Below are 144,179 nucleotides of genomic sequence, written 5' to 3'. Positions count from 1 at the left end.
CTGTTGTTGGCCAAAAGTTACCAAGATCACAAGAGTGTGGGATTTGCTGTTTTAGGGGAGCAGCAATGCATTTCTTGGGTTCAGGCATTTTCTCTGGTTGTGTAACTTGCCTGGAACATACTCCCTCCTCATCTCTGCTTCCTGGTTTATCTTCAGCACAAGCCTTTTCTGATCCCTCTTACTTCTAGTGCTTCTCCCTGCTGTGTCTCCAGTTTATCCATATCTATTTTGATGTATGTAGCCACTGGCTTCCCCATTAGGGTGGGCCCTCCAGGGCAAGGGCTGCCTTTGCCTTTGTGTGCCTGGTGCTTAGCACAGAGCCTGGCACACTGTAACACTTAATAAATGCCTATTGACCAAGGGCACAGAAACAGGAGGGATGGCAGGTCTAGAGAGCTCACTCCTTGATTTACTGGACACCAGTTAATGCCTGCTCCCTTTTAACAGATCTTCATCTCAGTTTTCCCTGAAGGGCCATGAGGGAAGCTCTCTCTCCCCATCTCATTACAGCTTCCTCTTTGCTGCCTGGGGCTTCCAAATAGAGAAAAGGACATGGCTGTGCTCAAGTCTCTGTGCTTGTTTTTTTCATATGGGCTGAAAGGATGAAGAATGGTCAAGGGTGTGAGGGGTCCCTGTTGAGCAGACCTGAAGAATCTCTCCTATCGGATTTAAATAAAGTCTGCTGGAGTAAAGGGAGAAGTCACATGGGCCAAGTTTTTTCCAAATACCTTTTCCTAGGGAGCACCAACCCAATTTCACTTATCAACAGATTGATCGATAGACTTCCTCATTTTTTATTATGTGAGCCAGGCATTCAACCCTCATGGAGGCGCTGGCCTCAGAATCCTGCAGTAAAGTCTGTACCAATCTCAGGGTGAACTTTCTAAGGCCCCTTGGTTCCAGTTAGGAAATCATTGCTCTGTGACGGAGCCAGAGTGCTCAGGCTTAAGTCACCTTAAAAGGGGGAACAACTCATTCATTTCACTCACCAGCTCCAGCACACATGCACAGAAAACACACCCATCCCAGCTGTCAATTCCCTGAGGTCTAATCCATCTCTCACCAAAACAGCGTCTGAAAAAACCATCCCAAAAAGACTAAACCATGATTTCTGCCTTAACAACAATGTTAAACTAAGCTATTTCAAGGTAGGAGTTGGGAGGGAGGGAAGAAGGGAGGAATATGGGAGGCTCCCTCTTTCACTCCACTTAAAAAAAAAAAGATTAGTTTCAATAGAGAACCTGATCTTGGTTACTCTGGGGTGGGATGGACAAGGGGGAAAAAATAATATCAGGCCATATGGCCAACACAAGAACTCTCCAAACATCTTAATGTGACTGAGCAAAGACCCCAAAAAGGGCCCGGAAAGTTAAAAAGTAGAAAGCAAAACAAGGCGGGTTTGCAGAAGGGGGTGGAAGCACCCCCTCATTCCCCACCCTGCGGCGGGGTAGTGGCTCTGTCCGAGTCCCTCTGCTCTCTCTCTGTTGGGAATTTAAGGCAACAGGGAGGCCAGAGGAAGGTTCTGTCCAAACTTGCTCAGTCCTGAAGAACGGGGATGCACAGAAGAGCTCCCGTGACCATCGGCAGGGCCGGCCCATCAGCAGGCAGAGGGCAGTGAGCTGCTGTCCAACACCTTCAGCCCTTTGCTCAGGAGGAAGGCATCTTGCTTGGGTTCCCGGCCTAGGAACTGCTGCAACATGGAGATAGCATCAATAGAGCCACCGGGCTTCAGGATGTTGGTCCTGTAGTCCATGCCGACCTACAGGAGGGACAAGGGACACTGTTTGGACAGAGACAGTGGCTCTGGGGGACTGCCACCCCTCACCCATCTCAGGACACCGAAGACAGGAGTGCTTTGCCGACCCAAAGCTAGTCGGAGAGGCCCAGAGTCCAGGAGGGGAGCAGGCAGTGCACTCTCCTCGGCCCTGGCAGGACTATGAATGAAACCACGTTTGGGCCTGGAGAGGGGCCACACTCCAATTCCCCGATAACTTAGCAAGATCCCCCACCACGAGAGGCCTTCAAAGAGAAGCGTGATGACCACTAATCAAGGATGCTCTGAAGAATATCCTTCTCAGGAATGGGTCGAACTCAATGATCGCTCTTTGACGCTTAGGAAAAGCTCTAGTTCAGCTCCCCAGAATCATAGCTCCGGACACTGGAAGGAATCTTTAGAGATCGGCTAGTTAGGGCCAGTTTTCAGGCAAGTATAGCATAATTATTCATTAGTGTAGAGGCCCAGAGAAATTAGGCAATACCTGTGGCCCTGGGCCACAGGAACATGGAGAGGAGGGAGGAGGCTGAGGTGAGGGTGGGAGAAACTGAAAATGGAGGGGGATCTTCTGATCACCCCCTTAATACCACAGGGGGCTTTCTGTTTCTGAAACATTCCCCAGCCCCAAGCAGCTGACATCTATGGGGGACTTGTTCTGGCTAACTGGAGATGCTCAAGCAGCAAATATCCCTGGAATGACTACGGGTATGGCTACAAGCAGTGTGACCTGGCCAGGGGAGATCTGCTGCCCCTTGGCAGTGCTAAGGGCGCAGGGATGATGTAGTAGAATGAGGAGAGAGTGAAGGCAGAAGGTCACAGCTAATGTCACTGAAGAGAGGGGAGGCAGGGAAAGGGCACCTAAACTAAGTCAAATATCACCCAAGTCAACATGCTCTCTGAAATCAGAAGGGACCTCAGGGCCATCTAGTCTAGCCCATCCAAGGACAAGAATCTCTCAAATACCCCCAGCCAATGGTCATCAAGCTTCATTTAGAAGAGCCCCAGTCCTGGGGAGCCCCCTACACTCTGGGGCAGCTCTCATCGTTCTTCAAACAGAGCTATACCCTCCCCACACTGGGCCTCGGTTTGTGCCCTTGGGTGAAGAAATGCAAGTCTAATTATCCTTCCACGTGACAGCCTCTCACATCCTTGAGGACGGCAACCATGCTGCCCATAGGTTGCTTCTGGCTGGCCCTGACCCTTAGATCAGAGGAGGGGAGTCCTATGGCTCTGCCCTAGAAAAGGGGAGAGGTAAAGGAAGGCTGATATCTCTCAGCAGTGAGACTTTGTTGAGAGAAGAAACCCAAGCTCAGCTGTGCCAACAAAAGGTAGACTCAGAGGTGTAGAGGACCATGCAGAGCTATGACTGCAGTTGACAAGAATTCTCTGGAGACATCACTTCTCCCTTCCTGCCTACTGATGGAAAAGGGGAACAAATGACCTGGAAGAAAATCAGCAGAAACCAGTCCCATGATTTAGCCACTTTACCTTACAGTTGAGGACCCCTTCCATTTTGAAGCGTGTATGGAACATGTCCATGGAGTATACTTCACTCCAGAGGTAGCCATAGTACTGGGCATCATAGCCTCCTGCCAGGTGACCAAAAGTGGCTGGCATATTAGTACCTGGGGAGCAAACACAGCGTGAGGGGAAGATCTCAAGTTCTCTCTTTTCCCTAGGCTAGCTAAAGTGTTAACAGAAGAGCCAAGTTCAGCCCTGGGGAAGATACGTCAAGGACCAGGGATGTCGGCAGTAGGTTTTCATCCCAGTGACACTAATTACAGCTAAGGAGATGTTCTTCATGAGCCACTGTGGCTGAAACAGTCATCACCCTGGGGTCTCTGTGATTGCTGCTTCTCTGGCTGACCCACCCTAGAGGCTGTATTCCACTGGTACAACCTTTGAGAAGCCAAGGTCTTCCCCACTCCATGAGGAAGCACCAGAAGAAGCATTTCAGTGAATTAAATAATTCATGATTCATGCTCTCAGGAGCTCACAATACAGAAAGAGGTGAAGAGAGGAACAGATAATTAAATACAAGGTAAGAGACAATAAACACAGGAGGGTACAAACCAAGTACACAAATGATCACTATAAACTATGTGTGTCAGAGTATATGGACTACTAGCCTTGGAGCTGAGAGTAGTAAGAAAAGGCTAGAAAAAGAGTAATATTTTTAAAAAACCTGTTTCAACTCTTAACTTTTATCTTAGTATCAATTCTAAGACACGAATGTCTAGGCAATCAGGGTTAATTAAGTGACTCGCCCAGGGTCACAGAGCTATAAAGGTCTGAGGTCATATTTGAACTCAGGTCCTCCTGACTCAAGGCCTGGTACTCTATCCACTGGGTTGTCCAACTGATGTTAAGTTGAAGAGAATTCTCTCTATGGAACTTGCTGCAGAACTCTTTTTCCTTGAGGGGTAGCTCTCAGTTGCTCCCCATCATCTCAGCTGAACACTCCACCCGAAAGAAGTCAAGCCATTTGTTGCTAAACGTATTAACTACAACTTTCTGTCCTCTAATGTCCACTGGATCCTCACTGTTGTAGGACATTGCTTTTGTTCTGACCAGATTGATTCTCTCTCTAGCACTCCACAAAGCAGTTGCTCTAAACCCTTCCCCCTCAAATCTCCTACAGTACCTTTTCATCCTCCCTCCTTAGGGGAGCACCTCACTTCCTACTTCACTGAGGAAAGTGGCCAGCATGAGCGCTGATTAATCACAATGACCAATTTTAATCCCAGAAAAACAATGAAGAAATACTTTTCTCTTCTTGGTAGGGAGGGGTGAGGGACTATGGTATTTTATGGGATGGTTTGTTTATGCTTTTTTGGTTGCTGTGGAAGATTCAGTTGGAGGTGGGATACATGAGGAAATGATTGACAGAAGAATAAAAAGTTTAAATATTACTTAACTCATTACTAAAAAAAAAGAATAAGATAAAGTAAAAAAAAAGCTGTTGTGAGCTCCTTCCTTCCATTTATTCCACCTTATTTTTTTCTTCCTTCCATACCACCTTTTCATTTTCCTCTCCTCTCCATCTTCTCTCCTCCTTAGCCCTTCTCTCAGAGGAGATTTGTCCTTCCTTCCATAAACTTTTCTATACTCTTAATCCCAAATGCTTCAGGAAAAGACTATCTTCTCCATCATACATTCTCTGATTCTCATCCACCAAACTTTCCCTATCTACTGGAGCCTTTCTTGCTGCTTATAATAGACATACCCAATGTTTCCCTAACCCTAAAAAATGTTCACTATACCCTCAAGTCATTATTCAGTATATGTCCACACACCTCCTAAAATGGTTACCTTTACCCCCACTTCCTTTCCTCCTCCGAAATTTTCAATTCCTTGCAATCTAGTTTTTGACCTCAACATTTGACTAAAGCTGCTCTTGCCAAGATTACTAATAATCTTTAAAAATAAGTGTTATTTTTGTTCTTAAAAATCACCATAACCAAAAAGAAAGAAAGGAAGAAAGAAAGAACCCTCCCCTATAAGAAGTAAAGTTAAGCAAAACAAACGAATATATTGGCCACATCTGATGACAGAGGTCTCCCTCATGAGGCAACCGAATTCTATCACTCTTTGGGATTCTTCACCATCAGTTCTCTTAAGTCATGATTGGTTCTGTAAGAAATGATTTCTTAGTTACTAGATCCACAGACCGATTCTCCTCAGTTTTTGCCTCCTTAATTGAGCTCTTTGCTGTTTGATACTGTTACCATTCCCTCTTCTCTTGGCTTTGATAACTTTCTAAGGCTCTTTTGCTGGGCCATCTTCCACAATGGGCCCTGCCCCAATCGTGGGTCTCCCTTCACATCTAAACTCATTCCCACTGTTGGTGATTTCATTAGGTCTTCTGATTTCAAACAACTTCTCTATGCAAATGACACCGAAAGCTAGATACAGCTTCAATCTCTCTCCCAAGACCCAGCCCCATATCACCACCAGCAAAAGTCATGGACCCCCTCAGCTATCAGTTGAAGCAATGGACCCTTTCAGAACAGTGTTTTTAAATGCACAATAAAACCACTTACATGAAAATAATTAATGAAATATTAAGAAAAAATTTACGGATTCCATGAAATTTACCCATGAAGTCTAAGTTAAGAACATCTTTAAGAAATACTCAAGGGGGCAGCTGGGTAGCTCAGTGGATTGAGAGCCAGGCCTAGAGATGGGAAGTCCTAGGTTCAAATCTGGCCTCAGCCACTTCCTAACTATGTGACCCTGGGCAAGTCACTTAATCCCCATTGCCTAGCCCTTACCATTCTTCTGCCTTGGAACCAATACCCAGTATTGACTCCACGATAGAAGGTAAGGGTTAAAAAAAAAAAGAAATACTCAACATAATACATGTAAAACCCAGTGGAATTACTTGTCAACTCTGGGAGGGGGGATGGAAGAGGAGAGGGAGACAACATGAATCATGTAATCTTGATAAACTTACTTGGAAATTTGTTACTGAAATAAAATAAAGAAAAAAATTTAAAAAAGAAATACTCAACAAACATGTAGAAATTTGTTATGAAGATAAAAAAAAAACACTCAACAGCTCCTAGGTTCAAATCTCCATCTCAGACACTCCCTAGCTAAGTGACCGTGGGCAAGTCATTTCAATCCAATTGCCTAGCACTTACTGCCCTTCTACCTTGGAAATAATACCTAATGTAGATTCTAAGACAGAGGGTAAGGGTTTCTTTAAAAAAAGGAAAGAAATACAACATTGAAATGACTGATGTACTAAAGTATGACACAGGATGACACGAAAGGGGTGAGAACACCAGTGTTTCTTGAGAAGTAGCGATGGGTCCATCAATCCAAGTGGAAGCTTTAGGTGCCTTCCCTCTCTGCCCTCCATCCTACCAAAGGAGTCTCACATTGGTCTGTAGCTTCCTCTTACAGGCTAACAGAGTGTACATATATAGCTGATTAGGAAATGATTCTCTACCAGTAATCAGCTGTTTCCTATCTGCTAAAATGTCAACTTCATTTTTTTGTAGTCTTTGATACTCTCCATGTCTAGTACTTTTGGAACCACCTCTCTCTTTTCTTACTCCTAAACCAGGAGGCTCACAGTAATTTTAAAACCTTTTTTTTTTTGGGGGGGGGTACATCTTCCTTTATGGTCACTTTTGTACTGAAGCCATCTAGTCGTACTCCCTTCCTTACCTCTGTCTCTGCGAAACCTTCAGTTCTAATGTTGGCTCCTCACTGAAGTCTCCCTCAGGTTCAAATATCACTATGCCAATCATTCCAAAATCTGCATACCCAGTTCTCATCTCCTTCCTAAGCTCTAGACCCCTCATTACACTCATATTCATAATCTCTGCCTAGAAATCAATCTCCTGGTTCTGCTCACTTCAGTCTGTACCAGTTCGTACAAGCCTTTCCATCACATGCCTTATGTCTAGTCGCTCCCCAGTCAATGGGCACCTACTCAGTTTCCAGGCTTTGCTAAGACATTGGGTGCTGCCATCAATAGTTAGTATACAATGGACTTTTGTTTCAGTCTTTGATTTACCTGGAGTATATGCATAGCTGTAAATTATTTTCCAGAACAGCTAGATTGCTTCACAATCCCACTATAAATGCATTAGCTTCTGTCATCCTGGAGCCTCGCCAAGATTGACTTTTTCAATCTTTTCTCGGCTTTGCCAATTTGCCCGGAGTAAGGTGAAATCCCAGAGTTGTTCTCATTGTATTTCTCTTACTCTGAATGATTTACAGCATGTTTTCATGTGATTATTGTAGTTTACAAATCCCTTGGAAACTAGTTGTTTCCAGGAGAATGACGTCAAGACAAAAAACTTGATCAAGTGCAACGGCCAACCACAGTTTCAGAGGACTCACAGTGAAACACATCCCTCACCTCCTGACTCGGGACCCACAAGGAGACATTTTTTGGACATGGTCAAAAAGGGAGTTGGTTCTGGTTGACAATACAAGGGTTTTCTTTGTTCCCCCCCCCCCCCCCCAGGGGTTGGAGAGCAGGAGGGAGAGAAAATAGATTTTGTTGGGGCAGCTAGAATTGAGAGGACCTGGGTTCAAAACTGGTCTCAGACCCTCCCAAGCTGTGTGGGCCCTTGCCCTTCTGAATTAGAGTTGTTTCTGGGACAAAAGTAATGTATTCAAAAATATATATTTTAACTGGAAAAATAAAATTTAACTAAAAAAGCAATAGGGCATTCATATCCTTTGTCTAATCCTCCCCTACCAACTACTTTATTGGCTATCTCCATGTGGATGTTCCAAAACTAGCTGAAACTTAACATGTCTAAAATGAAACTCACTAAGCCCATCCCTCTTAATTTCCTTATTCTGTTAGGAACACCACTATCCTTCTAGCCTTCACCCTTTACTCTCCCCTACCACTCCACCCATTCCCCACAGCCAATCTATCTTTCTTTCTTTCCTTCCTTCCTTTCTTCCTTCCTTCTTTCTTTCTTTTTGAAAACCCTTACCTTCTGTCTTAGAATAGACTCTAAGTATTGGTTCCAAGGCAGAAGAGCAACAAGGCCTAGGCAGTTGGGGTTAAGTGACTTGCCCAGGATCACATAGCCAGGAAGTGTCTGAAGCCACATTTGAACCCAGGACCTCTTATCTCCAGATCTGGCTTTCTAGACCCTGAGCCATCTAGCTGCCCCAGTCAATCAGTTTCTAAGTCTTATCAAGTCTACCTCTACATCTCTTCCATCAAGGATAATGGACTCTCTCTGCATGGGTTGTTACAGGATCATAGATTTAAAGGCTAGAAAGAGTCACAGAAGTCATCTAGTACAATCCCCACATCCTCTAGATGAGGAAATTAATACTCAGAGAAATTTGCCCAAATTGCCACTACAATTCTATTCCAGGCCCTCATCACTTCTCGCCTGTACTAGTATATATAACCTCCTCATTCATCTCCTCATCTCTAATCCCTTCTCTCTCTAAAACATCTTCCACACAGCTGCCATGTTAATATTCACTAAATACAAGTCTGACCTGCTCGAAAATCTTTACTAACTTCTAGTAGAAAATGTTTATCTTGCGGCATTTAAAGGCCTGGCCCCAAACTAGCTCCTCCACTTTAGCGTACCTCATTCTGTCATGCCTCCCATGTGCCAGCCAATCTGTGCCTTTCGGTGCGCTTTTCTTGGTACTGGAAATTTCTCCTTCCTCCTCTCTACCTCTTAAGAGTCCTCTGGCTTCCTGAGAACCTGGTCCAATGCCACTTCCTAGAAGAGGCCTTCCTTGACTGTCCCAGTTGTTAGTGTCCTTCCTCACTAAACTCCTTTTTATTTATTTTATGTTTATCTGTATTCAGGCTGTTTTCCCTCAGTAGAATATAAGTTTTTTGAGAGTAGGGACTATTTTGTTTTTATGTATCACCAGTGCCTGACACATAATAAGTACTTAATAAATGCTTAACTGAATTCATCTGGATCACGAAAGAGACCCTGAGGATCATCTAAGTGCAATGTCTACTTCCATTTCCCAGAAGAAACTGAGGTCTAAGGGGCAGCTGGGTGGCTGAGTGGATTGAGAGCCAGGCCTAAAGACAGGAGGTCCTAGGTTCAAAATTGGCCTCAGACCCTTCCTAGCTGGGTGACCCTGGGCCAGTCACTTAACCCCCATTGTCTAGCTCTTCCTGCTCTTGCTATACTTAGATTCTAAGACAGAAGATAAGGATTTTTAAAAAAGAAACCGAGATCCAGGAAAAAGAACTTGTTCTCTTTATCATAGAGGTGATAAAGAAGAGAGCAGACATTTGAACCCAGCTCCTTGGACACCAAGTCCACATTTCCCTGCCTCTCCCCAACTGGTATCCAGGCTGACTTCTCCCTCCTCTTCCTTGCTGGGGACCCAGCATTATTATCCCTTTGGATTCTGGTCCTCCCCTTCAGTTTGGCTCCCACCACACCTGTCCCTGGCTCTGTGCTGCCATCTGGTGGCCACTTGCAGGACTACAGCGCTAGACCCAGCACCCCATCCCTCCTTGAAAGCTGCCTCATTTGGTGATGCTGTTTCCCAACCCTGGTCATTTCCAGGGATTGGCACCAGCCCCCTCCCAACCTGCTCCTGGAAGCAAAGAAAGCAAGAAAACTGACAGCAGGTGCCTGTCACTCCCTGCCCAGCGGGAACCGGTCCTGGTCACTGCCTTTGGGGGCTGCCGAGGGGCTGGGCGCTATGGCGGACAGCTCCTGCCACTGGCCCACACACTGTTGCTTTACCTCCTCTCTTCCCTAGCCTCTCCACCCCAAAGCGAGGTTGAATAACGGGAGCCTCTATCTCGGGGATGTTGGGAAACTCGGCCGCCACCTACATGAAAGGTCCTTGCACCCTCACAGCCCCGACGCTGCTGGCTAGGACTGCCTTTCTGCTCTTGCCTTCTTCCCTCGGCTTCAGTTCAGCCAAGAACAGGTTTCTCTGAATTACGTTCACAGACTACAGCTCATTTGGCTGGGGGCGTTGAGTGACTTCTCCGGGGTCCCATGACCAGTAAATGTGGAGTCACAATGTGAACCCAGATTTCATGATTTCAGACCCCTCCGCGGGTTTGTCAGGCAAGGAGAGAGTAGAAAATGGCTGCAGGGGAAAGGGACATCCTCTGTCCTTGGCTCCCAGGGGTCAGTGCCAGACTCGGGAATGCAGTGAGGGCACTACAGATTGAATGATCTCTCAAAAGCCAATCCAAGCCTTACCTCCAGGAAGCAGCTCGGGGCATGATGTATTCCCTCAGTAATGTGCCCATGCCATGAGTCCTTTTGTTTGGACTTAAATCTAGGCCTCCGACTCCAAGCCTATTGTTCTTCCTGTCACAGCATGACAATGGAAACCATTGGTCTGAGCAGCTAGACTTCTGTCTGGCCAAGGGAGAGTTTGGGGAGGAGGTGGCAGTTACCTTGACGCTGCCCTCAGGACACTGGTTCCTGACATTTTTTAACATTTGAGGCACAAAGAGGTTAGAACAAGAGGCTCCACACAGGATTATGGTGGACAATAGCCGGGCACACTGGAGGTCGGAGGATGGCTCTGCTCTAGGTATGCTTTGCACTTTCCTGGTTTTTCTCAATGTGCTCTTGTTCCAGCTTCCATGTCAGAAGAGGAATGCTACAGTGAAAGGAATCTTGTACTTGGAATTAGAAGACTTTGAGGGCAGTCCTGGCTCTCCCCTAGAAAGTCCCTTCACCCTCCTGGGCCTGAGTTTCCTCAGGGTGTCCAGGCTCTCGATCATCTCTAGAATCTCTTTTAAGCTCTGACAGCCCCCATCTAAGTAAGGTCCTGGTTTAGCTCTGATAGTCCACATTCTGAAGTTCCCTTCTAACTCTTCAATTCTAGAATTCCATGTTCTTTAAGGCCTCCTCTTGTCTCCATCAGTTACTTGGAGCTAGACTGGAGTCTATAATGCCCACTCCTGCTCTCTCCAGCTTAATTCCTGGATGGTGCCTCCATGCCTTTCTGGACCCTGACTATCTATAGAACTGTCTCAGGGGTACCCAACTCCAATGAGCCCACAGTGGTCACAGGCTAGTAGTACCTGGAGTGGCTGGAATTCCTAAGATCTCCTGGCACAGCCGAGAGTACTCCTGGGCTGGATCGGCTTTCGTCTGGGTATGCAGTGCCTGGTCCACCTTGGCTAGGACAATCTGACGCAGGTTGAAGAGACCTGTTGGGAGAAAATAACAACTCGGGAAATACTGTTCTGTCACCAGGTACCTCCGTGATGACCCTGGTAGGCCACTTCATTATTGCCAACTTGGAACCTTCAGCGCTCCCTCCAGAGTATCCAGTTGAACCCAAGTCGCCCTTCACCTCCACTTGCCCAGGAGTTGCTCCCAGTAGAGAAGGTCCCACCTCAAGTCTCAGGAATGTAGAGACTATACGATAAGGAGCACTTTAAACATTTGCTTTATTGCCCTGCCAATCACAGAGTCCATCTGAAGAAACTATAGGCAAAGAGCGCTGAATGGGAGGCAGCTATCCAAGGTTTCAGTTAGTTCTGCCATTAACTCTTTCAGAAGTCTGGATTAGACGGTCTCTCTTCTAAATATGCTGAAAAGTCTATTCCATTCCGCGGCCCTCAGATACCCACACAGTTATGCATGTAGAAGTCGGGAGGAACTGAAGGAAAAAGCAAAGGGGAGGAGGGAGCCCCAAACCTGTATTTGCCTGACGGGACTTGATGAGCTTCTCCAGCAGCTCCTGAGGGATGGGCTCTCCTGTCTTGTAGTGCTGGGACATGCGCTTCAGAGGCTCCTTCTCCCACACCCAGTTTTCCAGCATCTGGGATGGCGCTTCTACAAAGTCTCTCTCCACGTGGGTCCCACTGAACATGGCAAACTCTGCCTGTGAATGTGTGGACACGGTAAGAACCCTGGGCTGCTACGTACTTCTACCTGGTCAAGGGGATCCCCCCAGTCTACTTGTCTACAGCCCCTACTAGTCAGACTTTACTGAAGCCCTTGCTAGGGGAGTCTATGCCATGAGTGGTCCCCAACTTAGCCACAAGAAGGAATGGAAGCAACAGGAATAAATGAGCTTTCAGAAGGAACTGGATAACAATCTGGAGAAACTGTTCATGTGGGGCTATTTCCCAAATTTCCTTAGATTATAACAAAACTACAACGTATTCGGGACTTTACTATGTATATCTAGTGCAGGGGACCATTCCTAGGGGTCAAACTAATTTAGAGCCTGTAAGCTAAGAATGCTTTTTATACCTTAAAATAAATTGTAATTGTCTTTAAAAATGTAAAAGCAGGGGGCAGCTGGGTGGCTCAGTGGATTGAGAGCCAGGCCTAGAGAGGGGAGGTCCTGGGTTCAAATCTTGCCTCAGACACTTTCCAGCTGTGAGACCCTGGGCAAGTCACTTAACCCCCATTGCCCTTACCCATCTTCTGCCTTGGAGTCAATATTGACTCCAAGATAGAAGGTAAGGGTTTAAAAAAAATGTAAGAATAATTATTAGCTTATGGACCACACAGAAACAGACTATGGTTGTGGACCCCCTGATCTAGTCATTTACTTTCTTTTTATTTTTAAAATCCTTACTTTCTGTCTTAGAATTGATACTAAGTATTGATTCCAAGGCAGAAGAGCAGTAAGGGTTAGGCAATGGGGGTGAAGTGACTTGTGCAGGGTCACACAGCTAGAAAGTATCTGAGGTCATTTTTGAACTCAGGACCTCTGGTCTCCAGGCCTGGCTTTCTGTCCACCAAGTCACCTAGATGCCCCCTAGGCATTTACTTTCTAACCCAAACCTCTTTTCCAGTCAATCATGTTCCTCAAATTGCTCTAAACTAAGAGTAACCAGAGCTTGTGATGTGACCCTGAGGAATTCATTCACCTGACTAAGCATTCCTAAGACTTGTTCTACTGCTAAGACAAGAGACCTGGATTCTAGTCTCTGAAAGTCCCATGGGCCTCAGTTTCTCTGGCTGTAAAGTGAAAGGTACCAGACTAGATTGCTAAGATTCCTTGTGCCCTTCTAACACACCTTTGCCCTTCTCTCCTTCACATACAAACCCCACCACATCTACTACAGAATGGCAAAGGAGCCTGGACCTCGCCAAGGCAAGCAGCTCACTTCCTGCAGGGTTCTGCTCTGGCTCAGTGTCTCCTTCCCCTGATCTCTCCCCCATAGGCTAAGTCAGCTAGCTGAACTTGTCTTAGCTCCGAAGAACCCCTGATTCACAATCCAACTTCTGCCTACATCCCGACTTTTCTGCTTTAGTTCCTGATAAGTTTTTGCCTAAAGCCTTGCCTGGTTTTCTGTCCTCTTGTGCCCTAGTCTATCCATCTGCTCTCCTCATGTTATTGCAATCAGGGGAAAAGCTTAGTTGAGCTCTAAGAGCAACATCTCCCCAAAGCCCTGATGAGAATTCCCACCTCTCCCTCCTCAATGCAGCCTGCTAACATACATAACAGAAAGCCTGGGATTTTTGTGTTCTCAGTCCTGGCTTTTCTGAGGCAGCTATGAAGCTGAGTACAGTGGAGAAGAGAGAGCAAGAGGGCCACGAGGCAGACCACAAAGGACACTGGGGGGATGGTTACCAGGGTGGCTGCCCTCTGTTGTGTCACTGGGAAAAGTGTTATGAACTGGTGACCTGTAAGTGGATCCATGTCTTTGTCAAAGGGCTGAACAGTGATGATGGTGTCATGAGATCATGAATGACTCCATCTGTGTCAATAGGTCCCCACTGGGGCTGGGGAGAGATTAGTGGCTGCAAGTCTAGATAGCTAATCTCCCTGTACCTGACCTCTGGCTTGCTGCCCTCCCTACACCCCCACCCCCACCCCCAAACTCTGAGACTATGATGGGGCTACAATGCTGTCATCCACACGTCTCTGTGGGATATATCTTTACCTGAGAACAGAGTTGGTGCATCACATGCCCAAACTCATGGAAGTATGTCTCCACCTCATCATGTTGCAGCAGGGAGGGAGCATCTGGTGTTGGTTTGGTGAAGTTGGCCACCATGGCTGCAATGGAGATCTGCCGACTGCCATCCTTGAGAAGGCAGCCAGGTTGTAGGCCAAAGCAGGCTGCATGACCATATTTTCCTTCCCTATAGAGAGGGCAGGGAAATGAGTCAAGGTCCAACCTTCAGGATTAGGGGTGGAGTTGTAAGTGTGAAAACCCCGTACCTCCTTATATGAGGATTGGATTTTAGTGTTGGCAGTAGTCTTTAGATAATCATAAATTGCAATTCTAAAATAGTTAAATAGTATTAGTGTGAGTGATGACTTTAGTAGGTCTTTTGTGATTAAGTTTAGTATAAGCATTAGGGTTTTGAATTAAGAAAGATAACTGCTTTAATTAATTAATAATCATTGTTAGCACAGGCCTCAGTTTCAGCCTTAGCCTTTAATTTGCTATATCATGCACCCTCAGCAATAATTATGGTCTTGAACTTGTGTTCAAGTATATATTACTAGGCCTGACCCTGGGTTCAAAGCCTGATACCACCCAGCACCCAGCACCACTCTTATCATTTATGTCATTAGTTCAGGCTCCCCAGCTCTCACCTTGACTATCAATTGACTTTCAAATCATCATCAAATGACTTCTACCAATAAGAAATATTTCCTAGTTGCTTCAACCAGTGAACATTGCTTCCACATGCCTCTATTTTTAGATAGGTATAACTACTGTATGGGATTATTTTTAAATTGGTGTGAAATTGAGATTAACTTCACCCTACTTATTCTGTAGAATTTTAGCCACCAGGAATGTATACACCCCCACTTAAGGATTAAGTGTGGGGGAGGAAGGTCTATGACCCATGTGTTTTAGCAAGTGACAAATCAGAAACAACTGACTGCCTCCTGGGCAGATCAAAGACACGATTAAGCCACCATTGGTACACATAAGACTTTCTGTAGGCACTAGCCTCTGGAGAGGCCCATCATCTTAGGACTCCCTTTCTCCTGGTTTTCTGGAGACAGTAGCCTCTGGAGAGGCCCCTCATCTTGGAGAAGACCTCAGTGGTTGGAAACTTTGCTAAATTTAATCCTCTTCCTCTCTCTCTCTTTCTCTCTCTCTCTGAATCTCTCTCACAATGCTATGGATGTTTTGGTCTTGACCAGAAGCCTGGCTTTATTGTGAGAGCAGTCATCTCCCAATAAACCTAGTTCTTTTCGCCATGGAGACTCAGTTTCTCTTATTTGACTTTATGTTAAGAGAAATTTTCCCACAGGATCTCCCTCAAAAGTTTTGGTCAACCAGCAGGTCTCAAAGGAAAACAATATATTCTAGAGAAGAGAACAATGGACAAGAACATTGGACAGACCTGATTCTTGGCTTCTACCTCTTTTCTTCACTTGTGTGACCTTAAGTTTCCTGCCTCCTGGGTCCTTCCCACAATACTCTGCCTCTCTGAGACTTAGTGGATGAGTAGGGCTATTGCATAAGACATTTCCCAAATTCTTCTTGCTTTTAAAAATGGGAACTCCACTTTGACACCACATCTTCCCTGTAGCCCCAACAATCTGATGGAAAATTCTCCATAGGCATTCCAACTCCAAAGCCCTCCAGGGATCCTGGCATCCTCACTGATACTCACCGGGGATACAAGTCCAGGTAGAACTTCCCAATCACTTTGCCCGAGTCCACATCCCTTACTGAATATAATTTCACATCCTCATGCCACACCTTGGCATTCTCTTCTAATTCAAAGGTTAGTCCTAAGAGCTCTTGGTATATGCCCAGAAGGCCCTTGGTGACCACCTGCATAGGAAAGTATTCCTTTAGCAGGTTCTGGTCCACGTTATAGCGGGTCTCCTCTACTTGGTTCATGTAGTAGCGCATGTCCCAGGCATTGATCTGGTTGTCAAAGTCCAAGGACCGCTTCTCACATTCTTTTTTTTTCAATTCCAAGATGACTGCTCGTTCTTCTTCCCCAAGAGGCTTCAGCTTCTGAGCCAGTTCATCTGGCAAGGAAGAAAGTATTTAAGGGAATTAATATGAATGACAATGGGGTTCACAAAGCATTTTCCTCACCACAATCCTGGGAGGTAGGTTTGGGCAAACATTGTTTACCAAAGCAGAGTAAGTCCAGATACAGAGAGGACCAGAATCCAAGTGCCCACTTCACAGCTATGACCTTAGGCAAGTCCTTCAGTCTCTTGGGGTCTCAGTTACCTCCTCTGTAGAATGAGACAGAAGAACTAGATCTCTCTATAGTCCTTTCTAGTCCTGGTTACAGATGAAGAAGGCTCACAGGGGTGAAATATCTTATTCAAGCTAATTCATCTAGTAAGTGTCAGGTATGCTGACTTGGATGCTATCCCAGCTCAGCATTCAGCACTCTTTCCAATACTCCACAGCACCCTAGACTTTATTATTATTATTATGGTCTCATCTGATCTGACAACCACAACAACCCTGTAAGATAAGCTGAATTATCAATACCTCCATCTTCTAGACAGAGTAACTTATAAAGAGCCCAGAGACGCTATGTAACTTGCCTAATGTCACAACCAGTCAACAGCAGAGCCAGAACTTAAATCCTGATCTACAGACTCCAATTCCAGAGCTTCTCACCCTCTTGGAAGCCCTGGATGAGAAGGCAGAAAACATTACCTAAGAATGTGGCAACATCTTGACTTGTTTTGGCCATATTCATCTCTAAGACATAGTCAGCATGAGTGTTAAATCCTAGCAGGCTGGACTTCTGAGCCCGGAGATCTACTAGTTCCTGGAGGATTGCACAGTTCTCCTAGGAAAGACCAAAAAACATGCATGGGAAGTCATCCTGTGTTTGCACAGGACTCTTTGGAAAAGAAGACTCAAAAATGGCCATGCCCCCCAATTACCAGCAGGGCCCACAACCACAGCATCCTGCATGCAAGAAATTAGTGAAGCTAAGACCCTGGGGAGTTTGGAAGCCAAGGAAGGTCAAAGGAAACAGAACCCTGAGAAAGGACCTTTGAGTTCATCTTTTTGTTTTATTTTGTTTTTCAAACTCTTACCTTCTGTCTAAGTATTGGTTCCAAGGTAGAAGAAGAAAGGGAAGGGCTAGACAACTGCGGATAAGTGACTTGCCTAGGGTCACACAGCTAGAAAGTATCTGAAGCCATATTTGACCCCAGAATCTCGTCTCCAAGCCTGGCTCACTATCCAATAGGCTACCCAGCTGCCCTTCTTTGAGTCTATTCCAGCTTCCTCCACTTAGAAATGAGAAGACTGAGACCCAGAGTCCTAAAGACAGTGAAGATAGGGCTGTGGATTTCAAAAAGGCCTTTGTGCATGTCTCTTATGCTCTCATTTTCTACTCTGTCCTCTAGTTATTTGTATATGTGTTTTGTCCTGCTCCTAGATTGTCTCACCTTATTTAAGTTTTTTTCCTTTCCTCATTGCTATGGACTTTTTCTGCAGAAGTAGAGATTTTAAATAAATGTTTACTGAATTTAAAAACTGAAACAAATTAGAAGAGAAGCCCCAGAGTAAATTTTCAGAGAGGAATGAGGGGAAGTATGCCAAAATCTTTTTCTCACACTGTTTGAATATGCCATTTTGCTTTACTTCTGCCTCAAATTCTAACAGAAATTCATTTGGGTCAATACATATCCTATTTTAAAAAATTCATTAGAGCTGAGAGACTGGAGGGGAAGAGGTGAGGTTGACCATTAAGGGTTGATAGTGGTGGTGGTGGTGGGATGAGTTCCAGAAAAGACCATTAAGTGCCAAGAGACATATGTTTGGGGATAATGTGATTAGTGTGGCTGGGGTGGGGGAGGGTAGATTATCATAAACATATGGGAAAACAGAACCAGAAGGGCAAGGGCCTTGAAGGCCAGAATAAAAAATTTGCACTTTATCTTGCACACAGGAGCCACTGAAGGTATCAGAATAATGGAATGATGTAAGCAGAGTAGTTCATTAGGAAGATTAGCAGCCAGTGCAGAATGGATTGAAGGTGAAAGACATCAGAGGTGGCAGTTAGGAGAAAAGTGCAACAAGAGTTGATGGAAATGAGTGGCTAGCTGAACTAGAATAGTGGCTGTGGGAATGGACAGGGGGAGATGGAGAAAGATATATCATGAAGATAGAATTCTCAGGTGCCCAACTGGATGGGAGGATGCAAGAGAGTGAAAAACAGGTCTAGGTTTCCAGGCGATCTTAGATATATTTTGGAAGTGACTCCTCTGCAAAATCCATGGCCACATGGTTTGGGTGCTCCCTTTGTTGTTTCTTAAAGGACAGCAATCTCATTTACCTTGGAGGGTAGGGCCTCTAATGGTCGCCTTTCCCAGAGGAATTTGCATTTTAAAAAGGGGAATCTTGAGAGACAGAGGGGCTTACCTCAAGATGTCTCAGTGGTGGGTTTGGGGCACTGGGGACTAAGCACAATGTGGAATAATAGGTTTCCTTGACCCCAGTAAGACAAGACTATAAAATAGCAAGGTTTAAAAAAAATTAGTGAACCAAAACAGGTCAGAATTGTCTCTTCCAAAGTGGACTCCTCAGGAATTAACATACTTATTCCAAAAGGGATTGAATACTCTTTGGAAACTGCCTTCAGCACTAATTTCAGAGCCACAGAAGAATACCAGACTCATTCCTGGCTGGCAGTTATGAGGATGATCAGAATCTATAAAAGGTCGGTCTTGGTCTTATACCCCTGAACATAGAAAGAGGATAAGAGAGTAAAAGGAAATTAAGAAGATGAAAATTCCTACTCCTGGGCTAGAGCAGCCCTGAGACCCTCTTACCTCCTTGCATCTACAGTTGAAAGCCTCTTCAACCTTCCTCCTGGTCTCAGGAACATAACATTTCTTTAGAAGAGGAAAGTAATGCGGGTACTTGAGAGTTACTTTCAACTTATCATCCTTGGTCTTTTCCAAGGAGTTCAGAAAGTCCTCAGGAAGGCCTCCTGTGGAAACAAGGGCAAGGAGAGGTGTGTTACTTAAGAAACAGACTTCTATCAAGTAAGCATGAGGAAAAGGGTTCATTAACTTTGAGTAATGGGCAGGCAGAGGCAAGATGGCAGCGTAGAGGCAGTGAAAGTTCAGACCTCTGAAAAGACCTATTAAAAACAAAATGCTTCAAGGGGGCTGAAAACCAAATCTAACAACAGGACAGAGCTAAGGAACCCTTGAAACTTAAAAGGTATACCCCCCAGGGGCAGCTGGGTGGCTCAGTGGATGGAGAGCCAGGCCTAGAGAGGGGAGGTCCTAGGTTCAAATCTGACCTCAGACACTTCCCAGCTGTGTGACCCTGGGCAAGTCACTTGACCCCCATTGCCTAGCCCTTACTACTCTTCTGCCTTGGGACCAATATACAGGATTGACTCCAAGACAGAAGGTAAGGGCTTAAAAAATAAATAAATAAATACAAAATAAAAAGTACACCCCAAAAAAGCCTGAATTCTAGAACACTCAGAAGGAAGGTCCAAGGACCTCTCCCCCACCTACAGTACTGAGCCTCCAGTGGTGGCAGGAATCTCTGGGCAGGCAAGGGTGCTAGTCAGGAGGGAGTATCTTGCTGGCACAGCTGTGCCAGATTCAGTGCATTGAACATAGGCGGTGGGGAGGCAGCTGGAGGAGAAGCTCAGAGAAGGCAGCCCAATGGAAGCTGAGACATTCCATCTTGCCCCCCCCCCCCCCATTTTGGCCTCAGGGTACATCCAGCTTTGCAAAATCAACTCAATAGGACAGATAAGAAGCCTTCTGAGGGCAGGGCAGGGAAGCTCACACTCCAACACCCATCCCCCACAGACTGATCTGAGAGCCTACTGGCTGAGCTCCAATGGTGAAGGCTGTAATTACTACAGAATACCTTAATAACAAGGTGGGAAGCCCAGCTTCTTTTCAGCTTCTGTTGCCAGCTGGGGAAGATCTGACATCAGGGCTCAACCTGACCAATCAGCAGAGCAGAGAAGAAGCCCCTTCAAGACAGAATAGCCCAAACCCACAGATCCAGCATAAAAGCAAAGGAGCAAGACTACAGGCAATTACAGGGGGGAAAGAAGGGAAAAATATGAATAAACAACAGAAAAAGAAAAAAAGAAATTACAATTAACAGCTTCTATCCAGGCAATAAACAAAGAGCAAATGGAACAGAGGAGAACCAAGGAACACTAAGCAAAAACACAGAAACTCCAGCGAATTGGACACAGGCTTTGGAAGAACTCAAAATACAATTCAAAAAACAATTAGGAGAGACTGAAGACAACTGGGAAAAGAACTTAAAAAAACAAGATGAGTCATCTGGAAAAGAGGTCCTTGAACTAAAACGAGAAAATAATGTCTTGAAAGCCAAAATTAACCAGCTTGAAAATGAGGCAAAGATGATGAAAGATCAGAAGGAGAAATATGACCAAAAAGCCAGGGAAGAAATTCAGTCTTTTAAAAACTAGAATCCAACAACTAGAAGCAAATGACTTCACAAGGCAGCAAGAACCTATAAAACAAAATCAAAAGAATGAAAAGATTGAGAAAAATATAAAACACCTCATTCACAAAATGACAGACCTGGAAAACAGAAGCAGGCGAGATAATTTAAGAATTACTGGACTAACAGAAGAGCATGATAAAAGGGAAAGCCTGGACATCATTCTACAGAAAATTATCCAAGAAAACTGCCCCGACATTCTCAAGCAAGAAGGAAAAGTGGAGATTGAAAGAATCCATAGATCACCTTCTGTATTTAATTCTGAATTGCCAACACCCAGGAATGTTATAGCCAAATTCAAGAACTACCAGACCAAGGAAAAAATATTATAGGCTGCTAAGAAGTCATTCAGATACCATGGAACCATAGATAGGATAACACAAGATCTGGCTGCATCTACACTGAAGGACTGAAAGGCATGGAATATGATACTCCAGAAAGCAAGGGAACTAGAATCAACTACCCAGCAAAACTGACTATATTCTTGTAGGGGAATGTATGGTCATTTAATAAAATAGAAGACTTCCAAGCATTCATAAAGAAAAGACCAGACTTAAACAGAAAATTTGATGCCTAAACACAGAACTCGGGAGAATCACCAAAAGGTAATTAAGAAAGGGAAACAAAACAAAACAAAAAAAAACTTTTTTAAGGGACCTAATAAGTTAAAATGATTTGTATCCCTATAAGAAAAGAGGATATTGGTAACTCTTAAAATTGTTATTATCACTTGGGTAGCTAGAATAATTATACTTAGAGAGGTAACAATTACAAACTACATAGGATGAAATGCCAAGAGATGTGTATATATATATATATATATACACACACACACACACACACACACACATGTTATGCATAAATATATATATAAAACTAGAGGTAAAAAAGTTAATACTAAGAGAAATGGGAAAAGAGAAAAAATGGGGTAAATTTATATTTCATAAAGAAGCACATGGCAAGAGTGGGGGAGAAAACCTATACACTGGAAGGGTAAAGAGGGTTGGAGACAGGAAATACTTAATTCTTCTGTGCATTGAAATTGACTCAAAGAGGAAAGAACAATTAAAAAAAAAAGTTAGAGTGATGGTATACAGTAAGAATAACACCAAGCATTAGGATGTATAGTTCTGACTCTGCCCCTGACTTGAGGGACTGAGGGCAACTCAGTCTCAGTGGGTTCTTCACCAGCAAAATGAAAGGCGTTAGAAGGTAATTGGTCATCTCAAGAATCTTCCCGGATCTGACATTCTACTTAGGAAGGTCTTCTCTTGTTCTGATAGCCATTGTTTTATGTCTTCCAGGGAGATGAGCAGGCATAGCCTGAGTTAACATTAACCTAAAATTCTCAGAATGTGGCTGGTTTCATCCTTTGGAAAAGTAAATCTGCTGCCCACCAGTCTCCCAGTTATGACAATGGATGACCTGTGAGTTGAGATTCTTTTCTGTTCAATAGAGACAATAGTCACTGTCTGGTCCTCATCCCATGACAGGAATGAGGCTCGAATGGAGAGGAAAATCCAAAGCCCTACCAAGCTGAAGATTACTAGAGCTGAAAAAGAGGAAGGAGTCCAAAAAGCAAATGCAAATAGGTAATGAAAGGATCCAGGACAGACAAGTAATCAAAGAAAATAGGGCCAGAGGAAAGAGCTGAGACAGCCCAAAAAAGGAGGAACCTTTTTTTCCTTTTTCTTTGTGGCTAAAATCTCAAGCCATTTTCCATGTCCTCATGCTCTCCTAATATGAAAGAATCATAAAGGCCACATCTTCTCACAACAAAGGCCTACTGGAAGACAATGGATAATGATGGCAAGAGCATGTGTCCAAGAATCAGAAGGTCTAGAACCTCTTTCCACTAATATCTGTGACTCTAAAGCCTAGGACCCCAGCTGCCTCCCCATCTTACCCATCTGGACACTGAGGACTAAGGGATCTTTATTGTCCTTTCCAGTTCAACATTCTAGGACAGCCTAGTGGTACTGAGCACCTATAATCATTCCCTTTTCAGAGCCAGGACTTACCTTGAAGAAGACCTTCCTCCTGGATGCAAGGGACACCAGTAAACTCAAAGGTAAATGCCCAGGAGCCAGATAAATAAATGAGTACATATGAAGGCCCATACATACAACTATGGTATTGCCCAAGCACTGGTATTGCTCTTAAAAACTCTAGGATGTCCTAGATTGTGTTCCTTGGCCTATCTCAGTCTATAATACCTGTCCAGCTACCCTTCTGCCTTAACTGACTCCTTAGGGTGTGACCTAATGCAATTCTGGAATAGACAGAATGCTAAACAAGAAGGAACCTGAGGGACCATCTAATTAACTCATTTTATAGATAGGTAAACAATCCTCTAGAAAGACTGGGATGATAGAGGCTGAAAATTTTCCTAAACAAAAGGAGGGTTCAGATAAATTCATAGTCTTATTTCCTCTCTACTGACCTTTCTGTGAAGTGTTACCCAAGTTCATAACCTTGGAGTCATCCTCCTATCATCACTTTTGCTTATTCTCCATATCCAATGTCTGCCAAATCTTATTGATCCTACCTATATGCTACTACTTTTAAACCTTTACCTTTTAGCTTAGTAACAACTCTTAAGATAGAAGAGTAGCAATGACCGGACAACAGGAATTAAGTGACTTGCCCAGGGTCACATAGCTAGGAAGTATCTGAGGCCAGTTTGAACCCAGGTTCTTCTGACATCAGACCTGGTGCTCCATCCACTGTGCTAAATATCTGCCTCCACATCCTACTTCAAACCCTTATTATCTCTCATTTGAATTAATGACGGATTCCTAGCCAGGTCTCCCTGACTCCAATCTCTCCCCTCTCCACAACTCCATAAGCTGCTCATTTTACTCCTAAATATATGCTTAATAATGTTACATCCTTGCTCAAGAAGCTCTGATAGTTTTCAGGTGCCTAAAGAATCAAATCCAAACTTCTATGTTTGGCATTTAAAGCTCTTCGCAACTGGTTCTGAACTCTCTCTCCAGATTTCTGCCCATTACTCCCCTTTGAATAGCCATGGTCTAACTAACCTGGTTTATTTACTTTATCTCACACTCTACAATTCCATCTCCCTTCTTATAATACCTTTGCACAGGCTGTCCCTGAGGCTAGGAATGTACTCATTCTCCACCTTCACTCCTTAGAATCCATAGCCTTCTTCAAACCTCAGCTCATGGGTCACATGAGCCCTTTGGGAACAAATAAGATATCAAGAGATCTGTTAGAATGTAAGTGCTTTGGGGCAGCTGGGTGGCTCAGTGGATTGAAAGCCAGGCCTACAGATGGAAGGTCCTGGGTTCAAATCTGGTCTCAGACACTTGCTAGCTATAAGGCCCTGGACAAGTCATTTAACCCCAGTTGTGTAGCCCTTACTGTTCTTCTGCCTAGGAACCAATATTTAATATTGATTCTAAATCAGAAGATAATAGTTTTTTTTAAAGTAGGTTCTCATTGATTAGAGAATGACTAAATGAATTGTGGTACATTAACGTAATGGAACATTACTGAGTTGTCAGAAAAAACAAATATGTTGAATACAGTAAAGCATGGAAAGACCTACATGAACTGATGCAGAGTAAAGTCAGTAAAGCCAGGTAACAAAAGATATAATGTAAATGGAAAGAATACCTCTCAAAACCAAAAGAACAGTAGCAAAAATGCAAAACTGCAAAAAGCAAGCAAGCTTGGTCTTAAGAGGAAAGACATGGGAAAATGTCTCTTCTTGTGCCACACAGAGGAAGGAGGTCCCAGCGACTAGACATTATGCACGCTGGCAGATTTTTTAAATATATTGAACAATTTTGTCAATTGCCTTTCTTTTTTTCTTAAAAAAAAATCATTTTATGATATGGGATGGAGAAGGGAAAGAATACAGAGGAAATTTAGGTGATATAAAAACAAAAACTACCAATAAAAATTATTGCCTCACCCTCCAGGAGCTCACAATCTTATGATATAATCTGTAATTCAAATGCTTGAATGATGCAAGCCCCAAGTTTAAGATATAAAACTCACACAGGGAGGATGTGATTGTCCCCAACTGATCACACATAAAGCCTCATCCCATACCCCAAACAGAAGAAAGCAAGAAGTTTCTTTGTGTCCTTCAGCTCATTTAGAATCCCCTTCCCTGGGACTTTGGAGCTTTGAGAGCAACTAATGAAAAATATTGAACCCTCCCTTCCTCTCCCCCACCACAAATATAGCCATGGGACTCTTTACCCAGTTCCTCTCGGGTGAACGGCAAGAAGGTAGTGTCCTCATTCAGGTTCTTGTTGAAGTCGATACAAAGGAGACTTAGCTTCTTTTTAATGTTTTTGATTTTCTAAAGGGGAAAGAAAGAAAGGAAGTGAGGGGTTGTGAAGAAGGGAGCCACAAGGAACAAGAAGACACGTAAGCTCTAACTTTTAACAGTGCCTCTGGGTAGGCCTGGTAGTCTCATTAGCTGCACCTAATAGTCCTCTGGCAAGAACATGGACAAAGAAAAAGAAGGGGGAGAGAAGGGGGGGCCAGGCAGGATGTAGAGGAAGGGACCCTAAAATAATGTCATTTAAAAACACACCACTACCTCGCCCTCTCAACAAGGGCTCTGTCCCCTCCTCACTCCCCTTAAAGTAATTACTTAGGAAAACTACATACACATTTATCCCAAAAAGATTTCTTCAGATGTTTCAGGAATTCCTCTTTGAGGACAAATGGCTTTTACAGCACACGGTCTATCCTAAATCTATTCCGCAGTAGAAAATCATCATCCTTACCCAGAGAACAGATTTCACTTTTGCAAAGAGCCATAAAGTCACACCTAATAAGCCAGTGAGGTAGGGGTCACCATGCTGAGGAATACTATTCTTATATTTTTTAAAAAGTTGAATATAAGGAACAAGACTGATTTCCTCGTGTGTCTCATGAACTGGCTCTAAAGGCAGTTTGGTCAGAAATAAATGGAGCAAGGGAGGCTGGGGGGGGGGGGTCATTTACAAGAACAAAGGGCTGAAGACCCAATAACAAGTATTTATTAATTAAGCTTACTTGCTGTTCTGCCCAGACCAATGCTCTATCTTCCTTCTCCCAACCTTTGCCCTGGCTGTGACCCAAGCCTGGAATGTTCTCCCTTCACTTTGACCTTGTCCACTAAGTTCTAAGGCTCCTTTCTGCAGAAGGCCCTGTCCAGTCCCTTGTCTCTAAGGCTACCTGATGTGTCTACTTTGTATCCCCGATGTACATGTTGCTGTGTCCATTCAAATGTAAGGGCCTGGTTTTGCTTCTTTGTATCCCCAGCACTTAGCACAGTGCCTGGCCTTAATAAACACTTCTTGAAGTTATAAGCAAAGGACTTAAAAAAAAAAGAAAAAAGAATGCATACCCTTTGGTCCAGCCATAGCACTGCTGGGTTTGTACCCCAAAGAGATAATAAGGAAAAAGACATGTACAAGAATATCCATAGCTGCGCTCTTTGTGGTGGCCAAAAATTGGAAAATGAGGGGATGCCCATCAATTGGGGAATGGCTGAACAAATTGTGGTATATGTTGGTGATGGAATACTATTGTGCGAATAATAAAGTGGAGGAGTTCCATGGAGACTGGAACAACCTCCAAGAAGTGATGCAGAGCGAGAGGAGCAGAACCAGGACATTGTACACAGAAAGTAAAACATTGTGGAACAATCCAATGTAATGGACTTTGCTACTAGTAGCAATGCAACAGGCCAGAACACTCCTGAAGGACTTAGGTAAAAGAATGCTATCCACACTGAGAGAAAGAACTGTGGGAGTCAAGGACATGACACCACTTATCACATGTATATATGGGTATGTGATTTGGGGTTTTGTCTTTAAAAGATTGCTCTATAGCAAAAATGAATAATATGGAAATAGGTATCAAGTGACAACATTTGTACAGCCTGGTGGAATTGCTTGTCAGCTCTGGGAGCGGGAAGGGAAGAGGGAGGGAAAGAAAAGGAATCATGTAAACATGGGGAAATATTGTAAAAAATAAATAAAATAAAAATAAACAAATGCTACCTGGGTGATGCACTTGGCACTATGCCAGGCCATGGAGATACAAAGGCAAACATGGAACAATCTTTAATCTTTATTTACCCTTGAGAATCTTGCAGTCTGAAAGGGAAACACTTTGGACAAGCAGGCAGATACAAAATATACCTAAAGTAGATACAAAGGAATCAGGAAATGGAGAGGCAGAGCTGATGCAACAGGCCTTTCCAGGCATGGGAAACAGCTTGTGCCGGGTTAAAGATAAATATGGGGTCAAGTTTGGCTGGAGGATAGTATGTCATGTGACCTAAGTCTGAAAGCACAGGGAGGAGCTGGACTGGGGATGGTTTAAAATTCCAATCAGTAGCCTTTGGGGACTCGCCTCAGGCACCCACTGATTCTCCCAGAAGAATTTTCAAAAGCTCAAGACTGCAATCCTGTGTCCTGAATCGGTGCCCCGAAGTGCCACTGAAGGTGGAGCTTCTGTCACTACTGCCCATCAAAGGCAATGGCTCCAAAAAGAATGGCAGATCTGAAAAATGAACAGCTGCTTAAGAAGACAGTGTCTGAGAAGAGGATTGAGATTTGTACACTGTAACTAAAAATAGAACAGAATATAAGAATGGAAGGCTCCTAGCCAGGAAAGGAATACACCTCAGAGCTATTAAGAATGAGTTTTGCTGGTGACTCACAAATCTAATTAAAAGGACATTAAACTTGATATGAAATTTTCATAAGATAGAGGAGTAGATATTTCTATCCACCTACTCTTAGGCAGAAATGGGGGGGAAATCCAGAGATGTGGCACACTGCACTTACTGTCAGATTTTTTTGGAAATATGGAGTGGCTTTGCTCATTGTAAACTAAGTAAAGGTCTCAATAAAAATTATTTTTCTAAAAGGGGAACCAATAATAAATCCATGTTAGTATATGATTTTGGGTTTTGGTTTTAAAAGATTACTCTATTACAAAAATGAATAATATGGAAATGGGTTTTGAGTGATAATACATTTTTCACCCAGTGGAATTGCTTGTCAGCTCTGAGAGAGAACATGAATCATGTAACCATGGACAATTTTTAAAATTAAATTTAAAATTTTAATAATAATAAAACTCATGGTTATTCACAAATATATGAAGTACAAATAACCTGCAAGATGAAATATAGGTCCTCAAACAAGTGACCAAATTTCACTTCATAAATATGACACACTTTGTAGGATGTAACTCATCACAAGAATAAAGCCCTGGAAAGGCATACTTATTCAAAAGGACCAAAGACAGATAATGGGAGACCAGTATGGCATGTGAAAGAAGAGCCATATTTGTATCTTAAGTAATTAATATTCATGTAAGAAGACAAGGAATATGGGAAAGAGATTAGAAGCCTATTGTATTAGAAAGATAATCTAGGAGATATTTCTAGTTGTAATAAATGAGAATGTAATAATGTAATATTGTAATGTAATGTAATAAATGGCTTGACTAGAGAGATACTAGGGGAAACCGGTGAGTGCCTAGTTGTAACAGAGATACTTCTGAGAGATAGAGAGATACTACTGGAGGGGATAACTCTGGGGTTGCATACTGATCATTATTGATGGTTAATAGATCAAGATATTTCCCACCCTCTACCCTTCACCTCCCAGTTTTCCACCCACACCCTCCTGCCTCCCTTCCCCAACCCCCTGTTAGATAGCCACCTTTCTATGTAACTCAAAGGTGAACTGTGAGGTTTAGAAGATACCTTTTCCCTCTTTCTCAGGTAAGGAGATTTATTGGGAAAAGCAGGACAAGGATGGAAATTGAGATGAGAGGGATAGGGTTGTCCCTAGTCTATAAGAAGGGTTAGGAAGATTTTAGGAAATGTCAATCCTGTCACAACTGTGAAACAAAAATCTGTCAAGGAGATGGGAGCATAACTGTTTAATCTTCTTTCTTCTTCCTTCAAACTCAAATCTCAAATATACAATCAGTTCTTCACACTCTAAGCCACCAACAAAAGTTAATTTCTTCTCAGCCTAGCTCAAGAAGCATCCCTAAGGGTCCTTCAGCCTAGGACAGAAGCTAACAGGGCTCCAGTTCAGAGCTTCTTCCCCCTTCAGCCTGGCTTGACTCTCCAACTGTCTTTCCTGGGAACATTCTATTTGGAATGTTCTTCCTTGATTGACAGCTAAGGTCCTTTACTTTGTTTTGCATGCATGAAATTCTCTCTTCCTTTATGCCTCTTCCACACTATCATGGAGGCATAAGAAAGCAGTGATGGGAGACTTCAGTTATCCAGATCACCTGGAGTCCCCTCCATCCAAAGCAGGGCAAATAATATGTCATTAAATTGCCCTCATGATTTCATCTTTCAGAGAATGGAAGAATCAAGAAATGAAACATTTACTCTGGTGTTCTCAACAAGGACAAGCTGCTGGAATAGAAAACATGGGAACTGTGAGGGAACGTAGCAAGTCCATCTTAGTATTTGTGAAGAGAGAAAGGCTGGACACAGTCATGCACTTTACATTTTGGGGGGAGCAGAGAGCAAAGAATGAGAAGTTCTTAAGAATGAAATTCCAAAAGCAAAAGGAGAAAATTCCATAAACAGTCATTTATCAAGGAACTACTATGTACAAGGCACTGTTCAATTTTCAATACCAATGAGAAGGAAAAGTAGTAGTTTGTCTAAAGAGATTTATGTAGACAAACAGAGAACTCAAAGACAGGTATAGAAAATGAAAAGTAACAGATCAGATCAAAGAGTTTTTATTAAAATGTCTTAAACTTGGCCACATACTATATATAGTTTCTGCCCTTGGTCCTAAGAGAACAGGGTCAAAAAGGCTAAATTTCAGTGAGCAGAAGATGCTAAAGAAATCTAAGGGTTTAAGAAAAGGCCTTTTAAAACTATATGAGAAGGGGCAGCTAGGTGGCTCAGTGGATAGAAATCCAGGCCTGGAGACAGGAGGATCTGGGTTCAAATCTAGTCTTGGATATGTCCTAACTATATGATCCTGGGCAAGTTATTTAACTCCTATTGCCAAGTCCTTACCACCCTTCTGCCTTAGAATTAATATACGGTATTGCTTTTGAGATGGAGGGTAAGGGTTTAAAAAAAAAACTATATTGGAGAAAAACAGAAAATTGAAGAAGCGATGAAGTGATGGTGACAGTGGAAAAGAAAGAACTAATCCAGTTTTATTTCACTGTTTTGTCTCCTAAGGAGAATTATCTCTGTACTGTAAAGGCTAGACTCAAGGTAAGTAAGGAAACAGAAAGAGAACCCCTCTGTGCTGCCCTTGATGAGCTCAAGTTACTGGGTTCACAGAACCTTCTGGCTCTTTCAGGTGTCTTCAGGGTTCCATTGAACTATACCCCTGAAAATGCCTGAAAGAGCCAGAAGGTTCTGTGATGGCTAAGTACCTGTTGGTGATCTCTGAAGATTCAAAAAGAGAAAACTAAGTAAGAAAAAGTAGTTATGGGTAAGAAAAAAGCAAATGTCCCAGTTCTTAAAAATAAAAAAAGGGATTCTGCAAACTACAGAACTACAAACTAATAAGTTTGAATTCCATTACTCGCAAAATTCTGGAAGGTTTTTTATGAAAGGATAGTTAATTAACCTCTAAGAAAAGAAAACTTTGATCACAAAGATCCAGCATGACTTCATTACCAAACCTCTATTCCTTATTAAGTCAGGGTTATTAGGCTGGTGGATATGCTATGGATAGAGTTCACTTAGATTCTGGTAAATAAAGCATTTGAGTAAATATCTTATGCTCTTTTCCACAGATGAAGCAGAATGATGTGAGGTAGATGATAGGGCAGTAACTTAAGAAGGAGATGAACAGACCAAATGGCTTGATGTTGATCTGGAAAGTGGTTTTAAAGGGAGGGCCCCAGGGCCTTTGGCCTTATGCTTTTCTAGATTTTTACCAAAGATGGTGTTGAAAGCACACCACGTACATGTATTTAATCCACAAGTGACTCGAAGCCAGTTAAGTCCATTACCCAATGTATGGCACAGTCAGCATCTTAAGTCAATTATGCTGTTTGGTCAAATTTATTAAGATGAACTGCATGGATGAAGAACTCCAGGGTATGAAAACTTTCTCTGCCAAAGCAGGTCAGCACCTTCCCTGCAACCTGAAGTCTTAGTTCCCTGGAGCATTGTGAGGCTAAGTACTTGCCCAGGGAATAGAACCAGTATGTGCCAGGTTCAGGATCTGAACTTGGGTCTTCCTGGCTTTTGAGAGTGGCTCTCTAACAGCTACAATAAGCTCTAAGTTAAAAAGAAAAAAAAAATACATTCAATAGGCATAAATATATGTTTATATTTGATTAAGCAAATTGACACCACAAATAAGAGATATCTAGACAACAAGGCTAGACAAAAACTCATCTTAAAAAGATCAGGGTGGTACAGTGGCATATAAACTCAACATGAGTCAAAGGTATGCCCTAGCAATCAAAAGAGTTGATGAAGAAGCCACTGGAAGAAGAGGAGCAAACTACCTAAAACTGGGGAGTTGATGGTGCCAACATATCCTACTCTGACTGGATCTCTTCTGGAAGTCTGTGTTCAGTTCTAGATGCCATATTTAGGAAGGATACTGACAAGCCAGAAAAATTCTCAAGAAATTCAAACAGGATGGTGAAGGACTTCAAAATCTTGCCACATGAGGATTAATAGAAGGAACTAGGGATATTCCACTTAAAAAAAAAAGACAGTGCAAGATGATAACTGAAGCACTACCTTGACTACTGCTTGTCCTCAGAGGGAGAACCTGGAACAATGGGTAGAAGTCTAAGAAAGGCAGGTTTAGGTAATGTCAAGGAAAATTTTCTAACATGAGATGGGCTTTCTTGAAATAGTGGGTTCCCAGAATGTTTACAACAGCATATTTTGCAGTCCAGAAGAACTGAACACAAAGCAGGTGCTATCAGATGGTGAATAACTAGATAAATTCGGATATGTAAATGTATTAGAATATTGTTACTCCAGAGAGACTTGAAAAGATCTGAATGAACCTATTCAGAACAAAATAAGTACAAAAGTGTGGTGCATATACACAATGGCCACAGTAACATAAACAACAATACTAAGAAACCTAGAAATTCAGGTTGATGTAATGATCATTTTTAACCCCAAAGGGTTGATGACTGAACATGCTCTTCTCTCCTTGGCTAAGATGGTAGACATGGTCAATGTGTCCATTTGTTTTGTTAATAGTTAGAACAGAGGATTTTATAGGCTGAGGGTGATTGGGACATCACAGTAATTAAAGAATCAATAAAACATTTTTAAAAACCACAAAGACAAAGGATTCTCCCTCCCTATAAGTCTCTAAGCAAGGGTTGGACATGATCATTCATTGGGTATGTTGTAGATGGGGTACAGTATAGACTATACTCAATGGCCACTGAGCTATCTTCCAGCTCAATGACTACTCTGACATTCCATTCCAGTCCTTCAAGGCAAATAAATACTTGCAAGGACAATGCTGATGTGGATGTAGTCACATGACTATTTTTTTTTAAGTCAGTCTCCTTCCTCTGGAATGTTTCTTAAAGTGGAAAAAAGGCAAACTGTCACATTCCTATCTGTCTCTCAGTTAAAACAAGTTGAACACCTCTGCTCAAACAGTGCACACAAAGTTGGAAGTGTCTTTCAAGATTATCTGAGGTCCAGAATAAGGAAAGGATTCGTCCAAGATCCCAAAAGGAGTTTATGGTAGAGAAAAGACACGAATTCCCATGGGAAAGGACTCTTGAGACAGGATAGTCACCACCAAGGCAGGAAACTGCAAAGAGCTGCCAGTCTACATGCACAGGAAAGAAGAGGGGGAGCAAGCAGGTGACAGTCATTCCATGAATTCTTCACTAAAGTTGCTGCCAATAATGTGACTTAATTTTAATTCAGTCACAGCCTAACCTCCTTGAGAACCAATATTGAAAGCTCTTACTTCTTGAGTTTCTTCTGGGAGATGTAGTCCATTCCGTTTTCCCAGTTTAACTAGCCGATCCAGGTATCTCTTGGCTTCTGGCCTCAATGAATCTGCCGAAACTTTCTCCTAGGAAAATAAGAAAGTCAAATTGCTTTAAAGATTACTTCAATAAACCCAAAGATCCCAGCTTTTGGGACAAAAATCCACTATTCGATAAAAACTGCTGGGAAAATTGGAAGACAGTGTGGGAGAGACTAGGAATAGATCAACACCTCACACCCTACACCAAGATAAATTCAAAATGGGTGAGTGACTTAAACATAAAGAAGGAAACCATAAGTAAATTGGGTAAACACAGAATAGTATACATGTCAGACCTTTGGGAGGGGAAAGGCTTTAAAACCAAGCAAGATATAGAAAGAATCACAAAATGTAAAATAAATAATTTTGACTACATCAAACTAAAAAGCTTTTGTACAAACAAAACCAATATAACTAAAATCAGAAGGGAAACAACAAATTGGGAAAAAATCTTCATAGAAACCTCTGACAAAGGTTTAATTACTCATATTTATAATGAGCTAAATCAATTGTACAAAAAATCAAGCCATTCTCCAATTGATAAATGGGCAAGGGAAATGGATAGGCAGTTCTCAGATAAAGAAATCAAAACTATTAACAAGCACATGAAGAAGTGTTCTACATCTCTTATAATCAGAGAGATGCAAATCAAAACAACTCTGAGGTATCACCTCACACCTAGCAGATTGGCTAACATAACAGCAAAGGAAAGTAATGAATGCTGGAGGGGATGTGGCAAAGTAGGGACATTAATTCATTGCTGGTGGAGTTGTGAACTGATCCAACCATTTTGGAGGGCAATTTGGAACTATGCCCAAAGGGCGACAAAAGAATATCTACCCTTTGACCCAGCCATAGCACTGCTGGGTCTGTACCCCAAAGAGATAATGGACACAAAGACTTGTACAAAAATATTCATAGCTGCGCTCTTTGTGGTGGCCCAAAACTGGAAAACGAGGGGATGCCCATCAATTGGGGAATGGCTGAACAAACTGTGGTATATGTTGGTGATGGAATACTATTGTGCTCAAAGGAATAATAAAGTGGAGAAGTTCCATGGAGACTGGAACAACCTCCAGGAAGTGATGCAGAGCGAGAGGAGCAGAACCAGAAGAACATTGTACACAGAGACTAATACACTGTGGTATAATCGAACGTAATGGACTTCTCCATTAGGGGCGGTGTAATGTCCCTGAACAACTTGCAGGGATCCAGGAGAAAAAAAACACCATTCATAAGCAAAGGATAAACTATGGGAGTGGAAACACCGAGAAAAAGCAACTGCCTGAATACAGAGGTTGAGGGGACATGACAGAGGATAGACTTTAAATGAACACTCTAATGCAAATACTATCAACAAAGCAATGGGTTCAAATCAAGATAACATCTAATGCCCAGTGGACTTACGCGTCGGCTATGGGGGGTGGGGGGGAGGAAAAGAAAATGATCTATGTCTTTAACGAATAATGCTTGGAAATGATCAAATAAAATATATTTTAAAAAAAAAAAAGATTACTTCAAAGGACAGCATTTCAGAATCATAGAAAGCTAGACTGGGGGAGAACTTAGAAGACCACAGAGTCTAAACCCTTTCACTTCATAAAGGAGGAAAATAGGTTTCTGAAAGGGTAAATGGTATCATAAAATCCTGGAATTGGAAGGGACCTCAAAGAAAATCTAGTCAAACCCAAATCTGAAGCACAAACTCTTCCACAACATCCACAATGATAAGTTAAACAGCTTCTACCTGAACACCTTCAGTGACAGGAAGCTCATTGTCTCAAGGCTGCTCATTACATTTGGTAAAAGCTATAATGATTAAGAAGTTTTTTTCTTATGGTTGGCTGAAATCTACTTCTCTGTAATTTTTATACTACAAGATCCTAAACCCCTAAGGATGAACAGAACAAGTCTATTGCCCATGACTGCCCTTCAGATGTTAGAAGACAGCATGTCTCCTTAGGTTTCTCTTCTTGAAGTTAAATATCCCTCATTCTGTGATGGCAAAGAACTAGAAATGGATGGATGCCATGGCTGAATAAACTGTGGTATATGACTGAGATAGAGTATTACTATGCTGTGAGAAATGACAAGCAGGTTAATTTTAGAAAAACACAGAAAAGGGGCAGCTAGGTGGCTCACTGAATTGAGAGCCTACAGACCAGAGGTCCTGGGTTTAAATCTGGCCTCAGACACTTCCTAGCTATGTCACCCTGGGCAAGTCACTTAAACCCATTGCCTAGCCCTTACCACTCTTCTGACTTGGAACCAACACAGCTTTGATTCTAGGATGGTAGGCAAGGGGATTTAAAAAGTAACAGTGACACTGTTTGAAGAGTAATTATGAATGGCTAAGCTAGTGTGAGCAATATGAACATTCAAATCAATTATGAAGGAAAATGAAATCTACGTCCAGAAAGAAATGGTATATGGAAGTATATATCGGTATCAAATGTTGGCCTTCTCTAATGCAAGTTTGGGAGGGAAGGGAGGAAGGGATGGAAGAAGATAATTTCAAACTCAAAATGTAACAGAAAAAAAAAGTATTAAAAATATTCTTAGAAGGGGGCTAAGGGAGCAGCTGGGTGGCTCAGTGGATTGAGAGCCAGACCTAGAGAGGGGAGGTCCTAGGTTCAAATCTGGCCTCAGACACTTCCCAGCTGTGTGACCCTGGGCAAGTCACTTGACCCCCATTGCCTAGCCCTTACCACTCTTCTGCCTTGGAACCAATACACAGTATTGACTCCAAGACGAAAGGTAAGGGTTTTAAAAAGAAATTTTTTTAATAAGAAAAAAGGTCAGCTAAGTGCCTCAGTGAATAGAGAACCAGTCCTGGAAATCAGTTGTCTTGGGTTAAAATCTGACTTCAGATACATCCTAGCTGTGTGACCCTGGGCAAGTCACAACACTCCCTTGCTTAGGTCTTAATGCTCTTCTGCTTTGTTGGTTCCAAGGTAGAAAGTATTTAAAAAGATATATATATGCATGTATGTATATATGTATATATCCTTAGTTCTTTTTTTCAATTCTAGGATTGGATGAAATGGTTTCCAGTTTTCTCACTCCTCTGGCTATGGTCAATGTTGCTCCCTAAAAGATGATGGCTATGTGGCAAAATCAGGACACTAATGCATTGCTGGTGGAGTTGTGAATTGATCCAACCATTCTGGAGGGCAATTTAGAACTATGCCCAAAGGGCGATAAAAGACTGTCTGCCCTTTGATCCAGCCATAGCACTCCTGGGTTTGTACCCCAAAGAGATAATAGAAAAAAAAAAGAGAAAAGGACTTGTACAAGAATATTCATAGCTGAGCTCTTTGTGGTAGCCAAAAATTGGAAAATATGGGGATGCCCTTCAATTGGGGAATGGCTGAACAAACTGTGGTATATGTTGGTGATGGAATACTATTGTGCTAAAAGGAATAATAAAGTGGAGGAATTCCATGGAGACTGGAACAACCTCCAGGAAGTGATGCAGAGTGAGAGGAGCAGAACCAGGAGAACATTGTACACAGAGACAGATACACTGTGGTATAATCGAACATAATGGAATTCTCCATTAGTGTCAAGGCAATGTCCCTGAACAATCGGCAGGGATCTTTGAGAAAAAACACTATCCACAAGCAGAGGAAAAACTGTGGGAGTAAAAACACCGAGGAAAGGCAACTGCTTGACTACAGGGGCTGAGGGGATATGATTGGGGATGTAGACTCTAAATGAACATCCCAGTGAAAATACCAACAACATAGAAATGGGTTCGGACAAAGGACACAAGTGATACCCAGTGGAATCACATGTCAGTTATGGGAGGGTGGCGGGAGGGGAGGGAGGAAAAGAAAATTATTTTTGTATCCAAGAAATAATGTTTGAAATTGACCAAATAAAATAATGTTTAAGAAAAAAAAAGATAATGGCTAGAAAATAGACTATAAGAATTAGAAGAGACCTCAGTAGTTATCTGGCCCAGTCCACAGAAAAAAGGAAATCTCACTAAACCATTCTCCACAAATGGTTGCCTTGGCCCAGCTTGATGATCTCTAAGAAAGGGAATTAATCACTTCTAGAAGAATCTAGCCCTTTTGGCCTTTGGACAGCTCTTAATTGTCAGGAAGTTTTTCTAAAAATCAAGCCTAAATTTGGTTCCTTGAAACTTCTTCCCATTGTTTTTGGTTTTGCTCTTTAAGGCCAAAGAGAACAAATCTAATCCCTCCTCCACGTGATAACCCTCCAAATATTTGAGATCAGCCACCTTGTTCCCCCAAGTCTACTTTTCTCCAAGATAGTCCATCCTCATGTGTTGCTGAATTTAAGAGTCTTTCTCATTCTCTTGTCATCCTTGGGACACTGTACCTCTTAATTCATGGTTCCCCTCTTATACTTATAAAGCTGGGGGGGGTTTTGGTACCTAAGTGCAAAACTTAACATTTATCCCTATCAAATTTCATCTTATTAGATCCAGCCTAATGCACTAGCCTGTCAAGGTCTGTATGGGTCCCAATTTGTCATCTGCTATTAGTAATATCTCTTAACTTTGTGTCATGTGCAATTCAATGAGCACACACTTATACTTTTATTCAAGTCCCTGATAAAAATGTTAAGCAGCACAGATCCCTGGGACACTTCAATGAAGATCTCCTATCCTTCTGATTACTCTTCGAGTCTAGCTATCCGTAGAATTCTGAATCCATCTAATTACATTACTGTTTAATCCATCTCTCTCCATCTTTACTACCCAGTATGAGATAATTTTATCACAAGCTAAAATCTAAGTAAACCATAACCACAGCATTCTTCTCATTTGCTTAGCAATCCTATGGATCAAAAAAAAAAATTCAAAACCTACCTTTTTTTTAAGCCTTACCCTCTGTCTTGGAATTAATACTAAGTATTGGTTTCAAGACAGAAGAGCAGTAAGGGCTAGGTAATTGGGTTTAAATGTCTTGCCCAGGGCCACATAGCTGGGAAATGTCTGAGGTCAGTCTTGAACCCAGGTCTTTCCAACTCCAAGCCTGGCTCTCTATTCACTGAGACACCTTGATGCTCCTGGCATAACCTTTTCTTGATGAACCATGCTGTTTTTCTTTAATCACCAGCTATTTGCCTAATCTCTTCTAGAATTTTTCCAGGAACCAAAGTCAAACTCAGTAGACTCTAGTCTGTAGACTCTGTTCTCTTTCCTTTTATGAAAATAGGGAATACCCTTCTCCTAGCTTATAGTGTCTTTTCCCAAAATAATTTCTTTTTTTCCTTTTTGAAACTGGGTTTTTCCCAATCTCTCCCAGCCTGGCTAATTCATGGACCATCTCATGCCAAAGCATAGGAAGTTTGGACCTATTGTTCCCAATATGGACTGCTTCACCCTTCCTTAGAAAGCCTGGGACCCCCCCTACCATTGGATGTTCATCATTATTAGGGCCAGATTTAGGGAAGATACTTGATCAGCCTTAGCCTCATGGCAACTAAGAACTTCCAGGTTCAAGTGATCCACCAGCCTTAGTCTCCCTTATTGTAGCAGGGATATCAGGCAGACATATCACTCCCAGTTTTCTATGATTTTTCAAGAGTCACTGACAATCTAAACATTTGGAAAAATATTAATTGCTCATGGATAGGCCAAGTCAATATAATAAAAATGACAATTCTACCTAAATTAATTTATTTATTTATTCAGTGCCATACCAAGTGAACTACCAAATTATTTTATATAGAACTAGAATATCATGGGAACTAATGGAAAAAAAGGTGACGGAAGGAGGCCTAACTGTACTAGATCTCAAACTGTACTATAAAGCAGCAATAATCAAAGCAATCTAGAACTAGCTAAGAAACTGAACGGTAGAACAGTCTTCTCTGATACACAGAGGCACACATGCCATGAGTTTGCCAATAAGCCCTATACCAAGATAAAATCAAAATGGATCTGTGATTTAGCTATAAAGAATGATACCATAACTAAATTATGGGGATACACAATAGTTTACCTGGCAGATTTTTGGAGAAGGGAAGAATGTGTGACCAAACAAGAGTGAGTATTATAAGATGTAAAATGAATAATTTCCATTATATTAAATTAAAAAGCTTTTATACACACAAAACTAATCTAATCAAGATTAGAAGGGAAACAACTGGGAAAAAATTTTCATAACAAATGTCTCTGATAAAGATCTAATTTCTCAAATTTATAGAGAACTATTCCTTCCTAGAACTATTGTCATTCCCCAATTGACAAATGGTCACAGGATATGAACAAGCAATTTTCAGATAAAGAAATCAAAGCCGCCAATAATCATATGAAAAAATGTTCTAAATCACATTTGATTAGAAAAATGCAAATTAAAACAAAGCTAAGGTACTACCTCACACCTATCAGATTGGCCAATATGGCAGTAAAGAAAAGTGGTAAAATGTTGGAGGGGATGTGGCAAAACTGGGACACTAATGCATTCTGGGTGGAGTTGTGAATCAATCCAACCATTCTGGAAGGCAATTTGGAACTATGCCCAAAGGGCTATAAAACTCGATACAATAATACTGCTACTGGGTCTGTATCCCAAAGAGATCATAAAAATGGGGAAAAGACCTACTTCTAAAAAAAATTATAGAAGCTCTTTTTGTAGTGGCAAAGAATTGGAAATTGAGGGGATGCTCATCAATTGGGGAATGGCTGTACAAATGTACCAGTGGTACATACTGGTGATGGAATGCTATTATAAAGCTGGAAAGATCTGCAGGAAGTAATGTAGAGCAAAATAAACAGAATTTGAAAAATATTATACACAATAACAGCAATATTGAACAATGACTATTTGTCAAAACTTGGCTACTCTCAGAAATGCAATGATCTGGGACAATCCTAAAAGACATGACAAGGAATGCTATCCCCCTTCAGAGAGAGAACTATTGAAGTCGTCTCTTTCACATCTGTATATTTGCAGTTTTATTTTAGGATTTTGGTTATGTATGAGTTTGCTCTTACAATAATGACCAATATGGAAGTATTTTGCATGACAATCTTTTTTTAAAAGAGTCACCAATAGCTCAGCTATCACATCAAATATTGTTCATCGAAGCTAGATAATTTTAATTTCTCCAGGGCAGCTGGGTGTCTCTTTACCATCATTTTACTTATGTTGGGAATGTTAGTTTGAGAGCTATCATCTTCATCCCACCTACCAGAAACAGAGGCTTCATCTCTCCATTGAGCTTTGCTTTTCTCCCAATATAGCAAAACAAAACCTTGTTTTCCTTAGGCTCTTTTGACAATTTCAATTCAATCTGAGTTTTATCATTCCTCATAATATCTTTCTAAATCTAAACCACCCTCTTACGTTCATCTCCTCTTCTTAGCTTTGAGTCTATCTTCCATATACTTACTAGATTAGAGAGATCCTAATGTGTCCACATTGTTTCTTTTCTAACAAATCCCATTTTCCCTACTCATTGGAATTGTTTCTATCTCTTCAGAATTTCATTCTTGTTCATATCCAATCTCCCTCAAAGTTGGAACTGACAGATTTCATGGAAGCATTTCAGGCCATGGGAGCCTACCAATCTTTTGCCTAAATTCTTTGAAATTTGCTTTCCTGAAATCTAGGATGCATGTCAGACTATACTCAAATTTTTCCTACTCTACCACAAACTCTAGGCCATATCCCCAAAAGGGGCCCATTCTGAATCCAAAAAAACCCAGTTCCTTCATCAGTGATAATCAGACCCACAAGAGTATGCCTCCTTTTAGTTTGTGGTCTTTTGAAGGTTAAAATTATAACTATAACTTTAAGAGGTTTTAGTTGCTTTGCTTTTGGCAAAGCGCTCTAGCAGGTATCTTGATAACTGTTGTCCTCTAGGTATATCATACCTTTGTGCTATATTCTGCCTCAAACTCATCTATTTCTTCCTTCTGTCCAGGTGGTCTGTAGTACAATCCAAATAACAAAATCACTTGTGTTTCTAGTCCATGACCTTTTCCCAAATACTTTCCATAATACTTTCCCCAACTGGTTCATAGATTTTTTCATATGAATATATTGTCTTAAGAAAAAAACAACTCTTACTTCCTGTTTTAGAATCAACACTAAGTATCAGTTCCAAGGTAGAAGAATAGTGAGGACTAGGCAATTGGGGTTAAGTGACTTGCCCAGGGCTAGGAAGTGTCTGAGGCCAGATTTGAACTTGGGACCTCCCCTCTCTAGGCCAGGATCTCAATTCACTGAGCCACCTAGTAGCCTCCCATTCATAATACCTTCTTAATATGTGATGCCCCTACCATCTTTCACCTATTCTGGTTTTTTTTTTTAATAAAACATACCCATCCAGAACTACAGTCTAGTCACAACAGAATCCCATCAAATCTCAGTAGTAACTATGAGGTTAAATTTGATCCTGTCAGCATAACATAGCTGTGTCCCATCCTGGGCATTTGCATAAAGACAGCTGAGTTCTACTATGGTGCTTTTCTTGAGTTTTGCTTTTCAGGACAGTTGTATTAATTCACAGATCTACCACCAAATGGATATTTCCATCTTTTGTTGTTTGCCAATTTTCTGGGTTTAAGATCAAATTTAGAGTTGTCTTGATTTGCATTTCTCTTATTAGTGACTTGGAGCATCATTTCATATGACTAGTAATAGTTTCAAATTCTTATTTTGAGAACTGACAAAATACATTTTTATCAGCCTTTGTTCGGTATATTCCATATCAATCCAGTAGTCAGTTAACCCTATATCACAAGTCATTAACCAGAAAGCCAAATTTCATTCTCAGGTGCCACCTTCTTAATGAGCTATTTACTTTCCAAATTAATTTTTCTTTTTTCCATCCCTTACTTTCAACAGGCAAAAGTGAAGAAAACACAATCTGCATCTTTACTGTCGTCAGTTTCTTGCCTAAGTATTCATAGTCATTGACAATCTGTTTAGATTTCTTCTGATGTCCGTGCCCATAATTTAAGCACCAGAGGTGAGTACTAAGATTACAACAGACTTCCTTTGTTACTAGACTGGCAAACAGATTCCTGAGCAAGCAATCACCAACGATTACTCTACTCTTTCCTGGGGGATCTTTTCCTCCCTGACAGTTTCTGAGGTTCTACTATCATTCTTGGGAGGGCCAGCACCTTGTTCCTCAGAGCATCTGGATTCTTCCCCTTCAGGAAGGGGGTAAATTCAAATTACACAGGGGTTCTTTTCCTCCTCCTTATCTGAGTAACACTGTTCTCTAACATCCTGACAAGGACCATCAAGTCTTCCCTCCTCTCCTCCACCCCAGAACTTTCCTTCCCACTGAGACCTTGCTTCTGTTTTCTTTAGGAACCCTTCTTCCTCTCTAACAACTTGAAGAATACAGAAGTGTTGTTCTAGTCCCTTCACCACCAGGAAGAAGCTCAGCCCACAACAGAGACACAGTTAAGTCATTAAACTGTGGCAGAAATATATAAATATCACATACTCAATGCAAATCCTCACTCTCCAAAATTATTGAGAAGTAGGCACAGTCCTACAGATTAGGTCTCACAAAGGACAACACAAGAACTTTATTGACTTTATTCTCAACACTTACATTTCTTCTTAGGCTTCACAGTGTTGTGGCTAAAGTACTAACTCTGTCATCAGAAGACCTGGGTTCAAATCTTGCCCTAAATATTTACTAGGTATATCACCTTGAAACCTATATCAGCCTTAAGCTCCTCACAAAATGGGCATAACTATACCTACTTCAAACGCTTGTTACAAAGATTAAACAAAATGCCTGTAGAGTGGAATGTAGACAAGAAATGAGGAGCCCAATGATAACTATGGCATCCACCTAAAGGCTACCTTCCTGTGTCTCTTTCCCCATCTGCAAAATGTGGATAATCACCTCTGCTGCACACAGTTTCTAACGTGAAAGTAATTCTGATAAACACAAACTGTGGTACGGCAGACAGTGTGAGGGCTAGATCAGAAGGCAGTTTAGAGGGCCAGCTCCACTCCTCTGTAACAGCAGAGGAAAGGGGGTGGGGGGTGGTCTCAGAATAAGCCATTGAATGGGATGAGAGAATGCCTCACCCAAGCAAGCTGTTCTCATAACAGAGATGCATTGGATCTGTCCCATAGTCTGGGGAGTTCCTTTATGCTAAGTTGGCTTGCCCTCCTTGTTTTCTCCCACCAGCAAACACATTTTCTGTGGCTGACTTTATGGTGATAGAAAACTAAAGGGGAAGTGTAGTATAGTAATTCCTTCATTAAGTTCTTGTGCCAGCTGTGTCCTTGTGTCCTTTCTGAATGGACCACTTAGCAGTTTCCTTCCCTGGGGGAATAGGTAGAACAAACTACAGTCTGTGAACAGAATAATACTCTGCTATAAAAAATGACAAAAAGGATAGTTTCTGGGAAACCTGGGAAGATTTGGATGAACTGTTGAAAAACAACAATAATGCTAAGAAAAAGAATCTGAAAGGCTTAAGAACTCTGATCAATGGAAAATGAACCACTTTATCAAAGGGATCTCTGATGAAATATGCCTCACTCATGGCAGAAAGACAACAGATTTCAAAAGGCAGAACAGTGCATATGGTTTTGGGCACAATGCAGGAATTTATTTTGCTTGACTGCATATTTATTATAAGGGTTCGGGTTTGGGTTTTTTTGAGTTGTTGCTTTCAATTTGGGAGGGAGGTAGACTGAAAGGTAGCAGTAGACATAGTAATACCATTTAAAAAAGAGAGAAAAATGCAAATGAAGCATTTTTTTAAATGTACAGAAAAAAATGGAAAGCAAAAGGAATCACACAGACAAGCAAGACAGCTTTTAAAGTTACATGTTAAATTTATTATATACTTAAATAGCTAGCTTTACACAAATAGATTGTTTCATGTACAATCCTCTTTTCCCATTCTACTAGGTATAAAGAAATGCCTACTTTTTTTGGTATTTAAGTTCAGAATAGCTTTTTTTTTAACTGAATGAAAATGTTATTGAAGTAAATTCCTGTGCCAACTGTACCTCTTCTAAATGGGCCAATCAGCAGTTCTCTTGTCTGGCTGAAAAAAATCATGGTCTATGAACAACTATCATCGCACCAAATATGAATAACTAAAAGAAACATGGAAATTCTTATAGGAAGTGGTATACAGTGAAGAAAGCAGAACCAAGAGAATAAGTTATTAATAACCCTAAAAAAAGTAGTTAAGTTCTGAGCAACTGTATTGAAGTACATTTCTGTCTTCTCAAAAAGAGGTGGGACTATGTTGATACAAATGTATTCTATGTTGCCCAATACAGTTGTTGAATTGGGTAGCTTTGCTTACAGGTTTCTCTGTTTCCAGAAGTTTTTGCTGGTTTCAGGAAGGGAGGCATTCAAGGGGAAATAACTGGCATAAAAACCGAAGGCAATGTTAAAACCAGAAGAAAAAAAAAAGGCCTTCCTACTCTGGTACTCACCTGCAGCCAGACAATCCTCTGGTACACATCCTGTCTCATGCTCATCTCAACATCAAACTCCGAGAGCTTTTTGTCAGCCTCAGTACTGGCTGTTCGGATATCTTTGGAGGGGGAAACATGCTGTGGAAAATCCAGAATGTTTCTCTGAACTGAAAAAAGGTCAAGCAGGGAAAAGTAGGTCATGTTGGGCAAGTGGTCAAGCAATAAACACTGATTTTAAACCTCCCCAGTGAGTCACAGAATAATTATGAGAGCCTCACCTGATCTCCCAACAGCCCTGTGAGGAAGGCAGGACTGGTCTTATTAAATGGAAATGTTACAAATCAGAAAAACTGCAAATCTTGTTACAAATGTGAAGGAGAGCCCAGGCTAAACCCCAGGCTTCCTGACTTCTCAGAATCCAGGGCTCTCTCTCCACTGCCCTGCCATCTTCCTATCTTCCTTCCTCCCCCAAGTGATACCACCAGAGATGAGAGAGATGAGGAAGATATGACAGTGAGTGAGAGAGAGAGAGAGAGAGAGAGAGAGAGAGAGAGAGAGAGAGAGAGAGAGAGAGAGCGAGCACATATGGAATGAATTGGGAGATTTTTTTTCCCCAGGTATGGGTTGGATGACGTTTCCTTTGAGGTCCCTTCCATCTGTGAGATTCTGTGAAATATCCCATTATCAGGAAGAATTCATATCCTCTGCTTAGGAAAACAAGAAGAAATAAAAGGAAAGCAGATTTCTGTTTTCAAGAAGGAATACCATAGCAACTAAAGCTCTCCCAGAATGAAGTGGTCTGTCCAGAGGTAGGTCACAGAAAGTGTTAATTCACCCTAACAAGCATCTATTTTATGTGCCCCACACTGTCTGCCTTCAAGGGGCTTACATTTGATTGGGGGTGGATGTGGCTAGAAGAAAATGTGAAATATTGAAAGAGGGGGAGATCTGTGACTTCACTGGCACAAGGGACCACCATAAGGAAGCTTGTGTTACCTAAGCAGATGTGCTCTGTGACCTTGAGCCTCCTCAGACTGCTGGTCCAGCCACCAAGAGATTATATGGCTTCTGTAGTGACACTGCCAGGATCAGGAAAGGCCTTTCGTGGGGGTGGGTACTTAAGCTGAGCCTTGAAGAAAGGAGAAGGCTCTAAGAGGTGATAGGGAGGAAGGAGTGTTTCAGGTATGGAAGATGGCTTATGCAAAGGTAAAGAGACAGATGAAATGCCATGGATGAGAAAACAGCAAGTAGATCCATCTACTTGGAAAATAGAACGCATGAGGGGATTGGAGTGAAGTAAAATGGCCAATGGACTAATGGAATTTACTTCTGGAAATAATTTAGCTCAATGAACATTTACAAGCAAAAATAAGGTATTTGGGGAAAGGGAAAGAAGATACATCCTGAAATGAAGGTGATATTGAAAACAAAGGATATCAATAACATTTTTTAAAGGGGAGGGACAGATGGGTGCAAAGCAAGAGGGACTAATAGCATGGTGTTCTCCACACCCTTATTACCCAATTTATATTATTAATTTAATTGGGTGAGGGAATGGAAGGTGACAAAGGGAACAAGAAAACAGAAAGCAGCCAGATTTGGCAGGAGAAAGAAAACAATTCACTGTCAACTTGAAACAGGTAGATTTGAAGAGGCTGAAAAGAACTCAAGTTTCATGGGTGTAATCTGAGTTGGCTCTTGGATGTAAGTCTGTAATTCAAACTGGTTTTTTAGGTTCCTAGTTCTTAGCTAATGGAGCTGATGGTTTGGATCTCTGAACTTTGCTGCTGAGTTTGTTTATACTGGGTAGTAGTCAATCACAAACAAGGCCATAACCTAAAATTTACCTGTGTATTCCACTTCCACATCAGCCAATGCTTTGAGAGTACTCTCATAGGATACTTCTTCAAACTCCTGAGATCCCACTTGATCATACACACGCTTGGTTTTTTCAATGAGTTCATTAGTAAGATTTTCAATCTGTCCTGCTGTCAAGTCCCACCTTAAGTGGTTTGCTACAGAACATGGAGACACGTTATCCAGGACATCTCCTGCACAACAAAGACAGATATATGGATTGGTGAAATGGATAAACAAATAGCACATGCTTACTGATGCCCACCCAGATACAATCTTGTAGGTATCTTAGAAGCCCCAGCATTTATCTTTCCTGCTATAGGGAGGGAAACTGAGGTATAGTTTCTCCAGAAGTAAAGAACCAAGTTCTATATTAGTATATCACCTTCCCATCACAGTACACAAAATAGGGTCTAAGAGAATGGAATTTCAAGTATCATCAAACATTTACAGGACATTGACTAAAGTTCAAAGCACTATCTAGGCCAGTGATGGTGAACCTTTTAGAAACCATGTGCTATGCCCCATTTCCCCCAGACCAGAGTGCCATGCCCTGCTCCCAGAGAGCAAGTGGCCTCCCCGCCCAGTCACTGCCTTACCCCAGACAATGGAGGGAGAAAGAGAGGGAAGTGGACTGAGTACTCCACTCAGAGAAGGGAGCAGCTCTGCCAGAGTCCCTCTACCTTTCTAGTAACTACTGGGGACAGTGCACCCACGCTTAGAGAGGTCTCGCATGCCATCTTTGGCACATGTGCCATAGGTTTGCCATTATGGGTCTCGGCACTGACAATACAGAGGAGTCTAAAACCATGCTAGTTGAAGAGATGGGACATAAACATACAAATGTACCCAAATAGAAGTGTTCTCTTCCTCATATGATCTTCTAACACTCTGTACTCTTCAGTTGTCACTTAAACTTGCTTATGTCTCTCTTTTACTGGGCCCTGCTAGACTATAATCCCCAAAAGGGCAAACTATCATTCATTTTTGCATCCTTGCCAGCACCGAGTAGAATGCTCAGCAGAGACACTAAATAAATGTGCACCAAATCAGTCTTTTTCTCTCCAGCTAATCAGATACGAAGTCTAGACATTTCCAATCCCACAATATCATGTGTTTTTCTCATTAGTCCCCTCCTTTTTTGAGGGGTGAGTAAGGGGATGTGTTTTGTTTTGAAACAACAGACAATTTAAAAAAACTCCCCACAGTGATTGTAACTGGTGGTATTCATCTCTTCCCATTTTTGTAGTTTAACAATAAGAGAAAGGACACGTGTTTAACTTTGAGAGGAGGGTAGCAACATTGTTATTGGACTCAGATTTTATAGCCATTTAGTCTTGTTTTTATTTACACTGTTGCAGTTATTCTGTATGTTGTTCTTTGGCTTTGCTCCATGTAACATTTAAATCTTCCCATGTTTCTTGATGTTCTCTCTCTTTCCTTCTTTTGTTCCCATAGCCACCATCCTACTTTAGGTCCTCATTACCTGGACTATTGACATTGCTTTTTAACTGGTTTTCCTGGTTACCAATCTCTCCCCATTGATCTCTTCTACCTTTGACCTAATCTTTATCAATCCATTTCTCACTACTCAAAACCCTTCAGTTTTAAAGTTGTCTACAGAAACAAGTATACATTCTTTCTCTGGACATTGTAAGCCCTGGACAATATGGGTTGTGGTTCCAACCTAACCTCCAAGCTTTATCATGCATGACTCCTTTGAGTTAGCCAAACTGGATTTCTTTGTTCTCCTCTCACCTTTTCTCTTACCTTCCTCCTTTCTCATTCTTTCCTAAAATGGATCTCTTTTAATGGATCCCTTTCTTTAAGCTCAGGCACCACTCTTCCATGACCCTTCCAGTCAAAGGTAATCTCTCCTCAAATTTTACACACAATTCTGGATTTCTCCTTTACATTTAACCACCCATATGCTCTTTATTACTGATATTTGTGTATTTGTTTTTATCTCCTCTATTGGACTGCAAGCTCCTCAAAAGTAAGGATGTTTTCCATCTTTTTATTCATTGTATCCAACCTCTGGTCCCTGTGCTCAAGCTCAGCAGTCAGGCATAAAAGGATGCTCTCTAGCAGAATGAGAAGCCTCAACTTTTGCACTCAACCACTGGGGAAGAGAATGGAAGAATTTGGAAGGATCCAGAGCCCCAGCCTCAGGAGAGCCCAGGCTTCTTAGGAACTAATCATGAGCCCAAATCTAATAGAAAGTATGGGTCTAGTGAAATAAGCAATGCTTGCCTTTACTGGGGTGACTCTGGCTTCCCAATTCCCTAGACTAAGCAAGCAACCATATTTAGAAAAGGAAAATCTGGTTGGGTAGAAAGTTCTCTTTTTCCCCTGAGAGAACTTGAATGCCTAGGCTCTCTCAAATATAGAATAGAGGATGAGCAACATCAGCTTGAAATGGAGGCGAGGGGCTAGTGGGAAGAGGAACTCTAGGCTCTTCTCCTAGATACTACAGTATTAGAGGGAAGTCTGGTGGGACATGGAACATTAACCTCTGCTGATGTAATAATCTGGGCTTCTGTTTCCAGAGCCCAAACCTATGCCTCAGGACTAGAAGGCATGGCACCTTTTGAGAAACCCAATATCTGGTGGTGGTCCCTAGTCCCAGTTCCTACCTTGAAATTCAACACAGAGAAATGGGATGCTCTAAGAGGACCAGGTGGTCTAAAGTAGACTTTTTGCCTCAGTTACCTCTTCTCTTCCTCAAACTATTGGTATCTTCTCTTGGAAATTACTTTCCATTTGAATCAAATGGATAACAGATAGTTTTAAAAAATTACATTTTATATACATAGTTATTTGCAGTTTGTCTACCCATTAGAAGGTGAACTCCTGGAAAAGGAATGTTTTTGTCTTGTCTTTTTTCTTAAGTGTTCAGTACAGTTCCTAGCACATGAGTGCTTAATATGTTTTACTGACTGACTGATGGACCAACTTGCATAATTTAGCCAGTTTCTTCATCTGTAAAATGAGAGGATTGAACCAGATGACTAATAAGGTTAATAAGGTCTCTTCCAACTCTAAATCTATATAATCCCGTGAAAAGCATTAGAGATGGAGCTGAGAAGATCTGGTAGAATCATAAGATTCCAGCTTTGGAACTGGAAATGATCTGAAGAGACCATTCAGGCACATCTATAACATGGCTTCAGGGCTTGAAAGGACTTCAAGTCCATTCACCTTTTTATGAATAAGGAAATTTAGGATTAGAGAGGAAGTAATACCCAAGATCAAAAGGCAGCAAAGAAACAGACGAAGAATTTTAACCAGAACCTCTGACTTCAAACCCAGAGTTCTCGGCATTAGACCACATTGACTCTCCTATTCAGCTTGATGGAGGAAGCTGGAGAGCAGAGGAGTGATTTGTCCAACAGGTAGTAAGTAGCTGAACCCAGACTCTCTGTGTACAAACTTACAGCTTTGGTCTACTGCAACTTTCCCTGAAACCCCCAGAATCATGGAAGGGGGTGAGGGTGGAATGGAGGTTCGAGCAGCCCCAGTATTACAAGACCCAGACTCCCCGGTTCCCAGTCCCTGTATCCAAAACTTCAAGGGTACCTTGGCTAATAGACTGAAGTAGGGGTGGGGTGAAGGTGGGGTTTGGGGGAGATTGTGCTGAGGAGTCCCAGGATTACTGGACTTGGGCTCCCTAGCTACCAGTCCCTTCACCCAGAAGGATAAGGTTGCCATGGCTGAAGATCCCTGGGGTAGAAGGAAGGGAATGTGAGAAGTATACAAGCAGCCCCAATACTATAGAACCCCAGTTCCCAGTCCCGGCACCCAGAACAAGGGGACCCTGGCTAGTGGTTCCTGAGGTACAAGGGAGTGGTCGGGGGGGGGGGGGCTGTATTCTAGGACCAAGCTGCCTGGCTTCCAGACCCTGCTCCCTCTCCCTCAGGAAGGCTGCCCTAACGGGAGCGGCGTGGACAGCGGCCCTCGATGGAGAGGGAGAGCGAGAGCGAGGGAGTACCTGTGGGGGGCGCCATGGTGATGGCTGCAAAGGCGGGAGCGGCGGCGGCGGAGGGGCCCGGGCTGCAGAGGAACTTAAAGTGTGGCTGGCGCTGCCGGATACGGCTTCCTGCTCCAAGGACTCCTCCTCCGTGGACTGGGGAAAATAGACCAGTCACCCAAAGACTTCTGGGAGCGCGGCGGAAACCAGAACCATAGAGACGAGCGGTGATAGGGACAGAGCGTCCACCTTCTCTCTGGCGCTGGCTAGGATCCTGGAGGACTAACCTTCTCTGAGGCATCTGACTCCCAAACCGCCGCGGGGTAGAGTTTCGAAGAGGTCGCTGGGGTTCGGTTTCCCATAGAAATCCCAAGGCAGGAGTTCCCTCACTCCAGACCCTGCCAGCTCTGCTGTCTTTATTCCTTAAGGGAATCCCAGGATTGAAGAGGAGGAAAGGACCTCTCATTTTACACATGAGGAAAGTGAGGCCGGAGAGGGCGAGCTGCTCCGAGGCGCACTGATGTCCTATCTGTCCTTGAAAGCCCTACTCCTGGCAGCCAAGTAGCACAGTGCATAGAGCACCAGGCTTGGAGACCGGGAGTTCCTGGGTTCCAAATTTGGTCTCAAACACTTCTTAGGTGTGTAACCTTGAGCAAGTCACTTAACCCCATTTGCCTATCCCTTACCGATTCTGTCTTAGAATTGATCTAGGACAAAAGATAAGGGAAAGAAAGAGGAGGAGAGATGAGAGAGACCCGAGATTTGCTGTTATTGTTTAGCCTGCCCAACACTTCTTGATCCCATTTGGGATTTTCTTGGCAAAGATCCTGGAGTTATTTCCCATTCCCTTCTACAGTTCATTTTAAAGATGAGGAAACTGAAACAGGGTTAAGCGACTTGCCCAGGGTCACAAAGCTAAGAAGTGGCTGAGGCTAGATTTGAATTCAGGTCTTCCTGACTCCAGGCCCAGCACTCTATCCACTCTGCCAGAGAGCTACCCCAGAGACCGGGATACATAGTGAATAAAAGACCTACCTTGGCATGAGAAAACCCCGAGTTCAAGTCCTAACTTTCAGATATACAATTTGTATGGCCTGACCTTCACTCTTTCAGTGTCCCAGGCCACACCCTTTGTCTATCAGGCACATGTAAATTGCTGATCTCCAACTCCTTGTAGACGTCTGGAACTGGATGTGCCCTAAACATTTAAAACTAAACAGGTCCAAAACTGAACTCATTTCCTTTCCCACTACTCTTTTCAAACCCACCCTCCTCTTCTGAATTTCCTGATTACAGTTGAGAGAACTACCTTTCTGCCTGTCACCTAGGCTTACAAGTAGTCTCTCTTACTGCATATCCACAACTTTATCCAATTTGTTTCCAAATCTTGCCCATTTTATTTTACTGATTGATTTAGAATATTTTTCCATGGTTACATGATTCATGTCGTCTTCCTCCCCTCTTCCTTTTCCCCCTCCTAGGGAAAGAAGGAAGGAAGGAAGGAAGGAAGGAAGGAAGGAAGGAAGGAAGGAAGGAAGGAAGGAAGGAAGGAAGGAAGAAAGAAAGAAAGAAAGAAAGAAAGAAAGAAAGAAAGAAAGAAAGAAAGAAAGAAAGAAAGAAAGAAAGAAAGAAAGAAAGAAAGAAAGAAAGAAAGAAAGAAAGAAAGAAAGAAAGAAAGGAAGGAAGAAAGAAAGAAAGAAAGAAAGAAAGGAAGAAAGAAAGGAAGGAAGGAAGGAAGGAAGGAAGGAAGGAAGGAAGGAAGGAAGGAAGGAAGGAAGGAAGGAAGGAAGGAAGGAAGGAGGGAGAAGGGAAGGAGAGAGAGAAGGAAGGAGGAAGAACAATTAATCCAAATACTTTATAAACTATTCAGAAAAATAGGCAAAGGAAACCTACAAAATTTCTTTTATGATACAAACATGGTGGTTTTACCTAAACAAGGAAGAACAAAAATAGAGAAAGAAAACTATAATAATCTTAATAATGAATATTGATGCAAAATGTTTGAATACTAGCAAGAATATTATAGCAATATATCACAAGAATCATTTACTATGACTGAGTGGAATTTATACCAGGAATGTAGGACTGGTTTAATAGGAAATTTATCAATATAATTGGCCATATTAAAAACAAAACCAATAGAAATCATATTATTTTCATAGATACAGAAAAAGCTTTTGACAAAATACAACATCCATTCCTATTAAAACCTTAAAAGAGAACATAAGGATAAATGGAAATTTCCTTAAAATTATAAGTACTATCTATCTAACACCATCAACAAGAATTATATGTAATGGGGACAAGCTAGAAGCCTTCCCAATAAGATTAGGGGTGAAATGAGAATGCCCATTATCACCACTATTATTTGATATTGTACTATAAGCAATAAGAAAAGAAAAATAATTGGAAGAAATTTGAAAAGACAGTGAAGAAACAAAATTATATCTTTGCAGATGATATGATAGTATAGAGAATCAACTAAAATTAGTTGAGTTAATTAAAACTTTAGCAAAATTTCAGGTTATAAAATAAAATTACATGAATTATCAGCATTTTTCTATATTACCAACAAAGCCCAGAAGCAAGGGATTAGGGACAAATTCCATTTAAATTAATGGCAGATAATATAAAATATTTGGGAATCTACTTGCCAAGATGAACTCAGTAGTTATATAAAAATACTTTTCACACAAACAAAGTTAAATCTAAACAATTGGAAAAATAGTCATTGCTCACAAGAAGGCTGAGAAAATATAATAAAAAATGACAATTTTATCTAAATTAGACTATTCAATGTCATACTAATCAAACTGCCCAAAAGGTATATCATATATTAATGTATTCAATACTATTCTATTACACTGAATCATTTTAATGTACTGGGTTTTAACTACTGTTATATTCTGTTGCTGTTCCCCTATAACTATATTGAACAAATATTATTGAATAAGCCCATATAAAAATATCTTTTTACTATTTTTGACTTTGTAAATTGTCACATAGAGGATAGATGGACTTCATCAGAACTGGTTACAATTGTATAACAACCTTTGAAAATTTTAATGAGCTAAATATCTCAAATTGATTTTAAGGGGTCTTTTAGACATGATTTTTAGATATTTTTCCCCAACAACTCTGGTCATTTTGCCTGCCCCTAACAGGAGGAAAGGTCCATTTTAGTAGCTGAAGTGAAATACAATTATAATCCCCACCTACCACATTTACAAAAATGTGAATGGACATCACAGTCTCATACCAAAGGAGCTGGGAAGTTAATCCCAGGGCATGGTACCCCTGGATGGCTCCCAAAAGAGGAGCATCTCTCATTTGTAACTCTTCAGCTCACTTTACCCAACATCAACAGTACAGAGATTTGGGTTTTTCCTAGACTCCTCTGCCACATTTTTGTAATGATATCTAGATTTCTTGATGGTGTTCTAGACCCAAATAAGTTTTACTTTGTTTAAAAATATGTTTGTCAAGGTTGAAACATTGCTACACCTGAAAAACTTGTGACAAGTATCCAGTTTCTTTAAATGTCATACAACAACTTATGTAAAATATGATAGTGGGTTTGTTTGCTATTGTAATTAATTGGGCTATTGAGAATTTTGGGGATTTTAAACTACTGTTCTTTGTAAAAAACTGTTACTTTGTAAAAATTTGCTTGTATTCACAGTGGATCATGGCCAGATATGAAGAGGAAATGGATCTCATTTTTGGTGAGAAACCTTTTATTCTATATTTCCTTAGCTGACACAGTGTGTCAATGATTATAAGCTATATATATATATATATATATATTTTTTTTAAACCCTCACCTTCCATCTTGGAGTCAATACTGTGTATTGGCTCCAAGGCACAAGAGTGGTAAGGGCTAGGCAATGGGGGTCAAGTAACTTGCCCAGGGTCACACAGCTGGAAAGTGTCTAAGGCCAGATTTGAACCTAGGACCTCCCATCTCTAGGCCTGACACTCAATCCACTGAGCCACCCAGCTGCCCCCTATATTTTTATTTTTAAAACACTTTTATTTTTATATTTTTCTTGAATGTGCAATATACTGTTTCAGTTTTATTTTTTCTCTCCTTTTTATATTTGAAGCACATGTCACCAGTATTAAGATTTTGTTTAACTTTTTTGATTTTGCAGTAATATAAGTTTAAAATACATTTGCTATAATGTCAATGCATGCCCCAAAAGCTTGAGACTGTAAAAATGATGCCACTAATTGTTAAAAAAAATTATGGGACTTTGCCTGATTCCAGGTGTGACAAGGAAATCACTTTAAAAGACTGATATATATTAATTTAAGGTCGCCAAGGAATTCAGCTATGTAATTCCTAAATGAAAACTCAAGTCAGCAGTCAACCTTTTATGGAGTTTAATTACAAACAGGAGGAAGAAAGGTATTAGAGAGAGAGAGAGAGAGAGAGAGAGAGAGAGAGAGAGAGAGAGAGAGAGAGAGAGAGAGAAGGGAATAGGGCATAAATACCCCCTCTGTTTAGGCTGGGCCAAAAGGCCCAAGCCCTTAGATAGCTGAGGCAAAGAAAGGAGATCAGTCCCTATCACTCACGTGACCAAAATGGAGAAACAGTCTCAGGGGCCTCCACCTCCAGCTTCCTTCAGAGCAAGCTTCTCAGAGCACAACCTCTCAGAGCAAAACCTCTCCAACCTCCCTAATCCTCAGACCCCACTATCTTTAAGGAAACCATCCAAGTTCCCTCCCCTCAGTTCTCACATCTACCAATCACTGTCCATGTCTTCCCTGTGCCAATGGTGGCTCTAGCTTAATCCAGGACCGCCCAGAGGTCTGTGGATTTGCACATGTCTGTTGAAGGTCATATTCTCAAATAATTAAATTTTGATCTAGGCTGTAGCCCTTCCTAAATCCTGTTAGGACTGAGTAGGGTGGAGATTGTATCAATTCTAAAATCAATCATGACTCAAAGAACTTCCTGTTCTATGCTTAAGCATAGGTCAAAGTCCTTCCCATTGTTTAGCAAAAGGTTTCTGTCCTAAAGTAATCTTAAGTAGGGAGGAGAAAGACCCTCCCATGCCAAGGGGGTTCACATTCCAATAGACTATCAGTAGGAAAATTTTCAAGTATGATATTTCCCAATGGTGAAATTTCCAACATTTATAAGTCTAAGAAATTTTAAGGTTTACACAGGAAAAGATAATACAAAAAGAGCCATTGCACAGGGTCAAAGAAGCATAAAGCTAAACTGCATAGTGCCAATCGAGCACAAGGTCAGAGATCAACCAATCCCAAAGGGGTTGATGAAAATTCTAAGCCAATACAAGGGACTTAAACCTAGTGTGAGACTCAAGGTTGTGACACTTGACATACGTTAAGACATAGGCCTTCCTTGTATCCACACTCTTCGTGAAAATGCTTACAGACAAGTATCTCAAATTTGGCTCCTACCTGGCTCCTATAATCTAGTCCCTTTTTCTGTCTTTCATAATGTGGCAAACTTTGTGTAGTCCTAGTTACTGACTGGGTAATCGCTTATATCATTTAATTGGGCCCTGATTCAAGGACCTGTTATAGATTTATTTTTCCTTTACTTGGAATTTTTACACATAAGACTTTGATAGTCTATATTTCATCCAGAAATTATCTTTTTTTATTTGGATTTTTTTATGTTTTTGATTTCTCTTACCAATTGATTCATATACCTCATAACTCAGCCATGCATCCCTAAGTGATCCCTGTGATTTTCAATCACCCCCTTCTGGGTATAAAATTATCATTATTTTAAATTGCAAAGTTTAAATTCCTTGAGAGATTTAGGTTAAGAAATATGCTACCTCTCTGAAGCCAGAGACTGAACTGTTTGGAGAAGTCCTTGATGCCTCCACAGATCACAAGCTGCATGAGAAGATGAAGAATGAACTTTGGGTGTGGTTGATTGAACATTTATTTATATGTATACTTTCATGCCAAAGGAGACTGCCCCCTAACTGGCTTTTTGTCAATGTGCCTAGCAATTGGTTTTGTTCTCTTTTCCTCTTATCCTCAAATTATTATAATTTCAAAGTTGGTATGTTTACAAGACCCAGCTGTAAAATTGAGATTTGTACTCTGGACTTCAATCCCCACAAGTCCTTGCTCCACTTCCCCAAAATGCTTTGTAATCTCACAGAATTCTGAGGTGGGCGAGATCAAGAAGGTACTTAAGCTGATTGCAAAGGCTTTTGAGCTCTCTCTTTTGGACTTCCATTTTGGGGCAGACGTGGCTCTTTCCATAATGTAGGTGAGGTCTTGTCTAGGCCTCTGGCCTAGGCACGTGTTTTTTCTTACTTGTATATTCTTAAATATAAATAAATAAACATAAATATAAATTAATTAATTAATTAAATAAAATTAAATGGAGTGTATGGGGTGCTCAGGGAGGGGTAGTATCTCTGGTATGGAGGGCTTGTCATGCCCTCCTAGGGCAGCTCTCCAGCCTCTGCCCCCATCTGACACCCAGCTCTCACTTGTGGCTCCCAATAGCTGCTAGCATGTGGCAGCAGCTACACCCCGGGCAACGGCTTCGACAGGCCGGCCAAACCTTGTGAGGGTAGCCATCGGGTCATCGACCCTTGGTGAACCAGGGCTTTGCTCACCCAGCATGTGAAGACTGCTTTGGCTGAACAGATGGAAGAAACCAATAAGAAGGTTCAACAGCTGAGAGGGCAACGCAGCAAAGCACTGTGGAGTGCTTAGGGTGTGTTGGAGCACAAAGGACAACACGACCATCCAATGCAGCTGAGGAAGTCTCCAGGAGTAACAATTTTTCGTGCCACTGGACCCAGGCTTCCAACGCCGAGAGAGTGGGACTGTCTCTGTGCATCGGCTTTTCCACTTAAATCTCCTTCATGCACAAGTATCTTTGTGCACACTCATCTATCCTAACTCCGTCCACCCTCTTCAAGACCTGCAGTGATGGGGGAGTGGCGATGCAACAGGTGGAAGTGACCACTGGCAGTTGTAGTCACGATCCTGCACGTAGGTGGCCCACGGACCAGTGGTCGCTCGGCCCTGTGAGCAGCAGAGATGTTCAGCAGCATCCTGGGCGACTGAGCAGCCCTCTCTAGGACAGCACTGCTCACCCTAATCAAGGGAGGGGACTAGAAAAGGTGTCCCAAACATTTCCTGCCCTACAAACACCCGGTCAGCACACCGCGGCTGGCGAGTCATCCCTTTAAGCAGTCAAAATCAAAGAAAAAATACAAAGAAACTCCTACTAGGAGCATGGAACATCAGGACACTACTTGATAGAGAGAATACCCCAAGACCTGAGAGAAGAACAGCTCTAATCGGTAAAGAACTGGTGCGATATAACATTGACATCGCAGCCTTAAGCGAAACACGCTTACCAGAAGAGGGATCACTCAGTGAACCCACCACTGGATACACCTTCTTCTGGAAAGGTAGAGCCTCAAATGAAGACAGAATCCATGGTGTTGGCCTGGCCATCAAGACCAGTTTGCTCAAACAGCTGCCAGACTTGCCTGTGGGCATCAGCGAGAGGCTCATGAAGATCCGTTTGCCTCTCAGCAAAGACCGGTATGCCACAATCATCAGCACATATGCCCCAACACTGACCAGCACAGAGGAGACCATCGAGCAGTTCTACTCTGACCTGAGTGTCATCCTGCACTCAGTGCCCACAAATGACAAGCTGATACTACTGGGAGACTTCAATGCCCGCGTTGGACAGGACCATGAAAGATGGAAAGGAGTACTCGGCAAACATGGCATGGGCAAAATGAACAACAACAGCCTACTGCTACTCAGCAAATGCTCAGAGTTCGAACTCACTATCACAAACACTGTGTTCAGAATGGCGAACAAGTATAAAACAACGTGGATGCACCCAAGATCAAAACAGTGGCATCTCATTGACTACATCATTGTATGCCTGCGAGACATCCAGGATGTACAGATCACCAGAGCCATGAGAGGAGCTGAATGCTGGACAGACCACCAATTGGTTAGAGCGACTCTTCAAATGAGCATTGAGCCTCGCCATCCAAAACGCATCCAGACAGTTCGCACATTTTACAACGTGAGTCGTCTTAGAGATCCATCTTATTTGCAAACATTCCAGTCCTGCCTGGACGACAAGCTGTCTGCCAAGGGACCACTCACTGGAAGCTGAACCGAGAAATGGAACCAGTTCAGAGACGCAGTGAAGGAAACATCAAAGGCAGTCCTAGGCCCCAAACAACGCAACCACCAGGGCTGGTTCGAGGAGAACAACACTGCTATTGAAGGCCTATTGAGCAAGAAGAACAAAGCCTTTATGGAGTGGCAAAATAACCCAAACTCTGCTCCTAAAAAGAACAGATTCAAGTCTCTCCAAGCCACGGCACAGCGTGAGATCAGGAAGATGCAAGACCGATGGTGGGAAAAAAAGGCAGAAGAAATCCAGCGCTTTGCTGATACGAAAAACTACAAACAATTTTTCAGTGCCCTCAAGACTGTCTATGGGCCATTAAAACCCACCACCACTCCCTTGTTATCCTCTGATGGTGACACTCTCATAAAATATAAAAAAGGCATCAGCAAAAGGTGGAAAGAACACTTCAGTCAGCTTCTCAACCGACCCTCTTCAGTCGACCAAAGCGCCCTTGACCAGATCCCCCAAAACCACACCATTGAACAACTTGGCATCCCTCCTTCAATAGAGGAAGTCCAAAAAGCCATTAAACAAATGAGTACAGGCAAGGCACCCAGTAAAGACGGGATCCCAACCAAGGTGTACAAGGCCTTAAATGGAAAGGAGCTCCAGGCATTCCACATAGTGCTTACCAGCATATGGGAAGAGGAAGAAGACATGCCCCCAGAACTCAGAGATGCCTCCATCGTAGCCCTATACAAGAACAAAGGCTCACAAGCAGCCTGTGACAACTACAGAGGCATCTCACTACTCTCCACTGCTGGAAAGATCCTCGCCTGTTTTATACTCAACAGACTCCTGTCATCTGTTTCAGAGCAGAACCTGCCTGAATTACAATGTGGCTTCCGACCAGATCGCAGCACCATCGACATGGTCTTCACGGTGAGGCAAATGCAGGAAAAATGCCTTGAGCAGAACCTGAGTCTCTACATTGTCTTCATAGACCTGACAAAGGCATTTGATACAGTGAACAGGGACGCATTGTGGGTGATCCTTAGCAAGCCTGGTTGCCCAGAAAAATCCATCAAACTGATCCAGCTCTTTCATGTCGACATGACAGGGGAAGTCCTATCTGGTGGAGAGACTTCCAATCACTTCAACATCTCCAATGGCGTGAAACAAGGCTGTGTCCTCACTCTGGTACTATTCAACCTATCCTTCATCCAAGTATTACAACATGCTGTGATGGATCTAAATCTGGGCATCTACATCAAATACCGACTGGATGGCTCACTATTCGACCTTCGCCGCCTGACGCAAAAACAAAGACAACAGAGAGACTCATCCTGGAAGCTCTCTTCTCTGATGACTGTGCTCTCATGGCCCACCAAGAAAATCATCTTCAAACCATTGTGGACAGATTCTCTACAGCAACAAAACTGTTTGGCCTGACTATCAGCCTCAGCAAAACAGAGATGCTGTTCCAACCCGCACCAGGGAGGCCAACTAACCAGCCATGCATTACAATCGACGGCACACAGCTTTCTAACGTCAACACTTTCAAGCACCTGGGCAGCACCATCGCCAATAATGGGTCCCTAGACCACGAGATTAATGCCAGGATCCAAAAGGCCAGCCAGGCACTTGGGCGGCTGTGCTGCAAAGTCCTCCAACACAGAGGTGTAAGCACTGCGACGAAGCTCAAAGTGTATGACGCAGTGGTCCTCAGCTCGCTCCTGTACGGTTGTGAGACATGGACACTGTACCGAAAGCACATGAAGCAGTTGGAACAATTCCACCAATGCACTCTCCGGTCAATCATGAGGATCCAATGGCAGGACCGAATCACCAACCAGGAAGTCCTTGACAGAGCCAACTCCACCAGCATCGAAGTCCTGGTCCTCAAAACCCAGCTACGATGGTCTGGACACATCATCCGCATGGACCCACAGCGAATACCAAGACAGGTATTCTATGGTGAACTGTCAGCTGGACTCAGGAAACAAGGCCGACCAAAGAAAAGATTCAAGGATCAGCTAAAGTCCAACTTGAAGTGGACTGGCATCACACCAAAGCAACTAGAACTCATTGCCTCTGACAGAAGCAGCTGGCGAACCCACATTCACCATGTCGCCACCACCTTTGAAGATGAGCGACGTCGACGTCTTGCCGCTGCACGTGAACACCAACACCAGGCCACAACCTCACCTCCCGTAACAACTGGCGTCCCATGCCCCATGTGCCACTAACTCTGCACCTCAGCCTTTGGACTTCAAAGCCACATGAGGGTACACCGTAGATACTGCACAAAGACAATAATCATACTCGATCACCGAGAGACTACCACTATAACTATATTCTTAAATTCTTAAATTAAATAAAATATACTCCTTGCAGAGAGAAACTAATTTCTACCTGCCTCAGTCTCCCTTAAATTTTAATCTTTACACAGTGGAGAGACTAGTCTTCCTTGGGCCTCAGGTGGAATGTAAAATGGAGATTTGAACCCTAGACTTTAATCCCCAGAAGTCCTTGGTATTTCCCAGAGTTCCCTATAATCTCACCTGAGTCTCCACCTGGGTGAGATCACAATTAGTATTTTAACTGGCCGTAATGCTTACCTCAGCCTCTTCTCCTTCCTGCTTTTGCAAGTTGTAGTAAGTAAGCTTTGAATGGACTAATCAGCCCTAGGCATGTGGTTTTATTATTTTGTATTTTCTTTATTCCTTGATTTCTAATAATCCTTAATAAACCTCATAAAATATATTTCTATTACTAGAGACTAAATTTATTTTTATACTACTAAGAAATGACAATAGTGATTTAATGTTTGAGAAATCAAAAGATCCAAGCTTTTGGGGCAAGAACTCATTACTTGACCAAAACTGTTGGGAAAATTAGAAAATTAGAGACGGGAGACATATTAGCATCTCATACCATATACCAGCATTGGTGAAGACATGGCACTCAAGCAGAGCTAGTACTCAGGGAGCTGCTCAGTTCCCCCTCTTCCCAGTGGCCAAGGACATTTTTTGCATGTCCCAACCCTCTGTCTAGCCACCCAAAACAAGCCCTTCCTCCCTCAGCTCTCTCTGGTAAATGGGGGACTGACAGATAGCTTGAATTTGCCCTCTGGGCATTCAAACTGAGATAAGGTTTGCCAAGGCTGCCATATAGCAAGATAAGGTCAACATGGGTTCATGATATAAATATGAAAGTTGATGCCATAAGAAAATTTAGAGGAGGAGGTAGTTGTCATATCCGTGGATAAGGGAAGAATTTAGAACCAAACAAGAGATAGAGAGCATTATAGGATGTAAAATGGATAATTTTGATAATATTATATTGCTTATGCAAACAAAAACCAATGCAATAAGATTAGAAGGAAAGTAGAAATCTCGGGGAAATTTTTTTGCTATAAATATCTGATAAAGGTCTCATTTCTCAAATATACAGAAAAGTTGACCACCTGATCAAAGAATATGAATAGTTTTCAGATGAAGAAATCAAAGCCATCTATAGTTATGTGAAAAAATGCTCAAAATCACTTCCATTAGAGAAATGCAAATTAAAATAACTCTGAGGTATCACCCCATACCTATCAGATTAGCCAATATGACAGAAAAGGAAAATGACAAATGTTGCAGGATGTGTGAAATAATTGGGACACTAATACACTCTTGGTTGAATTGTGATCTAATCCAACCTTTCTGGAGAACAATTTGGAATTCTGCCCAAAATGTTCTAAAACCATCCATACCCTTTGACCCAGTAATATTACTAGTTCTGCATCCCAAAGGGAACAAAAAAAAAGGCAAAAGGACCCATTTGTACAAAAATATTTATTACACTTTTTTTGTGGTAGCAAAGAATTAGAAATTGAGAGAATGTCAATCAATTGAGGAATGATTGCACAAATTGTGGTTCATGATTGCAATGTAATACCATTGTGCTATAAGAAATGATGAACAGGTGTTCAGTCCAGTTCTGGTTCAGTTTCCAAGGAGGAGACACACATGGTAATGCAATACACAAAAGGTATTTTATTCAAGCTTGGTCCTCCATAAGAAGCGGAAGACCTCAAGCATTGCATAGGTCTGGTTTATATAGAGGGGCTGGGGGTGGGGGTTGCCTTGAAAACCAGGCATGAATAGTGAAGACACATCAATATTAGTCCCAGATGTTTCCTTTTTAACATATTTCGGTCAGTGAAACCTGAAGACTTGAGATAACATATGGCAGGACATAAATGGTAGTTTTAGTATTTGGGGACAAGGGGCTCCATTAGGGTATTATCTGGGGAACAAGTTCCCATGATAACAGTATGTTTCTTCACAGGAAGATTTAGGAAAAATCTAGAAAGACTTACATCAACTGATGCAAAGAGAAGTAAGCAAAATCAGGAGAACATGTCCATGGTGACAGCAATATTTTTTAATGGATAACTGTGAATGCCTTACTTACTGTCAACAATACAGTGATCCAAGACAATTTCAGAGACTCATGATGAAAAATGCCATTTACCCTCCAATAAAGAATTGATGGAGGGGGCAGCTGGGTAGCTCAGTGGGTTGAGAGCTAGGCCTAGAGACAGGAGGTCCTAGGTTCAAGTCTAGCCTCAGACACTTCCAAGCTTCTCAGACATGGAAGGTAAGGGTTTAAAAAAAAAAAAAGAATTGATAGAGTCCAAATGCAGACCAAAATATATTTTATTTCCTTCCCTGACTCCTTCTCTCCCTCTTCTTTTCTTTCTTCCTTCCCTCCTTCATTTTCTTTTTTTTCTTTCTTTCTCTTCCTCTCTCTCTTTCTTATTTTTATTTATTTCTCTCTCTACCACCCCCCTCTCCCTCTCCTTCTCTCCCTTACTCCACTCTTTTTCTTAGTACTAACCTGGGATTTCACCAAGTAGAAGAAAATAAGTAAGGAACCTCCCTCTATAAATATAGATTGGCAATTATTCTGCAACTTAGAGCCTTAGGGAATTCCTTTGACCTCTTAAATATTGAGTGACTTGCCCAGAGTTACACAGTCAGGGAAGAACACGAACACAGATCCTTATGACCTTGAAGCTGGTTTCCAGTGCATTATTCTGTGCTATGCTGCCTCTGTGGACCCCAAAATTCCAATCCACAACAAAAAGAAACAGAGGCAGATGTCTGAGTATAAATCAATTTATTGAGGTGAGCAGTGGTCCCTAATCAATTTAATCCAGCACCTTTTCTCATGCTTAAAGATCTCTCTGCTTGCACACTGGGGTTTTTATAGATTGAAAGATCTATAAAAATAGACTAAGGTTATATAATTCATGATTGATCATTTTCAGAAGTGAGGAAAACTGTATGATAAGCTAAAGGAGATGCCCATCACTAGTACTTGGTCATCAGTAGTCTAAGGCTTTCCACTAGTCATTAATATTCTGGGTTACAGTGAGTATGAACACCTATGACAGGAAAATGGTTTTTTTAAATGTGATTCTCTCAGTTCATTCAGAGGAGTGGATGGGAGAATAGTGCCCATAAAACAAATCTCTAATACAAGTTATTATAGGCTTAACTAATGAAGTATAAAATTTGTATCTGATAAAGTATATATCTATCCTTTATTTCAAATACAAGCAATATAATCATTAATACATGTTTTGTACTTAATCATAACCTACACGACTCCTATTAATAAAATCAAACTACTTAATTGACTTGAACAATCATTTATACCCATTAAATCACAATAAATTGAGTAAATATTGGTTAAATTGATTAGGGATATCAAAATTATTCTCATACCTCTCAACAACAGGCTATTCTACCCATCAGCATTGAACTAATTCTCTTAGAAACGTAGCAAGAATGATTAAGGGAACTATACATGTGTTCTGATTCTTTGCTGATGGAAACGGATCTTGCTGAGATAATAAAGGAAAATTCCTATGGGTCTTCAGTGATGAAAATGTTCATCAAAGATAATTGAGAGTCAGAAGGGATGGTCTTTTATCAAAGAACCTAATAGAATCTATAAGAACTATGGAGGAATCAATAAGAACTAAGGCTAGGTGGCTCATGGATAGAGGAGCCAGGCTGAGAGATAGGAGGTCCTGGGTTCAAATATGGCCTTGGATACTTCTTGTGTTACCCTGGGCAGTTGCTTTCCCCCCATTACATTGCCCTTACTGCTCTTCTGCCTTGGAACCAATACACAGCATTAATTCTAAGATTGAAGATAAGGATTTAAAAAAAGAATTGTGGAAACACTCTACCCCTCTCTTTTGGAACCCTCTCCCTTTATGAATGCGTTCTCTCTCTTTACCTTTCATAGGGAATATAACGTGTATATTTGAGACATTTTCTATATTTGCTAACTTGCATTTGTAAATCTTGTATATCTTTTAAGTTTCTGTGGTAGAATAAGCAAATATCTTATACTTGATACCCATACCATTCACTAAATAAATTTTCTAGAGGGAATCCCATCATCTGCATTTGGGGGAGATTTTTAAATGATCCCATACCTAAATATTCTTTTAGCAACTTTTCTGGAGTCAGGAATTCAAACTTCTTTTGGGGGTTAGATCCATCCAGGATCCAGCCAGGCTCTGCTTGAACTCAGGACTCCTTGTTGGGACCTCCTGGGCTACTGAATCCATAAATATTGACCCTCATTAGAAAGAGTGATTTCAAATCAGAATCATACCTGGGACAGTGCATGTGAGTTAAGTGTATTGACCAAGATAGCTGTGTGAAGGGGCACACACACACATAGGGACTCCATATGACCAGGGTATATACCATCTGAGAGATGATCTCAAAATCTGTGAAGAGATTAATCTCTTCAGTGATGTAATGAAAAGTTCCATGAAGCTATTCTTGGCTACACTCCATCCCCAGTGCTCACAGATCTCTATCTGCCTTCCTAAGCTGTTCTGGGCTGGGAAAATGGATCACTGATTTTTTTTTCCTTGGATTTCCTTATTAAAACACAGTCTGTTACACTTTCCAGCTCTTTCTGAAGGAAGTATAGTACGAAAGAGATAGATATGTAAGGGGGAAAGGAGTTAATTTTATTTTAAAGAATGTTGGTCTGAATTATATCTCAAAATAGGGTCACGAGGAATTTAATTTATTCCAAAGAGATTTATTTATAATTTATTTACAAAATATAGAAAGAGTGAAGTGAGAAAATCAGAGAGAGGATCAGAAGCCTAAGCAGTAAGTAATTTACTTCCAGCCCCTGGCTCAACCTGGGCAGGGAGAGTTAGTCCTTAGCTGACTTCGGCAAAGCCAAGGACCTGGGGAAGTCTCTCTCAAGAGGTAGGTCTCTCCTGAGGCTAGTTTTTTCAGAAAATTCAGGAAAGGAGTCAGCCTTTTTTATTTACCACATGTCCATCCAAAGGAAGAGATTTAAGAACAGCCTCAGGAACAGGGTCTCAGGTCCAGTCTGCAGATTCTTCTCCAGTCTCAACTCCAAAGAATGAAGAATTGCCTCTCACAGGAAGTTCAAGTCCAAGTAGATCTCCAAGTAAAACTGCACTCAGGAAGTTGTAACTCCCTTTTAAAGATACTTTCTTTTGCATCACTTTCTGTGCCTTCCCCTAATTTTATGTCTACCAACCACAGTTGAAGCTTTGCTTTAGGACTGCCCAGGGGCAGTCAGTTTAATTCTGATTCATCACCTACTATTGCACACAAGTCACAGACCTACCCCACTCAAGTGTGAATAGGGTGTTTACACCTTTGGTGATTATATCTAAAAATGGGCAGATCTCCCCACTCAACTTTAAATAGGGTGTTTACACTTTTGGTGATTGAATCTAAAAATGGGCAGGGGAATTAATTTAATTTTCATAATCAGGGGAGAGTTAAATTTAATCTTCACAACTACTTCTTCCTACTACTCCTGGGAAGATATTTTATAGCAACTATTGTTACTGTACCACCTTGGTGAATATCACTTTCCAAAATCTTCTTAACACTGGCTGACTAAATTGATAACCTTTTCTAGGCTCAGTTTCTTATTTTATAAAATGGGAATATGTGTTTAGTTTATGTGATCACTCTGTCTGCTATTACAGCTCTGCTGTTTCCTGTTGGATATCCTCTATTTCTTTCAGCTATCTTATAAAGGATTGGGAGTTTTAGTTTGTTGCTAAATCTGTAAATTAATTCAGGTGGAATCTTTGTACATATAATACTGATATAGTCAAACCATTGTTAGGGGTAAATTTAGGGGGTTTTGACTAATATATTAACTTTATGGTCACCAGAGATTAATTCAAATCCCAATAAAAATACTCAAGTCACTCTGGGTATTTTATGGTGGTTGAATTAATATAGAGAGAAGGAATTAAGAAGAGAGAGGGAAAAGGGCATAAGATTTCTCAGATCTAGCCTGAGCCAAGGGGAGTTCAGAGACCTCCAGCCATAAGGCCTCCTCCAAGATGAGGGGCCTCCTAGAAGGATAGCATTTTAGGAAAGGTAAAGGGGAAAAAAAAAGAATGAGCCTAAACTCTGAGAGAGCTCAGGGAAGATGCCTCACCTGACCCAGCCAAGATGCCAAGATGCCAAAACGCTAAAATGCTGCCATGAGTCAACGTCAGAGAGAGAGAGAGAAAGAGAGAGAGAGAGAGAGAGAGAGAGAGAGAGAGAGAGAGAGAGAGAGAGAGAGAGAGAGAGAGAGAGAAAGAGAGAGAGAAGCCAAGCTCCCCACCTCTGCAACCAAAAGAGCCAGAGAGAGGAAGTGATGTGAATATATAGACTCTTTTTTTTTTACATCACTTCCTGCATCTCACACGTACCAATGGTAGCTTAAGCTTGACTTAGGATAGCCGAGGGGGTCTGTCAGTTGTTTCTTATTTGTCAGTTGCTAGCACATGTCTGTCATAGGCCATCCTCCTCAACACTTAATCCTTAAGTAGGGGTGTATACATTCCTGTTTGTTAGGATTAAGCAGGGTGAGTAAATCTAAAATTCACATGATGAGCAATGAATTTACCTCCAATTATTTATATCTTCCTCTTATATTGCAAAGTTTGCAATATAAGTCATGAGTAGGTCTCAGTATATTGACTTCTAGATATTTTATGAATTTTTTGTAGAGTGACTCTGATGGGGTTAATGTTTATTGGGTCTCATCCAAAGACTTGCTTAATACTCAAACTGACTCCTTTCCAAAGAAACAAGCTTTATTATAAGGGAATATAGTTACAGAGTAGCTAATAGAATAAATAAGTAGTTAAGGTAAGGAAAGGAGGTAAGAAGGCATAGTAACTAAGAGTAAAGAGCAAGAGAGAATAAAGAGAGTGTAAAGTAGGAGTAAAAAGGTAATAGGTAAGAATGAAAAGTAACAAGTTGTATAGTGGTTCTCAGAAATGCTTTTTCTCTTGCTTAGTTACTAAGGAAGGGATCATTTGTTTGGACAGTCATTGGCTCCCATCTCTAGGGAACTGATATCACTTTACCCATGGTCCACTTTGGTCTGAGTGACTTTCTTTACTTATGGTTAATTCTTGTTGGGGGGGGAGGGGGGAAGAGAGCAAACCACAATGTAAATGGGATGATAATGATATGTTAAATATACTGAGGCAACTTTAGGTCACTTTTGTCTGATTCTGCACAAACTCCAAAGGAGGTGTAAGGGGTAGAAATTGTAGGGTTTATATAAAAAGGTTGGACTGGATTATTCAAGAGGAAGATCACCAGGAATTTTTAAATTTTAATTAATTCCAAAGAGATTTATTTTAACAATTTATTTATAAAATATAGAAAGAATGAAAGTAAGAAAATCAGAAAGGATAGGGTAAGATATCTAGGCTACAAACTAAGTATTTTGCTTCTAGTCCTTAGCTGGAGGGGCCTTGGCCTTGAGCTGAGGACCTGGGGATGCAGGGAGCCTCTCTCAAGAGGGTAGGTCTCTCCTGAGGCCAGTCCCTTCAGAAAATTCAGGAAAGGAGTCAGCCTTTTTTCACTCACCATGTGTCAGTCCAAAAAGATGCAGGTTGAGATCTCAAGTCCAAGCTCCTCCAAAGTCAAGTCCAAGATGAAGAAAGTCCTTCACAGGAAGTTCTTGGCATTTTTAAAGATCTTTCCTTTTTGTCACTTCCTGTGAATTCTTTCCATTTTACATGTGCCAATTACAACTAAGGCTTTGCTTAGGACTGCCCAGAGGGCAGTCGATTCTGGTTTGTCACCCACTATCACACATGTGGGTCACAGACTTCCCCCACTCAAGTGTAAAGGTGTATAAGCTTCTGGTGATTAAATCTAAAAATGGGTAGGGGAAGCGTTAATTTAATCTTCACAGAGGGCAGTGAGTATGAAAATTGATCATTGTTTGAAACTAGTCCTGTGTGACTGGGAAACCAAACCACCTATAAGAGTTTAAATTTAGGTTTTATGCTAAATATCAGAATTCTCAAGTAATATTGTGTTCACTGATTTAAAAATACTACAGTTTAAGTCAAAATGACTTTTAGCAGCTTTATTTACAAAGAAGTGGAAAGAGTGAAAGTGGGAAAATGTAGATAAAAAGATAGAAAGTACTGCCTAGCTACCAATACCCTGAGTTTAATACTAATGTCTCCAGACCACAAATGCAAATTGGAAAGCAAACCTCACCAGATTCCAAAGTCCTAATTAGGAAGCCAAAATCTGAAGATAGTGAAGAATCCACAGAGAACCTTCAGTGCACAGGAGGCTAAGACTGCCAAGAATATTACCAGAACTCACACTTAAGGGGGTGTCCCACCGAAGTGTCAATGAGCAGAGAGGGTCTCCTCACCAAAGAGCCAAGGAAGGAATCACTCCACTCACCACCACAGGATCCAAGGAAAGAGTCTCCTCTACCAGTCCAACTTACCAAAGCAGAGTCCAAGACTGAATCCTCAAGCTGGCCTTTTAAAGCAGTTTTCTTGACATCACATCCTGTCGCTCCCCACTTTACTAGAACCAATTTCAGTCTTTCAATTTGCCTAGCACTGCCCAAGGGGAGAGGTGGGCATTAGCCTCTAGAGTTGTCACCCACTCTAGCAAGTGACTTGTGAATTTTCATACTTGGTAACTGGTAAGGTACTAAGTAGCGGTACTTAAGTTTTTGATTGATTAACTTAAAAGTCGCTGATTGATAGACAAAGAGAGTTTGATTCACTCTTCACACACCTATACTTGCTCAAATACCCCCAACCAAGAACCTAGGTTATGCATAAAGATTGATGTAAGGATTTTTCTCATAATTGTGAATCTAAGCAACTCTTATGAAAGGTAGCCCCATTCTAATCAACTAGTTATTGCTTCTGTCCTTATGATTGTGTACAGCTACTTGGAAAGGTTTGTGAGACTTTTCAGCCCACATCAATAGCTCTGGCCTGCTTGTGTACTTGATATAGACCCCTGTGTAATTTTAAAAATATTTATTATCAATTACATGTTATAACAAATTTCCATACAGGTTTTCCTAAGTTATATGAATGAACTTATCTCCCTCCCTCCCTTCGCTTCTCCTTCCCCATGTTGGCAGATGATTTGATCTGGGTTATACATGTATTATCACATAAAACATATTTATATATTGTTTGTGAGTCATCTTATGAAACCAAAACCCCAAAACATTAACCCAAATAATTGAAAAATCATATGCTTTCATCTGCATTCTGACTCCAACAATTCTTTCTCTAGAGGTAGATAACATCCTTTGTCACAAATCCCTGAGAACTGTCCTGTATCATTGTATTGCTGATATATATCTATCACAGTTGATCATTCTACAATATTGCTGTTACCGTATACAATGTTTTCTTGGTTCTACTTATTTCACTCTGCATCAGTTCATGTATATAAACCGTGAAAATGTGGGTTTCAAGACTGTGAATTGCCAAAACTGTAAAGATAATTTTTAGTGTCTTGATTTAAATAAAAAATAAGTGGTCGCCATGGGAAAAATTCCCAAATATAAAAATATCCAAGTCAGCTGGGTTTTGTGGAGATTTTAATTAATACAAATGAAGGAATTTAAGGGAAGGGAGAGAGAGAAAGAGAAAATAGTAGGAAGGGCCTAGGCCAAATGGCCTAGGCCTGAGCCTTAAGAGAGACTAGTTAGTCTTTTATCACTCATCACAAGATCGTCCTAAAGCAAAACTCCAGTCCTTCACTGAAATCCTCAACTCCTGAACTCGGTTCAGAGACCCAGCTCCTCCAAACTAACTCCAAACTCCAACTAAGTTCAGAGAGCCTACTCTGAACTCCTGACTTCTTTTTAAAGAGAATTTTCTCTTATGTCACCTCCCCTAAATTTTCACATCTACCAATCACAGTAGAGGCTTTTCCCCAGGACTGTCCATTCTTAGTTCACAGCTTCTTTTGTTATCACCTTCCCTGATTAGATTATATCTTCTGAGTATTTCACATCTCTTTGCTAAGCTTGCCCTTTGTAAGTTGCTTGACCTTTTAGTGATTAATTTAACCTTTATAGGTACTTATCACCTTTTTGTATTAGATCTAAAATAGACCACCTAGCTTAGGGTTTTTGCTTCACTATAAGTATGAGTTGGGGACTTTTCATTGTTCAATCAGGAATTTTACAACTTTATCTTCCCCCAAGGCACTGTCTGAGCAGGGTGGAGTAATTTTAAAGTTCTCAACACATTCCTGACTAAGTACCTCCATTGTAGAAAATGTAGAAATAGCTTAATTAAATCTTCTGAAGTAGAGTCTGAGCAATTTTTTTTTAAAACCCTCACCTTCCATCTTGGAGTCAATACTGTATATTGGCTCCAAGACACAAGAGTGTTAAGGGCTAGGCAATGGGGGTCAAGTGACTTGCCCAAGGTTACACAGCTGGGAAGTTTCTGAGGCCAGATTTGAACCTAGGACCTCCCATTTCTAGGCCTGGCTTTCAACCCACTGAGCTACCCAGCTGTCCCCTTCTGAGCAATTTTAAGATTCACATGTAGGTCTTTCTAATTCTTTCTGAAGTCACCATGCTCATTATTCCCTATAGCACAATAGTATTCCATCACCATCATATACTTCAATTTGTTCAGCTGTTCCCCAATTGATGGATACTTCCTTAATTTCCAAATTTTTGCCACCACATAAAGGGCAGCTATAAATATTTTTGTACAAATAGGTCTCCCCCAACCTTGTTTAAAATCTCTCTGGGATACAGACGTACTAATGGTATTAAAAAGGTATGTAATACTATTGTGCTAAAAGGAATAATAAAGTGGAGGAATTCCATGGAGACTGGAACAACCTCCAGGAATTGATGCAGAGCGAAAGGAGCAGAACCAGGAAAACATTGTATACAGAGACTGATACATTGTAGTACCATCGAAGGTAATGGACTTCTCCATTAGTGGCAATGCAATGTCCCTGAACAATCTGCAGGGATCTAAAAAACACTATCCACAAGCAGAAGATAAACTGTGGGAGTAAAAACCCCGATGAAAAGCAACTGCTTGACTACAGGGGTGGAGGGGATATGACTGAGGAGAGACTCTAAATAAACACTCTAATGCAAATACCAACAACATGGAAATGGGTTTGAATCAAGAACACATGGGATACTGAGTGGAATTGCGCGTGGGCTATGGGAGAGGTTGGGGGGCGGGGGAGGAAGAAAAGAAAATGATCTTTGTTTCCAATGAATAATGTTTGGAAATGACCAAATAAAAATTAAAAATTAAAAAAAAAAGAATTAAATAAGGAAAAAAAGAAATACACCACAAAAAAAAGGTATGCATTGTTTTATAGTTCCAAAATACCCTCCAGAATGGTTGAATCAGTTCACAGTTCTCCCCCCCCCAAAAAAAACCTCATTATTTGAAAAAAACTGTTGGGAAAATTTGGAAAACAGTATGGCAAAAATTAGGTGTAGATCAACATCTCACATACTGTACTAAGATAAGGTCAAAATGGATATATGATTTAGACATAAAGGGTGATATTATAAATAAATTAGGAGAACATAGAATAATTTAAAAATTTTTAATATATATATATTTTTTTTGGATACAATACTCACTTTATTTCCCTCCCTCCCATCCCCCCACCCTTCCTGCAGCTGTAGCGCAATTTCATTGGGTATTACTTGTGTTCTTGATCAGAACTTATTTCAATGATGTTGTTTGCACTAGGATATTCATTTAGTCTACATCCCCAACCATATCCCTTTGACCCATGTAGTCAAGCAGTTGTTTTTCTTTGGTGTTTTTACTCCCACAGTGTTTCCTCTGAATGTGGATAGTGGTTTTTCTCGTAGAGTCCTCCAAGTTGTTCAGGATCACTGCATTGCCACTAATGGAGAAGTTCATCACATTCGGTTGTACCACAGTGTATCAGTCTCTGGGTACAATGGTTTCCTGGTTATGCTCCTCTCACTCTGCATCAATTCCTGGAGGTTGTTCCAGTCCCCATGGAATTCCTCCACTTTATTATTCCTTTGAGCACAATAGTATTCCATTACCAACATATACCACAATTTGTTCAGCCATTCTCCAATTAAAGGGCCTCATTCATTCTAATTTTTTCATTTTCTAAATTTTTTGCCACCAGAAAGAGCACAGCTATGAATTTTTTGTACATGTCTTTTCCCTTATTATCTCTTTGGGATACAAACCTAGCAGTGCTATGGCTGGATCAAAGGGCAGACAGTCTTTTAGCACCCTTGGGGCATAGTTCCAAATTGCCATCCAGAATGATTGGATCAATTCACAACTCCACCAGCAATGCATAAATGTCCCAACTTTGCCACATCCCCTCTAGCATTCATTACTTTCCTTTGCTGCCATGTTAGCCAATCTGTTAGGTGTGAGGTGATACCTCAGAGTTGTTTTGATTTGCTTTTCTCTGATCATTCGAGATTTAGAGCACTTTTTCATATGCTTATTAATAGTTTTGATTTCTTTGACTGAAAATTGCCTATTCCTGTCCCTTGCCCATTTATCAATTGGAGAATGGCTTGATTTTTTCTAGAACATGGGATAATTTACTTTCCATATCTATGGAGACTACCAAACAAGAGATCAAGAACATTACAAGATGTAAAATGAATAGTTTCAGTTATATTAAATTTAAAAGTTTTCATACAAACAAAACCAATGAAACCAAGATTAGAAAGGAAACAAAACATTGAAAAAAATTTTTATGGCAAATTTCTTCTATGAAATTCTTAATGTCTTACAGTGTAGCATTGGGTTGTGTGTGTTGGCTTTTCTACAAACCTACAGAGTAGTGTGTTATTATTATATTAATTATTCAAAAAGAGTGCAAGAGCTGACCTGTCCACCAGGTGGTGGTATAAGCAAGTCACCAGCTAAGGGGATCTATCAATGTTACTCTCATGCTTGGATGTACTAGCCATCCTACAAAAACTATTGCATCATGTGAATCTTAAAAACTGCTCAGACTGTACCTTAGAAGATTTGGTTAAGTTTTTCCTCATTTTTAACAATGGAGGTACTTGGTCAGGGATGTATTGAGAAAGAACTTTTAAAATTACTCCACCCTACTCAGACCATGCCTTAGGGGAAGATAAAGTTGAAAACTCCTGATTGAACAATGAAAAGTCCCTAACTCGTATTTATAGTGAAGCTAAAACCTTCAACTAGGTCTATTTTTAGATCTAATACAAAAAGGTGCTCAGTACCTATTAAGGTTAAATTAGTATCTAAAAGGTCAAGCAACTTACAAAAGGCCAGCTTAACAAAAGAGGTGTGAATTACTCAGAGGATTTGATCTAGAAAGAGAAGGTGAGAACAAAAGAGGGTGAGAACTAAGAATGGGCAGTCCTGGGAAAAAGCGTCTACTATGATTGGTAGATGTGAAAATTTAGGGGAAGTGACATAAGAGAAAATTCTCTTTAAAAGGAGGTCAATTGAATTCAGAGGTAACTCTGAACTCAGTTCAGGAGTTCAGGAGTTCAGTGGAGGACTGGAGCTTGCTTGAGACCATTTTGTGGTGAGTGATAAAGACTGACTCACTCTCCCTTAGGCCCTTTCTACTATTCTCTCTCTCTCTCTCTCTCTCTCTCTCTCTCTCTCTCTCTCTCTCTCTCTCTCTCTCTCTCTCTCTCTCTCTCTCTCCTTCCCTTAATTCCTTCATTTGCATTAATTAAAATCTCGATAAAACCCAGCTGACTTGGGTATTTTCATAATTGGGAATTTTCCCATAGTGACCACTTAATTTTAGACTTTTAAATCAAGATACTAAAAATTATCTTTACAATTTGGCCGAAACCTTTACAGTTTTGACAATTCATAGTCTTGGCAAACCACATTTTAACAGTTACAATCTCCATTGGCCACAAAAGCACTATCAATTTATCTTGCCAAAACACAAGACTATTCAACCTCCTAAGTGTTTCCAAACAATTTATCTGATCCAGGTCAGCAATGGTTTGGATCTAAATTTGGATTAGAAGACAAGAATGTATTGCTTACTTTCCATCTTAAAATCAATACTGTGTATTAGTTCCAAGGCAGAAGAGTGGAAAGGGTTAGACAATAGGGGTTAAATGACTTGCTCAGGGTCACACAGCTATTAAGTGCCTGAGGTCACATTTGAACTGAGGACCCATGCCCCCCCCCATCTCTAGGTCTGACTCTTAGTCCACTGAGCCACCCAGCTGTCCCCCTCAGAATTATTTTTTAAAAGATGGCTTTGCCATCATCCTGCATGTGGATTTGTGTGCCTCAAAAGATCAAATGAGACAAATATAATTATAAAGCTCTTAGCACAGGGCCTAACACATAGTGAATGCTATATAAATGTTATATTATGCATCTCCTCTACATTCATCAAACATAGTCATTCCACATATTACAGATAATATATGTAGCCCACATAAGCTCTAAGGATTCTTATCGAAACTCCCAATCTCACAAATGACTTTCAGGTTCTGGAGCAAGTCTACATCTCACTCTCAGGGTTCTGGGGTAGTGAAAGTACTCTTAAGGAACTGTTATTGGTTTAAGCCTCCACCCTTGTATTTTCCCAGAGATTATTATTTGATGATAATGATGATGATGATGATGATGCTAACTAACACTAATAATGTGCTTTAAGGGTTTAAAAAAAGCTCTACATATATTACCTCATTACAACCTTATGGAATAGGTACTGTCTTGTTAACTTAGAAAATACACAGAACTATTAAATAGTCAGAAAAACCAAGTCTTTAATCAGGAGAGGGATAGGTTCAATATTGGGCTGCTACACAGAGCCCAGGGGTGTATTGGGTGCTCAGGGAGGGGTAGTATCTCTGGTATGGAGGGCTTGTCATGCCCTCCTAGGGCAGCTCTCCAGCCTCTGACCCCCACCTGACACCCAGCTCTCACTTGTGGCTCCCAGTAGCTGCTAGCATGCAGCAGCGGCCACACCCCGGGCAACGGCTTCGACAGGCAGGCTAAACCTTGTGAGGGTAGCCATCGGGTCGTCGACCCCAGGTGAACCAGGGCTTTGCTCACCCAGTATGTGAAGACTGCTTCGGCGGAACAGGTGGAAGAAACCAATAAGAAGGTTCAACAGCTGAGATGGTGATGCAGCAAAGCACTATGGAGTGCTTAGGGCATGTTGGAGCTCAAAAGACAACACGGCCATCCAATGCAGCTGAGGAAGTCTCCAGGAGTAACGACTTTTCGAGCCACTGGACCTAGGCTTCCGACGCCGAGAGAGTGGGACTATCTCTGTGCATCGGCTTTTCCACTTAAATGTCTTTCACGCACAAGTGTCTTTGTGCACACTCATCTATCCTAACTCCGTCCACCCTCTTCAAGACCTGCGGCGATGGGGGAGTGGCGATGCAACAGGTGGAGGTGACCACTGGCAGTTGTAGTCACGATCCTGCACGTAGGCGGCCCATGGATCAGTGGTCGCTCAGCCCTGTGGGCAGCAGGGACGTTCAGCAGCATCCTGGGTGACTGAGCAACCCTCTCTAGGACAGCACTGCTCACCCTAATCAAGGGAGGGGACTAGAAAAGGTGTCCCAAACATTTCCTGCCCTACAAACACCCGGTCAGCACACCGCGGCTGGCGAGTCATCCCTTTAAGCAGTCAAAATCAAAGAAAAAATACAAAGAAACTCCTACTAGGAGCATGGAACATCAGGACACTACTTGATAGAGAGAATACCCCAAGACCTGAGAGAAGAACAGCTCTAATCGGTAAAGAACTGGCACAATATAACATCGACATCGCAGCATTAAGTGAAACACGCTTACCAGAAGAGGGATCACTCAGTGAACCCACTGCTAGATACACCTTCTTCTGGAAAGGTAGAGCTACAAGTGAACACAGAATCCACAGTGTTGGCCTGGCCATCAAGACCAGTTTGCTCAAACAGCTGCCAGACTTGCCTGTGGGCATCAGCGAGAGGCTCATGAAGATCCATTTGCCTCTCAGCAAAGACCGGTATGCCACAATCATCAGCGCATATGCCCCAACACTGACCAGCACAGAGGAGACCATCGAGCAGTTCTACTCTGACCTGAATGCCGTCTTGCACTCAGTGCCCACCAATGACAAGCTGATACTACTGGGAGACTTCAATGCCCGCATTGGCCAGGACCATGAAAGATGGAAAGGAATGCTTGGCAAACACAGTGTGGGCAAAATGAACAACAACAGCCTACTGCTACTCAGCAAATGCTCAGAGTTCGAACTCACCATCACAAACACTGTGTTCAGAATGGCGAACAAATATAAAACAATGTGGATGCACCCACGATCAAAACAGTGGCATTTCATTGACTACATCATTGTACACCAGCAAGACATCCAGGATGTACAGATCACCAGAGCCATGAGAGGAGCTGAATGCTGGACAGAGCACCAATTGGTTAGAGCGACTCTTCAAATGAGCATTGAGCCTCGCCATCCAAAACGCATCCAGACAGTTCGCACATTTTATAACCTGAGTCCTCTTAGAGATCCATCTTATTTGCAAACATTCCAGTCCTGCCTGGACCACAAGCTGTCTATCAAGGGACCACTCACTGGAAGCTGAACCGAGAAATGGAACCAGTTCAGAGACTCAGTGAAGGAAACATCAAAGGCAGTCCTAGGCCCCAAACAATGCAACCACCAGGACTGGTTCAAGGAGAACAACACTGCTATTGAAGACCTATTGAGCAAGAAGAACAAAGCCTTTATGGAGTGGCAAAATAACCCAAACTCTGCTCTTAAAAAGAACAGATTCAAGTCTTTCCAAGCCATGGCGCAGTGTGAGATCAGGAAGATGCAAGACCGATGGTGGGAAAAAAAGGCAGAAGAAATCCAGCGCTTTGCTTATACAAAAAACTACAAACAATTTTTCAGTGCCCTCAAGATTGTCTATGGGCCATTAAAACCCACCACCACTCCCTTGCTATCCTCTGACGGTGACACTCTCATAAAATATAAAAAAGGCATCAGCAACAGGTGGAAAAAACACTCCAGTCAGCTTCTCAACTGACCTTCTTCTGTCGACCAAAGCGCCCTTGATCAGATCCCCCAAAACTGCACCATTGAACAACTTGGCATCCCTCCTTCAATAGAGGAAGTCCAAAAAGCCATTAAACAAATGAGTGCAGGCAAGGCACCCGACAAAGACGGGATCACAACCAAGGTGTACAAGGCCTTAAATGGAAAGGAGCTCCAGGCATTCCACATAGTGCTGACCAGCATATGGGAAGAGGACGACATGCCCCCAGAACTCAGAGATGCCTCCATCGTAGCCCTATACAAGAACAAAGGCTCACAAGCAGCCTGTGACAACTACAGAGGCATCTCACTACTCTCCACTGCCGGAAAGATCCTCGCCCGTGTTATACTCAACAGACTCCTGTCATCTGTTTCAGAGCAGAACCTGCCTGAATTACAATGTGGCTTCCAACCAGATCGCAGCACCATCGACATGGTCTTCACGGTGAGGCAAATGCAGGAAAAATGCCTTGAGCAGAACCTGAATCTCTACATTGTCTTCATAGACCTGACAAAGGCATTCGACACAGTGAACAGGGACGCATTGTGGGTGATCCTTAGCAAGCCTGGTTGCCCAGCAAAATCCGTCAAACTGATCCAGCTCTTTCATGTCGACATGACAGGGGAAGTCCTATCTGGTGGAGAGACTTCCAATCACTTCAACATCTCCAATGGTGTGAAACAAGGCTGTGTCCTCACTCTGGTACTATTCAACCTATCCTTCATCCAAGTATTACAACATGCTGTGATAGATCTAAATCTGGGCGTGTACATCAAATACCGACTGGATGGCTCACTATTCGACCTTCGCTGCCTGACTGCAAAAACAAAGACAACAGAGAGACTCATCCTGGAAGCTCTCTTTTCAGATGACTGTGCTCTCATGGCCTGCCAAGAAAATCATCTCCAAACCATTGTGGACAGATTCTCTACAGCAACAAAACTGTTTGGCTTGACTATCAGCCTCAGCAAAACAGAGGTGCTGTTCCAACCCACACCAGGGAGGCCAACTAACCAGCCATGCATTACAATCAACGGCACACAGCTTTCTAACGTCAACACTTTCAAGCACCTGGGCAGCACCATCGCCAATGATGGGTCCCTAGACCATGAGATCAATGCCAGGATCCAAAAGGCCAGCCAGGCACTTGGGCGGCTGCGCTCTAAAGTCTTCCAACACAGTGGTCCTCAGCTCGCTCCTGTACGGTTGTGAGACATGGACACTGTACCGAAAGTATATGAAACAGCTGTAGCAATTCCACCAACGCTCTCTCCGGTCAATCATGAGGATCCGATGGCAGGACCGAATCACCAACCAGGAAGTCCTCAACAGAGCCAACTCCACCAGCATCGAAGTCATGGTCCTCAAAACCCAGCTACGATGGTCTGGACATGTCATCCGCATGGACCCACAGCAAATACAAAGACAGGTATTCTATGGTGAACTGTCAGCTAGACTCAGGAAACAAGGCCGACCAAAGAAAAGATTCAAGGATCAGCTAAAGTCCAACTTGAAGTGGGCTGGCATTACACCAAAGCAACTAGAACTTGCTGCCTCTGCCAGAAGCAGCTGGCGAACCCACATTCACCATGCCGCCGCCGCCTTTGAAGATGAGCAACTTCGACGTCTTGCCCCTGCGCGTGAACACCGACACCAGGCCACAACTGCACCTCCCGTAACAACTGGTGTCCCATGCCCCATGTGCCACAAACTCTGGGCCTCAGTCTTTGGACTTCAAAGCCATATGAGGGTACACCGTGGATGAAAACGCACAAAGACAATTGTCATTCTCGGTCACTGAGAGACTACCTACACAGAGCCCAGCTCCAAGAACTTTATAGTGCCTATACCCTGGGATTCTGGGAACATTTCCCTGGGGAGAAATCACCATGCTAGATGATAGCTCCAAAGCACCATAGAATTTGCTGAACTTATATACCTCCTGGGGAACTGGGGACTGGGGAGTGTGATTGATTGGCTTTACAATGGCTACAAGGAAATGAGAAGTATAAGACAGGATTATCAGGGAGAGGCTGATGGATACAAAGGGAAAGATCCAGCCAAGGGCTGGGAAAAGACTTTGATACAATGGGAGAAACTACCAGGACAAAAGGGTTCTTAACTTTTTATTGAATCTGCTAGCCCCACTTAACTGGGACCACCACGTACTTTTAGTTTATTATTAGTCTGAAATCCATGAGTCTGGAACTACCCTCCTGTGAAACTCATGTGACAAGGTCAATCTTAGGGATCTTCAGATCTCAAGTTGCTACAAAATGAGGTGAGAAATCATGTTATTGTCAAGCTATTAAGAGTTATTAATATCTCCAAAAAGTAAAAACTGGTTCTTCCCTCCCTCCCTCCATTTCTCCCTTTAAGACCCCACCCCCATTCTTATAAAGGTCTTAAAGTTTTAAGTGAGTTTGTTTGGGAGTTTGCCTGGGGCAGGAGTACCAGGCTGAGGGTCTTAGATCCTGAAAGTACTCAAAGGTCAAATCTTAAGTACAAATTTTGAATACCTTTTGTCTTAGAAGCCTTCCATGGTAACAGATCAATGGCTGGAATGATTAACACCAGCCTCTCCCAGACAATCCAGTCCAGAACTCCTCCTTGATCATTTCTTTAAAATGTTAGTTTGCTTGAATATGTCCATTGTAAAGCTATTCAACATTTTGTCTCCAACCATATTAAAAATGTCATAAATCCTTCAGAGAAGCTTGATTGTTTCAAGATTCTCCTGTAAATAAGAGATTTTTCTGTGAATTCTGGGCATTTGTCTTAAGTCAAAGGCTTGAGACATTCCCCTCCTGCTCCCCATTTCTTTCTCTCAATAAAGCATTATATTTTAAGTAATGGTTTCCCAGGTCATATTTTTTGTAGTGGTTAAAGAGAGTATACTTTGACATTTTCAAGGTCCCCTCAATTTCCACTTCACATAGTACTATTATTATCCCCATTTTACAAAACAAGAAACTGAGTCTGGAATAAGTATCAATTTAATTAGCTACTGTTAAGTAGCCTTTGGAAAATGGTATTCACTAAGGTGGTAAAGTAACAATAGTTGGCATAAAATATCCTTCTAGGAGTAGTGGGAAGAAGAATCAGTTATCTCTCCCCAACCACATTTCTTCTAGAAAGATCTGGAAAATGCACCAGACCAAATCTCGATAAGGAAGCCCAAGAAAAAAAAAATCAGAATGAGTCATTTTCCCAGCCCAGGTGACATAGCAAGACAAAGATCTGTGAGCACTGGGGATGGAGTTTAGCCAAGAATGATTGCATGAAATTTTTCAGTCCATGACTGCCACTTGTAATTAGAGCAAGATGAGGTCCCAGACCCAGATAGGGGAGTCTGAATTTATGAAGGATGCAGGAATGGTGTCAACCAAACACAATGATGGTGTCTGGGGGTGGGGGTGGGGCACAGGAATCAGAGGATACAACCTTTGATTTTCCGGACCCTGATGTCCTACTACCCATTGTCCCTATCCACTGCCCTCCCCATACTAATGAACCCCATGTTACCTTAAAGGTGGGTAACACTTATTATGATTGTCTATTAGAAACTGGAGCTACTAGGTCTATATTGAAGAATGTACCAGATTTAAATTGTTATTCCATTGATTCACAAAGTGTAGTGGGGGTATCAGGAATACCCCCAAAGAGTTGAAAAACTTGCCCCTAGAATGGTATCTATAGGACCCCTGTAAACCTTAAAATTTCTTAGACTTATGAATGTTGGAAATTTCCCCATTGGGAAATCTCATACTGGAAAAAATTTCCTACTGATAGTAAGAACTCTATTGGAATATGAAACTCCTTGGCATGGGAGGATCCTTCTCCTCTCTACTTAAGACTACTTTAGGACAGAAACCTTTTGCTAAACAATGGAAAGGGCTTTGACCTATGCTTAAGCATAGAACAGGAAGTTCTTTGAGTCATGATTGATTTTAGAATTGATACAATAGAGATACTTGGAATGACAGAACCAGGTCTTGGAAACTACAATCTCCACCCTACTCAGAGTAACAGGATTTAGGAAGGGCTGCAGCAAAGATCAAGATTTAATTATTTGAGAATATGACCTTCAACAGACATGTGCAAAGGGGACAGACCTCTGGGTGGTCCTGGGTTAAGCTAGAGTCACCATTGGCACAGGGGAGACATCGAGAGTGATTGGTAGATGTGAGAACTGAGGGGAGGGAACTTAGATTGTTGGCTTAAAGATAGCGGGGTCTGAGGACTGAGAGAAGTTTGATGCTCTGAAGGAGGCTGAGAGGAGAGAGGTCCTGGAAGGAGAGCTCCTGGAGAGGTCTTGAAGGAGGCTGTGGAAGGAGAACTCAGGAGGAGTCAGGAGGAGAATTCTCTGGAAACATTTCTTGAAAGGAGGCTCTCTTGAAGGTGGAGCCTGATGAGAAGCCTTACCTAGAGAGATCTTGGGTGAGTGATAAAACCAACTGACTGATATATCTCTTAGGACTGAGGTCTAGGCCTTATTGGCTTGAGGCCCTTCATTCTTATTCCTTTCTTACTTTCTCTCTTTTTCTATTGATTAATCAGTGTATTATAAATTAAATTTCTCTATAAAACCCAGTTGGCTTGGGCATATTCATAAATTGGGAATATATTCCCTGGAGACCATCTTATATTTATATAAAACCAAGACCCAGTAGAAAACATATTTCAGTGGTCATAATTGTTATATATTTCCCTTGCTCCCAAACATTTTAATTATCACAGTTTATGGCTCCCACTCTCTTATCTACAACTATTTAAAGCTCAAAACTATTTTAAATCTAACACCCCTAGAGGTACGACATTCCTTTCTCTTAATGCCTGACTCCCCTTTAAATTTGCTGGGGAGAGACAAGCCATTTACTTTATATGTGCATGAGCGAAGAGGAGTAGCTTCTGGTGTGTTAACTTAGACTTTGGGACCTTCTCAGCTCCCAATTGCTTATTATTCTGCTAAATTGGACCCAGTAGCAGCAGGAGCACCACCATGTCTTAGAGGAGTAGCTGCTACAGCCTTACTAGTAACAAAAACTGTTGATTTAGTATTGGGATGTCCATTAACATTAATGTGCCCACATGAAGTAGAAGCATTATTGATAAAACATAGAACACAGGCATTCTCAGATCAGAGAATTACAAGATATGAAATAACCTTATTAAATAGTGAAAACATTACTTTAAAACGTTGTACTACTCTTAACCCTGCCACCTTGCTTCCAGATTTACCAACTTCAGGAGAACCATTACACAATTTTGAAACATTAGTGTCCATGGCAGAAAAGCCTCGAGATAAACTCTTGGACACTCCCTTAGACAATGCAGTTCTGATTTTATTAACTGATGGTTCCTCTTTTATGAGGGATGGCATACATTACACTGGAGCTGCCGTAGTCTCAGAATTTGCCACTGAATGGTCAGCTTCACTACCTTCTAACATTAGCGCTCAAGGAGCAGAACTCATAGCTCTAAAGCAAGCTTGTATAATTGCCAAGGATAAAAAGGCAACAATTTATAAGGATTCTAGATATGCTTTTGTCATTTGTCACTCAGTCGGAATGTTATGGCTCCAGAGAGGATTCTTAACCTCAGCTTGAAAATCTATAGCTAATGCAGAAATTATTAATGAAGTTCTTTCTGCTCTCCAGCTTCCTGAAGCCCTAGCTATAGTTCATTGTTCTGCCCATACAAGTCGCACTGACCCTGTCTCTAGAGGAAATGACCAAGCAGATGCCGCTGCAAAGCTAACAGCCATAGAAGGGCCTGAATAAATGTTAACATTAACAACTACTAATGATTTAAATTTACCAGTTTCCTATAATGAAAAGGAAGTGGAAAAATGGAAACAAAAATTCAAAGCAAAACAGATTAATGGAGTGTGGGTGTCATCTGAAGGAAAAGCCCCTGCTTCTAACAAACCCACCCCTCCCCCTGCCCCCTCGGCCTCAGAAAACCCACCCACTCCTCCCACTGTTCATGCTTCCGACCCAACACAATCAACTCTAAGTTCACACCCTACCCATACTTCTGTTACTGATTCCTCCAATCTAAACACCTCTGTATCCTTTCACACTTCTTCCTTGGCTCCTCCTTCTCCTCCTACACAATCCACTTTAAGTTCACATTCCAACCTAAATTCACACTGTACCCCTGATTTTTTTGGCACTATTGGACAACAGCAAACCCTTCCTTTTAATGTGCCCAACTCTTCTATTTCTCAGACTTACCCAATTGAAAATGGAGCAAGAAGCCTAGAAACAGGAATACCAAATAACTTAGATAGCTTATTTCCTTTAAGGGAAGTACCCACTTTTAATAAGAATGGAAACTTGGTATCTGTAAGACATCATACACCTTTTACCCCTGAGGATTTAAAAAAATTGAAGGAAGATATGCCATCATTTGAGGATGAACCAATATTAATCATAAAAAAATTAGAGAACATATTCAGAACTTTTGACCCCACTTGGTTGGATGTTGAGAATATATTAGAAGAATTATTAACAAAGAGAGAGAAAAATAAAATCATTTCTCTGGCTAATCAAAAACGAGGTAGAAGAGGACATTATTGGCCAACTGAAGATCCACATTGGAACCCCAATGTTGAACCAGATTACACAAAACTAAACCAGGCCAGAGAAGCATTATTCACAGCCATGAGATCTTGCTCTGATAGACCTGAAAAATGGTCAAAATTTGAAAAAACCTGACAACATACTGATGAAACACCCTCCCAGTTTATGGACAGACTTATTGATGTAGGAAATACATATATGGACCTTGATTTATCCAGAGAAAGAGACATTAGGCAAATACATAGGCAATTCGTTGAGAATTGTTGTTCAGTGGTAAAAGACTACTTTAAAACTAGCTGTCCTAATTGGGACTCTATGGACCTCGATGAACTAAGGAGAGTAGCAACCTATGTTTATAAAGGTCGTGTAAAAAGACCTGAGGAAGACGATACATCAGTGGAAGATTTAAAGAAAGAAATTGAAATGTTAAAGAGACAATTGAAAAATAAGGGAGAGACTATAGCCCCTTTGTGGGAATTCACAAATAAATCAATAACTTGCCACTTCTGTGAGAAGAAGGGCCACAAAATGATGGAATGTAGAACCTTTCTTAAGATGATTGGAAGGAATACGCAGTTTAATAATAGCTTTAGAAATAACTATAGAAATGATGATAATGGTCATAGAAACCAGAACAACTATAATGATGATAATGGTCATAGAAACCAGAATTTTAGAAATTCTAGAAATTATAATGATGATTATGGAAATAACTATAATGAACATAGAAATAAGAACTTTAGAAACCAGAATTATAGAAATAGGAACTGGGAAAATAATGACAATGCTCCAAATGAAGAAAATTATAATACCCAACAACAAAATATAAGAAATGGAGCTCGTCCAAAAAATAGTCAAGGGTCCCTTCAGAAGGGTGCCCAAGGAACTTCCCAATATAATGAAGATGATTCTTCTTATATTGTATTGATTTTGTTGATGTTAAGTAACCCTTTTCAGTTTTTTCTCCCCTCCAAATAGTAGAAAAGGATGAACAAAGAACTTAAGACTATGATTGGAAAACTATGCACTGAGACCCCATTTAAAATGTCCTGAAATTCTCCCTCTGGCCCTATTTTATCTTAGAAGCAGGCCTAGAGGAGACTTACATAGTTCACCATTTGAGATGCTTTTTGGACATCCACCTATACAGGCTAAGCCTTTCTCCCCGGCATATACCTCACTATTAGGGGGAGATATTACTATTGCTTCACAAACTACGTGAACTTCATGAATCTGGAGCTGCAGTACAAGGCGGACCACTAGACTTTTCTCTGCATGACCTGAATCTAGGAGATAAAGTTTATATTAAGAATTTCAAGCATACTGGAGCAACTCAGCCTTCGTGGGAAGGACCATTCCAAATATTGTTAACTACTCCAACATCCATAAAGATTGGAGAAAAGGACTCTTGGATTCATTGTTCATATGTGGAGAAAGCATCTTCTGCTGAGACTGATTGACTGAAACCTATCGCATGCATTGGAGATAATCCTTAGACAAGTGGATGCTTTTTTTTTTGAGAACACATTGAAATTACTGATTTTTTCCCTTATTTTTATTATTTCTTCTCTTTATTTTGATTAGAATATTTGATTTTTTCCTATCAATATATACCTAAAAGCTTTAAACTATGGGAACCTGCCATTTATTGATAAAATATTATAGGACTGTGATTAATGTTTATATCTGATTCCAGAAAATGGGATAAAAACAAGGAGCACAGACTTAACCTGAATAGTGCCAAAAAGAGCACACATGGAATACTAATGTGAGACTTGAGGTTGCGACGCTTGACATATGTTATGTTGTAGGACTTCCTTGTATCTACACTCTTTACGAAGTACTCATACAAGTACAAAGTTTGACTATCATGCTGGCTCCCTATATCCCTGAGAATGACAAAAAAATCAGACGAGGGAATGACATTTCCCCATCAAAATAGAATTCTAATTCTTTTCTTCTTATATTATGGCAACTTCCTGTAGTCTTGGCTGCAAATGGCTAAATGACATATTACTGCATTCTGTCCTACAGACTTGTGGGATAGAAATTACTTTATATTGGACCTATACAAGGGCCTATTTTGAATTTTTCTTTATGTTTTTGATTATTTTTCTCTTCTTTTGATAATTGACTCATACACCCCCATAACTCAACATTGCATTCTGAGAATTGAACTGAATGTTTTTTAATACTTACTTCAGGGGGGATTGTATTTTAATTTAAAATCTAAGAATTTTTGAATTTTTTGTTTGAGATTGTACTTTTATAAAAATTCAAGATTTGATTTTGTTCGAGAAAAGACCTTTAAGAAAGAAGCTTGAAACTTTTATATCCAGAGAACAAACTGTTGCAGAAAGATGCCGAAAACCTACACTTCATCAAGAAGTTCAAGCATGAACTTTGTATATGATTGATTGAACTGAACTTTGATTGAACATTTATTGTAAATGTACACATTTATGCCAAAAGGGACTGCCCCTAATTTGGCTTTCTGTCAATGTGCCTAGCAAAACATTAGTTTTGCTTTATTTTCTTTTCTATTTCCTCTCTCACTATTCTAATTTCTCTTAGAAAATTGAATATTGGGTATATCTATAGTTAGAAGTGCATTTAGGATTACAAATTGATTATGTTAAATGATCAATGGGGAGACTAGTCTCCCAATGATCATCAGGGGGATTGTAAACTTTAAAATTTCACAGACTTATGAACGTTAAAAATTTTACTCCACATTGAGGAATCCTCTAATTCCCTACTTGAAATAATTCCCTACCAGATAGTGAGAACTCTACTTGAATGTGAAAACTCCTTGCTATGGGAGGATCTCTACCCCATCCCTACTTGGGACTGCTTTAGGGGAGAAAACTCCTTGCTATGGGAGGACCTCTATTCCACCCGTACTTAAGAATGCTTTAGGGCAGAAAACCCCTTGCTAAACAATGAAAGTACTTGAAAACCATACTTATAAAGGAAAGGAGTTCTTTGAGCCATGCCTATTTTTGGAATTGATACAATGGGATGCTAAGTGCCTATAAAGGCGGGGCAACTTGTAAACTACTTAGACCTAAAAGGTGAAAACGTACTCAGAGATTTTCTCTTAATGAAATTAGTCGACACAGTAGCATTTTTTTTTCTGACTTACTAAAGAGATTAATCTACTCAGCTGTGAATTCAAAATGGGCTGTCTTTTGGAAAACATCTACAGTGATTGGTAGATGGAAGAACTTAGGGGAGGTAACATAGGAGATTTTGCCCTTAAAAATAACAGCTCAGAGAAGAGCTGGAACTCATTCTGAAACATTCAGATTGAGGAGGACTCATTTTGAGGAAGACTGATTCTGAAACATTCAGATGGAGGAGGGAGCTTGTGAAAGCAGCTGAGATGATGCTGGCCTGGTGTCACTAGAATCCTTGCTTAGACAGATCTTGTGGTGAGTGTTAAAAAACTGATTTCTCTCTTAAGACTCAGGTCTAGGACATATTGGCTTGAGGCCCTTCATACTTATTCCTTTCTTACTCTCTCTCTCTTTCTTTGATTTCTCATTGTATTATTAATTAAAATTCTCTATAAAACCCAGTTGACTTGGGCATATTCAAAATTGGGAATATATTCCCTGGCGACCACCTTATATTTGATTTAAAACAAGACACTGTAGAAAAACATATTTAGAGCGGTCATAATGCTTTTCCTTGTCTCTCCACACTTTTAAATGCCACAGTTTAAGGCTACAACTCATTTTAAATCTTACAGATCTTACTAATCAGTTCTGGGTCACAAAATAGAGTGAAATGAGGGGGAAGAGAATAAGCATTTTTATAGTAACTACTACATGAAAAACATTGTGCTAAGTACTTAAAAAATATTAGGTCTTCACAACAACCCTTTGTATTTGTGCAATTATCAGTCCCCATTTTACAATTGAGGAAAATAAGGCAAACAGAAGTTATAAGATTTGTGGAGGGAGTAGTCATGGGCCCTAGATTATGTACTGAGGAAAGAGAAAGTACAGAATCAAGAAAAAGCTATGTGTCTATAACTTCAGGAGTAGAGCAGGGTCTTACTTCCTTCCAGTCTCCAGTTGAGTCTGTAACTTGAAGCAGAATAACCAAGGTGAGAATGTTAGAACAGTGGAGCTTCTACAGTTTTGTCACTAAACCAACTGAGCTTTCCAGCTGGCTGATAGTGGTTGAGTCTACTGAAACTCCAATCAGAAGCAAGTCCATAGGTATAATGCTCAAGCCCAAACTAAGGTCAGGAATTTGCAGAACTTAGAATAGGAGGGCAGTGATCAGACTTTGCCCTGAAACAACTCATTCTGAAAATACTGAAGTCTCTAACAAGTCCCTAACATGAGCAATCTCTAAAAACCTGGAATAACACAACACTGAATACCCCAAGAAAATAGCAGTAGAACCCGAGGGGACACAAGTTCATTTCACATCTTCAGAAGTTCTGAAAGTTCAGAACTTTTGGAATTCAGTGGATTGAGATCCAGGTCTAGTGACTGGAGCACCTGGGTTCAAATCTGGTCGCAGACACCTCCTAGTTGTATGACCCTGGGCAAGTCACTTAACCCCTATTGCCTAGCCCTTACTGCCTTAGAACTGTGAGGATGGAACTAATACACAGTATTGATTCTAAGATGGAAGGTAAGGGTTTAAAAAAATCTAAACTATCCCTAATAATATAGAAGGATGTTTTAAATCATTAATAATTATAAAGATGAAAATTAAAACAAAATAAAGTTTTCACTTTATGCTTTTTAAATTGCCAAAATTAGCAAAAAAGGAAAATTATGAATTTTTTTTACCTTTCCAGATGAAATCACAATCATCCTATCTATCAATCTTGAGTTGGTTTTCCTTTTTCTCAGGAAAAGGGGAATTTTTGACAAATTTACTCTTCTGGTACTTCTTTTCGATGTAGGGAAAAACTTTTGGGTTTGGAGTCCAGAGATCTATCTTAGGAGTCCTAGTAACCTATGAGTTTGGTCAAGTTGTACTTTTGGAATAGGACCTTACTTTCCAAGACCATAGTGAAGAAAGCATTTTCTAAATCCCCAAAGTTATATACATATGAATAACATTGTTTCAGTTTCCATTGACTATGCTACAAATTGATTTTTTCTGGACACCATTATATTTAAATACTGCCTGAAATCATTAGCTACATTTCAAGGATTTTAAGCAGGGCAGGACCTTAGTATCTAGTCCAAAGTCTTCATAGTTGGGGAAACTGAGGCCTAAAAAGGGGACTACAGTACTGTAAAAATGTAGATTTGAACCCTAGACTTCAATCCCCAGAAGTCCTTGGTATTTCCAAGAATTCCTTATAATCTCACCTGAGTCTCCACCTGGACGAGATCACAATTAGTATTTAACTGTCAGTAATGCCTCCCATGCTCTCTTGTCTGCCATTGCAATGATGTAGCAAGTAAGCTAAGCATGGGGACTTTGAATGGGCTAATCAGCCATGGGCCTGTGGTTTTATTTTGTATCCTTGATTTCTAATAATTCTTAGTAAACCTCAACAAATATGATATTTTTATTACTAGATACTAATTTAATTTTTACAGTTAATGGCAACTATGAAGGGATTAGACCTTCTCAAAAAATTTTTTTAAGATAGCCTAGATAAATTTTTTAAGCCATGTTTCTCCTGCCAAGGCTTTTCAGCAAAGCTTCTGATTCAGATCACTCCTGCTGTCTGCTTCTGCACTCCATTTCTGCTTGCCTCCAGCCATCCGCTCCAGACCTGCTTGACCCAAATCGCTCTCCCAGTCCCGACCCACCCCGGCCCCGGCCCTCACCCCAGCCCCAGATGATCTCCAGCCTCTGATCCAGATCGCCCCAGGCCAGCCCCAGGCCACTGGTAGCTGCCCCTGTGTCTTCAGAATCACAAACCAACTGGTAAAAACTGGGATGTTCTTTCCTTTGGCAACAATTAGCCTCCAGGTGGCAGGGGACCTCAGGGTGGGGAATGAGGAGAAGGAAAAGACTTTTCCAAACAGGAAGTTGATTACAAGTATGGTGTATTCTATGAGAGATCAGTGCATTGCCTATTTCAAAGAATATTTTTTCGAGTGCACTGATCCTTTTACTTACCTTACCTGATTCAGGAGAGAAATTCATCTCCTTGCAACTCTTTGCCATTTGGGCCTGCCCAATTTGAGATTCCTAAAACCCATATTCTTCCTCAATAGGAGGAATTCTGACAAAAGGTATCTCAATGGTTTAAAAAAAACCCCAACAACAATGAACTTTAAAGGGACTGGAGGTTATATTTTTAAGAGTTTTCAGAAGCCAATGTTTTATAAAAAATCTCTGTATTTTATTGCATTTTGCTGATTGTTTTGTTTCAGATTTAATTTTATTTTAAATTAATATATTAATGTATTCAATACTATTCTGTTACACTGAATCATTTTAATGTACTGGGTTTTAACTACTATTATATTCTGTTGCTTTTCCCCTATAACTATACTGAGCAAATATTATTGAATAAGCTGTGAATCTTAAAAATTCTCAGACCCTACTTCTTAAGATTTGGTTAAGACCATTCCCCATTTTAAACAATGAAGGAACATAGATCAAGAATGTGAGACCTCTACTCCACCGCTACTTAAGCATGCTTTAGGGGAAGAAACTCCTTGCTGAACAATGAAAAGTACTTAAACCCATAATTATAGTAAGGCAAAAGTTCTTAAGCTGTGCCTATTTGTAGATCTAATACAAAAGGGTGCTAAGTACCTATAAAGGTCAGGCAACTTGTGAATTTACAAGGAGCAAAGAGGTGAGAACTTACTCAGAGGTTTTTTCAGGTGTGAACTTAATCAAAAGTTTAAGCCTACTTAGGTGTGATTTAAGAATGGTCTGTCCTTTGGAAAATGTCTACTGTGATTGGTAGATGTGAGAACTTAGGGGAGGTGACATAGGAGAAAATTCCCTTTAAAAGGAGATGAAAAGCTGAGAGAGGGGACTCTCTCTCTGGACTCTCTCGGGGAAGGTCAGAAGAATCTCTCTCTGGAGCTGGAGCTGACTGAACTGGTGTCTCTCTGAACACTAGAATCTTGCTTGGGACAAATCTTGTGGTGAGTGGATTGAAGACTGACTGATCTTTCTCTCTTAAGGCTGGCCTAAGCTGGCCTAGCCTTTTTTCTTCTTATTCCCTTTTTCTCTCTCTCTCCCTTTCATTAAATTCCTCATTTGTATTAATTAAAATCTCTATAAAACCTAGCTGACTTGGGTATATTTCATATTTGGGAATTTTTCCCTGGTGACCATCTTATATTTGATTTAAAAAAACAAGACACTGTCTTGAAACCATATTTTCTGTGGTCACAATTTAAGCCAACTACTCTTTTATCTGTAACAGTTTATGACTCCCACTATTTTAATCATCATAAAGACCATATATAAAAAGCAGCCTTTTCTATTTTGACTTTGTAAATTGTCACATAGAGGATGGATAGACTTTATCAAAACTGGTCACAATTGTGTAACAATCTTTGGAAAATTTAATGAGCTAAATATCTCAAATTGATTTTAAGGGGTCTTTAGACATGATTTTTAGATTTTTTCAACAACTCTGATAATTTTGCCTGCCTCTAATAGGAGGTAAGATCCATTTTAGTAGCTGAAGTGAAATACAATTATGATCCCCACCTCCCACATTTACAAAAATGTGAGTGGATGGAATATCAGAGTCTCATACCAAAGGAGCTGGGCAATTAATCCCAGGGCATGGTACCCCTGGATGGCTCCCAAAAGAGGAGCATCTCTCATTTATAACTCTTCAGCTCACTTTACCCAACATCAACAGTACAGGGGTTTGGGTTTTTCCTAGACTCCTCTGCCATATTTTTGTAATGATATCTAGCTTTCTTGATGATGTTCTAAACCCAAATAAGTTTTACTTTGTTTTTAAATGGATTTGCCAAGGTTTAAATATTGCTAGTCCTGAAAATCTTGTGAAAAGTATCCATTTTCTTTATATGTCATACAATAGACTCATGTTAAATATGATAGTGGTTTTGTTTGTTATTGTCATTAAATGGGCTATTATAACTTTGGGGATGTTGGTACTTTTTGAATGTGCATTACCTGTTGTACTACTGTTCTTTAAAAAAACTGTTACTTTGTGAAATTCATTTGCTTGTAGTCACAGTGTATCATGGCCAGGTATGAAAAGGAAATGGATCTCATTTTTGGTGAGAAATCTTGTATTCTATATTTCCTTAGCTGACACAGTATGTCAATGATTATAAGCTATATTTTTTAATTTTAAAATTCTTTTATTATTATATTTTTCTTGCATGTGCAATATACTATTTCAGTTTTATTTTTTCTCTCCTTTTTATATTTGAAGCACATGTCACCAGTATTAAGATTTTGTTTAACTTTTTTGATTTTGCAGTAATATGTTTAAAATACATTTGCTATAATGTCAATGCATGCCCCAAAAGCTTAAACTATAAAATGATGCCATTAATTGTTTAAAAGATTTATGGAACTTTGCTTAATGATTCTGCCTGATTCCAGGACAAGAGAATACAAAAAAAGCCATTGCACAATGCCAAAGAAGTACAAAGTTAAACTGCATAGTTCCAATCGAGCACAAGGTCAAAGAGACGAACCAATCCCAGTGGGGTTGATGAAAATTTTGAGCCATGACAAGAGGACTTGTATGTGTTTGGGGTTCAAGGTTGTGTCCGTTTAACATGTGTTAAAGGCAGGTCTTCCTTGTTCTACACTCTACCAAGTATCTCAAATTTGTCTTCTACCTGGCTCCTATAATCTAGTCCCTTTTCTGTCTTTCATAGTGTGGCAAACTTTCTGTAGTCCTGGCTACTGACTGGGTAAATGCATCATTGTTTAAATCATTTTAATTGGGCCCTGATTTAAGGACCTGTTATAGATTTATTTTTCCTTTACTTAGAATTTTTACACATAAGATTTTGATAGTCTATATTTCATCCAGAAATTATCTTTTTTTATTTGGATTTTTTATGTTTTTTCTTTCTCTTGCCAAATGATTCATATTCCTCATCACTCAGCCATGCATCCCTAAGTGATCCCTGTGTTTTTCAATAACCCTCTTCAGGAGGGGAATGTATAAATTATTATTATTTTAAATTTGCCAAGTTTAAATTTCTTTTGAGAGTAATTTTAGGTTAAGAAACATGATACCTCTCCAAATCCAGAAAGTGAACTGTTTGGAGAAGACACCATGAAGATGCCTCCACAGACCACACGCTGCATCAGAAGATCCAGAGTGAACTTTGGGATGTGGTGATTTGAACTGTGGGGGGTTGAATGAATTTGTTTTGCATGTATACTCTTATGCCAAAGGGTACTGCTCTCTAATTGGCTTTTTGTCAATGTGCCTAGTAATCATTGGTTTAATTCTCTTTTCCTCTTATCCTCAAATTATTGTAATTTCAAAGTTGGTATGTTTACAAGACCGGAGAGACTAGTCTTCCTCAGGGGGAATGTAAAAATGGAGATTTGAACCCTCGACTTCAATCCCCAGAATTCCTTGGTATTTTCCAGAATTCCCTATAATCTCACCTGAGTCTCCACCTGGGTGAGATCACAATTAGTATTTAACTGGCAGTAATGCCTCCCATGCTCTCTTGTCTGCCATTGCAATGATGTTTGAATGGGCTAATCAACCATGGGCACATGGTTTTATTTTGTATCATTGATTTCTAATAATCCTTAATAAACCTCAAAAAATATAATATTTTTATTACTATTTAATTTTTACAGTACAGATTGAAACCTATGTCCTTTTTCTAAAATCAGCACCCTTTCTACTAACTCACAATTCAACAAAAGTTATTAGATGCCTAGTAGCGTCCTAGGTACTAGATCTGTAGTATTAGGGATGAATATGAAGCAAGTCCGGACACCCAGGAATTTAATTATTGGAACCATTATTTATTGATTAATAAAGAATCTAACAGCTGGGACAGACTTCCCTAGTGGAAGCTGCATCAGACTGACATTACAGGATAGCTTATATAGGTTACAAGATACAAAATTATTTCCTTTCACATACAGGTTCTTATTCTACAATTAAACAAACTTTATTGCAAACTTAGGTATGTGTGGTTAGTGATGAGTGGATAATCCTCAGGTTATTCAGAGGTTGTTTACTTTCACTTGTACTTAAATCACTTATCCCCAGTTAGCAAAGTAGTCCTGCTTTATCTACTTCAATTTTATTATCTTCCCTTATTGGAACTACTTCAAATACAATGATGAAAAATGATACAGTTCCTGCCTTCATGGAGCTTTACAATAGAAAAGCACATTTTAAGAAAGATATTAATAAATCTGGAGTTAAGTCCTGCCTATGACACATAATAGGAAAGTTATAACTCAACATGCTTTTAGCCTCCCTTAAAAGTTGAAGAACACTTGAGGATTTCCATCTACACAGGGAATTACCTCACAACCCTGTGAAACAATCTAGATTTGGACAAAAGATTTGATAAACTAGAGAGGATTCAGGTGGAAGACAAGGATGGTGAGGAGTCTGAACAGATCTTACTGTTGTGGGGTGTAAAGGTGTACCACTTGGGTTTGTGAAGGATACCTTTTGCAAGCATGCAAGACTCCAAAAACCCCATTTAAAGATCAAGAGAGAAATTTATTAGTAATGTTAAATCCTTTGCCAGCAAGACAGTATAAGCCGAACAACCTGGAAGTTGCCCCCTCAATGCCTCCATTCTGGGATTTTTATATTCTTCCATCTCAATTCAATGGGGCAATTCAATTCAATGGGGGAGGTGTATCTTCAAGGTCTGGTGTTTTGGGTTGGGAGTCTTGAGGCCTAAGGGAGCAGAGGAATTTCCATGATAATAATAATAAAAGAGATAGTGTTCAATATTCTGCTGCTACACAGGGTCATGTGCCTAAAAACCACACAGAACCAAAGGCTCTGGTTCTCTGGCAACATTATTTCTGAGAGCATCATCACATTAGATGATTCGCTGAAGACCAAAACTTGGGGAACTTATATACCATTTGGGGAACTAAGGACAGAGAAGTATGATTGATTGACAGTACCATGGCTACAAAGAAATGAGAGGTCCAAACTAAAATAACTGGATGCAAACAGGCCTGGGAAAGAAAAGACTAGGGTATCAGGGAGTGGTCTACTTACAATAGATACTAAAAGGATGATTCCTGCACAGGTGTTTGTCTTCTTGGAAACTGATCTGATCTGGGGAAACTTCTAAGACTAAAAAGGATACTTTGCCTTTGCTTAGATTGGCTAGCTCCACCTAAACTGGGATTATCTAGTACTTTAAGGTTTATTGTTTTGTCTGAAACTGGTGAGTCTGAGACTTCCCTCAGGGTGAATTCTTAGGGGACAGGGGCAGAATTGGGGTCTCCAGATTTCAAATTGAGAGTTCTATCTTGTCAGTGTGATTTAGCAAATCACTTAGCCATTGGATCATCAGATTCCTCATTAGTAAAATGGGAATAAAATATTACCTATCCTAAATTCATAGTTGTGAGGTTTAAACGGGATAATGCATGTACTGTGCTTTCCAAACTTCAGTGCTTTTTAAATGTAAACATTTTTAGATAAATTTAAATATAATTCATAAATTAGCAAAGATACTTAAAGAAAATTATACATATAATTTATAAATTATCACATTATTACATTTATAGAAATTTATAATTTAGAAATAGAAATGATGTAGCTACATACTACATAATGTAAATTACATCAATATTTATGCATTATATAAATTACACATCTATTATAATTATATAAATGTCCGTTATTTTTAGAATATCCATTTTGCAAATGAGGAAACAGATTCAAGAGGCTGAAGAACCTAATAGGGCTCCTAGGGGGCAGGGGCAGTTTGTCTTTTGCTTGTCTTTGTACACAGCCCTTCCCCCTTTCTCCCAGTGCCTGAGGCGCCTCACTCATACATTAGGCTCTTAATAAAATGCTCTTTGAGTTGAATTTAATTTAGACTTGTAAGAGAGTGGGCCAAAGTCACAGCTGAGTTACGTGGCAGCCACAGAACGCTCCAAGCCTAGGGCCCATGGGAGGCAAGTGCATGTCACAGAATAATGGAAAGAATGACATCATTGTTTGGGAGGGAAAGAGGATCGAAGTTGTAAGCAGGAGAGGATAGCGTCCTCCTCCATCCCACAAATCAACACTGATCCTACTCTCAATGGCAGCCTACCCACTTCCTGTCTGTCCCAAAGACCGGAAGACTAGTGAATAGTAAACCACTACTGCCAGGGATTTCTCCCAGCCTTAGCTTGGCCCCTGCCGGGTCATCTGCGCCTGCGCCGCAGTTGAGGCGTCCTAGGGTCGCGAGAACAGCGAGGGGGCGGAGCCGGGCCCTGCCTCCGCGCCATCGCCATGGTAGAGAGGAAGAGGCGGTACAGCCGGAGAGCTGCGCAGGCGTCAGCGCAGGCGCAGCAGGCAGAAGTCGGGGGCTCGGCAGCCTGGTAAGGTGAGTGGTGGCTGTGGCGCCGGCGGCCTCCGAGGGGTTGAGAGGATGGAGGCCCCTGCTCCCTTCCTCCTTAACTGGGAGTCCCGGAGCGCTGCGCTCCCCGCTCGGCCTCTCTGGTTGTCTCGCTCCCCGAAACGGGTGGGCGGGCGGCCTATGGAAGAAAGGCCCTTTCCGCTCGGTGGGAGGCAGCGGAGAAGCCGCAGGCCCTGCCGGAGGGCGAGGGTCCGTGCTTCCGGAGCGGCGGGGCGCGGGGCGGGCCGGAGGAGTGAGAGTGGCCTCATCTTTTCCCTTTCCCCAGAGCTCATGGGCTCCTTCCTAGGCAGCGGAAGGACCTTAGGGTTCCCAGGCCAACTCCCTTCTTTTACACCGAAGGAGACCCGAGGCCCAGAGTCTGAGGGACTTGTTCCGGGGTCTTTTCCCTTTTGAGGAGGGAGCCGGCGAATTTTCATTCGAGCATGGGGTCTTGCACCCCATAATCCAATCTTTTGCCATTGTATTAATCCCTGTCCTATAAAGTGTTAGGGTCAGAACTGCCCTTCGTAGGGGTAGATTAGGAAATTGAGGCCCAGGGAGGGAAAGAGACTTGTCCAAGGTTATGCCACTATTCTTAGATGAGGGCTCTTTACATCTTAGGCTCTGATTCGTGGTTTTTCTTTTTTTATGCCCCTCCTAAAATGTCTTTAACAGGTTGGGACTAGGACTATTCACCCCTCTCACTTTTGTCCTGCTTTGAAAACCCTGTACAGGTGTTATCTCATTGGGTGCTCACAGTACCCCTGTGAGGTAGGGCAAGGGATGAGGGGCCTACCTTTGGGCACATGAGGTCACTGAGCAGACATGAAGTGCATTAGTAGAAGTCACCTAGCTGGTAAGTGGCAGAACTAGGCCTCAAAAGCTGTTTTAGCTCCAAGCCCAGTGCTGTTCCTAACACAGCTACCTACTTCAGTGCCTAAACAGAACCTGCTGTTCATTTAGGGAAGCTGTGGCAGTGGGAGTTAGAACTGATAACTAGTTATATAGGTAAAGAAAGGAAGAAAACAGGAAAGCTTCAAGTGGGATGGGAAATATCGAGGGCTGGTATGGAGGTCTTTAGATAGCAGGTTTTGCTGCCCTATTTTTTTTTTTAAAACCCTTACCTTCCATCTTGGAATCAATGTTCTGTATTGGTTCCAAGGCAGAAGAGTGGTAAGGGCTAGGCAATGGGGGTTAAGTGACTTGCCTAGGGTCACACAGCTGGGAAGTGTCTGAGGGCAGATTTGAACCTATCTCTAGGCCTGGCTTTCAATCCACTGAGCTATCCAGTCTGCCCCCCTTCCCCTTTGAACTTTTTGACTTACTAATGGAGAGACATTGGTTTTTCCACAAGACACAAAGGAACAACCAATTCCTTCATTCTGTGGCCAAATCATAGAATCTAGACCTGAAAGAAACCTTTATGGCTCAGTGGATTGAGAGCCAAGCCTAGAGATAAGAGGTCCTGAGTTCAAATGTGACTTCAGACACTTTCTAACTCTGTGACTTTGGGCAAATCACTTAACCCCTATTGCCTAGTCCTTACTGCCCTTCTGCTATGAAACCAATACACTATCAATTCTTAGACAGAAGATAAGGATTTAAAAAAGAAAGAAAATGGGTACATTCCCCTCATTTTGCAATTGAGGACTTGGAAGTCTAGGGAGGGTGATGGCATTTGCTGAGGACCACCCTGCTAATAAGTTTCAGAGCCAGGATTATACATACACACCCAGTGGTTATAAATTCAGTATTCCTTCCGCTACATCTTGCTGTGGAAATAAAAAAAAAATTATTTCCATTCTTAGGTATTGATAATATTGGGAAGGACAAAAGTTAAATTATAACAATAACAATGTATGATTTAAAAGAAATGTTGGCATGCCTTCCCCTTTAATCCACTCAGAGGTATGTGGAATGTTGAGAATCACAGTGTCCTGAACCTATTAGAGAATAATTAAAAGAAGGGCCTGAAACTCCTCTAGGAGTTTTACTAATGCTTCCCATAATCATCAGTTGTATCCCAGATCCTTTCATACATTTGGCCATTTTGTAAATGGTGAATAAAAAGTTTTCTTCTTGTGTAGTCATAACAAAATTTTAAAAGTTGCAAAGCCTTTTAAAAGATTATGGAGTATCTTAGAATTAGAACCTTTATAGATTGAATCCAACTTAAATTTTTCAAATGATAAAATTAAGGCCACATAGACATTGATACTGAGCACACCAGAATTTGAACCTAGGTCTTCTGACCCTAAATATAGCTCTTGTCCCCAGACCCCATCCTGAAAGCAGGTGACCCTGGTAGGACTCCAGTCTATCTTGCTATCTCCTTGCCTCTTGCCTCTGTGCAACAGTATTGTGTAAAGCTTAGAGCCTCAGAGTAGAGCCAGAACATGTGACTTGAATTCTTGACCCCCATCCCAATAGCAAGTGACCCTAGTAGTTCTCCAGTCCACTTTGCTATCTCCTGCTTCCTGCCTCTTAGTAGTGGTAGTTTTTGCAACAACTCTAATGAATGCACAGAACCCAAGAATAGGGGCTAGCATATGGAAATTTGACTTTGAGTCTGCTGTCTGAAGAGGGGAAAGTAAACTTTAGTTTCCTCATCTGGAAAATAGAGGGTAATAATCCTTGAGCTCACTCCCTTCCAAAGTATGAAGTCTTCTGGGTCTTAGGGGGCTTGAATTATATTCTAGGTTCTGTGATTATAAACAAGTCTTTTCAGTTTCTTCATTTCTAAATTGAGATGGCTAAATAGAAATTCTCTAAAAACCCTTTGTTCTCCATGATTCCAAAGACAATTTATCTGAAAAATTTTAGCTCAACCTTAAATTTCATCTTCTTGAGTTAAAGGCTTTTAAATGTTAAGAGAAACAAAAAGATTCACAGGCTCTAAAGAATTCTTTGGTTTTTAGTGTGTGTTCCTGGCAGGATTGTCTACACCAAGCTCCCTTGTTTGACTTTATGGGAACTGAATAAGCCATTTAAAAACTGCTAGCAGAAAGTTGCAGAGCATTGATTTAATACTGAGGAAGATTAAGAGTTTAGATGTGGTAGGAGGAGCTGTAAAAAAGTAAACAGAAATAGTGCCATGTAGGCAAACAGTGGGCATGTAAGTACAGTTAACAGCTTGGGGGCATTCCCTGAAAAAATCCCCCCTCCTTTTTTTTAAACTAGCAGTGGCCAAAAATTTGACTGATAGAAGTTGTACTTTAAAGGACCCAACAAAGAGAGTCATGCCTACGGAAATGAGTCTTGTAGTATAAATGAGGGAGGAAACCATGGTTCACATGCCACTGTCACTCATTTATGGAATTATCCTTCGACCAATCAATTCTTCACTCAAACTTTCTTATCTGTAAAAAAAAGGAAATTGAATTGGATGACCTCTCTAAACTGCCTTTCTAGGAACTAACATTAATTCCTCTTTTAAAAAACTACTTCTGGGGGCAGCTGGGTGGCTCAGTGGTTTTGAGAGCCAGGCCTAGAGACGGGAGGTCCTGAGTTCAAATTTGACCTCAGACACTTCCCACCTGTGCAACCCTGGGCAAGTCACTTGACCCCCATTGCCTAGCCCTTACCATTCTTCTGCCTTGGAGCCAATACACAGTATTGACTCCAAGACAGAAGGTAAGGGTTTAAAAAATAAAATAAAATAAAAAACTACTTCTGGATTGAACCTGCTAATGTTAGTGAGATTAGAAGATAAATAAGCTTAGTGGTCTAGAGAGAGCAAGGGAGAAGTTATTTATCTGTTATGACCAGCACCTTTGATATTTAAAAAGCCAGAGTTCTCTTTTTAGGAAGACTATAATTTTGTATATCTCCTTTGTCATCTCTTATAATTGATGTTCACAGATTTGTGACTTAACCAATATTAACGCATGTCTCTTTGCAGATTGCAAGTAATCTAGGCCTTTTTGTTCTGTGTGATTCTTGACTGTGTTTTGTTTTGTTTTGTTTTCATAAAAGCTTCACCCAGTAAGCTGGAGAACTTCCTCTAGTCTTTTAATTTTTCATGGGTACCAGGCTAGCACTTGAAATGTTTATCTCTATTTCTTGTTCTAACTTATTTTTAACATAGTTTTATCTGATAGCCTGCTTTGGCAGGTGAAGCCATGGACCCCTTCTCAGAATGACATTTTGCAAAAGAACCACCAATTATGTTAAAATACGGTTATAAAAATATTTTTTAAAAGGTCACATAAACTCCCCCTCCCCACCATCCCTTCACCCCAATATAAGACCTTTTGTTGTAGATTGCCAGACTGACTCTATTTACTAGCCATGCTTCTTATACTTTATATTTTCCATTAGTTTTGAAGGATTAATAATTTTGTAAAGTTCTCAACTAGAATGGCAGATTTGATCTCTTAAGGGAAGAGAGTACTCTGAGGATCATGTGATGAATAACAGATGTAATTACATAGTCTTGGGTCCTATCCATCACCAGTCCACCCTTTCCCCTCCCATATGAGTATCTCTTACTTTCATTTCAGAGGAGCGAGTACCATGAGTTTCCTCTTCTAACATTTACTGTTGTTTTATATTTTTACATTGGGGAACACCTCCCCAGATAAGCATATTGGAAGTTGAAGAAACACTTTAATAAATTGCTTTTTTCTTTTTTGGCTCTTTTTCCAATTTCTCACTATCACAGTTATGTCTCAATACATCCTATAACACCTTGCTGGCTTGGAGGTGCAAGTATTATCTTCATTTCACCAAGTAGGGAGACTTGAGGCTCAGCCTGCCATCACGTAGCTTGTATCAGAGACAGAGCTAATAGACGATCCAGTCATCCAACTTTTAAGTAAGTTCAGTGTTCTTATCACAGGGCTACACTAGAGTTTGTACCTCTTAGAGCTATAGCTTAAGCTGTGTTTATAAGCAGCATATATTTGTACCCACTCTTGATTCAAGGAGCATTTATTAAGCACTGATGATATTTCTTCAGATGATACAGCTTCCATCCTTTAGGAACTTCTTATAAATTTAACAATTATTGTTAATAAATTTAATTATGACCCAAATTAGAAAATAAAGCAATCAAAACAATATATATCATGATCTAGGTAGAAAATCTTAAGCAATTTTATAGGAGAAATAACTGCCAGGAGTGTTAAAGGAAAGGCTTCCGAAGGAAGTCACCTCTTACGTTGGAACTTAAAGGGGAGAATCTTTGACCAGGGGGCAAAATATATAGAGAGGCCATTTCAGATATAGGGGATGGAAGAAGCAAATGTAGTGGCTGGAGACAAGATGACAAATGGAGGATGGCTTGCAGTTTAATTTGGCTAGAAAAAAGTTTGTAGAACCTTGTTTGAACAGAGTAAGGGTGTGTGTTTTCTTTTGTAAACAGTGGGAATCTTCAGGTTTTTGGTGTGAAGAGTGTTGTGCTCAGATTTGTGAAGTTAGGAGGACCATTTTGGCAGTTGTATAAAAATAAGGAACAGAAAACTCCACACCTGAATGAGCTGAAACTATAGGCTTTGTTCATCATTATTGGAACTTTTTTTGTTTGTTTTTTAAACCCTTACCTTCTATCTTAGAATCAATACTGTATATTGGTTCCAAAGCAGAAGAGTGGTAAGGCCTGGGCAATAACTTTTAAATTACTTAAATTTAAGTGACTTGCCCAGAGTCATACAGCTAGGAATTGTTTGTTTGTTTTTTAAATAATATTTTATTTGATCATTTCCAAGCATTATTCTTTAAAGACAAAGATCATTTTCTTTTCCTCCCCCCCCATAGCCGACACATGATTCCACTGGGTATCACATGTGTTCTTGATTCGAACCCATTGCCATGTTGTTAGTATTTTCATTAGAGTGTTTGTTTAGAGTCTCCTCTGTCATGAGCTAGAAATTGTTTGAGGCCAAATTTGAACCCAGGATTTCTTTTTTTACCCATTCATTCCAGACCCTGATAGATGCCCTTCCCTTCCCCCACCAATGGCAGCACTTCTTTTTTTTCTTTTTTAACTAACTCTTGACGAAAGCAGAATTAAAAAAAAATTTGTAAATGGGTCATGACTTGCCTTTACATAGTTAAACATCTGATTCAGCAGGGCATGGTATCATGTCATTAGCCTTCTATACTCAGTGGCAGTTCATTTCAGTTAGAACAGTATCATCTTATATTTCTATAGAACCTTCCTGTGAAAATCACAAGATTTAAAGCTGAAAAAAACCTCAGAGATTATCTGACACCCTTATTTTATAGATCAAAAAACAAGACTCAGTGGAGTCAAGTCACTTGCCTAAAGGTGTCCAGGTAGTAAATAGAGCGAAGGTTCAAACTTAATTCCTTTACAATCTCATATTGTAGGTTGTGCACAAATTTGTGTAGATATATCTACTTATATCTCATTTATCCCTCATGGTCAAAGAGTAAGGTAATGTAAAGATACCTAAGTGAAGTTTCCAGGTAATTGAAATATCCTTTAAGTTCTACTTACTTCAAAAGATTATGATTTCATCAATATGTTTTTCTTTTTTTCCAACATAGATTGTAACCTTTCCACTCATTTGTAAGTGAGCAAACATGTATCAAACACTTGTTATGTGCCAGGCACTGTACCAAGCACTGGGGATACTCCCAGTCTAAAGGGGAGGCAGCATGCAAATAGTTGAATGTGTGAGGTAAATTGGGTAGATTAGTTGATTTCATGACTTTTATTGACCAAAAAAATCCCTTCTGGTATCATGCCTCTCCAGACTTAGCTAGCCTCTGACCTTGAATGTATAGTCTGGCACTGGCCCTGTTGGTAGTATTTCCATCTTTTGGGCTCCATTTCCATGGACCACAAAAGCTCAGGGTTAGACACAAAAAGTGTTCAACAATACCCCTTTAAAGTGCTTTAAAAAAAAAAAAGCTAAAATGCTTTATTTTCATCATTTTTGGTAAAAATATTTATTGCTCATTTTCTGCTGTTATATATATGTATTTTATTACTAACTTTAAAAAAAATCAACTCCATTTTCCAATATATCTCGCCCCCTTCCCAGATGACCATACCTTATAAGAAAAACTAAAATAGAAGAAAACACTGAACAAAGCTAACAGCCAAGTCTGACGTGCAGTATTTCATACCTGTAGTTCTTAAATACAAAGAAAAGGGTAGGTGATGCATTTTCATATCTCTTCCTTGAGACCAGTTTAGTTTAGTTGCTATAATTTAGTTGTTATAATTTCATATCATTTCATTTCGTTTTGTTTTCTTTCTATCTTGGTTGGAGTCATTGTGTTATAGCTTTCCTGGTTCTGCTTACTTTGCCTCAGTCTGAGTTATCTTCCCAGGCTTCTCTGTATTCATCATTTAATTTTTTTTTTACCACATTGCATTAATGTACCACAATTTAACTCTTCCCTAATTGATTTACTTATTTCCAGTTCTTTGCTACAACAAAAAGAGTTGCTCTAAATATTTTGGTTATTGAGGCCTTTATTCTTTTTTGTCTTCTTAGTATGATCCTCTTTTTTAGTCATTTTCTTTTTTAAAACCCTTACCTTCCATCTTGGAGTCAATACTGTATATTGACTCCAGGGCAGAAGAGTGGTAAGGACTAGGCAATGGGGGTTAAGAGAATTGCCCAGGGTCACACAGCTGGGAAGTGTCTGAGGCCAGATTTGAACCTAGGACCTCCCATCTCTAGGCCTGGCTCTCAATCTACTGAGCCACCCAGCTGCCCCCTTTAGTCATTTTCCTAACATAATTCCAAATTGTTTTCTAGAACTTATTCTAAAATTTATAGAAATGATAGAAGACATTTTTAGCTTCAGGTACAGTTATACAAAGAAAAGAAGTTGCCTTTTTTATAGATTAGTAATTTTCCTGAATCAAATCACAGTTCCACGAATAGGGTATTAGAGTGCTCTTTCCAAAACTTCTCCAGTATTTTCTATTTTGAGTCTTTTTTCATTTCTTGCCAGTTTGTTGGGTGTGAGTTATTCGAGATTTGGAGCAATCTTTTATATGGTTGCTAATAGTGTAAATTAATCTTTTTAATTAGTAAATATTTACTAAATGCCTACTATATGTCAAACATTTGGTAAATGCTAGAGAACCATTTGTTGATATCCATTGACCTCTTCATTGGGAAAAATACATGTTTGTGTTCATTCTTTATGTATTGGATATCTGACCTTTATTAGAGAGATTTGATGCAAAAATTTTTTTTCTTCCTACTTTCTTGAAGTATGTTGAACATAGTCAAACCTTTTCTTGTACTTCCAGTTTTATCATAATTACCAATTGCTGTACAGAATCAAATATTATGTTCTCAGGAGCTTTTAAGATGTATAAGGCTTTTTGCCCCCAAACTATGTTTCCTGGATTCTATGCTTTTTTTAGTTCATCTTCTTTTTATAGATTTTTTTCCTTTCCTGATTTTTTTTTTAGCTGTCACTGGCAGTCTTCAGTGCAGAGTTCTTGCCATCTTCAAATGTACTTTTTTTGAATTGGGAAACCAAATGGAAACCTGTTTGATTCTCATGTAGAAATAAGAGTAGCTAGGATCTTTTTGATGGGCCTAAGGAGGTTTTTCCATAACTAAGCTGCCAAAATGTTACTAACCAACATCCCACCCCTATCTTAAGTCATTAGAGCCCTCAGGCACATCACTCTCAGGAAAAGAATTGGAGACTTTTGATTCAGAATAAGATAAAATATTATATCTAGAAGATTAGAACAAAACAGAATTCTTAATAATAGTAATTGAAGCATCACTCTTTTTAAAGTTTCAAAAAGATGCTTTTCACATCTCAATTGAACCACCACAACAATCCTGTGGTGTAGGTACTGATATTCTCTCCATTAACAGAAGTTTAATCATACCTTTTGTTTTTATGGGATAGCTATTTCCCAGTATACTATCCTTGTCTTTAAACCCTCTTTCTTCTTTAAAAAACATTTTTTTAAAACCTTACCTTCCATCTTAGAATCAATATTGTGTATTGGTTCTAAGGCAGAGGAGTGGTAAGGACTAGGCAATGGAAGTGACTTGTCCAGGGTGACACAGCTTGGAAGTGTCTGAGTTCACATTTGAACCCAGGATCTCCCATCTTTGGGCCTGGCTCTCAATCCACTGAGCCACCTAGCTGCCCCTGAGCCCTTTCTTCTAATAATGAAAACTAGTTAAGCAAAGACTAGTGACTCATTGACCACATCAGAAACTATAGATAACATTTTTCACCTAGAGTCTTCTATTTGACTCTGGAGAGAGGGAGTCATATTCCATCATCTATTCTCAGGGACCAGGATTAGTTGTGACAATTAAATGGATTTAGTGGCCTTTTTAATTCCCATTTTATAGATGAAGAAAATGAGGGTCAGAGAAGTCATGCAGTCTGTAAATATCAGAGTTGGAATTCAGATCCAGGTCTTTCTGACTCCTGAGTCCAACACAATTCACTGTGCAGACTACCTTGAAGATAGCATGCTGAGTGGACCACGTTTTAGGAATGTGGATGATCTTTTACAAATGACATGGAAGAGATGTTTATTTAAGTATAGAACAGATTAGATACTGTAGTGTCTGAAGGGAGTTCCGAATACCCCCCCCACACACATACACACACACATTCTTTTACAAAGGTGGAAACAGCAGTCCAGAAGTAGAAGGTGACCAATCTTAACTAATAACAGAAATGGGGACTCAGTTCCAAGTCTCCTAATTTGTATAGTGTCTTCATACTCTTTCCTACCTTCAGTGAATCATCTTCTTTCCTCCATTCCCTTAGCTTACTACATGTTGTTAGTAAGGCATCATCTGAAGTGAGCATGAATGAGGCCATTAAACTTCTATTTGGATCCCTTCCAAAGGAAGTGGATAAAATTGTTTTGTGCAGGATGCTGACTAACCTCTCAAAGATGGACCAATAATATCTTATAGTCAAGGGGGCTCCAAACTCTTTACTGACTAGAAAAATATTTTTTCCATTTTTTCTTCCAAGTTATTCATCTTCATCTGATTCAACCAATTAAGAAGTATTTAGTCATAAACTCATAGGCTATTATATTAGAGTTATTTCGATCATAGCATCTAGGACTAGAAGAGACCTTAGAGAAAAAGTCCAATCTCTTCTTTAATAATTTGGAAAACTGAGAACCAGCTTATTCTCCTCCAAAGCTAGTGCTCTTTCTAGTACATAAATGAGACCCTATAGATAGAATTAACCAGTTGATTCTTAGGATCACACAGCTAATATTTTAAGTCAAGAAACATTTATTGAATGCTTCCCATGTGTTGAGCATTATGGCCAAGCTTTGGAAAAGCAAATATAAGCAGAAAGAAAGATAATTCCACCTCTCCCCTCCAAAAAAAAAGGATGCTGTAAAGGGGTTAGTGGAGTGATAGAGGGAAAAGAAAGGGAAAGGGGGAATGAATGGTAAAGGAAGATCAGAGAGTCAGGATTGGTGCTTGGAGAGGAATGAAGTGTGGTGACTGGCCTTAGGTGGTTTTGCCAAAATAGAAGTACAGTACTGAGAAAAACCAGTCAATCAGAGGAAATAGCTGTTGGGGCTGCGTAGATTTTTCAGTGTGAAAAGGTATGGGGCAGAGAAAACTTGTAACCTAAGCTATCTTCTGTGGCCTATTAAAGTCCAGAGTCAAAAGTGGAGTCTAGAGAGTAATAAAGAAGTAGCTGTTTGGCTTGAGTACTTTCCTTAAAATGGAGGTCCAGAGAGGAATCTGCCAATCAGAAGGGGCTGTAGAGAAGAGGATAAGAATATACGTGCAATGGGAGAAATCCAAGGGAGGAGGGAAGTTCCAGGGTGTATGTGTGGACCCAGTACCATATCTACCTACCCAGGTCTTCTGATTCCTTGTCCAATATTCTTGCCATCCATTAAACCATCCTAATTTCTTTTCTACAGCACTGGATATCTGCCATGTACAAATACTTTATTAGACCTGAAGGGGATAGGGACTGCTATGCAAATGAATAAAATACAGTAGTTCTTGCCCTCATAATACTTAGGGTTTGTTTCCTATGCATTCTGAATATATATTAAAATGCATTATTCATTAAACATTACTGTCTATTCTTCACAAGTCATTATATTGGGTATTGATATTTAATAATTAATACAGTAAATAAGGCATACAATTGACCAAAATCCAGAGGTTTTTTGTTTGTTTGTTGGGGGGGGGGGAGCGTACATTTATTTAATTCGGCATTCTGAGGGCCAGGCGCTATGGGAAAGACCAGGATTAAACATGGCATGGTTCTTCCCCTCAGTAGAATTGGTATTAGTGATGCAACACATACACAAACATAAATCAGTATTGTGTGTATGGAATGCTGATTCTGGAGTTTTGAAGTCCAAATCCTGCTTCTGGCACTGTGAGTCATCTTTTCTTCATCTGTTAGATGAGGAGCCTTTAACATCCCTTCCTGCTCTAGAACTCTGATCTCATGAGCCTATAATGTAATAAAGAACATGTTACACGAATGAGAATTAAATGCTCTATGCAAAGTCCAATGAGAACCCTCTCATTTTTGATGGGAGGAAACAGAAAATAGAAGGCATTTGAGCTAGGTATAGAAAGATTTGATAATATAAGAGCAAATGTATGTAGGTGGCAGACCTCAGGGGCCTGTACAGGGGCCAGGCCGCCAGTTTGTCTGGAGCAGAGAATGTTCAATATTAATAAAAAAGTATTTAGTGTTTACTGTGTATCAGGAACTGTTCTGAGTGCTAGGATTCAAAGAAAGGTTAAAAATAGTCCCAGTTATTAAGGAGCTTACATTCTAATGAGGAAGACAACATGCAAATAGGTACATGTAAAGATATATACAGAGCAGATGGGAAGTAATTTCAGCAGAAAGCATTAATTATTTAGGAGTTAATGGGACAGGATAAAAGGCGCACTTGTACAAGGTAGGATTTGAAGGAAGTAAAGGAAAGTTAGAGGTGGAAGTGTGATGGGGGATTAATAATCCCAGATGTGAGGGGCAGCCCCAATGAAAAGACAGATAGGAGCTGGAGTATCATGTGTGAAGAATAGCAAGAAGGCCTTTGCAGTGGGATCATAGAGTATTTGAAAGGGAAAGTAAAGTAAGAATATTGAAAATAGACAGGAAATAGGTTATAAAGAGCTTTAAATAGATGGAGGATTTAAAATTTGATCTTCAAGGTGATAGGGAACCATTGGAATTTATCAAGTTGGTGGGGTGGTAACATAAGAGCTGTGTTTTAGGAAATTTTTAGAAGTTTAGTGGGAAGACAGATTGAAGTAGGAAGAGACTTGAGGTCAGTCAGAAGGTTATTGCTTGGATCTTAGTGTGAGATAAGTGGTACAAGGTGGTGGCTATGTGAGTTGAGAGAAGGGGACTTATAGGAGATGGCAAGCCAGAAACAAAACTTGTGAACATATGTTGGCTATGTGGAGTGAATGTGAGAGAGGAATGGGGGATGACTGAGGTTGTGAGCATGAGTGATTAGGAGAAGTATACTCTACAGTAATAGGAGAGTTGGGAAGAAGAGATGATTTTTGGGAAAAGATCTTAAGAGTTCAATTTTAGTCATATTTCATTTGAAGATACCTTTGGGACATTCAGTTCAAGATATCCAGAAGCAGTTGATGTGAGATTTAATCTTATGAGAAAGTTTACGGTTAGATACATGAATCAGGGGAATATCTGCATTTACATATTATATTAGATATCTGCATAGATAATAAATGAATCCATGGACACTGATGAGAGATCACCAAGGGAAATAGTTTGGAGAGAGAAGAGAAGGTGACCTGGGACAGATCTTTGGGTGACACTTTGGATTATGGGAATGACCAGAATGAAAATACTGCAGAGGAGCCTGAGCAGTGGTCAGACAGATAGGAAAAGAAGTAGGAGAGAGCAGCTAGTATCTAGGAAAAGAGGGTGATGAGCAGTGTCATGTTACAGAAAGTTAAAAGGTGAGGATTGAGAATAGACTACTTGTCATTTAAGAGATCAATTAGTAACTTTGTAAAGGGGGAAGCTAGGTACTCAGCCAGATGGTCCTGGGTTCAAGTCTGGCCTTAGACACTTCATAGCTGTATGACCCTGGGGCAACTCATTTAACCCCCATTGCCTTGCCTTTACAGCTCTTCTACCTTGGAACCAATATAGTATTGATTCTAAGATGGAAGTTGAGTTTAAAAAAGATTAAAATGATTATTAGTAACTTTAGAAAGAGCAATTTCAGTTGAATAAAACCAGAAGCCAAGTTGTAGATGATTTAGAAGAGTAAGTATTTAGTGTTTATGATTTTCTTAAAGGTTTTAGGTGAGAAGGGGAAGAGAGAGATGAGATGTTAGCTTAAGAAGAACATTTTGAAAAATGAGGCTTGTTTGGTAGGCAGCCAGGAAAGAGCCATATGGAGAGATTGAAGATGAGAGTAGGGATAATGGTGGTTCAGTATGCTGGAAAATGAAATCAAATGTTTATGTAAAAGGGTTGGTCATGGCAAGGGGAAGGACTATCTCTATTTCAGACCTCAGTGAATATAGAGATATGAGGGGAAGATTTCTGACTAATGTGAGAAGAGTTTGGAAAAGATACAGCTCTTGCGAATGGCTTCAGTTTTTTGGTAAAGTATAAGTTGAGATGCTCAGTAGAGAGGATGGAGGGCTGTGGGATGCTTGAAGAGAAATGAACTCTTTTGGGGAATGGGAGAGTGAATTGATTAGGGGGAAGTAGAATGATTCCTTAACAGAAGTAGAAGAGATTTAAAAAGAGATGGCAAAAATATAGAAAACTATACAAGAACAATCATCACCACTAACCCTGATGATGTGATTACTGACCTAGAGTCATACATCCCTGAAAAAGAAGTCAAGTGGTGGACCTTAGGAAATTAACAAGGGCTAGTAGAGGTAATGAAATTCCAGCTAAGGTATTTAAAATTCCTAGATGTTGTTAAAGTGCTACATTCAGTAGGCCAGCAAATTTGGAAAACTCAATAGTGGCCAGACATTGGAAAAGATAAGCTTATGTCCCAATCCTAAAGAAGGGCAGTGCCAAAGAATGTTCAAATTACTGAACAATTACATTCATTCACATACCAGCAAGGTTATGGTTAAAATTCTGCAGGCTCGGCTTCTGCAGTATATGAACCAAGAATTATCAGAAGTATAGTCTGATATTCAAAATAGGCAAAGGAACTGGAGACCAAATTGCCACCATTTACTGGATTACACAGAAAGCCAGGGAATTCCAGAAAAATAATGTACTTCTGCTGACACTAAAACTTGACTGTGGATCACAACAAAATGAGGCAAGTCCTCAAAGTGATGGGAATACCGGATTATTGTACTTCCTATATGCGGCCCAAGAAGCAACAGTTAGAATCAAACATGGGACAACTGATTGTCTTAAGATTGGGAAAAGGGAGTATGCCAATACTGTATAAATTTTCACCTAATATTTATTTAACTTTCATGCAAAAACATGAAATGCTGGGCTGGATAAATCCAAAAGTGGAATTATGGTCACCAGGAGAAATATCAATAATCTCAGACATACAGAGTGTGATAAAGGATGAAAAGGTTTTATCACAAGAGTGAATCTACTCTAATGGTGTCAACTCTGATGGCAGAAATTGAAAAATTAAGAAGCCTCTGACAAAAGTGAAAGAGAAGAGTGTAAAAGAAGGTTTGAAGCTTAAAGTTAAAAACAACCAAGCTCATGGCAATTGGTCCCATCACTTCCTGGCAAATAGAGGGAGAAGAAATGGAAGTAGTGTCAAATTTTCTATTGCTGAACCCAAAGATCTCTGCAGACAGTGACCTCAGCCATATAGAGCTCCTTGGAATGAAAGCTATGGCAAACCTGGGCAACATAATTTAAAAAAAAAAGAGACATCATTTTGCTGACAAAGGTCCACATAGTCAAACCTATGTTTTTCCAGTAGTAATTATGGCTTTAAGGAAAGCTGGGCACAGCAGAATCTATGCTTTTGAAGACTTTTGAGAGTGGTAGTCAGCAAGGAGATATTAGTAAATACTTAAAGAACTCAATTCTTACTACTCATTGGAGGGATAAATACTGAAACTGAAGCTTATATATGCTTTGATCACATAATGAATATAAGCTTGTACAGACTTGGGACATAATGGAGGATAGAAGGACCTGGTTTGCTATGTCTGTGGAATCAGGAAGATTTGGACACAAACAGCAACAAAGAATAATTCATTTGCTCCGATAAGGACTCAATAAGCTTTTAGGCTGGAAAAAGATGAGGATCCTTACTTTGTGTAGAGGGTACTTAAAAAACTGCCAAGAGAATTTGAACTTTATTTGGATGCAGTAGGGGTCCTTCACTAAGCATTACCAAATTTAACTCTTTTTTTTCTCTCCCTCAGATATTTCCAGAACATTTTTACCTAATCTTTCCTTTGTCTCTTTCATCCCCTATCTTATATTATTGTGTGTGCTGATATCTTTGCCCAGTAGAATATAAATTCCTTGAGGAAATTTTTCATTTTTGCCTTTGTATTTCCCATTGCTAGCACAGTATCTTTCATCTAGTAAGAATTTTATACATGTATAAATTGAGTTGAATTAAACTTTTCCCAGCTACCACTGCTCACTAAACTACAATGGGTCTTACTTACCTTTCTTCTACTTAGTGCTGTAATAGTGTTAAAGATGATGCAATTCCTCATGCAGCCTCCCCTGCTTGAAGTACCAAATGGCCCAGTGCTGCTTTGGCAGCTTGAATAGAAGCTTTGACACAGTATAGATGAGATTCTGCTGGTGTCAGCTTAAAAAAAAACAAACAAAAACCCATTACTTTCTTTGTTAATTCTAAAAAAGAAGAGCAGCAAGGGCTAGGCAACCAAAGGATTAAATGATTAGGAAATGTACAAAATTCCTTCTATTTGGTAAGACAAGCTTTTACAAAACAATAGCTAGCATTTATATAGTGCTGCAAGAAGGGTAGAAAAGTATTTTCTATACCTCATCCCTGTAAGATAGGTACTGTGACTGTTGTTATTCCCATTTTCCAGATTAGGAAACTGAGCTTCATCAAAATTTGTGACTTGCGCATGGTCACACAACTAGCATATATCAAAAGCAGGATTTGATCCCAGGTACCTTGTGAATTTCAAGTTCTGTAGTTTCTACTCTGCCTCTACTTTTTTTAAACCCTTACCTTCTGTCTTGGAGTCAATACTGTGTATTAGCTCCAAGGCAGAAGAGTGGTAAGGGCTAGGCAATGGGGGTCAAGTGACTTGCCCAGGGTCACACGGCTGGGAAGTGGCTGAAGGCCAGATTTGAACCTAGGACCTCCCATCTCTAGGCCTAGCTCAATCCACTGAGTTACCCAGCTGCCCCCTCTGCCTCTACTTCTTAAAAAAAAAAAAAAGATATTAATATGGCTTAATAAAATTTAGTCTTCAGTTTTTTAAAAATAAGTTTTTATCGAAGTCTTTTTTTTTATATATCCCCAGCATTTCCATGAGTAACTCCCTCCTCTTTCCATATTACAAATACAGTTTTTTAAAACAAAAAGGGGGGGAAATCAACAAAATTGACCAATACATTGAAAAAGTCTGAAAATATTTGTAATGCACCATGCTTATGTACCCTCTCACCTTTGCAAAGGATGAGATGGGAGTATTTTATCTCTTCCAAGCCATCCTTGTCCTTTGTAATTTTGCAACATTTTTTTGGTAGTCTCTGTTTGCATTATTGTATCAGCCACTCTGTATATTGTTTTCTTTTCTCAGCTTCATTCTTCATCAACTTAGATCTTTCCCTCTTTGTTCATCATATTTGACCTTTCTTTAAAGGGCAGTAATATTCCATTATATTCCTGTACTAACACTATTTTTTTTAGCCATTTCCTAATCTTAGTCTCAGATTATAATACGTTCCCCTTTTAGTATCAGCAAGTAGTTTGTAGAGTTCCCGGAGAAATGCAGGAATTGTCTTGTTGAACACAGATTCCACAGAACAGACTAAAGTTGTCTTTCAGAAAGCATATTTTTATTCAGAGGAATAAAATACTAAGAGTAATAACTATTATATAGCACTTTATAGTTTACATAATGCTTTATTTGATATACTCACCCTAATATGTGGGTAATATGGTGGCACAAAATACAAATAGATAGAAGCCCTGGAGCCAGGAAGATTTGAATTCAAATTTGGCCTCCGTTTCTTTTTAGTTATGTGTAGCCTAGTTTATAAAAAGGGGATCATAGAAGCATCCCCCTCCCAGGATTGTTGTGAAGATTAACCTCCCTCAGTTTAGGGGATTTAAATGATTTACCCATGATTACATACCTGGTATAGTACAAGAGCTAGGATTTGCTTCCAAGTCTTTTGACTCTAAATTCAGTGGTGGTGGTTGTTTTTTTTTTCTTTTTCACGCATCATAATTACCCCTGAAGAAATACTACTAAGCATCCTATTATAGTACAGAAAGCACTGGACTTAATGTATAGAATTTCAGAGCTAGAAGGGAATTTAGGAGATCATCTAGTTCTTCTATAATATTCCCCCCTTTCTATAAGGATATTGAGGTAAAGTGACTTGTTCCAAATTAAACTGGTAATGGCAAAAAACCCCTTTACTAAAATTTAGGTTTCCTGATATCCACTTAGCCCATGGTGATCTATCCAATATATTAAGAGTCCAGGTACTTGGCCCAGCTTTTTAACTTACTGCTGGTGTTGCTTAACCTCTGTGGGGTCTTCCATTTTCCCATCTGTAAAGGATATTACAGTTCCTTCTTTCCCACCACATAGCATCGTTTTGTTTACAGAGCACTGTATGAATGTAAGCAACTATTCATTCAATTTGATAGGTGACTGTTAAGTTCTTAATATGTACAAGTACAAGCCACTGTTAAACCTACGTACAAGACAAAAAAACCAAGAGTCTGCTTTTAAGGAATTTATAATCTGGTAGAAACAATGTATAAATTGAGAATTAAATAAAAGATAATTAAGTAGAAGAGAGCAGACTTAACTGGGAGACTCAGGGAAGGCATCACAAAGTGATATCTAAGTCAACTTTTGAAGTTAAAGATTTTGGGAAGTGGAAATGAGGTTATAGTATTCTTTAGGTTCCAGGGATGGCTTGTATGAATGGACACAGAGAAGGGATAACATAAAAATCCATATGAGATTGCTTACCATCTCAAGTGGGGTGGTAGAGAGGGAGGGAGAAAATTCGGGACTCAATAGTCTTTGAAAAATGTTGAAACTTTATATGTAATTGGGGGAAAATAAAATTTAAAATGCTTAAAAAAAAAAAAGATGTTCAGTTCCTAGGACCTAGTCAGTTGCTGAACTGGAATAGTCTTTTTTTTTTAACCCTTACCTTCCACCTTAAAATTAATACAGTGTATTGGTTCCAAGGCAGATGAGTGGTAAGGGCTAAGCAACGGGAATTAAGTGACTTGCCCAGGGTCACACAGTTAGGAAGTGTCTGAGGCCAGATTTGAACCTGGGCCCTCCTGTCTCTAGGCCTGGCTCTCAATCCACTGAGCTATCCAGTTGCCCCCTAGAGTATAGACTTTTTAAAGGACAGTAACATGAAGTAAGTCTAGGAAAGTAGGTTGGGCTCAGACTATCAAGAGCCTTAAATAGGAAATTAAGAAATTTATATTTTATCCTATATGTAGTGCAGAGTTGCTGAAGATAGACACATCATGGTCAGGACTGTGTGTTAAGATTATTGTGACAACTCTCTCTGAAAGATGGATTATGGAGAGGGTAGAACCTGGAGTTATGGAGAACATTAAGGAAACTATTAGAATAGCTCAAGTTAGAAGTGTTGGGGATAGTCATATGGGTGGTAAGATGAAAGATGCCAGCACTGTTGGATGTTAGAATTAGAAACCCTAAGACTTAGCAACTGATTGTTTATGGGTGTGAGAGAAAGGAAGAAGTCAAAAGATACCTGAATTAAGAGCTTGATTCAAGGACATAATGGTGGTGAACATCTATTTGAAGAGAAATTGGAAGATTTGAATGAGGAAGATCATTTATTGTATTTTTAAAATGCTGATAATGTCTAAGTAGAGATGTCTAGGAAGCAGTTGGAAATGCAGGACTGGAGTCAAGAGTAAGACTATTGCTAGGAATATAGATTTGGGAATCAGTCACTTGCATGGAAATAATATTTGGGAGGCAGCTAGATGGTCCAGTGGATTAAGAACTAGGCCTAGAGATAGAAGGCCCTGGGTTAAAATTGGGTCTCATTCACTTCTTAGTTACGACTGGGCAAATCACTTAACCCCTATAGAGGCTTTACTACTCTTCTGTCTTGGAACCAATACACAGTAATGATTCTAAGATGGAATGGTAAGGGTTTGGAAGGGGGTGGGGGAAGTAATATTTGAGCCTGTGAGAGCCAATGAAATCATGACTGTAAAAGATGGTCCAGGATTCCTCAAACTTAGTGGCTAAGAGGTAGATGAGGCTTCATAAAGGAAGGGGGAAAACCAGTGATCAGCTCCTGCTATGTGCCAGACACTGTGCTAAATGCTTTTCTTTTTTTCTTTTTTAAACTAGTATCTTCTGTCCAAAGTAGAAGACTGATTAGAGCTAGGCAATGGGGCTTGAGTAATTTGCTCAATGTCACCCAGCTAGGTCAGATTTGAATCTAGGACCTACCATCTTCAGGCCTTGTTGTATCCACTGAGCCACTTGGCCGCCTGGGTTAAGTGCTTTTCAAATATTTTCTCATTTAATCTTCTCAACAACCCTGCAAAGCAGATACTAAATAGCTAAAACCCCCATTTATTTTATAGTTCTTATCCAGGATTATACAGTTACTGCCTGATGCAGGATTTGAACTCTGCTCTTCCTAACTGCTAGCACAGTTGCTCTCTATCCACTGTATATCACCTACCTTCCTGTGCCCTTTGAAAAAGATGTCAGAGAATCTGATGAGCATTTTTTAAGTACCTACTATGTGCTAAATGCTGGAAGAAAAATAAAAATAGCCCTTGTCCTAAAAGTTTCCCACCTATTCTATATGTATATTGTATGTGCCAGTTTATGTCATCAGTACAGAAGGGATATGAGAGTGACCATTGTTAGTAGTGATAGACCTGTGGCTGAGAATTTTCCTTGACACTTTGAAGAAAGAGATTTTGAAGTTTTTAATTTTGAAGCTATATCTCAATTTTTTTCAGAAATCTTAGTTTAGATTAAGGTATGTGCCACTTCTCTGAAACATGCCAGAGAATATACCATGTTGTGGTGAAAATCACCTTTAAAGGTTGTTAAAATATTAATTTATGGTTGCCAGGGAAATCAGCTATGTAATTCCCTAAATGAAACACTCAAGTTAGAATGGAGTTTATGGTGGTTTAATCACAACGGGAGTAAGAAAAGGGAGAGGGAGAGAAGGAGAGAGGAAGAAAGGGAAAGAGGTTAACTCAAGCTTCTGATAGAGTCAGAGGGAGTTTTTAGGCCTGAAAGGCCAAGGTAAAGAAGGGAATCAGTCCTTGACTCACGTGACCTATCTGAAAGAAGCTGTCTGTGGGCCTCCTCTCTGCTCAAGCTCCTTGAAGGAACAGCCTCTCATCCTGTCCACAGGAAGTGAGCAAGTTCCAGAGGCGGTTCCCTGCCTCACTTCTTGTGCCTCACAAGTGCCAATGGTGGCTCTAGCTTGACCTAGGACTGCCCAGAGGTCTGTCCTTTTTTGCACATGTCTGTTGAGGGCCATATTCTCAAATAATTAAATCTTGAGCTTTTTGTTGCAGCTCTTCCTAATCTCTACCTGAGTAGGGTGGAGATTGCAGTTTCCAAGACCTGATTCTGTTATTCCAAGTATCTCCATTGTCATTGATCAGGAAATAGCTAAATCCCATCCTCCAAAGAATAGTCTGAACAGGGTGGAGTAGTTTTGAAATTCACAACCAGAAATGAAAGAGAACATGCAAGAGTTTTAGCAATCTCATCATTTTTTTCATTAATAGTTTTACAATTTAATCTAATTCACAGATCTTGAAAATCACAAGATCCCCCCTTCAGAGCCTTAAAGATGGAGGACAAGAAACGCCTTGCTTATTCCATCATCCAATTTCTTCATGACCAGCTCCATCATGGATGCCTCTCTCCTGATGCCCAGGAGAGTTTGGAAGGTAAGTATTAGTACCTTTCTTCCTTCTTTCCCCCCAGGGTTTCCAGGGTGCTTTAAAAAAAGAGTTTAAGAGCATTTAATGATTTTACATGGATTGACTATCTCAGCTGGAGATCACTTTTGTGCCAATATCTCACAATAATTTAGCTTTAAAACTTTAAAACTGAATTGTACTATTTCAGTGACACCTTGAGCAGTGAAATGATTTTGAGGACAAGAAGACTGTAATCACGCAGAGCTGGACAATAGTCTTAAGTAGCTATTAAAACTCCCTCATTTTATGGAGGAGGAAATAGGCCCAGAGATAGAGGTAGTAACTTGTTTAAGGTCAGACAGATTAATCCATAACAGAATTAGGATTCACATTCAGGGCCTTGTGACTCCAAATCCAGCACTCTTTCTACTACACTATGTTACTTTTTGTTTTCAAATTTCAACCAAAAAAATCCCTACCAAGTTGATTATAATATAGTTTCTTCTCCCCACTATTCTGTGGACACAATTAAGGAATTGTGAGCTAAGAGTTAAGGAGTAGAGAATAACAAGCTGAAAAAGAGATGACAATTAAAAAAAAGAAAAAGAAAGGAGATGGCAGTGTAGTTTGTTTTTCTGAAGACCAGTCTCCCTACTTGGTAGTCAGGAAACAAAAGAATTTCTTCTCTTCTTTCTCCCCCCCCCCCCCCCCCCCTCTTATTAGGATATGGAGTACACAAGATTGATTAGAACACAGGACTGATAGATTTGTAATTTTTCAACTTGACCTGCTTTTATGGACTTAATTTTTTTAAATTTAAATTTAAATTTTTATATTATATTATTTTATATTAAACTAAAATTTAATTTTAATAATGTTTTATTAAATTTTTAACAGAATATTTAGTTAGAGAGACTTGCTGTAAAAATTTTCATAGTTTATAATTGCTGTGTTTTTTCTTCATCTTATTTTTTCCCATTTATCCTTCTTTCTCTCCCTCTATCCTGTCCCTCTGAAATGTTTTGTTTCCGACCACCAGTCTATCTTCCTTTCTGCTCCCCACTGTCCCTATCCCTTTCCCTTATTACTTCCCTATAGGGTAAAATATATTTCTATATCTGAGTGATGTTATTCCCCCTTTGAGCTACAAAATTGAACTGTTTACATTAAAAAAAAATAGCAGTGATGTAAACTTTGGAGATCTGATTGACTGCTTCTGAGGTGGAATAAGTTGCTATAGTACTTTTTAATATTATATTTTTCTCCTCAATTACATATAAAAATAACTTTTAACCTTTGGGGCTTTTTTCCCTTAAAATTTTTTTTTTGAGCCAAATCCTCTCTCTCCCTTTCTCTCTCCCTTTTCCTCTCTCTGAGATGGCAAACAATCTGATACAAATTTTACATGTATAATAATGTAAGACATTTTCCCATATTAGTCATTTTGTGGAAGAGAATATGAACCAAAAAAAAATTAATAAAGTGAAATATATGTTTCCATCTGTATTCAGACTCCATTAGTTTTTGCTTTGGAGTCAGATGGCATTTTTCATCATGAGTCGTTGGGGATTGTCTTGAATTGTTGTATTGCTAAGACTAGCTAAGTCATTCACAGTTTATCATTGGGGACAGTATTGCTGTTACTGTGTACAAAGGTTCTGCTCACTTCACTCTGCATCAGTTCATGTAGGTCTTTCCAAGTTTTTTTGAAAGCATCTTTCTTTTCATTTTATAGTACTATAGTTATTCATTATAATCATATACCATAATTTGTTCAACCATGCCCCAGTTGATGGATAGCCCCTCATTTTCCCATTCTTTGCTACCACAAAAAGTTACTATAAATATTTGTGTACATATAGGCCCTTTTCCTTTATTTTTAGTCTCTAGGATACAGATCTATTAGTGGTATTGCTGGATGTGGGGGGTATGCAGAGTTTCATAACACTAGGAGTATAGTTCCAAATTGCTCTATAGCATGTTTGGATCATTTCACAACTCCAGCAGAGCATTAATGTCCCAATTTTCCCACATCCCCGCCAACATTTATCATTTTCCTTTTCTGTCCTTTTCCTTTTCTGTATTAGTCAATCTGAAAGGTGTGAAGGGTGGTACCTCAGAGTTGTTTTAATTTGCATTTCTCTAATCCATATTGATTTAGAGCATTTATTCATATGACTATGGATAGATTTGATTTCTTGACTATCAATTGGGGAATGACTTATTCTTATAAATCTGACTATTCTCTATATATTTGAGAAATAAGGCCTTTATCAGAGAGACTCGCTGTAAAAATTTTCATAGTTTATAATTGCTGTGTTTTTTCTTCATCTTATTTTTTCCCATTTATCCTTCTCTTTCACTCCCTATATCCTGTCCCTCTAAAATGTTTTGTTCCCGACCACTGGGAACCTACCTTCCTTTCTGCTCCCCACTATCCCTTTCTCTTATTACTTCCTTATAGGGTAAAATATATTTCTATATCTGAGTGATAATGTTATTCTTCCTTTGAACCAGTTCCAATGAGAGTAAGGGTCCAGTGTTTTCTTCCACTTCCATCTTCCCCTCCACTGTATAAGTTATTTTATATAAGATAATTTGCCCTGTTCAACCTCTCCATTTTCCCTTCTTCCAGTGTATCTCTTTTCTTACTCCTTAACTTAATTTTTTAGATATCATCCCATCATAGTCAGCTCACACTCATGCCCTCTATGTATACTCCTCCTAAGTGCCCTAATAATAAACTTCTTAGGAGTTACAGATATCTTCCCAGTAGGAATGTAAATAGTTTAACCATATTAAATCCCTAATGATTTTTCTTTCTTGTTTGCCTTTTTATACTTCTCTTGAGTCTTGTGTTTTAAAGTCAGATTTTCTATTCAGCTATGATCTTTTCATCAGGAATATACTTATAAGTCCTCTTCATTAAATATTCATTTCTTTTGTCGATTATCCTAGGTTGTAATCCTAGCTCCTTTGCCTTCTGAAAGATCATATTCCAAGCCCTCTGATTCTTTAATGTAGAAGCTGCTAATTATTAATAATAGAAAAATTTACAAACATATTAAATAGTTCTAGCCATGCTTGAATCCCTCTGATGTACTTTAACCTAAAGGGTAGGTCTAAATATTCACCCTTTTCTGGTGCTGTAAAATGATGGAAAAAGCCCTGAGCTCATAGTCATAGGACCTTGATTGAAAGCAAACTTTTTCAGTCACTCTCCTTCCCTTTATCCTATTTTTCTCCTCTAATATAGGGAGTGGGGATAGTAGATGATGTCAAAAGTCCCTTCAGCTTTTAAGTCTTAAGCTCCTAAATAAAAGCCAAGAGGCAGGGACTTAGATGAAATCTGACTTTGTAATTGACTTGTTAAATATATCACATCAAGATTTTTTTTGGAAACCTGGCAGAAGGGGAGAGATTCATTTCTTCATGTCAGATCAGAAGTTGTCCTATTCCCAAAATAACCTGGTCACACTGTGCTCCTAAATGTCTTATTTTACTACATGGTGATCTGAGGATGTCAATAAAATGAATTTTTTGCTGGTTCATCCAGGAAAACCTGGGTGACTCAAAATTAAATTTAGCATTTTTCACTATTATGAATGCATATAATTCTGTTTCAATATATGGGTCTGGTAGAAATGAACTGCTGAGATAAGTTGCAAGCAGGGAGAAATATTTTAAATAATCAAGCAGAATATAGCAGTGCTTGGTATGTACATGTTAAAAATAGTATTGATCCTAACTCTTATACTGTCTAGAAAAATAAAGCTTCAGGATGGCTCTTAGTAAGTATTTTGAAGCTTAAAAGTATTAACCCTATTTCTTCCAGTTGCGATCCAGTGCCTGGAGACAGCTTTTGGTGTGACTGTTGAAGATCGAGATCTTGCTGTATCACAGACTCTGCCGCAAATATTTGAAGCTGCTACAGGAAAAGTGAGCATAATGGACATTTCTAAAGTAGAAATTTAGTTTCATCATTTCATGATTTTTAATAAATTCATATTATTTATTTTATTTATTTATTTTTGCAACTATTACTTTCTACAACTCTTAAGACAGAAGATTGAGGGCTCAGCATGTGGAGTTAAGTGACTTGGCAAGGGTCACACAGCTAAGAAGTTTCTGAGACCAGATTTGAACCCAGGTTCACCCTACTTCAGGCTTGACACTCTATCCACTGAACCACTTAACTGCTCTTAACTTGAAATTTACATGATATTTTCAATTTGAAATGTGTTTCTTCCTTCTTAGATCCATTTGAAGATAAAGGAGGCTAAATTCTGGCTGGATTTAATAGGGAAAAATAAATTGGGTGGGGGAAAACAAAAGTGCTTGTTTGTTAATGTATTCTCTGAAATTATTTGTTTTTCTTCTCATGATAGAAAGAAATGCCCTACATCCGAAGGAATTCTGAGCCCATTCCCCCCTCTGATGAAGATACAGCTGAAGCTGAGAGACTCAAGACTGAAGGTAAAGAAAAAAGACTCACATCTACTTTACCAGTTCACATTTTGTTTTTTCCACCATAAAATAAAGAGCAACTGTAGTGAGTGACAGATTTATCTGTGATAGCCACGGACCATGTTAGTGTTTGTATAGTGGGCATAAGAAGGAGGCAGGCAGTGTTCTTGACCCCCATGCCAAATTATTCTTATTTATACAGATATCTGATCTTCATTTGGCATGCACTTTATTATGTATAGAGAATCCTGAGAACTGGGAGAAATAGAAAACTTATGTAGGGTCCAAAGGTCATTGCCCTCACTGAATGTATAATTTGGCCTTCAGGGGTGGGGATGGTATGGGGTGGAGTGGTATTAAGAGAAACATAGACATATGTTATTGTGTACTGTAGTTAAAGTGCCTTAGGGTGTGGGAATTCCAAGTCTGCTATATGAAGTTATATGGGAATCATGGAAAATTTCATAGAAATATATTTGGATTGGGCTCTAATTAAAAAAATTTTTTTAACACTCTTATGTTCTATCTTAGAATTGATTCTAAGTATCAGTTCCAAGCTAGAAGAGCAGTAAGGGCTTGGTAGTTAGGATTAAATGACTTGCCCAGGGTCACACAGCTAGGAAATGTTTGAAGCCAGATTTTAACCCACCCCCCATCCTTGTGTTAAGATTAAAATTTAGGGGATACTGAAGCAGGTAGAAATTAGTTTTTCTCTGCAAGGAGTATTATATTTTTAGAGGTTTATTGAAGATTAAGGATTAAAGAAAATACAGGATAAGAAAGCACGTGTCTAGGCCCAGGGGCCTAGACAACCTCACCTACATTATCAAAAGAGCCGCGTCTGCTTGCAAGCGGAAACAGGAAAGAAGCCCGCAAAAGCCTTTCTAATCAGGTCAAAATACCCCTTCTCGATCTCGACCCAGGTGAGAATTCAATGATATTACAAAGCATTCTGGGGAAGTGGAGCAAGGACTTCTGGGGATTGAAGTCCTGGAATCCAGTCTCCATTTTTACACTTGTCTTCACATCTGGCTCTCTCTACACTGAGCCATCTAACTACTAAGTTGGGCTTTAAAGGATATTTTGGAATTTATGTAATGAACATGTGGAGGGGTGGCATTTCAGGGCACAGAACAAGGAAAGACCTGTAAGTTGGAAAGTATGGTGTGTTGAAGTAGAAAGCAATCTATATGGCATAGAGTGTGTGAATGGGCAGTAACTTCAGACAAAGCCGAAAATTAGGATAATGTCAGATTGTAGAACCATGAATACCAGAATAAGAAGTTTGAACTTTATTTGATGGACAGCATTTGTTGTTTAGTTGTTTTTCAGTTATGTCTGATTCTTCATGACTCCATTTGGGGTTTTCTTGGCCAAGATATTAGAGTAGTTTGCCATTGCCTTTTCCAGCTAATTTTACAGATGAGGAAACTGAGGTAAACAGGGTTAAGTGACTTTCCCAGGGTTACCCAGCCTAGTAAGAATCCAAGACTAGATTTGAACTGAGGGAAATGAGCACTCCTGACTCCAGCACTCTGTCCCTTATGCCACTAGCTGCCCCTGATAGATAAAAATAGTTACTTAACCAGAGTGACATGACATTGATTTATAAACTAAATTATTCTAAATGCAGAAAGTAGGATGTAGTAGAGTTGACAAAACCTATAAGGCACCTTTTATATTAGGAGGGGGATGGGTATGAAATGTTAAGATCTTGGAACTGATTGTGAGAGGTGAGAGAAAAGAACAAAATCAAAGGTAGTCCCAAAGTCATGATCATGGGAGCCTAGACAAATGGTGGTATATACACAGATGGAAATAACAATCAAAAGGAAGTTTTAGAGAAGAGAAAAGAGGCTTGGTTTTGGACATGTTAACTTTGAGGTGCAGGTAAAACATTTGAATAAAAGTCTTCTATACACAGTTGAAGATTTATGGGTATGAAATTTTGCAGAGCAGTTATGTGTTTGGGAGTCTTCTGTATGGAAATTGCCATGTAAGAGAGAAATGAAGATGGGTCCTTGGGACACCCATGGTAAGGGATCATGTTAAGTCTACTGAAGACCATTTGGTTTGGGAGGCTCTGAAAGAAAGTGTGAGAGAGAAGTATCCATTTGCATACCAAACTGAAGAACTACAAAGCCATTGTGCTGACTTGTATGCCTATGAAACCTAGACAGTCCACTACCACTTGAATTGTCTCAGGAAGGTCCTGAAGATTACCTGGCAAGACAAGGAACTGAACATGGAGATCCGCTATGGAACTGAAGTGCCAAGCATTCAGACTGTTGAAGAAATAGCACAACTCTGATGGGCTAGCCAACATGGTTTTATTGCCAAATTTACATTTATGTAAAATGCTATTTTCCAGAGAACTTGCATATGGTAAGCACCCATATGGTGATCAGAAAAAGCAGTATAAGGACACTCTCAAGGTATCTCTGAATTTAGTTTTGCCTATGAGACATGGCTGACTCAAGACTATCCAGTATGTTGTGCCCTCTTCAAAGGAGGTGTTCTCTATGAGTAAAACAGAATCATAGAAGCACAAAGGAAACACAAACTGGGCAAATCCAGAGCCACTTCCACCTAAATGTTCTAACAAACCACTTATGCCCAATTGGTGGTAGTGCCTTCTGACCTTGTATTGTTCTGATCAGCCACAATCAAACATGCCAATAACGTAGGGATGTCATTGATATTTGAAAATGAAGGCTGAACCATGTCAAGAAAAATATGGATCCTCATAATTTGGGGCCTGTAAAATTTAAAATTAAATCTCAAATGATAAAATATTATATTTTAGGAGGTTTATTAAATGATTATTAGAAATCAAGGAATAAAGAGGATACAAAATAAAGACCACATGCCCATGGCTGATTTGCCATTTCAAAATCCCCACTCACCACCATCACCACACTGGCTGTACGCCAAAGAACTGAGCAGGACTCCCCACTGAATATTTATTCCCTGTCTACAGGAAGTACGTAATGACAGAAAATCAATGGGTTCCCGAGAAATGTAATTCTTTTTTTAGGGTAACAGATTTTCAATTATACAGGCCCCAACCTAGTGTTATTATTTGTTTACAAGTTTATTACTTACTATTTCTCTCCTTTAAACTTTAATGGGACTAACATCACTTACCATCCTATCCTTGCTTTCTTTTGTGGAAGGTGCCACTCCCCTAACTTGATGTCTTTTTAAAATTTCTAGTACTTAAGATTTAACTCAGATTCCACCTTTTCTCTGTAGGCCTTATCTGATCCCCAACCATAAATGATCTTCCCTTACGTTTGAATTACTATAGCACTTAGTTCATGGACTCTTTTTTTTTTTAGGTTCAATTTAATTATTTTTTCACAATTAAGACATTTTCTCTCCTATTCCATCTTCCCCCAATTGAATAACAGAAAGAAAAAAACTATAAAACCCTCCTAACAAACAAACAAATATATATATATATATGTATATATATATATATACACACACACATAGTCAAGCAAGACATTTCTTGATATTATCTAAAAAAATACATCTTAATTCTAAATTTTGAGTCCTTCACTTGTGTCAGGAGGTAGATAGGATACTTCATCTCTAGTCTTCCGGAATCATGGTTTTTCATTTCATTGATTGAAGTTCTGAAAATTTTCAAAGTTATTTCTAATATTGTCCTCTTATAAATTGTTCTGGTCCTGTTCACTCTACATTATTTCTACTGCTCTTCCCAATTCTCTATAACTGATCAAATGAGATAATATTTGTAAAGCACTTAGCACAGTGCATGGAGCACAGTACACCCTTATAATAAATGATGCTTATTCTTTCTCTTCCCTTTTTCCTGTCTGTTTTGTCATTTCTTAATGGCACAATAATTTTTCATACATATAGCACTTTGCAAACCTTAAAGTACTTACATAAATACTAATTATTTTATTTTTATTTTTATTTTTTAAACCCTTACCTTCCATCTTAGAATCAATACTATGAATTGGTTCAAAGACAGAGGAGCAGTAAGGGCTAGGTAATGGGGGTTAAGTGACTTGTCCAGGGTCACACAGCTAGTGTCTGAGACCAGATTTGAACCTAGGATCTCCCGTCTCAAGGCTTGGCTCTCAATTTACTGAGCTACCTAGCTAACCTCAATGCTAGCTGTTTTAGACTGTAATTTATTTAACTCTTCCTCGATAAGTGGGTATCTCCTTAGTTCCTAGCTTTTTGCTGCCACAAAATGAGCTGCTCTCAATATTTTTGAAGATGTAGATTCTTTTCCCCTCCTCCTTGATTTCTTTGGAAATAGAATATGCCTAGTTCTGAATTGCTTTACAGAATGGTCAGGACAATTCATAGCTACATCAGAAAGGCATTAGTGTGCCTGTTTTCCTGTCTCCCCCCCCCCCCCCCCCCCCCACCCACCCACCCCCACACACACTTTTTCATTCTTTGTCATATTTATTAATCTGCTGGATGTGAAATGGAACCGAAGAAATTACTTTTGTTTGCATTTCTCTAGTAATCTGAAATATTTTTCATTTGTTATTAATAGCTTAGATTTCTTCTTTTGGAAACTCCCTGTTCTTATCCATTGATCATTATCTATTAGAGAATGGCATTTAGTCTCAAAATTTGAGATATTTCCTTCTCTGCTTTGGATATATTAGTCTTTTATGAGAAAAAAAATTGCATACATATTGTTTGTACAAAAACTTTTAAATTTTATACATTAGAATTTATACATTTTATCTAATGTGTGAACCATTTTATTCCATTTGATTTTGAATTCTTCCCTCCTCCATAGCCCAGAAAGGTAATTTCTTCTTTGCTCCTCTCATTTCTTTGTTATATCATCTTTTTTGTCTAAGACATATCCATTTGGAGTTTATCTTGTTATATGGTGTGAGATGCTAGTTCATACCTGGAACAGCTGGTGGTACAATGTATAGGGCAGTGGGCAAATAAGGCCTCGGATACCTGCTAGCTGTATGACCCTGACTATGTCACTTGAACTCTATTTGCTTCAGTTCCTTCATTTATAAAATGAGAATAATAATAGAACCTACCTCTGAGAGTTGTTTTGAGAATAAAATGAGATAATAATTGTAAAGCACTTTGCATAGTGCCTGGGACATAGAAATTCATGTATAATTTTAGTTGTTGTTGACTTTAGGAGATGGCATTTCTGAAGAAAAGCAAGATTTGCATATTAGCAAATATCCCATATGACTTTCACCTTTGACCCAATATGACTTTTTTTTGGCCATTCTAAAACACTTTATCTAATAGTATGTATTTTTCTGGGTTTCTGTCTCATTTCCCCTGTTATAACATAAGCTCCTTGAGAATACAGACCATGTCCTATCTAACTGCATCTTCCCCAGGACTATGTGTGCCATAAGTGTTGAATAAGTGAATTTAATTTAGAGATGCAAAGTAACAATTGAAAACTTTTCACTAAAACATGACTCAGCTAATGAAGAATAAAAATGTTATCTAAAAATAATAAATCTAAGTAATAAAAAAATGAAGAATAAAAATGCCATCGAAAACACTCGGTTCATTATGTCCTACATATAATGTTTATATATTTTCTTTGCCTTTAGGAAATGAACAAATGAAAATAGAAAATTTTGAAGCAGCAGTGTCTTTCTATGGAAAAGCAATTGAATTAAATCCAGCCAATGCAGTGTATTTTTGCAACAGGTACTGACTACATTGTCAACTAGAATTGGGGCAGAAAGAAGCACATGTTTTGCATTCTGGTTAAAACAGTGAACTTTGTTGTAATTCCAAAAGACCAAAAATAATTATCACATATATACTTTCACTTATCTCATTTGAGCCTCCTAACTTAATGATGAGGTAAGTTATGTTAGATTACAGGTGGAGAAAAGGAAAACTTTTCTGGGAAATAGTGACTCGGTTTATTTTACTTTTATATCTCCATCACCTAAACACATAACTTTACACATAGGTTTGGATTAAGTAATTTGGTCACAATCTTATAGCTAATTAAAATCAGAACTAGGATTTAACCTGAGTCACACACAATGTTAGAAATGGAAAAAAACCTTAGAGATCATCTTAGTCCATTACCATTAGTTTACTGATGAGGAACCTATGGTCCAGGGAGAGTGAATATACTTGGCCATGGTCACAAAGGAAGGAGTAGAGGGAGGACTTTTGAATAGAGATCTTCTGACTAAAAATATGAATTTCTTTGTTACATAGATATTGGTAATACACCATGCCAAAGACATGTGCTTAATACTTTAGCTTTGTAGTTAGTTGTCTTTTAGAATAACAGTAATATTGATCAAACTGAGTATTTTAAAGAAGATGTTAGTAATTCTGTCATAATTAATAATGGGGGTATAGTAATAATCTTAAATTTTGAGTTTTGGTGTTTTATAAAGTTTCTAATGTAAGAATTCTTAACTTTTGTGTGTCCTAGTCCCTATGCTAGGCAGCATGGTGACTTCTTTGTGTCTCTTCTCAGAATCATATTTTTGAATACATAAAATAGAATACATTTAATTACAAAGGAAGCCAATTATATTAAAATACAGTTATCAAAATATTTTTTAAAAATCAATCCATGGACCCTGTGTTAAGAACGCCTATTGTAGAGGGAGGAGCATCATATAGTAGTAGCCTGGTAATTAGTTCTGTTACCAAATGCAGATAACAATAACTATCTTACTTTTCACTCTGGGACTTTGATTCCACTAAGATGGGTTTGATAACTCTGCGTTTGATGGAATGGGAGCAGATGTGGCAATGTTCAGTGCTTATGTTCTCATGAGATCAGCCAGTTGAGGCTCTCTAGATTCAGACAGGGACTCTTCAAGCCTACTAGGGTCAGATAAACAAAAAGGGTCTGGAATCCAGACTGAGAACCTAGGGTACAAAGGAGTAAGTACAGTTCATCCAACAAATTCAGGAGCTCAGTTCAAAGATTTTGGATAGAGTAATAGCTCCAAATCTTGAATATTGACAATAGAGTCAATTAGGTGGCATAGTGCATAGAGTGCTGATTTTAGGGTTGGGGAAACTTTTTGAGTTCACCTCCTGTCTCAGATACTTATTATGAACTATGTGTCCTTGGGCAAGGCCCTTAACCTCATTCACTATCAATTTCTTCATCTCTAAAATGGTGATCATTTATTTCCTTATTGGGTTGTTGTGAAGATTAAGTCAGATAATTTATTAAATGCTTTCAAACTGTAAAGCAAGTTGGAGATGAGGGCAGGGCAGAATACTTCATTCAGAGGTTTCCCATTCCATGTTTCTTGTTAACAAATATTATAGCTCAGCCCTCCTCATTTCATACTTCGACATCTCCGATTATTCACATCTCATGTTTCTCTTTTGGGGTATAGCTTTAATAAAACTCATTCAGATTTACCAAAATAGTTCTCTGCACTTTCAAAGCATATTTCCTTCAACAACCCTGAGAAGATAGATAGTTCAGGTGTTATTATGCCCATTTCATGGATGAGAAAAACAGCCTCAAGAGAAGTGTGGGACATTATCACCTTGTTGGTAAGCTGGGTCTCAGACTCTAGTCTAGTCTGTTGGTTTTTTTTTTCCACTATACCACTAGAGTGTAAGCTTTCTGAGAGCAAATGTGTTTACATGGATCTGTTCATTTCTAGATATGGTGTTTATCAAGAGAGAGTATTTGTGATTCAGAGACGTTGAGATTAGTGATGTTAGGGAAATCATTGTAATAATACTAACTGACATTAATATAGGGCTTTAAGGTTTGCAGATACTTTATTTCCAAGGTCTTAACTTAGCCTTGTAATAACTTTGTGAGGTAGGGAAGTTCCACAGGCGGTATTCTCTACATTTTTACAAAGAACCCGTGTTGAATATAAGAAGTAATTTAATTCAGTAGCTTTAAATCACTTACAAAGATTCCTCTATAATAGTCTGATAAACTGTTTAAAGGTGATTTAAGTAAGATGTAATAATAATGAGAAATAGTATTAAGAACTTCTGCAGTGATGAAAGTGCCTGACCACTTTCCCTTTCCTTGCCACACACTCGAGGTTGTGACATGAGGAAACTGGGCCCTTAGCTTACTCTTGCAGTATCTTAACCAAGTGAGCTGAGAGGGTAGGGTGCTCTGGTCATAACCCCTCTTTCTGGAATTTGTTAACTTATTTCATCAATGTTCAAGACCACATGTTATGAACATGTTTTGAATACTTGATCTTGTTAGTAATTTCTGTTGAATAATTGTCCAAAACTTGTGAAACCTATTGTCATTTAGATAGCAGATGTTTCATGCCACATAGACAAGAAGTGGCTTGTAGGCTTCTGAGTTCTATATTTTTATGCCCACAAAATAAAGTCAGATCTTTGGTTCTGGATGTTGGCCTAGTTCTTTTATTTCTTTCAAGAATGTAAGTAGGGGGCCGCTGGGTAGCTCAGTGGATTGAGAGCTAGGCCTAGAGATGGGAGGTCCTAGGTTCAAATCTGGCCTCAGACACTTCCCAGCTGTGTGACCCTGGGCAAGTCACTTGACCCCTGTTGCCTAGCCCTTACCACTCTTGTGCCTTGGAACCAATACACAGCATTGACTCCAAGATGGAAGGTAAGGGTTTAAAAAACAAAACAAAAAGAATGTAAGTACTTCAAGGCTAGGAACTCTTTCCCTTTTTGCCTTTATTGTCCTAGCATCTAACAATGTAGCACATAGTAGGTGTTTTATAAATGCTTATTGAATTAAATTGGTTTGATGAAGAAACAAACTCGGGTATAATGGCTTATATATCAACTGTATATTATGTAATCTGTATGTAAGTGACCTCGTCTAACTGCTGTACGGAGAACCCTGGTCATCTGAAGAAGTGAGTAGATATGTTGCTGGTGGTTTCAGAGGTTTTTTTCCCCCCACTTTGCTTGTATCTTCCTCAGAGCTGCTGCTTACAGCAAACTTGGAAATTATGCAGGTGCCGTGAGAGACTGTGAAAGAGCCATTGGTATAGATCCCTATTACAGCAAAGCATATGGCAGAATGGGGTGAGTACTAGAAATGTTCTTCCATCAGAGGGAAGGCTTACTTGCTGAGGATAAGAACAAAGGTTTTGGCCTTGGTTGTGGGACCATCGTTGATTAATAAAGTATCTTTTACAGACTTAATCAAGTTAAAAACCTTCCCACGAATATCTCATTCCTTTTTTTGAATCTCAGAATCTTGGAGATCACTCCTCTTGCAAAGATTATTTAATCCACGAAAGTAGATAGTTTTAAATTTTGCTGTAGTTAAAAATAGATAAGGACTCCATGGAACACCTAGTATTCCACTTTCCATCCCTCTACACAGCTCAGTATAGCCATGCAAATATAGGAGATTCAAATTGGGAAGGATTCCTGAAGTTATCTGGTCTGAGTCATTCATTCTACAAGTGGGGAAACTGAAGTCCATTGAGGTCTAATGACCCACTCAAGATCACACAGAGGGATGGAGCCAAGTTCATATCTAGGCCTCCTGGTAATTTCTTACTGCTTTAGACTATGCTGCCTCTCAAGTAACTAGATGCTAGGATAGGAGTCAGCATCCTTTGAAAATTGTTGTGTCAGATGTCCCTTTCAGGGCTTAGCATATATGGATGGCAGTAAATGATTTCTGATTTTCTTTGTTGTGTATTTAGTAAGGACTGGATGGAGTGATCACACTGCTCTTGCCATAAAAAACTGGAGTGTGGCATTAGCAGTTTGCCTTTATAAAAGTCGCTAAATATTGATGCAAAAATCATAGATTGTCTACCACCTCCATCCTCTCCAGTTCCCTTATTACTGATTATTATTTAATTTACTCAAAGATAAAAATATTTTCTAATGTCCTGTTCTTTACACAGGGAGATGTCAGAACTTGTCATTAGTAGAACAGAACATTCATTGATAGGGCTGGATTTGCACTGTGTCCTAATTGTAGGGCTAGGCTCCCTTGCTGCAATTAATGTTGCTCATAATGTGAATGAGGATTGATCTCTGGCAGTAGAAGAGAGTGAAGCTAATTTACACAAGATTAAAGTCCACAACTTAGGTTTTAAAAAATGAAAAAAATTACACTTCAATTTGCACTCAGAGTTCATCAGTTCTTTGGAGTTGGCTAGCATTTTTCACCTGATTCCTTTAGATCATTGTTTTGATCAGAGGATCTAGTTCTTTCACAATTGGTCATCATAATATTACTGTTACTGTAATATACTGTTATTAACATAATGTTACTGTATATGATGTTTTCCTAATTCAGTCACTTCACTTTGCCTCAGTTCATGTAAGTCCAGTTTTCCTGAAACCATTCCCATTGTCATTTCTTAAAGCATGCTAGTATGCCATCAGTCATGTACCACAACTTGTTGAGCCATTCCCCGATTGATGAACATCTCTTCAGTTTCTAAAAACATGCTTTCCTTTTCTTTTAAACCTTACCTTCTGTCTTAGACTCAGCATTATATATATTAGCTCTTAGAGGAGTGGTAAGGGCTGGGCACTGGGGGGTTAAATGACTTGCCCAGGTCACATAGCTAGGAAGTGTTTGAGGCCAGATTTGAACTCATGAAGATGAATCTTATTGACTCCAAACCTAGCACTCTACCATGGTGCCACCCAACTTCATTACTATTTTCTAATTAGTTAATGCATTCCCTGAAATGTAGAGTTTGTCTGAATTAATGTAGGCGGGTTCTCATAAGAGTTAAGGAGGTTGTCTTACCAGCTGAGTTGGGCCCCAAAAAAACATTCTTGGAATGAACTTTTATGTATGTGAAGACTGACAGGTGGAAATTTAACCCTTCTTATTTAAGAAGCACCTCTATTACATGGGTCCTTCAAGCCTCTGATGATAGGCTATCTCTTCCCTGACTGTCCCTTCCCCAAAAGCACCTCCTGCCTACAAGAACAAATCTAGAAGCATCCTCTCTCTCACCTTCCCTCATAAGTTTTATCTGAACCCATATCTTTTAAATATTTACTTTTTTAAAGTTCCACAATTTTCCCCCTCCACTCCTTCCTCAAGCCATTGAGAAGGCAAGTTATATGATATCCGATGCCTCTGTGAAATCATATAAAACTCATTTCTATATTAGCCATGTTGGGGGGGGGGTGAAAAAATTGCACTTCAGTTTGCTCTCAGAGTATTATTGTGCTTACCTGTGGGTATTTCCTTCAGGTTAGATCATAAATACCTTGAAGGGCAGACTCTGCTACTCAGCTTTATAACTTCCCTAGAGTGGGCAAGTGTTGATACTGGGTGAATCATAAGGAGCTTAAGGCTAGCCTCTGGCAGCAGCAGAGGGGTTGGTGGGAGGGGAGGGTATAGCATAGGAGCCCTCTTTTTTCCCTAGACCTGATCAAAGCTATTGACTTTCCTTCTTCCCCTGTCCAGCTTAGCACTTTCAAGTTTAAACAAGCACACAGAGGCTGTGGTGTACTATAAGAAGGCCCTGGAGTTGGATCCAGATAATGACACATACAAATCAAACCTTAAGATCGCAGAACAGAAAATGAAAGAAACACCCAGCCCTGTAAGTTCCTGGACTTCTTATGTGTTTCTGTGTGATCTTTGTGAAGATTTCATGGGGATTACTTCAGTATGAGAGAGAAAGACTTTTTACATTTATCCATTTAGAAAGATAAATAACAATATATGTGAGGTGATGTCATAGATTAAAACTCACTATCTGGTAGCCTTTAAAGGCATCTTGTTGGTCCACTTCCCTGACTATTTTTTTAGCTTTTCCCAGAATCCTTAAAATCTCATAGAATAGAAGTTTAGGTTCAACCTCTTAAATCATATATAGTACCCAGCAAGGTTCTCTCCAGTCTCTGTTTGGATAGTTGCAGTGACAGAGAACTCATTAACTATCAATCTTATTCCATTTTGAGATAGTTCTCATTATTAGGTTTTCCTTTATGTTGAGTTGGAAATCTACTCATTGCATTTTAGGGCCAAGCAGAACAAATCGAATCCCTTAGCATTTATAATATTTGACCATGGCAACCCTTTCTCCCTTCCCTCTCCCCGTTCCATTTTTCTATTCTAGACTAAATAACTTTTGTTTCTCAACAGCTTCCTATATGATGAAATTTTAGGTTCTCCTGACTACCTTCCCCTTGACCGTGCTCCAAGGTCCCTCTTAAAATGGGTGGGATACTAGACTTGAATGAAATGCAAAAGAGGGGCTCTCTTGAGAATCCCTTATGGCTTCTCTCATTCTCTATTTTGTGCCTCTTAAGACATTGGAATTCAGGGTTTCTCTGTCAGGCTGTTGTAGAATAGAATTCTACTTTTAAAACTATTCATCTCTATATTTTTGTTTGTGGAGCAGTTCAACATCCCATCGCCAAGTGCCATCTAATAAAAAGTCTGTTTCTGGTCTTTGCAGACAGGAGGCACTGGAGGCTTTGACCTAGCTGGCTTGCTGAATAACCCAGGCTTCATGAGTATGGTAATGATTTCACTAGAATGACATACATTTACTTATGTTATAGATGGGGGAATTTGTACATTTCATTATTTTATATGTTGTAATCATAAAAACTCTGTGTTGATAAGCTAGATAGTTTATCTAATTATAGAGGATTTAACTATTGATTGGAACTTCTTGTGGGTGGGTGTGTTCTGAACTTCCTTTTTCTCTCATTATTGATTAAAAGAATAAAATGCTACTATTTAACCCATAGATTTATAGTGGGTGGTCAAGATGATTATGGCAAGCCTTCTAACAATTGAACTCTTTACTTTAATAGGCATCAAACCTCATGAATAATCCTCAAGTACAGCAACTGTAAGTAATACTCTCTCGCCTGTTCTTTTGAAAGCCTTTTTAAGATCTTAAAGCTGGATGTGATCTTGGGAAATGTGACAACAATTCGTAGGCAGTTTTGTTATAGGAGAAGGTGGGAGAAATGGGCATACTGAAAAACTTGCTGAATCTCCAGGGAGCCTGCCAGACTCCAGCAAGGGAGCCACTCAAACTAGGGAAAGCAAAGGATCCGAAAAGGATTAGCCTTAATTCTTTACCAAGTCTGTTGTAAGAGTCTGTCCTGCCAAAGTCCTGGAATCAGAGGGACCAGAGTTGGCCTATTTGTGAGTAATAAATCCTCTCCTTGCAGCATGTCTGGGATGATATCAGGTGGCCACAATCCTTTGGGAGGTGCCGGAGCCAGCCCTTCTCCAAATGACCTCGCCAGCCTCATCCAGGCGTAAGTTGATTTGCCTTTGTTAGGGGAGGAGGATGAAGCAGAGCCTTAAAAGTGGAAAAAAGCCACCTTGGATCAAGTCCATCTGTAGAGCAGGAGAAGCAGACGGAAAAACAAGCGCCAACCAACCCCACATAATGAGACCAAATGTCCTTAATCTCCCACCAGTAGGCAGCCTTGGACTTCAGCCATGGCCTTCCAGGTTCACTGAAGCCACTAACTAATGATGACCTGGGTCCTGCTCGGAGAAGGGTTCTGGGCTAGCTCCGTCACTTCACTTGTCATGCTGTTGAAGATGATGGTTTCCAAGCAGTCCTAGCAGTTTGTACATAGCCAAAGAAGGGGTTAGTTTGGACACTCAAAAGACATGAACAAGCACCAGAGCACCGTTCTTCTTTCTCCTGAACTTGTTGGGTGGCTGGCCTAGAGTCAATATGAAGGAACGCTATCGAGCAGCCTTTTCCTAAGTATGTGTGTGAGGTATTGTGCTTGTAGTCCTCTCCTTTAGTTCCACTGCCACCCCCAACACCTGTGACCATTCATCTGGGCTTTTACAGTGAGTCCCCTACGTCATCCTTCTGCTAGCTCTGGTAGTAACATTGCTTCCTTAGTTAGACTTAATGAGAACTGTCTCATCATCTCAGAGCCCTCCAGTAGCTTCTTAGTTAGTGCATACTAACTAAACTTCAAACTTCTTATTTAGTCAGGTTTTCCAGGTTCCCTCACAATCCACCCTTTTTCCCATGGACTGCCAAGCTATAGCCAACCTAAATTATTCAATCTCTAGTACACACTTGCTCATTCCACACCTTCTTTGACTTATCTATTCCAAGAATGTACTCTTGCTTCTGCCATTGGGTCCCTACTTATCATTTGAAGCACTCCTCAAATACCACCTATAGGAAACCAACTTGATTCTCCTCCCCCCCACCCCCCAGTGATGACCTTTCACCCTGAAACCTTACATAAGTGTGCCACTAGTACTTTTTTTTAAACACTTATATGTTATGTTGTATATAACTTTATTTGTGGTATAACATACTAAATTCTATAACAGCAAGGAAATCTTATTAGAATTTTAGGGATAGGGAAATATATTGAAATAACTAATACAAGTTAGAAGCTGTAAAAGATTTTCCTTGAAGTTGATTTAGGAAAAATTTTGCCCTTGGCTCAGGACTTTCTTTATTATACTCTGGTGAGGAAAGTGGTTTCTTTCTGTCTCTCTGACTTTCTCTTTCTGTCTTTGCTTTTGGCTCTCTCTCTGCCTTGGCTCTTCTCTACCTCTGTTTCTGGATCTACACAGTTTAGCAATCTGCCCTGCTGTGATTGTGGTCTTAAACCACAAGGTGAACACTACTACCGTATGTAAATATCTTGTCTGATACTTACCTTCTTTCCCTGTTTTTCCTGAGACCCTTTCTGTTAGTCTTTCAGTCATGTCTAATGCTTTGTGACCCTATAGGAGGTTTTCTTGGCAAAGATTCCAGAGTGGTTTGCCATTTCCTCCTCCAGCTCATTTTATAGATTAGGAAACCTAGTCAAACAGCTTTAGTGACTTATCCAGGGTCACAGCTAGTAAGTGTCTGAGGCTGGATTTGAACTCAGGCCTTCCTGACTAAGCCCAGTGCTCTATCCACTGAGCCACCTAAATGCCTCACAGCCTTTATACTGCAAGTGTATTTTCCCCAGGGAAATGGGAAAATTTCATATTCCTAAGAGGAAAGGAATAACTAGAGTTGCATTTAGCTCACCAAAGGGACTTCAAGCATTCTAAATGGCTCATGAGCTTCCTAAAACTATTCTAATTAGTTTTCGCCATCCTCCCCCATTCCTTTCCAGTTACCCCTTATGTCCTTAGGAGTCTTATTCCCACTTGGTCATAATTGAAAATAGCAGCCATCTGTCTTCCCCAAAGACACTTGCCAATTTGGAATTGGCTTGTTCAAGTACTTTAAGCAAAATTTATTTGACTGGTTGTTATCTCAGACTCATCCTCAGGAAATTAGAAAGCCTATATAGCTGTTTGGTACCTCAGCCATTTCATTATAGGGAACAGTATTATATGACCCAGGACACATCATGACACAAAAGGACAGATAACATATAATGAGAGGACATAAGACTTCACCCACACATACACACCTTACAAGTCCATAAAACAGGTACAGAATGCTACCTGATGTTCAAGAAAGGAAGTTAAGATTGGAGCAGTTTGAGGAGGCTCAGTGATTGGGAGAGGTGACAGACATTTGAGCTGAATATTGTTAGGTATGATTTTAATAGCAGAGATAGTATGGAAGACATTCTAGGTGACTAGTACTGTGTGAGAAAAGGCAAATGCCTGGGACAAGTGGAAAATGGCAGGAGTCCTCTTTGGCATGAGTTTAGAGTACATGATTATGTGTTAGTGCAGGACAGATCTAAAAACACTAGTGGTAATGATTGTGGAGGGTTTTGAATATCAGAGATTTATTTGATAAATATTGGGGAGATAAATCAGAGGGGTGCAGGGAAATATACAAGAAAGAAAGTTAGTATTGTGGTTAAGACCTTGCAGTATTCTAGCATACTAGTGTTGTGGTTGTAAGAACAGATAGGACTTAGCAACTCTGAGCCTTATCTGGAAATGTTGGGAACCCAATAGTTACCACTGAATTTTAGAATTTTTGGTAGAGAAAAAGAGGACAGCAGATTTTAAATAAAGTAAAACTAGATAGGATCCTATGAACTAAACAGGAGAAGTCAATCTAAAACGAATGGAAAGAGCTCAACCATGTGATTCTGAAGACACAAAGAAAAACTATTTTCAATGAAGAGAAAAAGGGGAGACTGTTTAGAGACCACTGTGGATGCACAGGGAACTCACCAACCAACTTAGTTTTAAAAGCTGTGCCATGTACAATCAATGAAAGCAAAGGGATGGGTCAAGGAGGATGACTACACAAGAGTGGCATGGTCCTGGTAGTGAGTGACAGTAGTGCTAACATTCTGAGCATGGCAAAGCTGACAAGGAACACAGGGCAACAATAAGGGTAGTTTTCTAAAGTTATTTTGGGGGAGAGAAGATGATCAGAGGAAGAAAAGGAGTACATGGCACTCAGAGGAGATAAAATGGTAGTGACCAAAAAACAGAGAGAAGGCAGGGCTGCTCAAGTATTTTGCTTCTGGGTTTTTTTGTTTGTTTTGTTTTGCCAAGGAGGAAGATCTTTATGGAAAGGAATAGAACAAACATGGAAAATAAGGAGTTGATACCCAACATGAGAGTATCTAGCTGCCTTCAATGAATGATGAGTTCAAGTCACATGATCCAAGTTGACTTCATTCTGGGGAATTAAAAGACCTGGTGATGACCAAGCCACTCTCTGTGACCTTTGAAAAAGCTACTGCAGGCCTGGATAAATGAAAATACTGTCCTAATTTTCAAAAATGGGAAGAGAATAGCACCTGCCAATTGTAGGCCAGTGAATTTGACTTCACTTCCTAGCAAGCACATTTATAATAAAGAGATGGTTAATGAACATCTGGAAAAGGAAATGGTGGTGAGAGTCATCTTGGCTTTAATAGAAGAAATCAGGGAAATATGTAGAGTTTATCTAGGTTTTAGCAAAACATTAGACGACATCTGCTGTGCTTCTGGAAAAGGTGGAGATATGAAGTACAGACAAATAGTATTCTCCCTGGATTCAAACCTGTTGACTGGTCAGACCTGAGGAGACCCATTAATGTTTTAATGCCAATTTCAATGGAAGTCTTCAGAGGAATTTCCCATGTTCCTGTGCTCTTTAATACTTTCATCAGCAGTTTAGATAAAGGTATAGGTGACAGATTTAGAAATTTCACAAAGTTTGAAAGGAAAATTTAATAAATTGAGTGTATGTGAGAATTCAAAAACCTCTTGACCGACCTGAACAAACCTAATAAAATAATTGAATGCATGTACAATTATTCACATTGGTTCAGAATATCAACTTCACAAACATAAGATGGGTGGGTCATGATTAGCCAGCAGTCTGAAAAGAATCTGGGTGTTTTAGTGGATTTCAAACTCAAATGAAGGCCTCAATGTGATTACTGTGTCCAGGAAAGAAAGCTAATGCCATCTTAGGCTGCATAGTAACCAGGAATGAATAAGGAAGTGAGTTATGCTGTTTTCTGCACTGGTCCAACCACATCTGAAATATTGTGTCCAGTTCTAGACACTTTATTTTGGGAAGGATGTTGATAAAACTGTACTTGTCCAGAGGAAGGCAACAAGTGGTAAAGGGTCTCATGTTCAGATCCTTTGAAGATCCATTGAACAGATTGGGGTTGTTCAGCCTAGTGAAGGGAGGGGAGGAGAAAGGATTTGTAACATAGTAGTTGTCTGCAAATATGACAAAAGTCAGTCACGGAAGAGGGATTGTACTTACTTCGTTTGATCTCAGAAGGCAGAACTATGAATTGTGTGGAAGTTACTGAGGAGCAAATTTAGACTTGAAAACCTTTCTAAGAATTAGAGGTATTCAGAAGTGGAATGAGCAGAGGTATTGGTTTCTTCTTTAGCCGAGCTCATCAGACAAAGCCTGGATGATCACATGTCAGGTATATTGTGGAAAATATCTTCTTACAGATGGGGTTATATTAGGTGGTCAGAGAGTTCCCTTCCAGGCCTGCAATTCAGTGATTCTGTATTGTATCTGGACATTTTAAAGAAGGCAATCAAAGATAACAGGAGAGTTTTGAGCATGGCTGAACGGAAAGATGATACTACCAGTGACAGAAATAGTAGGGTGAATACTAATTTACAAGTTTGATTCTCAAGACTTAAGAAATCCAGTTTCCTGCTATTTTTTTCCTTTGGGACAGTGAACTTTTCTTATTTCATCTCCTTTCTGGTTGCATTGTTTTTTTGTAGATTTCTAATTGCATGTGTTTGGTTTTTTTCTTCAGAGGCCAGCAGTTTGCTCAGCAGATGCAGCAACAAAATCCAGAGTTGATAGAACAGCTCAGAAGCCAGATTCGGAGTCGGACACCCAGTGCCAGCAATGATGATCAGCAGGAATGAAAAGCAAAGGCAAGTTTGGAGCCTGTGGAAGTGACATGGCATAGTGATGAAGGGAAGACTTAGCTGAATCAGAACAGTTGGATTCTGGTCCCCATTTCAGCCCTTTTGACCATCAAAGGCAGTTCGCAGAACCTCATAGTTTGGAGGGGCATTTGTGAGCTTGTTGTCTAATTCAGCCTTCCATCCAGTGCAGAAAACCCCCTTTTAATATCTATGACAAATAGTTTCTGTCCTTTGTCTTATGAGGAGGAAGCCAGTAACATTTTTGGATAGTTCTAATTGTTCTACCTATTAATGGTGGTGGCTTACAATTACCAATCAGTAGTGGTTTTTGTGATTTGTAAGTGTTATTTTCCCCATTTACTGAGAAGGAAAGGTGAGATGACTGGTCTACAGTTATCTAACTAATATTAGCTAACTTAAAAAGCTTTAAGATTTGCAAAGACTTTCTCACACTCCATCAACTTAGTATGCAACTACTCCATGAACTACTTTTTTGGATTAAAAAAAATTCTTCACTTGTTGGCTCATCTTCTGGTGAGACACATCTGCATAAGTAGCTAAATGTGTCCTCAGTAACAGTAGAGAATTTGTTAACCTCCAATGGCAGAGCCTTCAAGAACTTAAGAGTTACCTCTTTATCATAGAGAGACTTGGGAATGGAGCTTGACAAAGGTCTCCTTATCACTTGATAAGGGATAATATGAGGGAAAGTGGCATCATGTGCACAAATACAGCTTGAATTCTTTAGAATTGAGGCAATAAAATATTCAAGGTATTGCTATTTGGATTTAGTCCCTGCTTAGATTCCCAGGTAGATTCTTTCTAACATAGTCACTGACTGATGACATCTTTTCTTAAAGATATGTAGGGAATTTTATGGATATTGTTTATAATAGACTTAACACACTTTTGGATAGTGCCAGAGCCTCCTCATTGCCTATGCTTAAATTTAAAAAAAATCTGTGTAATCAGGAGATAAACTTGGGGTTCTTAGTGGACAAGCTCTAAGATCCAATACAATTCAGAACTATGGCAGCCCAAAAAAGTTCAAATGGAGGCTGAATCAGTTCAGGCTTGGGTTTGAAATGAGGGAGGTGTGATAAGCCCTCTATGCTTTTGCTTTACGAAAACCATATCTAAAGGCAGCTAGGTGGCTCATTAAGAGCCAGGCCCAGAGACTGGAGGCCCTGGGCCCACATACTTCCTAGCTGTGTTACCCTAGGCAAGTCACTTAACCGCCATACTCTTCTGCTTTAAAACCAATACTTAATATTATGGGCCTACCGTCTACCACTTGTACAAATTACTTCCAGCCTCAGTATACTCATCTGTAAAACTGGAATATACAGACCTACCTCACAAGATAGTTGTTAGATTCAGATTAGATAATGAATATGAAATTTATTCCTCAAGCTTAAAGTGTTCAATCTTAGTTGTTAGTTAGGCTGTTATAGTGGAAGACTGGGTTCCTGTTTCAGATAAAAATTCTACTAGGTGGTCTCTTTGGATCCTTCCTACTCTGTGGTTCTGTGACTCAGAATATGTTTTTATTTTGAGGGTCAGAGGATATTTCTCATTCTTAGACCTATCCCAGGGCTTGGCATGATGTCTAATTTAATGAAGTCTAATTGTATGGGATTAGATTACTGTGATTCTTACTGGCTTTATGTTCTCTTAACAGCAGCACCACTGAGAATTGAGTCCTTCAATGTACAGACTGGAAGCCATGTGTTCTGCCATTTCTCCAGTTGGAATTTCCATGAGAGAAAAAGAAAAAAAATTATTGGACCTGCATGTTAAGATGGATTCTTATTTTCCTTTTCTTTCCCTCTCCTTCTTCCCTCTGTTCCCCAGACTCTTTATTTTTTATTTTTTTTCCCGAAAAAGAGCCAGCAAGCTGTAAACACAAACCAGCATCCACCCTCTTTCTAGCTCTCAGAAAGTCAGTTAGTTACTGAAGTATTTTTTACAGTGGGGCCTCTGGGTGGTTCTCAGCCCCATTTACAAGATGTTTCAAGTTTTCTGTTAAGAAGCCTCCACCATCTTGTGTTTGTGGGCCATGTACACTGGCTACCTGGGGCTTTGAGGGTTGTGTTCATCTCCTCTTTGTTTTTTTAAAGAGGAAAAAAGTATTTTCTTTCATGATTAGAAGTCAGTTTCTAAACACAAACATCCTCTCAGGTTCCCTGGTGTTCCCAGTGCTCCTCCAGCTGAGTGTCCTGCTCTAATAATGCTCACTGCCATTTACAATCTGGGGTGTAAAGATAGCATCAGGGCAGTTTGGATTATCTGTGTGCATGGGAAAAAGTTCAGTTGTGGATATGTATAGAAGAAGCTTTTGTTAATATGAACCTTTGAGGGGGAGGGGGCAGTCTTATTGGGGTGCGTAAGACCAGTTTCTGTGACTTTCTTCAAATTGAGCATTTTGATAGGAACATGTTTTTTTCCTCAGATCCTTTTTGCCAGTGATCTCACAAACATCTAGTCACATAATCATGATTTAGACCTGGTGCCCATTTGTTCTCCATTCACCAGGTGGAGAGACTTGAGCTTCATGTATCAGTCTTATCACCCATCCATTGCCCTTCTCACTGTCCCTTTGCACACAAGTGATAGTGGGCACTTGGGTTTCTACTGGAGAGGAACATCTGCACAAGATGCACAAGTAAATGCATCTTGCACTCCCCTACTGTGCAAGAAGGGTGAGACAAATAAGGGACAACAGAGCCAGCAACCTGCATGGATCAGCTGCTGGCCTTGTGAAGGTGGCAAACAGCAGCATTTTTTGGGACCTTGCAGGGAGGGGGAGGCTGCAGTTGTCCATGTAGCAATGGAATGCTCTTCCATGCTCAGCAGTAGTTTGGATACCTCATTGAAATCCTGGAGGCCTCCACTTGCCATGATCACATAGTTTGGTAAGTTGTGAGGGGAGAAAAGAGAAGACAAGATGGAAAGCTATATGAGTCATGAAACTTAGGATCTGGGCAAGTTGATGACAATGTCCGAGTCTTGTGTCAGATAACTGAAAGAAAGGCTCCATAGTTAGAAAGGGCAGATGTCCCCCTGTTGCTTTCAGAGATCCTTTTGGGGGAGATAGATGAGCTTTGAGTGTTCTAGATGACTAGCAGGAAACAAAATGGTGATCACCTGTAATCCATCATCACCCACAATGTTTTTAACTCTTCAGTTTTAACTGTGGTGAAGAATGTAACGTGTGGGGAATAAATATACATTGTGACCTTTTTATTTGTCTTTACTAAAGTCCTGTCATCACTCTCAAGCGCCATCAATCCGGAAGGCTGAGCCCAGGGCTCAGGCTTCTGTTTGGTTTAGTTTGATTTGATTTAGTTTCTCTGTGCAGAGCCAGCCAGCTTCAGGAGTTGTACCTGTACAGGCTTCAGAAAAATGTAAGCCTGGGTAGCAATTTTCTTTTCCCTCCATAGGGTCATCGCGCACATAGAACAGTCAAAGGAGCCATGGTGCCATTAATGGGTTATAGGAAGAGGCATCCTTGAACACTCACAAAATGAGTTTTTCACATTTCTTAAAACATTCTGAAGTTGGCAGAGTACCCTCCACTCAACAATCTGATGAGCTAAGAGGATAAATGGAAACTCACTCAGGACGTCTTGGTCACAAGTGTCCAAGCTGAGATTTTTACCCATAATATCTCAACTGACCACAAGTCCCTCAATGACAAATCTGCCTCAGCACAAGGCTGGAAGATGGGTTAACGTTATGCATAGTGACTCGAGTGGTTTTTGTTTTTTAAACGGGGACAGACCA

At 40.1% G+C, this 144,179-nt stretch overlaps 2 protein-coding genes across 12 annotated transcripts in view; one reads left to right on the top strand and one right to left on the bottom strand.

Moving 5' to 3' along the window:
- THOP1 (thimet oligopeptidase 1) overlaps nucleotides 1-50,231 on the bottom strand; it is a 52,692-nt gene extending 2,461 nt beyond the window's left edge. The window contains exons 1-13 of the mRNA XM_001372939.5: nucleotides 49,937-50,231; nucleotides 45,936-46,139; nucleotides 44,107-44,255; nucleotides 32,624-32,731; nucleotides 24,900-25,002; nucleotides 18,983-19,143; nucleotides 16,851-16,986; nucleotides 15,832-16,198; nucleotides 14,133-14,334; nucleotides 11,926-12,112; nucleotides 11,304-11,432; nucleotides 3,263-3,399; nucleotides 1-1,759 (exon numbers count right to left, since the gene is read on the bottom strand). The exon at nucleotides 1-1,759 is cut by the window's left edge and continues 2,461 nt beyond it. Of these exons, the coding sequence (XP_001372976.3) occupies nucleotides 1,598-1,759; nucleotides 3,263-3,399; nucleotides 11,304-11,432; nucleotides 11,926-12,112; nucleotides 14,133-14,334; nucleotides 15,832-16,198; nucleotides 16,851-16,986; nucleotides 18,983-19,143; nucleotides 24,900-25,002; nucleotides 32,624-32,731; nucleotides 44,107-44,255; nucleotides 45,936-46,139; nucleotides 49,937-50,216 (2,325 nt within the window). The 5' untranslated portion in view covers nucleotides 50,217-50,231 and the 3' untranslated portion in view covers nucleotides 1-1,597. The remainder of the gene's footprint in view (nucleotides 1,760-3,262; nucleotides 3,400-11,303; nucleotides 11,433-11,925; nucleotides 12,113-14,132; nucleotides 14,335-15,831; nucleotides 16,199-16,850; nucleotides 16,987-18,982; nucleotides 19,144-24,899; nucleotides 25,003-32,623; nucleotides 32,732-44,106; nucleotides 44,256-45,935; nucleotides 46,140-49,936) is intronic.
- A 46,200-nt stretch (nucleotides 50,232-96,431) lies between these two features.
- On the top strand, nucleotides 96,432-143,637 carry SGTA (small glutamine rich tetratricopeptide repeat co-chaperone alpha). 11 transcript variants are annotated; one of them, XM_056822222.1, is made up of 14 exons: nucleotides 96,438-96,570; nucleotides 101,246-101,398; nucleotides 103,596-103,707; nucleotides 117,546-117,685; nucleotides 121,494-121,597; nucleotides 122,047-122,134; nucleotides 127,726-127,825; nucleotides 131,051-131,155; nucleotides 133,527-133,665; nucleotides 134,527-134,589; nucleotides 134,891-134,928; nucleotides 135,257-135,346; nucleotides 140,276-140,399; nucleotides 142,075-143,637. In XM_056822222.1, exons 4-13 carry the CDS (start codon nucleotides 117,586-117,588, stop codon nucleotides 140,388-140,390), a joined length of 942 nt encoding a protein of 313 aa, XP_056678200.1. In that variant the 5' UTR covers nucleotides 96,438-96,570; nucleotides 101,246-101,398; nucleotides 103,596-103,707; nucleotides 117,546-117,585; the 3' UTR covers nucleotides 140,391-140,399; nucleotides 142,075-143,637. The 11 variants fall into 11 exon arrangements, with proteins under 11 accessions (XP_056678204.1, XP_056678199.1, XP_056678210.1 ...); XM_056822224.1 differs by lacking the exon at nucleotides 103,596-103,707; XM_056822223.1 differs by lacking the exon at nucleotides 101,246-101,398 and having other exon boundaries at nucleotides 96,465-96,570.
- Nucleotides 143,638-144,179: the final 542 nt, after the last annotated feature.

This window comes from Monodelphis domestica, chromosome 3 (assembly GCF_027887165.1).
Source record: "Monodelphis domestica isolate mMonDom1 chromosome 3, mMonDom1.pri, whole genome shotgun sequence".
Classification (NCBI taxonomy): Eukaryota; Metazoa; Chordata; class Mammalia; order Didelphimorphia; family Didelphidae; genus Monodelphis; species Monodelphis domestica.
This window is presented reverse-complemented; position numbering and strand designations above follow the sequence as displayed.

What these genes read in the sequence shown, in the direction of transcription:
- SGTA (XM_056822226.1), top strand. Translation starts at nt 117,586, where the DNA reads ATGGAGGACAAGAAACGCCTTGCTTATTCCATCATCCAATTTCTTCAT. An exon ending in AAAGCATATGGCAGAATGGG is followed by an intron (nt 131,156 to 133,526) that starts GTGAGTACTAGA and finishes TCCCCTGTCCAG; the next exon opens with CTTAGCACTTTCAAGTTTAA. An exon ending in TGAAAGAAACACCCAGCCCT is followed by an intron (nt 133,666 to 134,526) that starts GTAAGTTCCTGG and finishes TGGTCTTTGCAG; the next exon opens with ACAGGAGGCACTGGAGGCTT.